The sequence below is a fragment of the Neoarius graeffei genome, chromosome 2 (assembly GCF_027579695.1).
Source record: "Neoarius graeffei isolate fNeoGra1 chromosome 2, fNeoGra1.pri, whole genome shotgun sequence".
NCBI classification, from domain to species: domain Eukaryota; kingdom Metazoa; phylum Chordata; class Actinopteri; order Siluriformes; family Ariidae; genus Neoarius; species Neoarius graeffei.
Genome location: NC_083570.1, coordinates 8,274,843 through 8,399,566, shown reverse-complemented (window position 1 = coordinate 8,399,566; position 124,724 = coordinate 8,274,843). Strand labels below are relative to the sequence as shown.

At 43.8% G+C, this 124,724-nt stretch overlaps 1 protein-coding gene across 14 annotated transcripts; it reads left to right on the top strand.

Moving 5' to 3' along the window:
- Positions 1 to 21,410: 21,410 nt before the first annotated feature.
- Positions 21,411 to 122,652, top strand: epb41l2 (erythrocyte membrane protein band 4.1 like 2). 14 transcript variants are annotated; one of them, XM_060913733.1, is made up of 24 exons: positions 21,411 to 21,566; positions 45,597 to 45,781; positions 46,087 to 46,320; positions 46,432 to 46,578; positions 67,295 to 67,399; positions 67,684 to 67,726; positions 70,572 to 70,647; positions 71,748 to 71,966; positions 72,112 to 72,199; positions 72,966 to 73,118; positions 73,235 to 73,332; positions 73,441 to 73,613; positions 77,390 to 77,463; positions 79,859 to 79,933; positions 81,674 to 81,709; positions 85,793 to 85,852; positions 89,289 to 89,450; positions 98,183 to 98,236; positions 99,403 to 99,969; positions 103,684 to 103,812; positions 112,799 to 112,897; positions 112,975 to 113,055; positions 114,624 to 114,727; positions 121,663 to 122,652. In XM_060913733.1, the coding sequence occupies exons 2-23, from the start codon at positions 45,611 to 45,613 to the stop codon at positions 114,723 to 114,725; spliced, it is 2,946 nt and encodes a 981-aa protein (XP_060769716.1). In that variant the 5' UTR covers positions 21,411 to 21,566; positions 45,597 to 45,610; the 3' UTR covers positions 114,726 to 114,727; positions 121,663 to 122,652. The 14 variants fall into 14 exon arrangements, with proteins under 14 accessions (XP_060769716.1, XP_060769715.1, XP_060769719.1 ...); XM_060913732.1 differs by having other exon boundaries at positions 99,403 to 99,987; XM_060913736.1 differs by lacking the exon at positions 79,859 to 79,933 and having other exon boundaries at positions 99,403 to 99,987.
- Positions 122,653 to 124,724: the final 2,072 nt, after the last annotated feature.

The window sequence follows — 124,724 nt, the reverse complement described above, 5'->3', positions numbered from 1 at the left end:
GAGTGGCTCTTCTGCATGCCATCAGGTGGCCCTGTTGGGTTCATCTACCACATCGCACCGAAAAGCGCCCTGCTGCAGCGTCTTATTGGTGATGTACTATTGAACCCATAGCTGGAACCCAGGCAGGTGCTACCACTCCGGGTCAGAGTGGGTCACTGCAGGTGATTAAGAGCTAACTCCACTTTCCCCAATTCTCAAGTCCTTCCGGACCTAAGACTCACCACCGGTTGCAGTTTAAAGTCACACCCAGGAGTGAAAGGAAGGACATTATCTACCAACTGAAGAACAATTTCAAGCTTGAAATGACTAAAATAAATTCTAAAATGACCTAAGATTAATTTGTATTCATCGTCTCATTATGAGAAATATGAGATGCATTTGTTTACATTATTTTCTTCATTGTGTTCATAGCTACATGCTTTAAATGTGCGCTCTGAGCTCCTCCATACACAGCTAGTGCGGAATATCATCTGTCCAACCAGTTTCTTTTCTGAAGCCAACAAACCCCAGACCTTAAGTTCAGCCATGGATGATGAAATTGCCACACTGGTTGTTGACAATGGATCTGGTATGTGCAAAGCTATAGATTTCCTGGAGATGATGCTCCCCGCGCTGTCTTCCCATCCACTGTGGATCGCCCAAGATACCAGGCTGTGATGGGACAGAAGGACAGCTACAGTATGTTGGAGATGAGGCTCAGAGCAAAAGGGGTATCTTGACCCTGAAGTACCCCATTGAGCATGATATTGTCCTGACTCTCTATTTTTATATGTATTTTGGTTCACTAATCATTTTTTTCTGTAGATAAATATATGAAATAAGAAAAAAGGTTTTGAAATATGCTTGATAATCTACAATGATCAGCCATAACATTGAAACCGCCTGCCTAATATTGTGTAGGTTTCTCTTGTGCTCCCAAAACAGCTCTGACCCCTGAGGCCTGGGCTCCACAAGACCTCTGAAGGTGTGCTGTGGGATCTGACACCATGATGTTAGCAGCAGATCCTTTAAGTCCTGTCAGTTGTGAGGTGGGGAATCCAGTCCATGGATGAACACCTTGAGTTCTTTGTCATGTTCCTGAACAGTTTCTGCAGTGTGTCAGGAGGCATCATCCTGCTGTGATTAGAGAATATGGTTGCCATGAAGGGGTGAACTTGGTCTGCAGCAGGGTTTAGGTAGGTGCTACATGCCAAAGTAACATCCACATGAACACCAGGACCCAAGGATTCCCAGCAGAACATTGTCCAGAGCATCACACTACCACCGCCGGCTCACCTTCTTCCCATAGTGCATCCTGGTCCCATCTCTTCTCCAGGTAAGACACACACACACACCTGGCTGTAAACATGATGTAAAAGAAAATGTGACTCATCAGACCAGGCCACCTTCTTCCATGGCTCCATGGTCCAGTTCTGATGCTCACGTGCACATGGTAGGTGCTTTCAGTGGTGGATGGGGGTCAGTATGAGCTCTCAGACCAATCTGCAGCTACGCAGCCCTCGTTCAGTCAAGAACACGTACATCATCACACCGAAGTCTTTATCTTAGCTTTTGTTTCAAGGTTTTTTAGCTTTTATTTGTTTTCTTTCTTTCTTGTTTTCTTTCTTTCTTGTGTTCTTTTTTGTTTTCTTTCTTTCTTGTTTTCTTTCTTTCATTCTTTTGTTCTTTCTTTCTTGTGTTCTTTCTTTCTTTCTTTCTTTCTTTCTTTCTTGTTTTCTTACTTTCATTCTTTTGTTCTTTCTTTCTTGTGCTCTTTTTGTTTTTTCTTTCTTTCTCATTTTCTTTCTTTCTTTCGTTTTCTTACTTTCCTTCTTTTGTTCTTTCTTTCTTGTGTTCTTTTTCTTTCTTGTCTTCTTTCTTTCTCTTTCTTTCTTGTTTTCTTTCTTTCGTTCTTTCTCTTCTTGTTTTCTTTCTTTCTTGTGTTATTTTTTGTTTTCTTTCTTTCTTTCTTTCTTTCTTTCTTTCTTTCTTTCTTTCTTTCTTTCTTTCTTTCTTTCTTGATTTTAACCAAGAACAAGGAACATCCTGGAAGGAAAAAAAACAAAAAAAAAATTTTGTTTTAACTAACCAAAGATAATTTTTATTTATTTATTTATTTATTTATTTATTTCCCTTCTGTGATGAAGTGCTCAAGTCCCCTCTCAGTTTTTCTGCATTATTCTAATTAATCTCTTTTTTAGTCATTTTTTTTTCTTTTTTCTTTGAATTAAAAATTACATTCTGGAAGAGAATCTCTATCTTTTAGACCTTTTTGTTAGATTTTTTTGTTTGTTTCTAACTTTTTAGTTAATAAAGGGGCATTGAAAACACTCCTGAAAGCAGGGTTGCCAGATACTGCTGACGTTTTCCAACCCAAAATATGTTCAAAACCCGCCAACATGCACTTAAAACCGCCCAAAATGTAAAATGTACTTGATGCCTATCTTGTAAAGTAAAAATATGCAGCTAAAGTCCAGTATACTATTTGTAAATCGAACAAATAGCAACATGAGCCCGTCAGTGCTGGAGGTGAAGAATCTGCTGTCTGGTACTCGGCTCCGTGTGGTTCAATCAGATTATAACTCTGCAATCATCTGCTGTGTTCTGAATCCTACATGCACCAGTAGGTGGCGCACACACAGAATATTATGTAGGCTATGTTAGGCTACGATGCATATCTAACATCTGCATTGCTGAGGTTATTTATTTTTTATTTATTTATCTTTTTATTTATCCTGTTTGTTTTATTAATTTTATAGGCCTAGTTATTCTGCTTAATTTAGTTTTGTCTACATCCATGTATTTTCTTCATGTCTTATCCTGATTTTTGTGGATTTGTTAGATTGTACCTGTTTTATATACTTCAATTAAAAAAAAAAAAGTGAGGCTCCGATGCATGGCTGAATGTAACATGAGAAGAGAAAATGGAGAATGGATTGCGTCATTCTTATTTACTAGTTTATGAGTTCAGTTTCTGCACTACATTACACACATTCTTATTAGTCTTACAGTTACATCGACTTTGTTTTTTTGTTTAAATAATACTGAATGAGATTAATGTTTATTGTTAATGATTAATTTAGGCCAATGCTCGATTTTGGTTGTTTAAAATACCTAAGGGGTGCTGGGTAAACTAGGTCTCTGACTTGCCTCAGTTGACCAAAGAGAGCTGTTTTTCCTGATTTCCTTCGCATATTCAAGAACATCATTCGGCTTAGGTGTTTACATTCTCTCTCATCTCTGCTTTCTAGTGGGAGTGAAACCATATAAACATCTGATAAAAACCCGCCGAACTAACGTCAAACCCGCCCAATTTTTGTCAACCAGCCCAAGCCAGTTTTTGCCCGCAAAGTAGAATTCGAAACCGCCAAATCTGGCAATACTGACCGAAACTAGAAAATCTTCCCGCAAGTTCCTTTCAGTGCCGAGATGTCGCCCGGGATTGGTTGGTGAGTGTGTGACGTTATTGTTTTTTTTTACCCTTAGGCAGCGTCTTACGTTACTGCCTGAGGGACAGGGAGAAAACCACCGGAAAAGGTTTTAAACAAACGCAACAAACATGAAACAAACGCAAGTCGGCAGATGACCATAGAATACTCGATAGTTACGATATAATAATTTTATGTATCTCACACAGAATTTTCGGAGATATATCGAGTATATTCGATATATCGCACAGCCCTAGTCTGAATCTTCACTTCATATATATTTTTTATTTTCAACTAGCCAGCCGGGCCGGCTAGTGACAGGAATTACCCACCAAATGACAAATTGCCTCGGGCGACCGGACCACCGCGAATTTCGAGCCCTGTTCTGGGTTCCACAATCTCTCTGGACTTGAAGTGGGAGACCAACACAGTCACTATCATCAAAAAGGCTCAGCAGAGGTTGTACTTTCTGCGCCAGCTCAGGAAGCTCAACCTGCCTAAGGAGCTGCTGACACAATTCTACTCTGCCATCATTCAGTCTGTTCTTTGCTCTTCCATCACTGTTTGGTTTGGATTGGTCACCAAACAGGAGAAGAACAGACTGCAACGGACAATAAGGTCTGCAGAGAAAATTATTGGTGTCAACCTGCCCTCCATCCAAGACCATCTTTGCTTTCTAGTGGGAGTGAAACTATATCATGCGCTGCATCAAAGTCCTTCTAAGGCTATAGAAGTGTCTCTGGCTGCATTCTCACACAGAACGTTGGTGCGAAATATTTATAAACATCTGATAAAAACCCGCCGAACTAACGTCAAACCCGCCCAATTTTTTGTCAACCAGCCCAAGCCATTTTTGCCCGCAAAGTAGAATTCAAAACTGCCCAACTGGGTGGGAAACCAGCAACACAGGTGTGCATTATTATTATTATTATTATTATTATTATTATTATTATTATTACAACCCCGATTCCAAAAAAGTTGGAACAAAGTACAAATTGTAAATAAAAACAGAATGCAATGATGTGGAAGTTTCCAAATTCCATATTTTATTCAGAATAGAACATAGATGACATATCAAATGTTTAAACTGAGAAAATGTATCATTTAAAGAGAAAAATTAGGTGATTTTAAATTTCATGACAACAACACATCTCAAAAAAGTTGGGACAAGGCCATGTTTACCACTGTGAGACATCCCCTTTTCTCTTTACAACAGTCTGTAAACGTCTGGGGACTGAGGAGACAAGTTGCTCAAGTTTAGGGATAGGAATGTTAACCCATTCTTGTCTAATGTAGGATTCTAGTTGCTCAACTGTCTTAGGTCTTTTTTGTCGTATCTTCCGTTTTATGATGCGCCAAATGTTTTCTATGGGTGAAAGATCTGGACTGCAGGCTGGCCAGTTCAGTACCCGGACCCTTCTTCTACGCAGCCATGATGCTGTAATTGATGCAGTATGTGGTTTGGCATTGTCATGTTGGAAAATGCAAGGTCTTCCCTGAAAGAGACGTCGTCTGGATGGGAGCATATGTTGCTCTAGAACCTGGATATACCTTTCAGCATCGATGGTGTCTTTCCAGATGTGTAAGCTGCCCATGCCACACGGACTAATGCAACCCCATACCATCAGAGATGCAGGCTTCTGAACTGAGCGCTGATAACAACTTGGGTCGTCCTTCTCCTCTTTAGTCCGAATGACACGGCGTCCCTGATTTCCATAAAGAACTTCAAATTTTGATTCGTCTGACCACAGAACAGTTTTCCACTTTGCCACAGTCCATTTTAAATGAGCCTTGGCCCAGAGAAGACGTCTGCACTTCTGGATCATGTTTAGATACGGCTTCTTCTTTGAACTATAGAGTTTTAGCTGGCAACGGCGGATGGCACGGTGAATTGTGTTCACAGATAATGTTCTCTGGAAATATTCCTGAGCCCATTTTGTGATTTCCAATACAGAAGCATGCCTGTATGTGATGCAGTGCCGTCTAAGGGCCCGAAGATCATGGGCACCCAGTATGGTTTTCCGGCCTTGACCCTTACGCACAGAGATTCTTCCAGATTCTCTGAATCTTTTGATGATATTATGCACTGTAGATGATGATGTGTTCAAACTCTTTGCAATTTTACACTGTCGAACTCCTTTCTGATATTGCTCCACTATTTGTTGGCACAGAATTAGGGGGATTGGTGATCCTCTTCCCATCTTTACTTCTGAGAGCCGCTGCCACTCCAAGATGCTCTTTTTATACCCAGTCATGTTAATGACCTATTGCCAATTGACCTAATGAGTTGCAATTTGGTCCTCCAGCTGTTCCTTTTTTGTACCTTTAACTTTTCCAGCCTTTTATTGCCCCTGTCCCAACTTTTTTGAGATGTGTTGCTGTCATGAAATTTCAAATGAGCCAATATTTGGCATGAAATTTCAAAATGTCTCACTTTCGACATTTGATATGTTGTCTATGTTCTATTGTGAATACAATATCAGTTTTTGAGATTTGTAAATTATTGCATTCCGTTTTTATTTACAATTTGTACTTTGTCCCAACTTTTTTAGAATCGGGGTTGTATTATTATTATTATTATTATGTAAACAGACTGTTAATCTAAGGTCAGTTACTGAGTTAATCTGAGAGCTTCCTGTGAGAGACCACACCGATTCTTCATGGTCCGAGTCTCCTGATCGGCTCAAGTGTGTGTGTGTGTGTGTGTGTGTGTGTAAGCTGCTGGGAAGGAAGTGGAGTGTTGATACTCAGGCTGTTTACCAAGCTCTCTGGAGTCTCACTCAGTCTGATGTTTCCTTCATGCCTGTCTCTGTGGGGTGTAACATTACACCTGATGATTGGGTTGCAGAAAGAGGAGGAGGAGAGCCTGGGTGAACAGGTGAACAGGTGAATAAGGAAACATTTCTCCAGAGCACAGGTACGAGGATACACCTGAAGGCCACACCTGAGAAGTCTGGGAGTGCAGGGAGCTTTCCGCAGCTTTACGGTATGTGTGTGTGTGTGTGTGTGTGTGTGAATGAGTTGGGTTTTGTTACACATTACACACCAGCTGAAAGCTCAGGTATAAAGTAGCTTTAGATTAGTGTGAAGTAATTACACATTTCGAGTCACAGGGTAAAAGGTTGTGTGTGTGTGTGTTTGGGTAAATGTTTGAAGAATGACTCGACTGTAAACTCGGGACGTTGATAAGATCAAGGGTTTTGTCTTGAACTTCAGCGTGTGTATCAGCAGTACGACCGATGGAATGTTTGACTTGTTAATCTACTAGAAATGGACATGTGCTTGATTCTATATGTTTTAAATCCATTTTCTCATCAGTCGTGTCTTTATGTTCCAATGCAGCATGTTTTAAAAACGTTTCGCACCCGACAGTCGAGACAAATACCAAACAGAAGGAGAGTGTAAACATCAGGATCCCACATGATACAATTTACATTCAGAAGGCAAACAATCCATATTTAATGAGACTGAATCTGATACGATACGATATTTAAAGGGGAACTGAAGTCATTTTTAAACTTGCGTTATTTTTTAATTAACGTGTTATTCAATTACATGTTCGGTTTTAGTAACCTTATATCATGTCTCGTATTGGCAACTAATCACAATTAAATATGATACTTATCGGCCTGTTCGGTTTTTAGCCGTGTTGAATTGAGTTCGTTTGGTCCACGGCAGGCGTCGCTTATCCGCGCGATCTTCACGAGACTTGTGCGAGACTTTGAAACGTGAAGTGTCAGCCAGGTGTCAGTGCCGCCATTTTGAAAACTGTTTTCCAAACGAAGTATTGCACAAAAACGAGTTTAAATGACGATTACTGCCTACTTTCTTCAAACTTTCCTGATTGCTATCAAAACAAACAAAACTTCTGGCTTGATTACATCAGCATTTGAAAGAGGGCGCACGCACCTTTTGACAACGTTGGCAGATGTTGATCACTTTGATTTCCGCTGTACGTTTTACTTCCATCCTACGATGTCTCGTACAGGTCTCAACGAGTCTCGTTTACGGCCATTGCTTTGACATATGGACTGATGTATTACAGAGCATATTTCAAACACCCAGAACTTGCTATAGCAGCGACAAAATAGCGATCAAAAATGTATTCCTACATTTAATAAAATGAGAGAAAGAATTTTGATCATAAAAATTTGCCTTCAGTTCCCCTTTAAATAATATTGTCTGGCGTTGAGTGGTATATCAGATATATTCCATTCAATGAGCATGATACTGAATGAGTCGAAGACGAGTAGCTGAATGGAATATATCTAATAAACCACAAAAAAGGCCATTATTATTATTATTATTATGGCGGTACGGTGGTGTAGTGGTTAGCGCTGTCGCCTCACAGCAAGAAGGTCCAGGTTCGAGCCCCGTGGCCGGCGAGGGCCTTTCTGTGTGGAGTTTGCATGTTCTCCCCGTGTCCGCGTGGGTTTCCTCTGGGTGCTCCGGTTTCCCCCACAGTCCAAAGACATGCAGGTTAGGTTAACTGGTGACTCTAAATTGACCGTAGGTGTGAATGTGAGTGTGAATGGTTGTCTGTGTCTATGTGTCAGCCCTGTGATGACCTGGCGACTTGTCCAGGGTGTACCCCGCCTCTCGCCCGTAGTCAGCTGGGATAGGCTCCAGCTTGCCTGCGACCCTGTAGAACAGGATAAAGCGGCTAGAGAGAATGAGATGAGACACACTCTCTATATCAGCATTCTCGAAGGCCAACGCTAGCTTACCCACGACTCGGTGCTGTTAGCGTGCCAGTCCAGTTACCTTCCAGCCAGTGTAGCGTTAGAATGCTAGTGCAGTCAAGCCAAATATTATTTATTTATTTATTTTCCCTGTGTAATTTACTTAGTTACTTTTAAAATCAACATCGACAGCTACTGTACACACACCGGAGCGACCTGGCAGCCAAAATTCTCTCAAAATCTTCCATTTTTAACGAAGCAAACCTGGCGGCCATGTTTGTTTACAAACTGTCACAGTCACTCATTAGCATGGAAGTTTTACATCTCCGATGTGTCTCTCTTCCAGTTTTTCGATGTCCGTTGGTATGTTTTTCTCTTGTACTGTAAATACGCGTGAAGAATATCTAATGAAGCTTTGGTAGCCTTTCGGGTGTTCAGCACATCTTCGGTTTCAGATTTTAGTTCATTTATTTAGTGCTTAATTATAGCATCGCTAATCCTAGCAGTAGCACTGGATTTGCCTCGTCTTCTGTCTTTCCCGGCCGACAAAGAAATGATTGTACGCATGCGCAACAGAAAAGGTTTGTCATTGGATCTTCGCATGAGCTCTGACGTGTGACGTCGTGTTGTCTTGGCAACGTGCAATATTATATCAATATTACACGCTTTCTCCATTGAGGAGAGAGGCGTAATACACAGAGGATAAGCGATATGATGATAATATTGCATGCCGTCAATAAACCCACTAGACAGGAATAGAACACGTTATTATTCCATGGAAAAAGTGTCCTGTATGTATAATAATTGAAGAAGCTGAATCTGAGACGATACGATGTTTGATGATAATGGATCTTGGTGTCTTGATTTTTTTCTTTTTCTCGCTCTTGTTTTAATTTTATTGTTTTCATGTTTTTTTGTCTTTTTTAAGGAATACACTCATCCCCATTTTTCATGAGAGCTTTGTTTAAAAATTATATTTATTGATATTTTAATGTTTCAATGAATTCTAATTGTTTTATTCTTTTCTATTTCTTTGTGTTTCTTTCATTTTAATTAATTTCTTTCATCAACAAGTGTTGCCAGGCAAAACAAACCTCGCCCCGGCAGCACTTGTTTTATACCTATATGTTGATAATGGTAATATTTCTCAATCATCAGCTGTCAGGTTATAGTCCTATGAAAATCCATGACCTTGAGTTTGACATTTCATAGTCATTCAAGGTCAAAGGTCATGGCAGCAAATGAAAGCCCATATGAGACTTCTTATATGTTGATAATGGTAAACGTCTGGCCATTTTAAAGTTATAGCCCTTTGAAAACCCATGACCTTCAGTTTGACCTTTCAAGATCATTCAAGGTCAAAGATCATGGTGCCACATGAAAGGTCATATGGGATTTCCAATATGCTCATAATAGTAAAGATCTCTCTATTGGCAACAGTTTTTGAATTATAATGGAAAATGTTATTTTGATCAATGACCTTGACCCCCCTGACCTTTAACCCCCAACTGCTATGGAGACTACCCCATCATGCAGCATATGGTTGGAAGCAGAATTTGAACGATTTTGACCTTTCTGGTGACCTTGACCTGATTACCCCCAAAATTTAATCAGGTAATCTACGGACCATTGCCCACCTACTCTGAAAATTTGAAGTCATTTGGTGCAACCGTCTGGACGCTAGATCATTAACAAACAGACACACAAACAAACAAATAAACAAACCGCACTGATTACAATACCTTGCCCCGCTGACTCCGTCACGGCCGAGGTAAAAAAATTATTTAAAAATGACATCTCGTCTCATCTCGTCTTCTTCCGCTTTATCCGGGACCGGGTCGCGGAGGCAGCAGTCTAAGCATGGAAGCCCAAACTTCCCTTTCCCCAGACACCTCGGCCAGCTCCTCGGGAAGAACACCGAGGTGTTCCCAGGCCAGCCGAGAGACATAGTCCCTCCAGCGTATCCTGGGTCTTCCCCGGGGCCTCCTCCCGGGGGGACATGCCTGGAACACCTCCCCAGGCTCTACTCCGAGCTCCTCCCGAGTGACTGTGCTTCTCACCCTATCTCTAAGGGAGCGCCCAGCCACCCTGCGAAGGAAACTCATTTCGGCCGCTTGTATCCGCGATCTTGTTCTTTCGGTCATTACCCAAAGCTCATGACCATAGGTTTTCCATTGGTTTTCACCAAAACCCTTATGGAGAAACAACCAAGGACTGTGACGTCACCCGGTATGGCGCAGCTGGGGCCCCACCCTGGAGCCAAGCCCGGGGTTGGGGCTCGTATGCGAGCGCTTGGTGGCTGGGCCTTTGCCCATGGGGCCCGGCCAGGCTCAGCCCGAAGAGGTGACGTAGGCCCGACCTCCTGTGGGTTCACCACCCACAGAGGTAGCAGTAGGGGACTGGTGCAGTGTGGATTGGGTGGCAGTCGAAGGCAGGAGCCTCGACGACCTGATCCCCGGACACAGCGGCTAGCTGTTGGGACATAAAAATGACATTCTGTCAGCAAACCTGAAACACTGATCGCAGATGTGTGTTAGATCCGTATTTAACTTCTTCTTCTTCTTCTTCTTCTTCTTCAGCAGATCATCAGATGCACTTAGCATTGTTGTATAAATCTAAATATGAACGAAAAGTAAAAATAAATGTAATCTCAGTCATATTTCATCAATCGTTCAGCATGCTGTGTAGAAACGGAATCTCTGAAGGTCAGCGTGAAGGATCGAACATGTTCTTGATGAACTTATCAACAGGAACTGGAGCAAAAACAAAGTAAAACAGTGAGAAATGATTGTAGCAGATGAGTGGACTCAGTGAGTGCAGTGTGAGATCAGCTGAAGGTTGACCGCTGAGCTCTGGTGTGTGTGTGTGTGTGTGTGTGTGTGTTTAAACAGCTCCAGTTCTGTGCACCTCCTCATGTCCTTTAATCCCGTTTCACCTTTCACCCCGTCCACAACCGGTCAGAACCGCACTGCGCGTCCAGGTGTGTTGGTTCTAACACTCGAGATTTAGCGTCACGCTGTAAACAGTCTGAATGTTGTGTGCCTGAGACGTGAGTCTGAATCAGCTGAAGCGAACACACACTTTTCTGACATCCCAACTTTGCTTGATTTTAAAGGCCAGATGGCAGATTTGAGATAAATCCTTTTCTCCATAATCCTTTTCCTGTCGATCCCGCATGAAGATCCGGAGCGAAGCGCAGAACCACACGGTCGAGAGAGGAATGTGTTTCAGTGCTCACTTCTCGATTTGTCTGAAATCTTCACGTTAGCCGTGTTTCCTGGGGAGGATTTTGCTCAGTGAAGGTAAGAACGCTGCGGTTGGGTCACTCTTGATAAGGATAATATGGAGTGCAGAAGTATGTACACCCTGTGGTATCTGAGTGAAAATGAATTTATTTTCAAAAATATAAATATTAACTCTAATTAATTTACTTGCTTCCTCATTTAGCGTTAAACTCCACCTTCAAATATTTGCATATTGGCATATTCATTAATACTTGATCATCAAAGGAATGCACATTTTTTTGTAAAGAAATCCTGTAAAACATTTTTCATTTTAAATTCATTTCATTGATACAAGTCGCTCTATTTTTTTTGACAGTATTATTACCCACGATGCCATTTGACTCTCTGCTGATAGGATTTATCCCTCACTTCATCTCTACTTAGAGAGGCCATTGCAGCGGCTCTTTACTCCTTCAGTCTGTCCGCCTCAAACAGATCGATGTCCAAAACTGCAACTTTCCTCCTAATTTTGATGCTAATGCTGAATCAGGAAATCGTTCTCACGCTGTAAAGAAGGAATGAGGGAGAACGAGAGCTACAGTCCAAAACAGAGAGACAAAGACATGATATGAAAGAGTGGTAGAAAAAAAGGACAAAAAAGATGAGAAAAAAAACCCTGAAACAAACACTAAGAGACCTGAAAACATCCTTAAACTAATAATAAAAAAAGAACAAGACAAAATATTCAAATAATAATGATAAGAGATTAATATATGCTATTTAACATTTTATGAATAAATGTTGGTTTCTTCATCTTAAAGGAAAAATGGGCAAAAATTTGCAATTTTCTTAATTTAAACGCCAGACCTGATTTTATTCTCTGTGTGTTTTTCCACTCGTGTGGATAAAAAGACCCAAAAATGGAGTCAGAAAAAGATCTCACCTGTTTTTGCATCTCTCTCTCTCTCTCTCTCTCTCTCTCTCTCGATTTGTGGATAAAAAACAGACAAAAACAAAGGGGAAAGCATGTAAAAATGAGTTTAACTTGTTTCACTGTGTTTCTCTCACTTTTTTTGGACTCATTTGGATCATGAAAATGAGAGACAAAAAAAACGATGTCGAAAAGAGCACTCAAGAAGAGTAAAAAAAAGAGAAACAAAAAAGAGTCAGAAAGACATCTCACTTCTTTTTGTTTTCTCCTTTTTTTACTCATGTAGATCAAAAAAGAGTGAGACAAAAAGGAAAACAAACCAGTCAAAAAAGGGGAGATAGACAGACAGACAGACAGACAGACAGACAGACAGACAGACAGACAGATAGATAGATAGATAGATAGATAGATAGATAGATAGATAGATAGATAGATAGTCAAAAAAGTCAAGCCAATACAGAGGAAAATATTCTATCTATCTATCTATCTATCTATCTATCTATCTATCTATCTATCTATCTATCTATCTATCTATCTACAGTGGTGCTTGAAAGTTTGTGAACCCTTTAGAATTTTCTATATTTCTGCATAAATATGACCTAAAACATCATCAGATTTTCACACAAGTCCTCAAAATAGATAAAGGGAACCCAGTTAAACAAATGAGACAAAAAATTTTATATTTGGCAATTTATTTATTGAGGAAAATGATCCAATATTACATATCTGTGAGTGGCAAAAGTATGTGAACCTTTGCTTTCAGTATCTGGTGTGACCCCCTTGTGCAGCAATAACTGCAGCTAAACGTTTCTGGTAACTGTTGATCAGTCCTGCACACCGGCTTGGAGGAATTTTAGCCCGTTCCTCCATACAGAACAGCTTCAACTCTGGGATGTTGGTGGGTTTCCTCACATGAACTGCTCGCTTCAGGTCCCTCCACAACATTTCGATTGGATTAAGGTCAGGACTTAGACTTGGCCATTCCAAAACATTAACTTTATTCTTCTTTAACCATTCTTTGGTAGAACGACTTGTGTGCTTAGGGTCGTTGTCTTGCTGCATGACCCACCTTCTCTTGAGATTCAGTTCATGGACAGATGTCCTGATATTTTCCTTTAGAATTTGCTGGTATAATTCAGAATTCATTGTTCCATCAATGATGGCAAGCCGTCCTGGCCCAGATGCAGCAAAACAGGCCAAAACCATGATACTACCACCACCATGTTTCACAGATGGGATAAGGTTCTTATGCTGGAATGCAGTGTTTTCCTTTCTCCAAACAGAACGCTTCTCCTTTAAACCATAAAGTTGTATTTTTGTCTCATCCGTCCACAAAACATTTTTCCAATAGCCTTCTGGCTTGTCCACGTGATCTTTAGCAAACTGCAGACGAGCAGCAATGTTCTTTTTGGAGAGCAGTGGCTTCCTCCTTGTAACCCTGCCATGCACACCATTGTTGTTCAGTGTTCTGCTGATGGTGGACTCATGAACATTAACATTAGCCAATGTGAGAGAGGCCTTCAGTTGCTTAGAAGTTACCCTGGAGTCCTTTGTGACCTCGTCGACTATTACACGCCTTGCTCTTGGAGTGATCTTTGTTGGTCGACCACTCCTGGGGAGGGTAACAATGGTCTTGAATTTCCTCCATTTGTACACAATCTGTCTGACTGTGGATGGGTGGAGTCCAAACTCTTTAGAGATGGTTTTGTAACCTTTTCCAGCCTGATGAGCATCAACAACGCTTTTCCTGAGGTCCTCAGAAATCTCCTTTGTTTGTGCCATGATACACTTCCACAAACATGTTGTGAAGACCAGATTTTGATAGATCCCTGTTCTTTAAATAAAACAGGGTGCCCACTCACACCTGATTGTCATCCCATTGATTGAAAACACCTGACTCTAATTTCACCTTCAAATTAACTGCTAATCCTAGAGGTTCACGTACTTTTGCCACTCACAGATATGTAATATTGGATCATTTTCCTCAAGTAAATAAATGACCAATTATAATATTTTTGTCTCATTTGTTTAACTGGGTTCTCTTTATCTACTTTTAGGACTTGTGTGGAAATCTGATGATGTTTTAGGTCATATTTATGCAGAAATATAGAAAATTCTAAAGGGTTCACAAACGTTTAAGCACCACTCTATCTATCTATCTATCTATCTATCTATCTATCTATCTATCTATCTATCTATCTATCTATCTATCTATCTATCTTTAAAGTGCATATCCTGGACCAATTTCGTTTTTTTTATATGAAAGTATGTCCCTTTACACACTCATCCAGAAGGGTAATTTTGCACAAGGCCATCTGTCTACAGCAGAAAAAAATAAAATAAAAAAACGCGTCTGGAAAAATCCCAAGGGAGTCTGGAGCCAGATTCGTGACGTCACCTGCGGAAGCGCCAGCAGGCTGTGCGAGCTTTGCACGGTTTCAGTGCACAGCCTGTGTAGACCAAGCGCTCCCATTTCTCTCTCATTGTCCGGTCTTTTGGAAAACGATGAGTACTAATCCCATCAAGACTGGTGTTGCTACACCCTCCTATGATACATCTGTTAACCATTTTAATAATTACGCCATAACGTTGAAGAAATTTGCAGAAAACCACCAGGTCGTTTTCTCATAAACAAACCAGCGCTGACGTAGGATTCAGAAGGAGGCGTCCCGCACGCGACGTCACGAAAATCAATGTTTGCCGGGAAATCCAAACGGCAAGTTTTTTCAGACGCGGACCAATTCGCCTCAAATGGCTCGATTTCAACTGAATTTTTCTGGTATTGCGCAAGGTAAAAAAAATTGCAGAGAATGCAGAATGTGACAGATATTTGACCAAAGTTTAATATAAAATAGGAGAATTACATTGATCTTGCTCCTGAATTTTCCTGTGATATGTACTTTAATACTCAGTCTTGCTTCTTTCTGTTTTTCTCCTTTTTTCTCATGTAGATCAAAAAGAGTGAGACAAAAAGGGAAAAACAGTTTAAAAAGGAGATAAAGACAAAAAAGATAGATAGATAGATAGATAGATAGATAGATAGATAGATAGATAGATAGATAGATAGATAGATAGATTAAAAAGACAGCCAAAAAAGTCAAGCCAATATTTTATCTATCTATCTATCTATCTATCTATCTATCTATCTATCTATCTATCTATCTATCTATCTATCTTTAATACTCAGTCTTGCTTCTTTCTGTTTTTCTCCTTTTTTTCTCATGCAGATCAAAAGAGTGAGACAAAAAGGGAAAAACAGTTTAAAAAGGAGATGAAGACAAAAATTAAAACAGATAGATAGATAGATAGATAGATAGATAGATAGATAGATAGATAGATAGATAGATAGATAGATAGATAGATAGGCAAAAAATCAAGCCAATATACAGGGAAATATTCTATCTATCTATCTATCTATCTATCTATCTATCTATCTATCTATCTATCTATCTATCTTTAATACTCAGTCTTGCTTCATTTTGTTTTTCTCCTTTTTTTTTTTACTCATGTACACTGCCGTTCAAAAGTTTGGGGTCACCCAGACAATTTTGTGTAGTTTTCCATGAAAAGTCACACTTTTATTTCCCACCATAAGTTGTAAAATGAATAGAAAATATAGTCGAGACATTTTTCTGGCCATTTTGAGCATTTAATCGACCCCACAAATGTGATGCTCCAGAAACTCAATCTGCTCAAAGGAAGGTCAGTTTTATAGCTTCTCTAAAGAGCTCAACTGTTTTCAGCTGTGCTAACATGATTGTACAAGGGTTTTCTAATCATCCATTAGCCTTCTGAGGCAATGAGCAAACACATTGTACCATTAGAACACTGGAGTGAGAGTTGCTGGAAATGGGCCTCTATACACCTATGGAGATATTGCACCAAAAACCAGACATTTGCAGCTAGAATAGTCATTTACCACATTAGCAATGTATAGAGTGCATTTCTGATTAGTTTAAAGTGATCTTCATTGAAAAGAACAGTGCTTTTCTTTCAAAAATAAGGACATTTCAAAGTGACCCCAAACTTTTGAACGGTAGTGTAGATCCCAAAAGAGTGAGACAAAAATGAAAAAAGAACAGTTAGAAAAGGAGAAATAGACAAAAATTTAAATAAATAAATAAATAAATAAAGCAAAAAAAAAGTCAAGCCAATACATGGGTAAATATTTTGTTTGTTTGTTTGTTTTTAATACTCCCTCTCGCTTCTTTGTGTTTTTCTCTCCTTTTTTTGACCCATGCGGATGGTCCTGGATGATGTGACCCGTCCGGACTCTCCCGTGTGATTTATCCTCCTCTGGCTGCCTCCACATTTTGTGGTGAGTGAATTGTTTCTCTGTGTTTCACCGGAGCCTTTTGGAGCCTCTGATTTTCTTTTTCGCCGCAGCTCTATCGGCTCATACGGCTTTATATCAGCTCAAGTCATGCTTCTCTTTTCCTTCTTTTCCCTCCATCTCTAGTTTCTTTCACATTTCTAGTCTGAATTCTTTCTTTCATTTCTTGCTCCATCTTTTTTTCCTTTGTTTAAACATCGTTTAAAACAGAGACATATGACATACAAAGTATATCTGCATTCTTTCTTTCTTTCTTTCCACAAGGTGTGCCTGCATCCAGTCATTTAACAAAATATCAGGTGTGTCTGCTCACAGATGAGGGATATGTTCTTTCCTACACTGCAGTATGGCCAGTTTTATCATGTTTAAAGTGCTGATGACACGAACATGACTCTATGCAATTTCTTAAATAAACTATACAACATGGCAAACATGTTAGATTTCTGTTATAATTACGTGAAAAGAAGCTGTTGTTACGCGAATATCCAACTTTTAATTGCACAGCACAAGAAAACTGGGTCCGTGGCTCGCGGCCATGTTGTGACGTCAGCGGAAGAACACGCTGCGGTTCACTGGCTGTTCTACTCTGGTTCTACTCAATGGAAATGGCGCATGAAAACGCCGGTGAACTCTCTAGTGCTAGCTCTTCCTCTTCTGGGAGTCTAGAATTGTGTTGATCTTTTCCGAATCGAATCTATGATAGCCTACCCTCTTTACCCTTTGCCTCTCGTTGCTAGGCGGCAGTTACATGAAAGCCGCAAGCTTTCATAAGCAAATACATGACTGATATCACGCCAACTTTATGATTACATTTATGATTATTGTGTAGAATCTATAGCTCTACGTACCTTTATCTTATGTCGTTTCACAACACATGTTCTGACAGGAGGACTGTCTTTGGATCCGGCATAGCTACTAGTAGACCCCCTCCGGAATACTGGCAGTGTTGCCAGATTGGGAGGTTTCCCTCCCAGTTGGGCGGTTTCAAGTGCATTTTGGTGGGTTTTGAACATATTTTGGGCTGGAAAACTTCAGCAGTATCTGGCAACACATACTGCTGACGTTTTCCAGCCCAAAATATGTTCAAAACCCACCAAAATGCACTTGAAACCACCCAACTGGGCGGGAAACCTCCCAATCTGGCAACACTGTGTAGGCACTGCTGATGGTAGTAACACACGTTTGTGCTGAACTGAACACCCAAGAGATTCTTTTAAGCTGGGAAGGGTGTCAAAACAATCCAAATCGAAGTGTTCAGAGCACAGGACGGATGTTGGTGAGGGCTCCCACTTGTCACGAGTGCGCCTGACTTGCTTCACCCACTTCGCATGCAGCTCGGGATCTCTGGGAAACTTGAATAAACTTACCCCATCCTTGTGGGTTTTGGAGCAAAAGCCGGCAACACAACACGAAGGCATAATATATATATATATAATAATGACAAACTGAACACCTGTCGCATCAACAACAAACTGGTAAGTTAGGAGGAAGGTTCTTTCGCTGACGTCATATAGCTCCTCCTCCTCTTTCGTCTCCTGGGTGCTGCAGCCCTGTCAAATTTGCCCAAATAGCTGTGTTTTTTATCATAACTTGTAAAATAGGCGCCTTCGTGAATTAATATATGGATCATCGGGAATGACTTTTTATGTTATAAAACATCGCCAAAGATGTCAAAAACGTGTCATCAGCACTTTAAGTGATCCAAATACCTAAATGTACCTTCAAGACAAAAATATTGGTTTATGGGGCGACTAGAGCAGCTTTTTTTTCCCTGGTAGATTGTTAACAACCAAGGATGATGATGATCACATGAGGTACAGTCGAGGTCAGAAGTTTCCATACGCTTATCGTGGACATGAACGTCATGGCAATATTGAGCTTTCAGTGATTTCTTTGATCTGTTCTTATTCCATGGCAGAATGATTGTACAACAAACACCTTTAATAGAAAAAAAATTATTTTGGTGCACAAGTTTTAATTTATTTTGGGTTTTCTGAAATCGAACAGGGTCAAAAATACACACACACACACACACACACACACACACACACACACACACACACACACACTTAGGTTATTAATTCAGTGGTGCTGAAGGTTTCAAAATGTCTTTTAACTCTCCAAGGCCGAGGCCTCTGAACTTCCTGTTAGTGATGATGATTGACTCCAGCTGGTCGCTTCTCTGTGCACAATATAAAAAAGGGTTTGTTTCATGCTCATTGGATTGACCAACACACAGTACAATGGGAAAGTCCAAGGAGCTTGGTGCAGATCTGAGACAGAGGACCATAGTTTTATACTCAGGAATGCCTCTTTGAGCCATTTATAAACAACTACAGATTCCAAGGTCATCAGTGTGTAAGGACAAGTTATTGGGAGGTGAAGCCACTTTGCTGGAAGAAGACCCAAACTGTCCCCCTCAGCTGAAAGAAAATTGGTTCAGATGGTCAGGAACAACCCAGGAACCACTAAGGCACAGACCTGCCATGAACTGGAAGCTGCTGGAACACTGAGTTTTACATCACCATGGACTGAGAGGCTGCTGTCCAAGAAAGAAGCTCCTGCTCCAAAATCCACACCTTCAAGCTTGAGTAAAGTTTGCAGCTGATCACAAGGGCAATGAAAAAGCCTTCTGAAGAAAAGTTTTATGGTCAGATGAGAAAAGATTGAGTTCTTTGGCCACAATGACCAAAGGTACAGAGGAACACTGTGAAGCATGGTGGTGGAAGCATCAGGCTTTGGGGCTGTTTTGCTGTCAGTGGAGCTGGTGCAGTACACAAAGTGGATGGAATCATGAAGAACCTCAGAATCTTCAGCATGACCTCAAATCATCAGAAACTTAGACACAGTTGTGTTCTAACAGGACAATGACCCCAAACACACATCAGAGCTAGTTGTGGAGGATAAAGCAGGAGAACATTCAGCTTAAAACAAGTCCTGGGCTCAACCCTATCGAAAATACGTGGACTGTGTTTAAAAGTCCGTTCCGTTCCAGGAAACACACAACTTTAGAATTCTGACAGAAGGTTTTTAATGGTGACCAAAAGCATCTGGTGAAGGTGAAACTTGCGAAAGGATATTGAACACAATATTAGTTGTATGTTTGTGATGCTGTGCTGATTTCAGAAAACCCAAATATGAATTAAAACTGCAGCAGATTCTTGTTTTCTTTCCTGTAATTGTGAATTTGTCCACTTTAGAGTGAAATAGTGATGAAAAAGTTACAGCAACATCCATCCATTACCTGTAGCCGCTTATCCTGTTCTACAGGGTCACAGGCAAACTGGAGCCGATCCCAGCTGACTATGGGTGAGAGGTGGGGTTCACCCTGGACAAGTCGCCAGGTCATCGCAGGGCTGACACATGGAGACACACAATCATGTCTTTGGACTGTGGGGGAAACCGGAGCACCTGGAGGAAACCCGGAGGAAACCCACACGGACACGGGGAGAACATGCAAATTCCACACAGAAAGGCCCTCGCCGGCCACGGGGCTCAAACCTGGACCTTCTTGCTGTGAGGCGACAGTGCTAACCACTACACCACCGTGCCGCCTTGTTACAGCAACATTATCGCTAGCCACTTTATCCTGTTCTACAGGGTCGCAGGCAAGCTGGAGCCTATCCCAGCTGACTACGGGCGAAAGGCGGGGTACACCCTGGACAAGTCGCCAGGTCATCACAGGGCTGACACATAGACACAGACAACCATTCACACTCACATTCACACCTACGGTCAATTTAGAGTCACGAGTTAACCTAACCTGCATGTCTTTGGACTGTGGGGGAAACCGGAGCACCCGGAGGAAACCCACGCGGACACGGGGAGAACATACAAACTCCACACAGAAAGGCCCTCGCCGGCCACGGGGCTCGAACCCGGACCTTCTTGCTGTGAGGCGACAGCACTAACCACGACACCACCGTGCCGCAACATCTCATCTCATCTCGTTATCTGTAGCCGCTTTATCCTTCTACAGGGTCGCAGCCAAGCTGGAGCCTATCCCAGCTGACTACGGGCGAAAGGCGGGGTACACCCTGGACAAGTCGCCAGGTCATCACAGGGCTGACACACAGACAACCATTCACACTCACATTCACACCTACGGTCAATTTAGAGTCACCAGTTAACCTAACCTGCATGTCTTTGGACTGTGGGGGAAACCGGAGCACCCGGAGGAAACCCACGCGGACACGGGGAGAACATGCAAACTCCGCACAGAAAGGCCCTCGCTGGCCACGGGGCTCGAACCCAGAACCTTCTTGCTGTGAGGCGACAGCACTAACCACTACACCACCGCCTTGTTACAGCAACATATAAAGGAATATTATATTTACACAGGTTTGATGATGGATTTATACTCTTTAGTTGCACATTTCTGTTATGTAGACTATTGTTTATTTGTGTGACGTTACCAAATTTGACATTTTTTCAAGAATTCATAGCTTTTATGTTCATTTTATTTCCTGTCAGATTAGCTCATAAGTTTAGCATTAACCTAACACCAGCTGTCACGTTTATCGTGTTTCTTTTATGTATTATATGTTTATATTTCAATACTCAGTTATAAGGTGAACAAAAATATTATCGTTAATAAATATAATTTTTATGTTTTTTTAAATTTATTATTTGTCATTTAATGTTAATCAAATGGCCAACAGGGAGCAGTGTTTTACTTCAGAATCAGGCTTCCGGGTTTTGTGAGGCATTTTTGGAGGCAACCAATAGAAATGCACGGATTACATTGACGGACAGAAAGAGCACCCAGTAATATTTGTGTGTTTGAAACCCTTCGCGAACAGCCCAGCCAATCATGATGAAGGGGTGGGGCGTTTTCAGGAGCTGTGGAGAAGCAGAGCCCAGTTCCAGTTGTTGGGTTTTTCAGATTGGGGATTTTCGGTTTTAAAACATTTCTAGGGAATTTCAGTTGCGGATTTTTTTTTCCTTACGACTGATTTCTGTTGATTAATTTCGTCTCGACAGCAGAAGGTATGTAGTGTCCGGCTGAATTCCCCTCAGTGTGGTCGGATTTCACTCCTGCAGCAGCTTTGACAAGCAGATCGTGCTGTGCTGTGTTGATGCAGCAAACTGGCTGAATTTATTTGCTTGTTTTTGTTTGTAAAATGTGATTTTTTTAAACAAATCTCAAACAGGTGCCGTTTGTGTGATTAAAGGTCGTTACGGATCTATTTCAGATTTTGTTACTGCATTTCAGATGATGCGTTTAACGTTAGCGTCCTTTGGGGAAAAAGTCATGGGCGGAGTCTTAAATGGCTGCCTGATGTGTGTGTAAGTGCACTACTTAGTGAGCGCAGTAATGGCGTTCTGCACCCTATGTAGTGTGATTCCGCGTCGTTTGAGACGCAACTCACAGAAAGACATGATCGTTAATGATGTTTCTTTCTTTCTTTCTACAAAAATATAATATATCGAAATATTAATATCAGAAGGATTAAGTACCTTTTAAAAGTAAAATCTAAATTTTACACCGACCTAAACCTACACTTTGAAGTTTAATGACTTAAATTTTTAAATATTGTATTTGATTTCAATAGAAATTGAAATTAAATAAAATATTTGGATGGATAGAAATTTATAGAATATTATGATTGTGATCTAAAAAAAAAGTATTAAATGAGCTACATAACTTTTTTTTTTTTTTTTTTTAGATCTTCCAATGTGTTTTCAGGAGCAGATTAGATTAGATAAAACTTTATTGATCCCTTTGGGAGGGTTCCCTCAGGGAAATTAAGAACTTTATTTCTAAGTCACTGAGCTAATTTATTTAGAATTAAACCATAATTTAAGTTCGTTATTAAATCTAGGGTTCATGTGCAGCTCTGGAAAAGTTTGGGAATGCCATGAAAAAAATTCCCAAATCATGGACGATTTTGTTCCTGAAGTACTCAGGTTCTTTCGAGGTTCTCTTATTCACATCAATGTATTTATTTGTTTGTTTTATTTATTTAACAACATTTTAACAAGCAGACATATATGTGGTGATACTGTAACTCTGTGATGTTGGGGATTGATTAGATTAACGAGCGCTCGTATAGGTGGTGATACTGTAACTCTGTGATGTTGGGGATTGATTAGATTAACGAGCGCTCGTATAGGTGGTGATACTGTAACTCTGTGATGGGGATTGATTAGATTAACGAGCTCTCGTACAGGTGGTGATACTGTAACTGTGATGTTGGGGATAGATTAGATTAACGAGCTCTCGTACAGGTGGTGAATACTGTAACTGTGATGTTGGGGATAGATTAGATTAACGAGCTCTCGTACAGGTGGTGAATACTGTAACTGTGATGTTGGGGATTGATTAGATTAACGAGCTCTCGTACAGGTGGTGATACTGTAACTCTGTGATGATGGGGATTGATTAGATTAACGAGCTCTCGTACAGGTGGTGATACTGTAACTCTGTGATGTTGGGGATTGATTAGATTAACGAGCTCTCGTATAGGTGGTGATACTGTAACTCTGATGTTGGGGATTGATTAGATTAACGAGCTCTCATAGGTGGTGGTACTGTAACTCTGATGTTGGGGATTGATTATATTAATGAGCTCTCGTATAGGTGGTAATACTGTAACTCTGTGATGTTGAGGGTTGATTACATTGACGTGCGCTCATATAGGTGGTGATACTGTAACTTTGTAATGTTGGGGATTGATTAAATTAATGAGTGCTCATATAGGTGGTGATACTGTAACTGTGATGTTGGGGGTTGATTAGATTAACAAGCGCTCATATAGGTGGTGATACTGTAACTCTGTGATGTTGGGGATTGATTAGATTGACGTGCGGTCATATAGGTGGTGATACTGTAACTCTGTGATGTTGGGGTTTGATTAGATTAATGAGCTGTCGTATAGGTAATGGTACTGTAACTATGTGACATTGGGGATTGATTAGATTAGTGTTCATATAGGTGGTGATACTGTAACTATGGTGGGGGTTGATTAGATTAACGAGCGCTCGTATTGGTGATACTGTAACTCTGTGATGTTGGGGTTTGATTAGATTAATAAGCACTTGTATAGGTGATGGTACTGTGACTGACGTTGGGGATTGATTATATTAACGAGTGCTCATATATGTGGTGACACTGTAACTCTGACATTGGGGATTGATTAGATTAACAGACACTTGTATAGGTGGTGATACTGTAACTCTGATGTTGGGGATTGATTAGATTAATGAGCACTCACACATGCGGTAGTACTGTAACTCTTATGTTGGGGATTGATTACATTAACAATTTCTCATATGGGTGGTGATACTGTAACTGAGGTTGGGGATTGATTAGATTAACGAGTGCTCGTACAGGTGGTCATACTGTAACTGTGGTGTTGGGGATTAGATTGATGATTGCTTGTACAGGTAGTGATACTGTAACTCTGGTGTCAGGGATTGATTAGATTAACGAGCGCGTGTACAGGTGATGGTACTGTAACTCTGTGATGTTGGGGTTTGATTAGATTAACAAGCCCTCGTACATGTGGTGATACTGTAACTCTGTGATGTTGGGGTTTGATTAGATTAACACGCACTCGTACAGGTGGTGATACTGTAACTCTGTGATGTTGGGGATTGATTGGATTAACGAGCGCTCATACGGGTGGTGATACTGTGACTCTGTTGTGTTGGGGATTTATTGGATTAATGAGTGCTCATACAGGTGTTAATACTGTAACTCTGTGGTGTCTTGGGTTGATTGGATTAACGAGTGCTCGTACAGGTGGTGATACTGTAACTCTGGTGTCGGGGGTTGATTAGATTAACGAGTGCTCGTACAGGTGGTGATACTGTAACTGTGTTGTGTTGGGGATTGATTGGATTAACGAGCGCTCATACAGGTGGTGATACTGTAACTCTGTGGTGTCTTGGGTTGATTGGATTAACGAGTGCTCGTGCAGGTGGTGATACTGTAACTCTGTGGTGTCGGGGGTTGATTAGATTAACGAGTGCTTGTGCAGGTGGTGATACTGTAACTCTGTGGTGTCGGGGGTTGATTAGATTAACGAGTGCTCGTACAGGTGGTGATACTGTAACTCTGTGGTGTCTTGGGTTGGTTGGATTAACGAGCGCTTGTACAGGTGGTGATACTGTAACTCTGTGGTGTCGGGGGTTGATTGGCTTAACGAGCGCTCGTACAGGTGGTGATACTGTAACTCTGTGGTGTCGGGGGTTGATTAGATTAATGAGTGCTCGTACAGGCGGTGATGCTGTAACTCTGGTGTCGGGGGTTGATTGGATTAACGAGTGCTCATACAGGCAGTGATACTGTAACTCTGTCGTGTCGGGGGTTGATTGGATTAACGAGCGCTCGTACAGGCGGTGATACTGTAACTCTGTGGTGTCGGGGGTTGATTGGATTAACGAGCACTCATACAGGTGGTGATACTGTAACTGTGGTGTCTTGGGTTGATTGGATTAACGAGTGCTCGTACAGGTGTTGATACTGTAACTCTGTGGTGTCTTGGGTTGATTGGATTAATGAGTGCTCGTACAGGTGGTGATACTGTAACTCTGGTGTCAGGGGTTGATTAGATTAACGAGTGCTCGTACAGGTGGTGATACTGTAACTGTGTTGTGTTGGGGATTGATTGGATTAACGAGCGCTCATACAGGTGGTGATACTGTAACTCTGGTGTCTTGGGTTGATTGGATTAAAGAGTGCTCGTGCAGGTGGTGATACTGTAACTCTGTGGTGTCGGGGGTTGATTAGATTAACGAGTGCTTGTGCAGGTGGTGATACTGTAACTCTGTGGTGTCGGGGGTTGATTGGATTAACGAGTGCTCGTACAGGTGGTGATACTGTAACTCTGTGGTGTCTTGGGTTGATTGGATTAACGAGTGCTCGTACAGGTGGTGATACTGTAACTCTGGTGTCGGGGGTTGATTAGATTAACGAGTGCTCGTACAGGTGGTGATACTGTAACTGTGTTGTGTTGGGGATTGATTGGATTAACGAGCGCTCGTATAGGTGGTGATACTGTAACTGTGGTGTCTTGGGTTGATTGGATTAATGAGTGCTTGTGCAGGTGGTGATACTGTAACTCTGTGGTGTCGGGGGTTGATTAGATTAACGAGCGCTCGTACAGGTGGTGATACTGTAACTCTGTGGTGTAGGGGTTGATTAGATTAACGAGCGCTCGTACAGGTGATACTGTAACTCTGTGGTTTTGGGGGTTGATTAGATTAACGAGCGCTCGTACAGGTGATACTGTAACTCTGGTGTCGGGGATTGATTTGATTAACGAGTGCTCGTACAGGTGATACTGCAACTGTGGTGTTGGGGTTTGATTTGATTAACGAGTGCTCATTCAGGTGATACTGCAACTGTGGTGTTGGGGTTTGATTAGATTAACGAGCACTTGTGCAGGTGATCTCTCTCTCTGTATGTATATATATGTGTGTGTGTGTGTGTTAAGTCAGGACAGGGTTAATTGTGGTGTTGGAGTCGGCTGATGTGCTGCTCTTTTCTGTCCTCTGACCCTTTCCAGCATGGGACTAGAACTCGAGCTTCCTCTTTCTCCTGTGAAATGGGTCACATTGCACATCCAACAGGTTGAACCACCAGGGTACATGTCGTGTCACATTTACCCTTGTGATGAAATACCCAACATGCGTCTTTTACCAAGGTGAAGGTGCTGGGGTGTAATCCCAACAACAGGAAGTACAGGTTTCACACCAAATCATTCATCCGTTTAACACTAAAACAACAGGGTTATAAAACTTGATCAGAAATCTCTCTCTCTCATCCCCCCCACCCCCTTCTTTAGAGACAGCACTAACTGTTTTAGCAGACCAGAGGCCTTGGAGTTACCTTTATGTGCGATTTAGTGCTAATTAATTCAGATCACAGTTTCTTTGAAAGTAAGATTTCTTGCGTAAAAGAAAAGGAAACAGACAGGAATGATGTGGGGATAAAGAATGAAACAAATACCTGAGGTTTTTGGCTTTTTCCCAAGCATCGTTAAAAACAGCTTAACTGCAAGAGTCCAATTTGGCAGCTGAAACTCTGAGCTCGAGCGAAACCCAGTCGTGTGGCTCTGCTGTTGACTTTAGAGAGGAAGGTAATTTATTCAGGTTTGTGTCGTAACCAGATGACGTGGAGCGAGAAACGTCACTTCGTCCGGTTTGTCTCTGGCTGCTTTCCGGCAGCGAGACTGACGTCGGCTTCAGGGATTCGGTTATCCAACAAAACGTGCTGCATTGTTTACACGCTTGAAGAATAATCTGAGCCCGAGCCCAGTCACGAGAGACTCGTTGAATTTAACAAGTTGGTTTGTTGGTTTTTTTTTTGTAATTCACTTTTTATTGCTTTTCAACAACACAACATAAGAATCAACATACACGAACCTGAACGACGACAAGAACAGAATAACATAAGGCTGCTGGGCCATAGAAGGTTCACGCTGCATGCTGCACGCTACACGCTACACGTTCACGTGAAGAACCGGACCCTGGGCCATTAAACTTCATGCTTGGATGTTCACGTGTTGTGTCTGTTCTACTTTGACCGAGTAACCAACAATATGGACTCTTCGGATGACGACGATTGCCTCATTCTGCTTTTACTGAGACAGAGGAAGAGAAAAAGGAACAGAATTTGGAGCCGAGAACACTTCCTTCTGAGAGAAACCCGTGGTGAATTTCACCGAACATTCTATAATCTGCTTGACAATCCCGATGAAGAACTATTTTTCAATTATACCATTCAATTATATTTTTTCTGAAGTTTTCCCCTGAAAGCATAGAGTTATCTCCCTAGACCCGTTCTGATTGGCTGGCGCGGCGGTGACCGCATGCATTGACTGGAATTTCCATCTTCACGCCTAGAAAAAAGTGTGCATGTTCATTTCACGCTTCACGCGTGAAGTGTGCAGCGTGCAACGTGAACGCCATTCTATGGCCCAGAGCAAGTCATGCTACGTTTGTCCACTTTTCTTTACACGCGTGTAGCGTGCAGCGTGCAGCGTGAACCTTCTATGGCCCAGCTGCCTAATTGGAACCCCCCCAAAGGAGGAAAAAAAGAAACAAAAAACAAAGGAAAATACAACCCCTATTCAAAAAAAGTTGGGACAAAGTACAAATTGTAAATAAAAACGGAATGCAATAATTTACAAATCTCAAAAACTGATACTGTATTCACAATAGAACATAGACAACATATCAAATGTCGAAAGTGAGACATTTTGAAATTTCATGCCAAATATTGGCTCATTTGAAATTTCATGACAGCAACACATCTCAAAAAAGTTGGGACAGGGGCAATAAGAGGCTGGAAAAGTTAAAGGTACAAAAAAGGAACAGCTGGAGGACCAAACTGCAACTCATTAGGTCAATTGGCAATAGGTCATTAACATGACTGGGTATAAAAAGAGCATCTTGGAGTGGCAGCGGCTCTCAGAAGTAAAGATGGGAAGAGGATCACCAATCCCTCTAATTCTGCGCCGACAAATAGTGGAGCAATATCAGAAAGGAGTTCGACAGTGTAAAATTGCAAAGAGTTTGAACACATCATCATCTACAGTGCATAATATCATCAAAAGATTCAGAGAATCTGGAAGAATCTCTGTGCGTAAGGGTCAAGGCTGGAAAGCCATACTGGGTGCCCGTGATCTTCGGGCCCTTAGACGGCACTGCATCACATACAGGCATGCTTCTGTATTGGAAATCACAAAATGGGCTCAGGAATATTTCCAGAGAACATTATCTGTGAACACAATTCACCGTGCCATCCGCCGTTGCCAGCTAAAACTCTATAGTTCAAAGAAGAAGCCGTATCTAAACATGATCCAGAAGCGCAGACGTCTTCTCAGGGCCAAGGCTCATTTAAAATGGACTGTGGCAAAGTGGAAAACTGTTCTGTGGTCAGACGAATCAAAATTTGAAGTTCTTTATGGAAATCAGGGACGCAGTGTCATTCGGACTAAAGAGGAGAAGGACGACCCAAGTTATCATCAGCGCTCGGTTCAGAAGCCTGCATCTCTGATGGTATGGGGTTGCATTAGGGCGTGTGGCATGGGCAGCTTACACATCTGGAAAGACACCATCAGTGCTGAAAGGTATATCCAGGTTCTAGAGCAACATATGCTCCCATCCAGACGACGTCTCTTTCAGGGAAGACCTTGCATTTTCCAACATGACAATGCCAAACCACATACTGCATCAATTACAGCATCATGGCTGCGTAGAAGAAGGGTCCGGGTACTGAACTGGCCAGCCTGCAGTCCAGATCTTTCACCCATAGAAAACATTTGGCGCATCGTAAAACGGAAGATACGACAAAAAAGACCTAAGACAGTTGAGCAACTAGAATCCTACATTAGACAAGAATGGGTTAACATTCCTATCCCTAAACTTGAGCAACTTGTCTCCTCAGTCCCCAGACGTTTACAGACTGTTGTAAAGAGAAAAGGGGATGTCTCACAGTGGTAAACATGGCCTTGTCCCAACTTTTTTGAGATGTGTTGTTGTCATGAAATTTAAAATCACCTAATTTTTCTCTTTAAATGATACATTTTCTCAGTTTAAACATTTGATATGTCATCTATGTTCTATTCTGAATAAAATATGGAATTTTGAAGCTTCCACATCATTGCATTCCGTTTTTATTTACAATTTGTACTTTATCCCAACTTTTTTGGAATCGGGGTTGTATTACTCATACAGAGACACTTGCACAAATTCAACTAATATGGACACAGAAATAAATAGAAATAATTACACAAGATTCACAATACATTCACAATCCAGACATGGTTTATTGTTTACATGAAAATCCATCAGTATAGCTACTCCAATCAACTACCTAGTATGAAATTCATGTATGGACCACATATTTTCATAAATACCTCCTCCCTATTGTTCAGCCTAAAAATCAATTGTTCATAGCTGGCTATTTTGGTCATTTCTCCCATCCATTCATTAAATGGGATAACACTTTTTGACTTCCAGCGTCTGAGAACAATCCTACATCCCGTAATCAGGGCCACCCTCCACCACTGAGTTTGCTGGGATAATAACTCTACTCCCTCTGTTATTATGCCTAGAATACATAAAGCGGGGCTCTGAGATAAATCTGTCCTGAGTACTTTGTTAATGAATAATAATATTCTTTCCCATAGGTTTTGTCATTTCACGTTCATACAGCATGTGTAAAAGTGTTCCTCTACTCCTCTCGCATCTCCAGCATATCTCGGATTCAAGTTGGTTTGTTTTTTATTTCTGTTATTGATTATTTTTGTCCCTTTGAGTGTTAAACGTTTTTGGTGTATTTTATTTAATGTGTCCAACACCACTTATCACACGGGTTTGCTATTCAAGCAGGGGGTTATTTAAAAAAGATAAAAGAATAACCTTGTGTCGGAGGAATTCTGGAAACGCTGAGGTCACAGGATTGTGCTTCAGGATGCACTGCTTGAAATAACAGCCTAACTGGAAACGCAACAGACTCCAGTGTTGGTCGTGTTTCAGGAAATGGGCTCTGTGTGAAAAGAGCCCCTCCCCCGACACACCTCCAGCGTGCGATCATGCCCTGCTGTGATCTCCTTCGATGTTTTACAATTGTTCCTGTCTCCCTTTCTCTTTCGATCTCTCCAACATGCTGTAAAGAGGTCGTTGGTGCCGATGCATACTGGCTGCACTTGTTTTCTTGTCTCTGGACGGTGTGACAGATGGAGTTTCCCAGTGACATCTCACCACCCTGACCCTACTGGCTCCAAGCCCAAGACTGCAGAAATACCAGTGGTCAGAGTTTGAAATAATGCACAACTGTTTCCCAAGACAAGTATAAATAACTATTAAAAATATATCTCGAAAGCAAACATGTATAAAAATACCTCGGTGAAACAGTGTCAAGCTGTGGATGCTTCAAATAACTTACCAGAGCTCTCTGTGGGCTGACTGTTATTGTCAGAGCGTTAATATTGGGTTTCATGCTTTCTTTCTCTTGCATCAAACCCGTACATAACGTGGAAACCCCTTGATCACGGAAAACTTGGTCAACCAAAACTTGTCGACTTTTGGCTCATCAGGATACTCCTTACTTGAGGACAGGTTTGCTGTCTTTGGTAACGCACTCTTTGGTCTGCTTGGTAATAGTGATGTGTTGGGAACAAGAAGAAACCTTAACCGCTGTGCACAGTGCAGAAATTTTCCCCAGGAGCTGATTATCATGATCCAGAAGTGATCGTGATATATTGCTCTTTCTGACCCGATTCCTTATTGAATTGATTCCAGTGGGCTTAAATGGGGTCACTCGCTCAACTGTATTTGATGGCTTGAGTTCTTAATAGAATCTTGGCATCGTCATGCTGTTGTTTGCTTGGTGTTTTTGCCATCGGATGGAGGGAGGGAGGGAGGGAAAGAAATAATGCCAGAAAGAAAGTGACAGAGTGGAAAGATGAAAGGAAGTTAGATCGAGGAAGCTACTTGGTCTGGTGGGAATTTTTGGTCAGTCAGTCTGTTAGACTTCCTGCCCACCACCCCCACACTCTTGCTCACCCCCCTGGTGATTTGAAGTCAAAGGTAAAAGTTCATTGGCTATTAAAGCCACATCGCTGTCGAGTCTGTGGGAAAAGAGTTCGATCTTCTCAGTGTGTCCAAGCGTTAAGGAAAGGTGTATTATGGTTTTTATTTTAAGTTTTCATGGCAGCACAGTGGTGTAGTGGTTAGTGCTGTCGCCTCACAGCAAGAAGCTACTGGGTTTGAGCCCGGTGGCTCACGGGGGCCTTTCTGTGTGGAGTTTGCCTGTTCTCCCCGTGTCCGCGTGGGTTTCCTCCGGGTGCTCCGGTTTCCCCCACAGTCCAAAGACATGCAGGTTAGGTTAACTGGTGACTCTAAATTGACCGTAGGTGTGAGTGTGAATGGTTGTCTGTGTCTATGTGTCAGCCCTGTGATGACCTGGCGACTTGTCCAGGGTGTACCCCGCCTTTCGCCCGTAGTCAGCTGGGATAGGCTCCAGCTTGCCAGCGACCCTGCACAGGATAAGTGGTTACGGATGATGGATGGATGTAATTTTAAATGACTTTGAATTTAAAGTGAGAATAAAATTTGCTATTGGTTTCACCACGTAGGATGTGTCCGAAACCTGTGCCTTTCCATTTGTTTTCTTTCAACATGACCTGTTTTACTGGTAGTCACAGCGCAGGAGAGTCTGCGCTTGAATTGCTTTTGCAGTAACGCAGCAGGCTCCAAATAAATAACTACTGACTGTATAAACCAGGTATCTAATGGCCCTTTTCCACTACCCTTTTTCAGCTCACTTCAGCTCACTTCAACCCGACACGGCTCGCGTTTCGACTACCAAAAACCAGCACGACTCAGCTCGTTTCAGCCCTGCTTAGCCCCTAAAACTCGCACCGTTTTGGGGTAGGGCTGAAGCGAGCCAAACCGTGCTGACTGAGGCTGGGGGCGTGAGCAGACACTCCCCTGTGCACTGATTGGTGAGGAGGAGTGTCCTCACATGCCCACACACGCCCCGCGAGCGCGCTGGGATCTGTAAACACCGCAAACCCGGAAGAAGAATAATTACGAATTACGAGAATTTCTGAAGCCTTATGCGCCTCGCCTCATCTATACGCTCTTGCCAGTATCTGTTGGCGTTGTCAAGCCACAGCACCAAGACCAGCAACACTAACGACTCCATGTCCTCCATGTTTATTGTTTACTATTCGGGTCGTGAGACTACCGCTGAAAAGCTCACTGAATCAGTGACATACAGAGCATCGTGGACGAGTTCGCGGAGCGCAAGGCTCGCCGTATGCCCTTCAAATAATGCGCGCAGTAGGCTATTGATGTTTTATTATGAGCCATGTACAGTATGTCGCCTAATGTTTTTTTGTTTCTGAGTTACATGTTCGTTTGAAGGACTTAATGTACAAAATAACATAGTTGCACCCCGTAGTGTTGAAATTGGTAAACACAGTGCATTCAGTGAGGTTTGCACCGCCCTCCTTTTATTTCTGACTCTTCCTGTCACCGTTGCAACCTCTGAGCGCTCATTCGTATGCCCTTCAAATAATGTGCGCAGTATAGGCTATTGATGTTTTATTATGAGCCATGTACAGTATCCTAATGTTTTTTGTTTCTGAGTTACATGTTCGTTTGAAGGACTTGATGTACTAAATAACATAGTTGCACCCGGTAGTGTTGAAATTGGTAAACACCGCAGTTGCGGACATTTTTTAGCCTAAAATGATGTTATGATAAGCTTTAATAAAGGGTCCGGTCATTTGCCCCGCCCCCGGCCCGGCTCTGACTTGTTCCGCCACTGTCACTGATGTCACTGTTTGCGCTGCTTAACGACATCACATGACGTCCACCCACTTTCGCTAACTCCACCCAATGTGTCCACCCACTTCCAGCCAGCACGGTTCAGCGCGGTTGTAGTCGAAATGCAACTCCAACAGCCCCGCTCAGCCCGACTCAGCTCGACTCGGCACGGCACGGCTCAGCCGCGTTTGTAGTGGAAAAGCGGCATATTGTATACAATATACCAGAAAATTCCCAAAACATCCTGGGTCTAATCAGATCATGACTAGGGATGGCGAAAACTAAAAAAAATCTTGACCGACCACCGAGCCTCATTAGCCGGTTAAAGTCGGTTAACCTATGAGTTTAACAGGGATGCAAACGGCACGCCTTTTTCACGGCTCGTGCAGATCTGATTTTTTTTTTGGGGGGGGGGGGCGTTGGAGTGTCTGAATAATTTCATCAGAGTAAATTCTGTATTAAAATTACTACATAAGCAAATGCCGTTACAGTCCATGAAAAAGCCGTGAAAAAGTCGGCGTCTGCGCCTTTAGTTTGTGTGGAGAGAGATGATCTGCAATAACATGCATTGTTGGCTACAGACCGAAACATACTTTCAGAATGCACTGGCCAAGGCAGGACTAAACTCCATGTGCCTTCTAATAATAATTTAAAAAAAAAAACAGAATAGTAATTTGTAAGCTAAAAAGCCTGTGTCTACACTTTTTTCTTTCGCCAAGTGGCAGCTGTGTTCAACTGGGGCGGGACATGACTGAATGGGTGTTTTCTGATTTGTCAGCCGTCTTTAACTGGGGCGGGAGGGCGGGACATGACTGAATGGGTGTTTCTGATTTGTCAGCTGTCTTTAACTGGGGCGAGAGGGCGGGACATGACTGAATGGGTGTTTCTGATTTGTCAGCTGTCTTTAACTGGGGCGAGAGGGCGGGACATGACTGAATGGGTGTTTCTGATTTGTCAGCCGTCTTTAACTGGGGCGGGAGGGCGGGACATGACTGAATGGGTGTTTCTGATTTGTCAGCTGTCTTTAACTGGGGCGGGAGGGCGGGACATGACTGAATGGGTGTTTCTGATTTGTCAGCTGTCTTTAACTGGGGCGGGAGGGCGGGACATGACTGAATGGATGTTTTCTGATTTGTCAGCTGTCTTTAACTGGGGCGGGAGGGCGGGACATAACTGAATGGGTGTTTTCTGATTTGTCAGCTGTCTTTAACTGAGGCGGAAGGGCGGGACATGACTGAATGGATGTTTCTGATTTGTCAGCTGTCTTTAACTGGGGCAGGAGGGCGGGACATGACTGAATGGGTGTTTCTGATTTGTCAGCTGTCGTCCTTACACCGCATGGCATGCCCCAAGCGTTTACAAATGCAGAATTCCAGGTTCTCTGCTCCAAAATCGGCAGCTTCAAAACGATTGATTTTTTTTTTCACCGACAACCAAAAAAAAATTAACCGGTTGACATTGATTCGGTCAACCACCGGTCAAACGGTCATCGGTTAACATCCCTAATCATGACTTGGCGAGAATCAGTTACAGTTACCTGAAGTGGCAGTTTCTTCAACAAATCGTCAGTTCTTCTCACTTTGGGTTGGAGTAGAATGTTTCAAAGCATTGTGTTCTCTGGGTCAGGACGTGAGGAAACCTTTCAGCCTGTATGGCCTTCCTGTGTCCTTTGAATGAAACTGTATCAAAACGGAAAAATATTATCAACATGGAACATTTTTGAAATGGATACATTATTCAGGTTAATCGCGTTCCTTTTGGCCCATCATGTGCCTGGTTATGTCGACATGCATGACAAAATTAAAACTGTCTTCCCGGGACGGTGTACAAATTGAAAGTTGCGTTCACGGTGATGACACTCTTGAGCAACAGACGTTGATGTTTTTTCAGCTCTCTGAAGCTCGCATGCACTAAAGATCCATCGCGATTTCTCCGTATCTCTGGAAAATTCTTTCCTTTTTCCTCTGAAGTCAGAATGGAAAACTGGAGTGAGGCTTGGTGTGTGTAACCCCTGATTGTGCGAGACCCCGGAGACCGGTTGCTATGCTGTGTGCGCACCTGTGTAGCGATAAAGCTCACACACTGACGCCGGTGGGGTAAGAGGATTGAACAGGACACGACGGGGGTGTCTGAGCGTCGAGGTTATTTGCCTTTTGGGACATTTTGTCCACGGAGATGGGACGGAACAAAACAGGATGGGAGCAGGGTGGTCTCACAACACACTCCGTTACTGCGATACACACACTCCAAGTGCATCCGAACGTAACAGTGGTGTCTGAAGGTTCACCAAAGAAAAATACAAGTGGGTGTGTTTGTGTAAAAACGCATGCGTGATTTCAGTGTCGCAGACTCGGAATAAAATCGTGAGTTTTGCTGGAGCTCTTCGTCGTTTGGTAAGAGGACGTCCGGATTTCTGTCTTTAAATCAGTCGCTTTCTCCGTCTGATAAAATCAGCTGTTGTCTTGAAGCTAGTATCTCGCTGGGCTGCGACAGGTTGCGACAAATTGCGAACGTCATTCGCGAGAGTTTCAAAAGTGTCTTGAAACATTCGCGGGGCTTCTCGGTTTCCTCGCATGAGTCGCAAAGTGTCGCTCCTTCGTCGCTGAAATTTTGAACATGTTCAAAAAATTCGTGCGACAAAATTTCTCTCAAAATAGCCGCGAATGCGTCGCTGGTGTCGTAAAGCCGTCGTGAACCCTTCTCAAGTCAGTTTCCGTGAGGCTTCCTCTACTTCCCTGCCTGCCAAGGGAAAGCCGGCCTGCGACTAGTTGGAGACGCAACAATTGCAGTAAAATATGCGAATGTCAATTCAGTGTGATTCCAAGTGAAAATTGTCGCTAATTCGCGTATTTTATCGCAATTGTTGCGTCTCCAACTAGCGGCAGCCCAGTGAGATACTACCCTTAGTCTTCGCTCTTGCAGGAAAGAAACCAGACCCTGTTTTTGCAAAATCGTAACTAATCACTTGATGATAGTCATTCTGTGTACAGCCGGAAAAAGTTTAAAAGTCTTTTCAGGGTCTTTCGAGGTGTCTGGTTAGCACTGTGTGTTATTGTCAGTGTTACCGTGACAACAGTCCAGTCAGCCCATTCGGCTTTGTATGAGAGGGCCCCCCCCCCCCGCTGATTTAACCAATGATTTTATGAAAAGGATGTTTTTGTTTCTCAGAAATCGTCGATACGGAATTTAAAAGCAGACTGTGGGCGTCGCCGATGGCGAACACGCATGATTTGCTGAGCAGCGCAAACGGATGGAATTCCAATATCGTGTGAAGTCACGTGATGGTTCAGCCGGACAGGACACCTGATAAATGATTGTTTAGGCGGCACGGTCCGTTATTAAGGGGTGTGGTGCTTGAGTCGGGGGCGGAGCCTGGGGTTTGTTCACGCAGCCGGACTGTGTTTTTTTTAAAGTGAAACTATGGAACAATTCTGTTATTGCTGTTGATGAAGAGTGTATCGACGGTACAGATCGCTATCGTTTTATCGCCCGGGCGATACGTTTAAAAAAAAAAAAAAATTATTTGTTAAATTGTAGTGTAAATTAAGATAATTTAAATAAATATTTACGTTAAAATAAAAGTAAATAAATTAAATTTTTTTTTTTGGTTGAATTGTAGTGCAAATCAAGTTAAATATTTAAGTTAAAATAAGTTTAAAAATAAATTAAATTAAAAACTTGTTTAAATTGTCGAATTGTCGTGTAAAGTTAATTAAATTAAATTTGTCAAATATATTAAAATAAAGGGAAATAAATTGAATACGTTAAAGTAAACATTTATAAAATTTTAAATCAATTTTAAGGAAAAATAAATAGAAATAGATTAAATAAATTTAATTAGTTTAAATGAATTAAACGTTTGTTAAATTGTAATTTAAATTAGAGAATTAATTAAATAAAACAATGAATTAAAAATTAAATAAATTAAACATTTATTTGTTAAATTGGATTTATTTATTTTAAGTAAGGGTTTACGTTCATGGTTTTGGGAATTTGAGGGGTGTGTGTGTATGGTCCAGATGAGGGTGGAGGTCCGGTTCTGGGTGGGTGTGGTGATGTCATACTTGGACGTCATTCGGCCGTCCAGCCTCCAGATGGAATCCACGTAAACAACATCTGGACACGCACACACCACGCACCAGTGCTGTTGCTCAGAGCGTTCACGTGGTGTGCAGTTCCACTACTCTGAGATGCTGTGATAGAAAATTCATCAGCACCTTCTGACCAGTCAGGGTCCAGAACTCTGCGGGGCAGTTGTTTTAGAGATGAGGGGACTTTTGCACTCGGCTGACCCTGCGCTGATTTTTCCACTGCGGTTCAGTGAGGGGAAAGTCTCTCACACGCGCGTCTATAAAGCGTGTGTTGAATAATGTATGGGCGGAGCGTGCCGCTGTCGTGTCACCGTGTTGTTCAGAGACGTTTAGTTCCACTCTGCTGAACATCAGCTGTGTGTGCGCGTGCACTGTATATGACACGGATACAGCAATATCTGTCGCTTCTGTGACCTTTGACCCTGCTGAGCAACCCACTGTTCACCCCGAAACAGAGCTCCTGGTGTTCCAGGCCCGGAGCAGTTCACGTCCCTTTGTCTGTGATCCGGAGCAGAGCTCTCTCCATCGTCCCTCTGGGGTTTGACAAACAGCTGCTCCAGGAATCTTAATCAGATCTCGCACTAATGCGGTTACAGTCCAATCTAATCTAATCTGCGAGTCATTTCTGTGCGCTGGTCGAGGTTCCTGAGCTCGTAGAAAGTCCCTGTGCGTTCCGAATGATTGCAGCGCGTGTTTTCCTGAAGGTTTATTCCCGCTTCAGTGCACGGGGAAGTGTAAACCCTCCAGCACTGAAGGAACCTGGAGCCCGTCTGAGCACTTTACAGTTTTTTTTTTTTTTAAAAGATATTTTTTGGGCTTTTTTCACATTTTATTGGATAGGACAGTGTGGAGACAGGAAATGAGCAGGAGAGAGAGACAGAATCGAACCCGGGTCCCCGGATTTATGGTGTGGTGCCTTATCCACCTGAGCCACGACGCCCCCACTTTACAGTTATTTTATTTAAAAACTTAAACGGGTTAGTGTAGGGTTGACATCCACACCTAAACCCGTGTGTGTGTGTCTCTCACACACCTGTGTTTTGGTGTTTAATCTGTGACGTGTACAAATGAGCTATTAAACACACACACAGAGTGTGCCAGCAACCTGTAATTGTCTATAGAGAGAACAGAGCATGAAATCATCACATCTGCTTCACCCCACACACCCCTGTGTTTCATGTTCCATATTAAAGCATCTCTCTCCTCCTGGGTGTGTGTGTGTGTGTCCGTGTCTGCTTCAGGGTTGTTAAACTGTGTGTGAGAGTGATACGATGATGTAATAACTATCACGATGAATCACATCTCACTGGTGTGAGGCTCAATGCAGTACACACATGCCGCTTTTCCACTACAAACGCGGCTGAGCCGTGCGGTGCTGAGTCGAGCTGAGCGGGGCTGTTGGAGTTGCATTTCGACTACAACCGCGCTGAACCGTGCTGGCTGGAAGTGGGTGGACACATTGGGTGGAGTTAGCGAAAGTGGGTGGACGTCACGTGATGTCGTTAAGCAGCGCAAACAGTGACATCAGTGACAGTGGCGGAACAAGTCAGAGCCGGGCCGGGGGCGGGGCAAATGACCGGACCCTTTATTAAAGCTTATCATAACATCATTTTAGGCTACAAAATGTCCGCAACTGCGGTGTGTACCAATTTCAACACTACCGGGTGCAACTATGTTATTTAGTACATCAAGTCCTTCAAACGAACATGTAACTCAGAAACAAAAAACATTAGGATACTGTACATGGCTCATAATAAAACATCAATAGCCTATACTGCGCACATTATTTGAAGGGCATACGAATGAGCGCTCAGAGGTTGCAACGGTGACAGGAAGAGTCAGAAATAAAAGGAGGGCGGTGCAAACCTCACTGAATGCACTGTGTTTACCAATTTCAGCACTATGGGGTGCAACTATGTTACTTTGTACATTAAGTCCTTCAAACGAACATGTAACTCAGAAACAAAAAAACATTAGGCGACATACTGTACATGGCTCATAATAAAACATCAATAGCCTACTGCGCGCATTATTTGAAGGGCATACGACGAGCCTTGCGCTCCGCGAACTCGTCCACGATGCTCTGTATGTCACTGATTCAGTGATCTTTTAAGCGGTAGTCTCACGACCCGGATAGTAAACAATAAACATGGAGGACATGGAGTCGTTAGTGTTGCTGGTCTTGGTGCTGTGGCTTGTTGTCACCGACAACGCGGACAGATACTGGCAAGAGCGTATAGATGAGGCGAGGCGCATAAGGCTTCAGAAATTCTCGTAATTCGTAATTATTATTCTTCCGGGTTTGCGGTGTTTACAGATCCCAGCGCGCTCGCGGGGCGTGTGTGGGCATGTGAGGACACTCCTCCTCACCAATCAGTGCACAGGGGAGTGTCTGCTCACGCCCCCAACCTCACTCGGCACGGCTTGGCTCGCTTCAGCCCCACTCCAAAACGGTGCGAGTTTTAGGGGCTAAGCAGGGCTGAAACGAGCTGAGTCGTGCTGGTTTTTGGTAGTCGGAACGCGAGCCGTGTCGGGCTGAAGTGAGCTGAAGCGAGCTGAAGTGAGCTGAAAAAGGGTAGTGGAAAAGGGCCAACACTGTTTGGGATTCCTCTGTGATGCAGCGCGGGCGCGCGCACACACGGAGCTCTTAATTGCCCCTTTTCCACCAAAGCAGTTCCAGGGCTGGTTCGGGGCCAGTGCTTAGTTTGGAACCGGGTTTTCTGTTTCCACTGACAAAGAACTGGCTCTGGGGCCAGAAAAACCGGTTCCAGGCTAGCACCAACTCTCTGCTGGGCCAGAGGAAAGAACCGCTTACGTCAGCGGGGGGGTGGAGTTGTTAAAGGAACAGTCCACCGTACTTCCATAATGAAATATGCTCTTATCTGAATTGAGACGAGCTGCTCCGTACCTCTCCGAGCTTTGCGCGACCTCCCAGTCAGTCAGACGCGCTGTCACTCCTGTTAGCAATGTAGCTAGGCTCAGCATGGCCAACGGTATTTTTTGGGGCTGTAGTTAGATGCGACCAAACTCTTCCACGTTTTTCCTGTTTACATAGGTTTATATGACCAGTGACATGAAACAAGTTCAGTTACACAAATTGAAACGTAGCGATTTTCTATGCTATGGAAAGTCCGCACTATAATGACAGGCGTACTAACACCTTCTGCGCGCTTCGGCAGCGCATTGATACGGAGCTGGCCGTGCCCGAAGAGGAGTGAAGGTATCAATGCGCTGCTGAAGCGCGCAGAAGGTGTTAGTACGCCTGAACGTGGAGCAGCGGCAAGCCTTTAACACAGCGGTAGATGCTGTATTGAAAGCATTCAACGGGAAGTTCTCATTGAAAACGGAGCAAAGAGCAGCCCTGGAGGTATTTATTGAAAGGAAGGCCGTTTTCGCCTTGCTCCCGACCGGCTTCGGTAAGAGTTTAATCTACCAGTTAGCCCCGTCGCATCGCATACGTCAGAGGAAAGAGTGATGTGATTTGGTTTAAGCTTCGTCACAGCCTTTTCTGGCTTCGACCAGTAGCAAACTGAGGCATTTCAGGGAGGCGGGTCAACCACGGGCTCTGGGAAACGGTTTGGCTTAATAGCTTGGCCAGACCAAATGCTCAGAGAGCTTTGAAGTCGCGTTAGCCAGGTTACAGAAGGTGTTAGTACGCCTGTCATTATAGTGCGGACTTTCCATAGCATAGAAAATCGCTACGTTTCAATTTGTGTCACTGAACTTGTTTCATATCACTGGTCATATAAACCTATGTAAACAGGAAAAACGCGGAAGAGTTTGGTCGCATCTAACTACAGCCCCAAAAAATACCATTGGCCATACTGAGCCTAGCTACATTCAGCGCTCGAAACTAACGGTGTCCCGGGGACCATAAAAAATGTCATCGGGACACAAAATTATCATATCTGGGACAATCCCGGGCCAATGGAAAAAAATAGATCTAGAAAAAAAGTTCTACATTAATATTATTTACAAAGCCGTAACACATACGTAGACATTCACCTAATTTGTCAATTTTAATTTTAAAACGTTAACAGCGAAAAATACATAGTAGCTACACTTTCGATGCACCTGCATCCGTAGGCTACAGAGCAGCGCATTCTGTTCTAGAATCTTCGGCCGGAGTCCGCATTATATGGACTTGGAATGGAATTGCTACCGCACACGCTGCGCCGACTCTTGCCAGAACAAAAATGCTGAAGTGGTTGAAGCGGACCGACCGCGGGGAAGAAACTGAAAGCCCAGACATAACGTCTCCGGGACCTTCAGGATCCAAAGTGTCATCGCCTGGTCTGCAGGCAACGCTAGCAACTGAATGAACTTAATGAACACTGTTAGACACGTTATAAAATACAACAGGAATGATGTGGATGATATTGACGGAAGATACCGTTCAACAGAATAAGTGAGTTTTCTTGGTGTCTTTCTAGTTCAGAAAGTTTAGTCAGTCAGCAGCACAACTAGGCTCGGACCTGGCACTATGCTGATGTTGCTAACATTCGCACCCGGCAGCGAAAGTTCATAAAATGGATAACGGAAAGTTCATAAAATGGATAACGGAAAGTTCATAAAAATGGATAACGGAAAGTTCATAAAAATGGATAACGGTCTCATCTCATCTCATTATCTGTAGCCGCTTTATCCTGTTCTACAGGGTCGCAGGCAAGCTGGAGCCTATCCCAGCTGACTACGGGCGAAAGGCGGGGTACACCCTGGACAAGTCACCAGGTCATCACAGGACTCTGGATAACGGTAATGGTGAAAATGATAAGTTGGCCTTATAAGTGCCAACAGATATTCAAGGTATAAGTAGATTAAATGAACATAAAAGGGGTCTTATTTTCAACTAAAGTGTACTGCAGATGTAGGGAGTTGAAACATTTTCTGAATGAGCTAGTTGGCCCCTTTAAATAAACGGGTATCTATTCATACAGTGAGATCGCCAAAGTTTAATAAACTGAAAATGCAATAACTGTAATTTTGAAGTAGATGATGTATAGGACACGTGTCGCTTGTGTCTTGTGACTTATTGTAAAAATGATATAAAGGGTTCAAAATCGCATAGTTACAAATATAATAGTAACTTCATATGATAATATTAACCACTGGTTATTTCAGAGAGGAAAAAAATGGGGACACTATTGCTTCCATTCGGGACAATACAACACAGAATTCGGGACCACTGGGGGACACAAAGAAAAAAGTTAATTTCGAGCCCTGGCTACATTGCTAACAGGAGTGACAGCGCGTCTGGCTGACTGGGAGGTCGCGCAAAGCTCGGAGAGGTACGGAGCAGCTCGTCTCAATTCAGATAAGAGCATATTTCATTATGGAAGTACGGTGGACTGTTCCTTTAAGACCAACAACAATAACAAGACCGCGAAAGATCGCCATTTTTAAGCGACGAGAAGCAGCAGCTGTACAAACGCGAAGTCATCCATTATTACCAGGGTTTTTTCTAGAAAAATTTAGTATGAGGGCGCTCACCATGGCGAGGGAGTGGGGGGGGGGGGGGGGGGGGAGATGGTGCCGGTTGCCCCTCCCGTGCAAAGCCTTTGAAAAATGCTCCAGTGGGACATTCTGAGGCTGTCTGAGAGGGAAATTGTAACAAATTGTCTGTCAACATTGAAAAAGAAAGAAGTAAGGCCAAAAAAAAAAAAAAAAAGTGTTTCCGGTAACATGAAATACTAAAATAAGGTTGGTAGGTAGGAAAGTTTTTCTTTTTTTAAATTTTGTTCGAAAAAATTAACACAAGTAAACATCTTACAAAATAGTATTTTGGCACAGAATCCTTTATACCACACATCATAATAAAATAAGTGTTTTAAATCTTTAAACGAATAAAAAAAAATATCGCGAGAGTTCGAGTTATGATCTACGGAAGCGATATTTCATGATATTTTCATGTAATAACGTGAAAACACCTTATCAAGAAATAACGTGAAAATAACGTCCTAGGCTCGGCTACTTCCATTAAAAGCAGACGGCCTAGCCGAGCCTACTGTAGAACTTGGGTCGAGCAAAAACATGGCTGAATCCTGAATGACTCCTACTTGTATAAATAGGGGACTACATAGGCAGCAAAATGTAGCGTTTTTCCCTGCCGTGGAAGTGCACTTGTATACTGAAAAGGAAGCAATTTGCATTACAGCCTTGAATGAGGATTCAAAATGGCGGCTCGGCTCAGTTTATGCAGGAGGGCTGATAGAAGTGGCGAAACATTTTACTTTTTATCGTTTCTTTCACAACTTGAATGCGTTGAAACAAAAAATTATGACAAACTAATGCCGCTTACACTAAAATATCGAGGGAAATTTGCAATAAAAACTTTACGGTCGGCAATTTCGACGCGGAAATTCTCGATCGGTCGGGTTACCGGAAACACACTTTTTTTTTTTTATTTTTTATTTGGCCTAATCTTCTTCTGTCCCGGACAGTCTTTGGCTTTCTTCCGTTTCGTGCCGCAGGATGACATCTTTAAATGCCCAAGTGTCAACAAAAACAACTCGCGAACTACTTCTGTCCAAAGCTCCCGTGCCGGTGGGTGAAAGGTCATTCAGTCTCGAGAAATCTCGCTCTACAAGTCAGCTGACCTTGTATGTAACCCATGTCAAATCTCGTGAGAGCAGCCGCGACAAGTAAACAACTAAACAACATGGCGCCTCAGTCTGGAAAACGCCAATTCGGATTGTTTTTGCACCGTCTGGCGGTGTATCTACTATGATTGGAATATTTTTGGAGCAATTATAACGTATTTGATGATCAGACACATTGTCACGTAGTGTTGCTGGGATGTTTTCACGGAGTCGGTAAGGGGGCGCACGCCAAGAGTAAGAGGGCGCAGCGCCCCTGTTCCCCCGTTTAGACGAAAGCCTGATTACTGTTATTGCTGCTGCTGCTTCTTCCGCATTGTTTTTGCTTCGATATTCGCGCCAAGGTTTATGCAAACGTAGCGACGTAATGACGTGGCTTCCCTTAGCACCGTGAGCTATGGAAAAGCAAACTGGTTCTCAGCTGGCTCGCAAGTTGAACGAGTTGTGCACCGGCCCCGAACCAGCCCTGGAACTGATTTGGTGGAAAAAGGGTAAATGAGACTCAAACAGCTCAACGTCCTTAATTTACACTTCATTCGCTGACTTACACCCCTCTCTCTCTCTCTCAGGTGTAATGTGTGTGTGTAAGTGATTCACCATTATGAACAGAATTCAAAATTCACTTAAAGCACCATTTAAACTCAACACCTTCTTAAAAAATAACATTTTTAGTGTCATCAGTTTGCAAAATCACTGTTCGTAAATGTCTTCTCTCTCTCTCTCTCGCACGCACGCAGAGCTGTGTTAGTACAGCAACAGCAGAACTTTATTCACATTAATCACGCAAACCAAGAATACAGATGAACAGTGTTTGTGTAGTAGGCGTGTGTGTAGTAGGTGTGTCTCTGCATGCTGAAGCCACATCTGTAACAGAAGGCTGAACTGGCCTTGATGTGGTTTCAGTGTTGAGAGCAGTTTGTTCTGATTGTTCATGTGAATGAGAGTAAATAGTCAACAGTAGGGCTGTAACAATATGCCTATCGAAATCGCGATACGCAGAGCCGCGATCCAAGAAGGCAGAATCGCGGTACACCCTTTCAAACTTCTCCTCAGCCCCAAAACAGAGGCGCTTCCAAACTTCAATTTATGAATACTTTTTATTTAAATTACATTTTAAACTTACTTTTATTTTTTATATCTATTAGTAAGTCGTTTTTTCGCCGACCTGCGACAATCTTCTGCGAGTCACGCAACGTCCACACTCGCCACTGGCAGAGCATTCGTTTCTTTTAAGCGGTCGCCATTCTGGTTGCGACGCGGGGAGCGAATCTGTAAACAAGCAGCTCATTGGCTGGCTAGGTGTGCCACAAGCCAATCACAATCACTTGACCGGAAAGGCATGCAGTGTTGCCAGATTGGGCGGTTTTAGGTGCTTTTGAACATATTTTGGGGTGGAAAACGTTAGCAATATCTGGCAACACTGAAGGCATGTCTGCTTGGGCGGAAGCCTTCTGCGGCAGTTACATTTTGACACGCGAGCAACGTTTCACTATAAAAATTCCGTAATTTCCATCTGTTTTCCGCGATCACAGAAAATCATTGGCCCTATGAGAGTGAGACAGTGAGAGAGCCCCCCCCCCCCAAAAAAAAATCTTAACGGATTTACACGATTTGGAAAAATGACTTTTTCAGAACCGGAAAAACCAGAGCTTCCGGCTCAACAGTATTATTTTGAGAAATAAAACAATCTTTGGATATACATTTGTTCATTTTTGCATACATATTACTCATTCTCTGCAGTGGTCTGAATTATTTGATATTAAATAGTTAATGTAAGTAAGTAAATGTTAATAAGTCAAATTTACTACTTTAAAAAAAAAAAATCGTGGGTGTATCGAATCGTGGGTCAAAAATCGCGATACGAATTGAATCGTGAGTTGGGTGTATCGTTACAGCCCTAGTCAACAGCACGTGTGTGTGTGTGCGCGTGCGCGCGCATCATTACAGTGATGGAGATGACTGGCCACAGTGACCGATCTAAAATTTTATATTTAGCTATTATAGTTAAGCATGCGCTGATCAAAGTCTCTCTCCTTCAGTCTGATTGGCTGCAATGACAACAGAGGCGGGGTCAGAGGCGGAGGTGAAGAAGGAGCCGGAGAAGCAGCAGCAGTCTGAGGAGGAGCAGGTCGAATCCCCCGGAGAGAGCATGCAGAACACAGACACGGATCCTCAGCCTGCCCAGGAGAACCCTGAGAATCCTGAGAACCTCGAGAATCCAGAGGTACAGTGATGCAGAAGATGGCGTTCTAATGTGTGAGAATATCAGTCACGTGGCCACCGACGCCATCGTTCCTGTTTGTTTGTTGTAACATAGCTAACACATCTCTGAGGAGCTTGTCATTTCGGCTGAGCTAATTATAAAGAAGCTAGTTTTGTACGCAGAACAGGCCACTGCAGAGAACTAGCAGCTCACTAAACAGGGCGGAGACTTGCTAGCTAACTTTTAGCTAACGTAAAAAAACATATAACTAGCGTCCATGTCGTCGCACTGAGTAGCACTAACATGATCTTCGTTACATGTTACAGAAAGTGGAGGCGGAGCCTGCCCCGCCCACAAGCCCCTCCCTGTCTACCGGGCAGAAGAAGGACAAGGGCATCTCTCGCTTCCTGCCTCCATGGGGCAAACGCCAAAAATCCCTCAGCCAAGTGGAGTCTAAAGACACGCCCACTCAGACACAGGAAGAGGAGGAGCCAAAGGGAGAGGCCGAGTCGCCGGAGAAGAAGGAGGAGCAGAACTTGGTGTGCAGCTCAGACACACAGGTGAGGGGTCAAGGTCATGACCTTCTGAGGAACTGAGAGAAACGTACTACTTTTCATTCTGAGCCCATCATGTGTGTGTGTGTGTGTGTGTGTGTGTGTGTGTGTGTGTAGCCAGAGAAAGAGGCGGAGTCTGTGAGGAGAGGAGGAGAGAGGGAGGAGAGTGCCATTGTGTCGCCTCTCAAACCTGGAAAGAAGATGAAGATGGTGGTGTGTCATGTGACTCTGCTGGACAGGAGCCAGTTCCAGTGTGAGGTTGAGGTGTGTGTGTGTGTGTGTGTGAGCGAGAGAGATGCTGCATAACCAGATTTAAAAAAAAAAAAAAGTGTGTAGTTGTGGACATGGTGAAGCTTTCTCTCAGGAGAAATGTCTTTATGTAAGGAGTCTCCAGTGTCGGCGCTTTGCAGGAACCTGGTGAGGGAACGACTGCAGAATAAACATCTACCAGGTGGATGGCGGTCCTGAGGTTTTCAAAAGGTTCCCATTTACTTAAAAACAAATTTATGAACTGATTTCTGAAAAAAGTCCCTGGATTCTTCATAACCCATTACTTAAAAAAAAAAAACTCTCCTGGGTTTCTGAAAAGGTTCCTGAGAGCTTGCAAAATATTCTGAACTAAAACAACTCAATCAGTTCCTGAGATCTGGAAAGTGGTTTGAGTTCCTGAAAAGGTTCCTGGGTGCTTGCAAAATTTCATGCACTAAAAAAGAAAAATTCCTCCTAGTTCCTGGGTTTTCTAGATTCCCAGAAAAAAAAAAAGTGGTTCCTAAAAAGGTTCCTGGGCACCTCCTAAACTTCCCTGAAGTTCCAAAAAGGCTCCTGAGTTACTGGGATCCATGGTACTTGAAAAGATTCCTGAAACGGTTCAATGGTTCATCTGGCTGGAAAAAGGCTTCTGAGTCCCTGAGAACGTTTTCCTGGGTTTCCAAAAACAGTTCCTTGATTTGTGAGGGTTCCTGAGCACCGCTACAATCTCCTGAAGACCTCAATAGAGTCCCGAAAAGGTTTCTGGGTTCCTGAAAGATGTTAAAGTTCTTGAAAAGGTTCTTTTCCTGAATTATAAAGATTCCTGAAATGGGTCCTTGGGTTCTTGAAAAGTTTCTGAAAGCAGTTGCTGGGTTCCTGAAAAGGTTCCTAATCACGTAAAAAAAAAAAACTTGCAAAGCTTCCTTCTTTAGGGGTCATCCATAATTTTCATCATTATCACGAGCGTACAAACCGTACGCGGGGGGGAGGGGGTTAATGACCAGGCGTACACTTTTTTTTTTTTTTTTAAAAAATGAAAAAATGATGATCCGTCAATGTGTGAATCGGCGGCCGCCATGTTAAAAATTTCACGCCACATCGGTCTTGCCAGCTAGCTCTACACGCTTTCTTTCTTCAATACAACAACAATGGCTGACCCGGATTTTGACTGCGTTTATAAATTTGTGAATAGCAGAAATACCGCTATTCACAAGACTCCTTCAAACGAGTACGAGCAGTTTTTAAACATTTATTGCTTCCTGCATTCATCTGAGAGGAGGCAGTTAGGGCAGGACAGGCTGCTTGGAAAGAATCAAAAACGAACGTTTCAAAGCCAAAAGGCAACAGCTCCCCTTAAAAAGACAGTTCCGAATTTTCAAAAATCAGACCCTCCAGGACGTTGCGATTCGCAAATTCAACCAATCCCTGCGAATTCAGGGCGGTGTTGCAATTATATCCAATCACCGAAACTTTCCCGCAAATTTGACCAATCGTTGGCGTCGTCTTGAGGTGACGTTGACAAACTACCTTCCACCTGTTGCCAGATTGGGCGGTTTCCCGCCCAGTTGGGGGGTTTCAAGTGCATTTTGGCGGGTTTTGAACATATTTTGGGCTGGAAAACGTCAGCAGTATCTGGCAACGCTGCTTACTTCCGTGTATACGTTCAAGAGAAGCAGCAGCACAAGTCAGTGTTTATATAGGCTTAAATTGTGTTACTGAAAGCGTGTTATGTTTACAGTGAAGGACTGTGCGCACTTTACATTATTTTTTTACTTAATACAAGAAATTAATGGATGCCAACATTTTTGCCAAAATGGTATTTTATTTTCCATTGTTTAGGCAGCTTCAGCATCATACTGTGAGATTCTGTTCAAATTGTTTTTTTCCTTCTATGAAGCCTGAGCCATTTATTTTATTAGTTTATAATTATTGTTTAATTTAGTCTTCAGGAGAGACTGCCTGCACACAGTACTAGTATTAATAGCTTTTTTTTCTTATATGAAAGCTGAGGCATTTATATTATATTTTAAGGTAACTTCATGTTGTGCTGTGAGGTTCTCTGCACTTTAACTTTTGAACCAACAGGAGCATTTGGATAAGTAAAGCCTATTTTTCTGCATTTTTGTAGTCCTGGTAATCTTTTATATTGGTAAAGTTGTTTATTTCTCAGTGTCTGTTTTTTTTAATCAATAGTTTTTCAGTAATAACTTAATATTTAACATATCACTCAATTTTAATCACAAAAAGAGAAAATCGCAACAATTTCTCGCAACTTTCACTTCCTCCCGCAATGCAATCGCAACAAAAACCTAAAAAACACCGCAACTTTCATCACAATTTTTTGGAAAACCCCCGCAACATCAGACATTTTAGCCCGCAACAATCACAAAAAAGGCCCGTGAAATCCTGGGGGGACTGAAAAATGAATCGCCTGCTTTCTATGAAAACTTCTGGACCCGTCTTGTGTCGTCTTTTCTTCTCTTGTGAATCTTTGTATTGTCCTGTCATCCGATTTTAATAAAAAGTAATACAAGACATGGTTTTATTTTGAATTCCTATTCCACGTAGATCCATCTTTTTTTTTTTTTGTCCGCTAATGTACACTTTTGGGGGGAGGGAGGGGGGTTGCTCAAAAGTCTACTCTTTGTAGACTCATGATAATGATGAAAATGATGGATGACCCCTTACCAAACATCACATCTGTGCTATAAAGGAGTGTTTACAGCTCTGTGTGTCTGGTTTTTTTTCCTTGTTCCTTGTTCACCATCTCGACCTTTGTCTGATTCTGTGTGTGTGTGTGTGTGTGTGTGTGTGTGTGTGTGAGAGAGAGAGGGAGTTGTTTAATCCTATTGGTTAAAGATTCCCCTCCCCCCAACTTCTGGATTTACATTTTGCATAAACTCCCTTTATTGTAAGCACTTGTTTGTTAGGGGGTGTGGTTAAGCTTGATCATTAACAGGTCACATGATCATAATAGCATGTACATGCATGTGCTTCAAACTCTGTAACTTAAATAAAACCCCTGGACAAATCACTAATCCCGTCTGAACTGGGCTTTACACCGTCTCCGTGCGCTAGCATTTCTAATAGAAGCGTTGGCTAAGGAACCGTACACGTCTACAAACTCGTAAAGGTTCCTGAAGGACTTCCTGGGGCCTTGAAAACAGTCCGAGTTCCAGAAAAGGTTACCGAGTGTTCAGAAATTTTCCTGAACTCCTTAAAGATTCCTGAAACAGTACTTGGGACAATGTCCTGAATGGCTTCCTGAATAGAAGTTCCAGGGTTCTTGAAAAGGTTCTTGCAAAATGTCCTGAATTAAAAAAAATCCGAAGAGTTCCTGGTAATCTTCCTGAGGAGCCCTGAAGCAAGTTCCTTAAGTAACTAGTAAAATCACCAGGAGGCATCACAAATCCCATCTGAATAGGGCTTAAGACCATCGCCATGTAAAAGCATCTGCAACATGAACAGTTGCTTAGCAACCACAAAATGTGGTTTGGGTGATGTGCCTGTATTTAGAGTTCCGCACTGGTAATTTTGGGGGGGGGGATGCGTCGTACACGAGGAGAACAAGATGTCCGTGCGTTAAGTAACAGAATGACGTCCTGCTCAGTGTAAATATAATAAACCACACACCCTGCTACAACAGACATGCTAACGTTTAAACCCGTTACCATAGAAACAGGTTGGCGTTTGAGTCAATGCCAGGCAGATTAGTGGAAACTTAATGACTGAGTTTACACCAGAGGAAGTTGTAAAAGGCATGATGATGGGGTGTGTGTGTGAGAGAGAGAGATTCTTGGCTAAAGTCCTGTCCAAACATCACTTAATCCAGGATGTAGCTCTTTGCAGCGTTTATGCTAGTCAGTGAGATCACGTGGTGTATCTTGGATATGCTGGAGTAATGATTATCTCTGAGGCTGAGGACAGGGCATCGGTCAGTGTGTGTGTGTGTTCAGCAGTAGTAATGCTATAATGGGATTAGTCAGGATGCTGAGTTTGAGATTCAGTAATCAGCTGACTTGCTGGGGTGTGTGTGCGCGCACGCTAAACCCCTGTCATTAAACAGGACAATCTTCTTTGCTGGTTGAACAGTTTTGTTTTCAAACTAGTGGGCGTGTCTTTGATTGGGACAAGTGGACAAGCTATTGAGTGGGACTGATGGGTAGGTGGGATGGATTGGTATGTCTTTGGGTGTGATTACGAGTGGGAAGAATGGGTGTGGCTTTGTGTGGTATGAATTGCTAAGTGCGCTCAAGTCTGAAGGATGCGTTCAGGTGGAACGGACGTGCGTGACTTCAAGGGGGATGGATGAGCTTGGTATCGGTTCTTCTCTGAAGGATGGACATAACTTCAAGTGGGATGGAAGGGCATGTCTACAAGTAGGACAGATGGGATGGATGGTTGGACAGCTTCAGGCAGGACAGATGAGTTATAAATGGAAGGATGGGTGTGGCTTCAGGTGCAGAGGGTGAGTCTGAGTTCTGGTGGGACTCATGAGCATGGCTTGGCTTTGAGTAGGAAGGATGGGCGTGGCTTTGTGTGGTGGGAACAGGTTAGCAGTCTGTTTTACCTCTGAAATCAAAGCCACGCCCACATTCCCAGCTATGAACTTGGCCATGCCGGTTGTGGTCTGTGATGTGCAGACGGACCCTATTGTTCCTGTCTGCTGGGTCAGGGTGGTGTGTGTGTGTGTGTGTGTCTGAGAGAGAAAGAGATGGTTAGAGCTGAGTGTGCGGTTTGCTACTGTGTCCTCAATGCTGTTTTAACAAAACTGTTTTTGTCCCCTGTTTGCTCAAAAAAGCACTGCTGCTTCACTAAAAGCTTTTGTTCCAGCCAATCCACACAGACACACACACACACACACACACACAAGTCACTGATTAAGCCTCATTTAAATGAATAGCGAAGCTCTGAAACACCTCATGCATAACAGGGGAGCTCAAATAACCCGTGGGTGTATGGTGTACAGTTACCCTGTCATTATTTCACACTCGTGCAAAAGAATACTGAACTACTTCAAGCTATACAGGTGGACCAGGGGTGTGTGTTTTATTTTGTCCTGATTTTGTTGATCATTGTGATGCGATGTGTCCACAGTGCTGCGGCTGTCTCACACACACCCAAACAGGGACACAACTGTTTCCATTAACCATTTGCATTTCCATTCCATTTCCTTTGGTCTCCCTTGAGTGGACGCCTTTTGGTCTCCCTTGAGTGGACGCCTTTTGGTCTCCCTTGAGTGGACGCCTTTTGGTCTCCCTTGAGTGGACGCCTTTTGGTCTCCCTTGAGTGGACGCCTTTTGGTCTCCCTTGAGGTGGACGCCTTTTGGTCTCCCTTGAGGTGGACGCCTTTTGGTCTCCCTTGAGGTGGACGCCTTTTGGTCTCCCTTGAGGTGGACGCCTTTTGGTCTCCCTTGAGGTGGACGCCTTTTGGTCTCCCTTGAGGTGGACGCCTTTTGGTCTCCCTTGAGGTGGACGCCTTTTGGTCTCCCTTGAGGTGGACGCCTTTTGGTCTCCCTTGAGGTGGACGCCTTTTGGTCTCCCTTGAGGTGGACGCCTTTTGGTCTCCCTTGAGGTGGACGCCTTTTGGTCTCCCTTGAGGTGGACGCCTTTTGGTCTCCCTTGAGGTGGACGCCTTTTGGTCTCCCTTGAGGTGGACGCCTTTTGGTCTCCCGTGAGGTGGACGCCTTTTGGTCTCCCGTGAGGTGGACGCCTTTTGGTCTCCCGTGAGGTGGACGCCTTTTGGTCTCCCGTGAGGTGGACGCCTTTTGGTCTCCCGTGAGGTGGACGCCTTTTGGTCTCCCGTGAGTTGGACGCCTTTTGGTCTCCCGTGAGTTGGACGCCTTTTGGTCTCCCGTGAGTTGGACGCCTTTTGACTTTTTTTGATTGGAAGTAATTGGTCTCTTGTTGAGTGATGGCCATTGTATGGGGCTCAGTTTCAGTGGTCTCCTGGATGCGATTGGTCATTTTGGTTCCTCTTTCTGTTCCATTGGTTCCCCTTGAGTAGTTGCGATTGGTCTGCTTCAGTGAATACAACCGACAACCCTTGAGTGGACTTGAATCTCTCTTTCTCCCTGTGTCTGTTTTATAAATCTTACTTGTACCTCTTAAACTCTCGTTCTATTTCTTTTATAATGACATCATTTTAGAAAGGGGGAATGTCTTGGCCAATCACAGTACTGAATGTCCTTCCAGTCCCTTCCCAGCAGGCTGTGTGATGTCACTCTTCTCAGGATTAAGCTGGAAAAACCCCCAACAATCCTGTCTGTGGGCCTTGGTCTCTGTCTGTAAGAGTGAAGTCTGCTCCTGAACACTGTGTTTCTGGCTCAGAATGCCTTTCTGGCGCTTCGTTCTGTCTGTTTTACCCCGTCTCCTGTTCTCTCCATCTCTCTCGGGCTGTATTCATCTCTGAAGACTCATTTAAACACAATGTGCCTGAACAGCATCGGGGCGTCCCTGCAGAATGCCTGTGTGTATTATTCAGACTCATTGCTGAGCTCTGACATCTTCAGGCCCTCCACCCCAAACTGCAGCTGTGTGTGTGTGTGTGTGTGTGAGGCCAATAAAAGGGGCGTCTGAGAGATAACGCAGCTCTCTGTGCCTTCATACACACCAGTGGGGCTTAACCACAGGTCACTGCGCGTGCACACAAACGCAACAACAAACACACACACACACGCACTCGTTAACTCTGCCCTTGATAACTAGTTCAGGGTTGTAATGATTGGTCAGTTTCCATTTAATTCTTAGTCCTTGGGTGTGTGTGTGTGTGTGTGTGTGTTTGGAGCAGACCCAGCAGCTTATCAGTCAGGGCACGTTTAACTGTTTTGAAGTTTTGGTCATGAAATATTGAAATGTCTGTGTGATGCCAAACATTAAAGTGGCAGTTTGTAAAAGTATTTTAACCCTTGAGCAGCCAGCTGAGTTTAGTTTTAGTTTACTAGGCTAGTTTTTGCTCAGAACTGGTTCACTACAGTATATTTTGGGACACGCAGCCCTAACGTCCGTCTTTGTGAGTGATCCTGTGTTTAGCTCCGCCCACTTCACTGACTGATCCCCTGATTCGCCCCGAGTTCACGTCGTACTGCAGATTGCGACCATGTTTACTTCCGTAGAAAGCTATTTTTTGTTTTTAAATAGATTTAAAGGACATGGGACATGGATTTTTTTTCTGGGTATAATTATGTATAAAGGACATAAGAAATGCCATCTAAATCACTGCAGGGCGTCAAAAATGTGAAAATCATCACATTATTCAACTTTTTTATACATCAGCGTAAAACAAGGATTCGTTAATTAGCTAGGTGGTCACGTGACCCGTGACGTCACAAAAACTCTCCAAGGAGCCAGCGCTTGGGTATCTAATGTAAACAGGTTACCGAAATGGACACCATCGACAGTGACATTCCCGATGTTTCACAGAGATGTGAAGTTAGACCCTATCAATTCGAACCGATAGCTGGAAATTCACATGAACATGGATCTTGTCTTTACTCTGACGGGTCAGATGATCCTGAGAGTGAGGGTTCATTCAATCCCCATGAAACTGAAAGCGGTCGGCTCGATAACACTTCCTGGTAAGTTAAAAACGATTCTGCTCAAAGGCTAATGATCTGTTGAAAGAAGTATTATTTTTGTATCATACATTGAAAGTTCATCACAGATCTAGCTAAAGTCCGTTGCAAGCTAGTTTTTTTTTTTTTTCTGATATTTTTCGAGATTGATTGAGATACAATGCTTCCAGAGTCCGAGATGAAAACATTCAAAATGGCGAAACGAGTCAGAATTACGATAATAATTGATACACCCAAAATTATAATACTAATCCTTACCGCATGAGGCCCCTGGTAAAACCACACTTCCAGGAGGGGCTGCCATTTGCCTCCCAAGCCGGCCGAGAGCGCTCCTCGTCGGGCACGGCCAGGCGGGCGAATGCCCTGGTCCGTCCACCCTGTCTAAAAAATAATGGTACAACTCCGAGTGAAGGTATCAATGCGCTGCCGAAGCGCGCAGAAGGTGTTAGTACGCCTGTCATTATAGTGCGGACTTTCCATAGCATAGAAAATCGCCACGTTTCAATTTGTGTAACTGAACTTTAGGGCTGTAATGATATGCGTATCGAAATCGCGATACGCAGAGCCACGATCCGTATCGCGATACAAGAAGGCAGAATCGCGGTACACCCTTTCAAACTTCTCCTCAGCCCAAAAACAGAGGCGCTTCCAAACTTCAATTTATGAATACTTTACTTTTTATTTAAATTACATTTTAAACTTACTTAAATTACTTCTATTTTTTTAATATCTATTAATAAGTCGTTTTTTCGCCGACCTGCGACAATCTTCTGCGAGTCACGCAACGTCCACACTCGCCACTGGCAGAGCATTCATTTCTTTTAAGCGGTCGCCATTCTGGTTGCGACGCGGGGAGCGAATCTGTAAACAAGCAGCTCATTGGCTGGCTAGGTGTGCCACAAGCCAATCACAATCACTTGACCGGAAAGGCATGCAGTGTTGCCAGATTGGGCGGTTTTAGGTGCTTTTTGGCTGGTTTTGAACATATTTTGGGGTGGAAAACGTTAGCAATATCTGGCAACACTGAAGGCATGTCTGCTTGGGCGGAAGCCTTCTGCGGCAGTTACATTTTGACACGCGAGCCATGTTTCACTATAAAAATTCCGTAATTTCCATCTGTTTTCCGAAAATCATTGGCCCTATGAGAGTGAGACAGTGAGAGAGCCCCCCCCCCCCCCCCCCCCCCAAAAAAAATCTTAATGGATTTACACAATTTGGAAAAATGACTTTTTCAGAACCGAAAAAACCAGAGCTTCCGGCTCAACAGTATTATTTTGAGAAATAAAACAATCTTTGGATATACATTTGTTCGTTTTTGCATACATATTACTCATTCTCTGCAGTGGTCTGAATTTATTTATTAAATAGTTAATGTAAGTAAGTAAATGTTAGTAAGTCAAATTTGCTACTTTTAAAAAAAACATTTAAAAAAAATCGTGGGTGTATCGAATCGTGGGTCAAAAATCGCGATACGAATCAAATCGTGAGTTGGGTGTATCGTTACAGCCCTACTGAACTTGTTTCATGTCACTGGTCATATAAACCTATGTAAACAGGAAAAACACGGAAGAGTTTGGTCGCATCTAACTACAGCCCCAAAAAATACCATTGGCCATGCTGAGCCTAGCTACATTGCTAACAGGAGTGACAGCGCGTCTGACTGACTGGGAGGTCGCAATACACCATGATGTTCAATGTACGTTAAACACTCTAAAAACGAAACAATTTTCTTGTCATTCACTTCTCCATATTCATCTACCCGCTTGTGCTGTACCCGAAAGTTTTTGTGACGTATGATCACGTGACGGCGGCTCTTCCGGTTGTAAAATATGCATACCGGAGCTCGAGCAGAAATGCCATATCATCATCACGAATATAACGATTTTGCTGAATTTAATAGATGATTTTGTATCTGTTGATGCAATTATTTCATATTTTTAATGGAAAGAAACTGATATAGCGTGCATTTATGTTTCATGTCCTTTAAATGAGGCCAAGAAAAAATAGTTTGTTTCCTATTACATCTTGAAAAAAAATAGGGTAGGTAGGTAGGTCTTTTTATTTTATTTTATTTTATTTTTTATCACACAAAATACCGAGTAGGTAGTTTTTTTTTTTTTTTTTTTTTTTAAATAAATTTTAGGTGTGGGACAAACAGTGGCACATAGTGGGGAAGTGTCATTCTGAGACTCAACCATCCAGAACCAGGCCTAAGAAAACCAGTGAAGCTTGTGGAATACAGGATTCGGAGCCCATGGATAAAATATGGAGTGCTCGGACGCTTAAACACTACGTTCACACTGCAAGGCTTAATGCTCAATTCCGATTTTTTTGTGAGGTCGTTCAGATTAACAAATATATGCGACTTGTATGTGATCCTCAGTATGAACGAAAAGCGACCTAAAAGTGTTCCGCATGCGCATTGCAGGATACGACGACGTCACACGCAGTGAGCATGGCCAGTGTTTACGGAAGTAAAACCGCCCGGTTGCGGTATGACTCATCCAATCTAGCTTGAATAGCTGCATCCCCCCAAATGGAAATCAGCTCCCTAACCTCTGCGTCCTTCCATTGAGAAGATTCAGAACCTTCACAGCCCGAAGCGTCCCTCGCATTGATGTCATGCGCAGGGGCGCAGATACGTTTTTTGAACTGGGAGGGACAAAAAACTGGGGGGGACAAAGCTGCCAGCAAACCAACCCCGATATGCCTGTCAAACTTGTTGTGAGTAACCATAGCAACCAAGCTCGAGCTCGCAACCTGTGCAGTCTGTGCAGCTCAACCAACCGAATATCAGTCTTTGTTTTATGTGAGTTGTTGCAACTATGTATACACTGCTGTGCACCTCAATAAACCGAATGGTAATTAGTCTTTTGATTTTTCCGTGGGGGGGACCGCGCGAGGTGAATTTAAATCTGGGTGGGACGAGTCCCACCCTCTATCTGCGCCCGTGATTATACGCCATGTTGTTGTAACTTTTTTTGAGAGACCCGCCGCCTACTTCAGCGCAGAATAGTGACGTTTGTGGCTTGTTGATGATGTGTAAGTCGGATGAATGCGACCTGGCGGTTCAGACTGAAGTCGCATATGAAAAGAGCGGATAGGGATCGGAATTAGGACCACATATCCAAACGGCCTGGGTCGGATTTGAAAAAATCGGATCCGTGTCGTTCATATTGTCAATAAAAGATCGGATACAGGTCACATATGGGCGAAAAGATCGGATTTGAGTCACTTCAGCCTGCAGTGTGAACGTAGCCTTGTATGTGATCCTCAGTATGAACGAAAAGCGACCTAAAAGTGTTCCGCATGTGCATTGCAGGATACGACGACGTCACACGCAGTGAGCATGGCCAGTGTTTACGGAAGTAACCTAAAGTTTCCTGTGTACGACAGTAGCCAGCATGGAGTACCTGGCGATGATGCAGTTGTTGTTGCGATGGAGCCAGAACATGCACAATAGCCTGATGTTAAGGAGAAGGTTGAGAAGGAAGAGGGCAAGGGTTTTGGCTCAGGCGTTCTGCGGGGTAGTGACTGCAACCTCCGTTCAAAGGAACATCAAAGCCATGTTGTTGTAACTTTTTTTGAGAGACCCGCCGCCTACTTCAGCGCAGAATAGTGATGTTTGTGGCTTGTTGATGACGTGTAAGTCGGATGAATGCGACCTGGCGGTTCAGACTGAAGTCGCATATGAAAAGATCGGATAGGAATCGGAATTAGGACCACATATCCAAACGGCCTGGGTCGGATTTGAAAAAATCGGATCTGTGTCGTTCATATTGTCAATAAAAGATCGGATACAGGTCACATATGGGCGAAAAGATCGGATTTGAGTCACTTCAGCCTGCAGTGTGAACGTAGTGCAATTTTCCAGAACCCCCACCACAAATGCATGTATGTATATGTACAGCACACAACAAGCAAACTTACCCCGTCTTCTTCACGGAAACAAAAGCTCTGCCGCCCGCCATGAGCACTTGGAATGCATTATTTGTCACCTTTGTTGCCTCTACTTTTGCGTCCTCGTGTACTTTTAGTATTTTTGTTTTGATAGCTAACTTTTTTTGAAACTCCGGCTTCCGTTTACATTCAAATGTCAGTGCCCGCAAGCCAAAATTGCTGAGCAGGCTTTCCAACGTGACTTCCATTGTGATATCGATACCGCCGTTAGCCTGGGCGCTGTGTGTATACCATACTGTTTGCATGACTCGTCCAGCGGAGGATGATAATGTTCGTAGAGTTCTTTTACAGTTGAAAACTTATAAAATGAACTTATTGTCTTACAACCCCGATTCCAAAAAAGTTGGGACAAAGTACAAATTGTAAATAAAAATGGAATGCAATCATTTACAAATCTCAAAAACTGATATTGTATTCACAATAGAACATAGACAACATATCAAATGTCGAAAGTGAGACATTTTGAAATTTCATGCCAAATATTGGCTCATTTGAAATTTCATGACAGCAACACATCTCAAAAAAGTTGGGACAGGGGCAATAAGAGGCTGGAAAAGTTAAAGGTACAAAAAAGGAACAGCTGGAGGACCAAACTGCAACTCATTAGGTCAATTGGCAATAGGTCATTAACATGACTGGGTATAAAAAGAGCATCTTGGAGTGGCAGTGGCTCTCAGAAGTAAAGATGGGAAGAGGATCACCAATCCCCCTAATTCTGCGCCGACAAATAGTGGAGCAATATCAGAAAGGAGTTCGACAGTGTAAAATTGCAAAGAGTTTGAACATATCATCTACAGTGCATAATATCATCAAAAGATTCAGAGAATCTGGAAGAATCTCTGTGCGTAAGGGTCAAGGCCGGAAAACCATACTGGGTGCCCGTGATCTTCGGGCCCTTAGACGGCACTGCATCACATACAGGCATGCTTCTGTATTGGAAATCACAAAATGGGCTCAGGAATATTTCCAGAGAACATTATCTGTGAACACAATTCACCGTGCCATCCGCCGTTGCCAGCTAAAACTCTATAGTTCAAAGAAGAAGCCGTATCTAAACATGATCCAGAAGCGCAGACGTCTTCTCTGGGCCAAGGCTCATTTAAAATGGACTGTGGCAAAGTGGAAAACTGTTCTGTGGTCAGACGAATCAAAATTTGAAGTTCTTTATGGAAATCAGGGACGCCGTGTCATTCGGACTAAAGAGGAGAAGGACGACCCAAGTTGTTATCAGCGCTCAGTTCAGAAGCCTGCATCTCTGATGGTATGGGGTTGCATTAGTGCGTGTGGCATGGGCAGCTTACACATCTGGAAAGACACCATCAATGCTGAAAGGTATATCCAGGTTCTAGAGCAACATATGCTCCCATCCAGACGACGTCTCTTTCAGGGAAGACCTTGCATTTTCCAACATGACAATGCCAAACCACATACTGCATCAATTACAGCATCATGGCTGCGTAGAAGAAGGGTCCGGGTACTGAACTGGCCAGCCTGCAGTCCAGATCTTTCACCCATAGAAAACATTTGGCGCATCGTAAAACGGAAGATACGACAAAAAAGACCTAAGACAGTTGAGCAACTGGAATCCTACATTAGACAAGAATGGGTTAACATTCCTATCCCTAAACTTGAGCAACTTGTCTCCTCAGTCCCCAGACGTTTACAGACTGTTGTAAAGAGAAAAGGGGATGTCTCACAGTGGGAAACATGGCCTTGTCCCAACTTTTTTGAGATGTGTTGTTGTCATGAAATTTAAAATCACCTAATTTTTCTCTTTAAATGATACATTTTCTCAGTTTAAACATTTGATATGTCATCTATGTTCTATTCTGAATAAAATATGGAATTTTGAAACTTCCACATCATTGCATTCCGTTTTTATTTACAATTTATACTTTGTCCCAACTTTTTTGGAATCGGGGTTGTACAATCTTCCGTGTGGTCGCAACCGATCATGGTAATCGAGAACACTTCGTTGGCCGCCGTGATGCCTAGCGTTGTGTACAACACAGGCCGGAGTTTCCCGGAAAGAGGTCATGACGTCAGATCGAGGCCGTGAGAAATCAATGAGTGTTTCTTGTCCGATATATGCGTTTTAGAATTACCGTATTTTCTGGACTATAGAGCGCACCTGTATATAAGCCGCATCCGCTCTATTTTTTAAAAAAAAATTTAAAAAAAGATATACAAGCCGCACCGGGCTATAAGCCGCAGATATCTATGTTGAAAAATGAGATATTTACTGCATGTACAGAACGATTTTGTACTGTAAATGTACATGCATGTACCTGAACAGATTCTTTCCGAACAGTGCCTTTTAACACGGCAGCAACTTTGCTGATTAAAACGGAACAGAACCAAGAGAAAATAACCGGTATTTATTTACCTTCATTTCTCCTGTGTTTGAAACCACAAGTCACTTTAATCATCTTGGCTGGATTTGAAAATAATTCCCAGTTAGTAATTTGTCGTGCGTGTTCTATCTGCTAAAGATCTGCTAATTCTTCTTTGCATTGATTTTTCGTCTATCTTATTTTTGATTCTACTTCCGGTTAGAGCGCCCCTAGCGGTGGAAGAAAAATCCACAGAATAGCCGCACCTTTGTATAAGCCGCATGGTTCAAAACCTAGGAAAAAAGTAGCGGCTTATAGTCCAGAAAATACGGTAGTCACTTGTCAGATCGACAATATTATGCAAATCGTAATGCAGATATATATATATATATATATATATATTTTTTTTTTTCAAAATTTATTGTTGGTCGGCGAAAATACATTTTTTTTTTAAACATCTAACAAAAAAGTCTAGGGTCAGGGCATTTTTTAAACGGTCGGTCGGGTAACCGGAAACAAACAATTATTTTTTTCTTGGCCTGAGTGCGCTGTGTGTGTGTCCTAATTCACTTAATTCTGCCAGGCCCATTTCTGCCTGCTCAGTACTACACTGCTGTTCCTAGAATCCATTAGCGTGTGTGTTTACCCATCCTTAATGGCTGTTGCCTGGTCTCGACTCTCCTCTCTGGTACAGCACGTTGGCAATTCGCCCCAGTTTATGAAGAGAACGAGCCGTCGTACATTTTATCTGTTTACACTGAGTGCAGAATTATTAGGCAAGTGAGTATTTTGACCACAACATCATTTTAATGCATGTTGTCCCACTCCAAGCTGTTTAGGCTTGAAAGCCTACTACCAATTAAGTATATCAGGTGCTGTGCATCTGTGTAATGAGAGGGGGTGTGGTCTAATGACATCAACACCCTATATCAGGTGTGCATAATTATTAGGCAACCTCTTTTCCTCTGGCAAAATGGGTCAGAAGAGAGATCTGACAGACTTTGAAAAGTCTAAAATTGTGAGATGTCTTGCAGACAGATGCAGCACTCTTGAAATTGCGAAGATGTTGAAACGTGATCACCGAACAATCAAGCGTTTCATTGCAAATAGTCAACAGGGTCGAAAGAAGCGTGTGGGGGAAAAAAAGCGCAAAATAACTGCACATGATCTGCAGAAAATCAAGCGTGAAGCTAACAAGCAGCCATTAGCATCCAGTTCTGCCATATTCCAGAGTTGCAACATTCCTGGAGTGTCAAAGAGTACAAGGTGTGCAATACTGAGGGACATGGCCAAGGTAAGGAAGGCTGAAAAACAACCACCACTGAGTAAGGCACACAAGATAAAACGTCAAGACTGGGCCAAGAAATATCTTAAGACTGATTTTTCTAAGGTGCTGTGGTCTGATGAGATGAGAGTGACTCTTGATGGGCCAGATGGATGGGCCTGTGGCTGGATCAGTAATGGGCACAGAGCTCCACTCCGACTCAGACGCCAGCAAGGTGGAGGTGGAGTACTGCTATGGGCTGGTATCATCAAAGACGAGCTTGTTGGACCTTTTCGAGTTGAGGATGGACTCAAACTCAACTCCCAGACCTACTGCCAGTTCCTGGAAGAAACCTTCTTCAAGCAGTGGTATAGGAAAAAGTCAGCATCTTTCAAGAAGAACATGATTTTCATGCAGGATAACGCTCCATCTCATGCGTCCAAATACTCCACTGTGTGGCTAGCTAGTAAAGGTCTGAAAGGTGAAAAAAATAATGACACGGCCCCCTTGTTCACCTGACCTAAACCCCATAGAGAACCTGTGGTCCATTATAAAACGTGAGGTCTACAAAGAGGGAAAACAGTACACCTCTCTGAACAGCGTCTGGGAGGCCGTGGTTGTTGCTGCACACAATGTTGGTCGTGAACAGATAAAGAAATTGACAGACTCTATGGATGGAAGGCTTTTGAGTGTCCTCATGAAGAAGGGTGGCTATATTGGTCACTGATTTGTTTTTGTTTTGTGTTTGAATGTCAGATATGTTTATTTGCAAATCTGGAGTTGTCATATCAGTGTACCTGGTGAAAATAAATAAGTGAAATGGCTACATATTTGGTTTTTATTAAGTTGCCTAATAATTCCGCACAGTGAAAGTTACCTGAACACGTACATATTCTCCTAAAATGGCCAAAACTAAAAACGCCCCACTCTAACTTCCATACATATTCAGCTTTGATATTTATGAGTCTTTTTGTTTGATTGAGAACATAGTTGTTGTTCAATAATAAAACTAATCCTCAAAAATACAACTTGCCTAATAATTCTGCACTCCGTGTATAGTTACCTTTTACGTTTACCTCGGGAGGGACTGTTAGGAGCACCGACACTGGAGACTCCTTCCATAAATACTCAAACTGCGTCACGTCGACGATTGCACAAGCCGCAACTACAGAAACGGTACCGCGTTGGAGAACGAGCACATCAGTATAAACGTGTTCTCAGAATGACCAGAGTGACCCGTCTCGTCCGGGGTAAAGGAGGAGTTGTGGTGCTGGAAGGGCGCTGACCCTGCGAACACTGCCTCATTGTATGGAAACAGTGTTCCGACAGACGGCAGGATCTGCCACTCGTCTGCTGTCTGTCCCCGCGTCTCGTCTCGTCGCCGAAATGTTGCGGCCGCGTACCGTGGGCCGGTCCGGACTCGTTCCTTCTCCTCCGGCTTCACATTCCTTTACGCACACTGATCAAGGGCGAAGAGGCGAGATAATCGCATCTGTGTGTCTGATGTTTTAGGCGACATTTGGCCTCATCATTCCTCAGAAGTCACACTCACAGAGCTGGCTGTCATTCCAGCTGTAGTTTTCACTCTAAGCCTTCATGCTCTCCAAACACCAGCTCGCTACCAGGAATCTCACAATTTCTTCTCATCTTAGCTCTCACGTTGCTGGCTATTAAATAAAAAAATAATTTCAGAATGCATCAAAACCGCAGCGTGTTCCGTTACTAAGAAATCGCCAAATCTACCACGTGTGACTCAAACCTGAACGTGACGCACTGGAGACTCCTTATGAATCTTATGAATTAGCGATTTTTTTTTTTTTTTTTCCTCTGTCCACACTAGGGATTTTGTACCGATACGATACTGCTTTCATACCGCAACACCTGTCCACACTAGCAACTATACCGGTACTGTAGCGGTATAACTGTATCGGTACTGTAGCGCTTCGCTGTAGTGTGGACAGATGAAGCAGTTCTGTATCGATACAAATATAATGCGCATGCGCAAAGTCACGCGCCTCGATCGATGTCTTCGCTGAATAAAATAGTGAAGAACGGAGATTCGTTTTCTTTGTTTCTTTCTCAACTGCCTCGCGCGTTTTATACGATTCGACTGAATAAATGACCACCAGAAATACAGACTGCAGGGTTTTTTCTAGAAAAATTTAGTATGAGGGCGCTCAGCATGGCGAGGGAGCGAAGCGACGGGGGGCGGGAGGATGGTGCCGGTTGTCCGTCCCCCCGCCGTGCGAAGCCTTTGAAAAATTGAGGCTCCAACGGGACATTCTGAGGCTATCTGAGAGGGAAATTGTAACAAATTGTTTGTCAACATTGAAAAAGAAAGACAGTCTTTGGCTTTCTTCCGCTTCGTGCCGCGGGACGACCTCTTTAAATGCCCGAGTGTCAACAAAAACAACTCGCGAACTACTTGTCAAACTCCCGCGCCGGTGGGTGAAAGGTCATTCAGTCTCGAGAAATCTCGCTCTACGAGTCAGCTGACCTTGTATGTAACCCATGTCAAATCTCGCGAGAGCAGCCGCAACAAGTAAACAACATGGCGCCTCAGTCTGGAAAACGCCAATTCGGATTGTTTTTGCACCGTCTGGCGGTGTATCTACTATGATTGGAATATTTTTGGAGCAATTATAACGTATTTGATGATCAGACACATTGTCACGTAGTGTTGCTGGGATGTTTTCACGGAGAAAAGATGGTTTTGAGAAAGATTGCATGTAGGGTTGGGCGGTATTACGGTAAGAAGGTATCCCGAGGTATCCAAAAGTACCAACGGTATCGGTCTCATTACCGTCATTTTAAAAAAATATATAATATCTAAATAAATATGGAGTACATGAGGTCATAATATAAAATAATAAATTGAAGATCATCCCGAATAACTGTGTGATCGTATTTTCACTAATTCTATCAATTTCCTAAAGAAGTTCTCATCGCGTGCAGGGTTGTTTATGTCGTTACCATGGCAACCCTGCGTGACATTTGGAGTCTGACAGAAAGCTTCGCAAGAGACTGAGACCGGGGGTGTCATGGCTCAGATGGCTAAGGCACCGTACCATAAATCCGGGGGCCCGGGTTCGATTCCGACCCGAGGTTATTTCCCGATCCCGTCTCTCTCTCCCCCGCTCATTTCCTGTCTCTTATCTAAAAAAAAAAAAAAAAAACGAGACTGAGACCGCGGTTGAAAGATGGCAAGTCAAGATAACGAGTTAGTGGCAAAAAAAAATACAACATCGGCAGTGTGGCAGTATTTTGGTTTCAAACCAAACGAAAAATCTAATATGTCCCCTAAGGCACACCATAGCCTGGGGTACTCCACTTCCACGAGATCTCTCCAATGAGTTGTGTTTTGAGTAGGTTACATGAGTAACAACAAGGTAAAATAATATAACGTGTGACATTTGGGATGTGGGTAATAAACGTTTGAAATGTCATCTACTGAAGAAACGGAAGAAAACATCGTAGCGTAAACTGTTGGGTTTCTGGTGGGAATTAGCAATGCGCTTGCTATCTTTGTTGGGTGTGTTAAACCGTATGGATTTAAGTGGAATAATTGTAAGGAGTTATGTGATCAAGACAACGTTTTAAGCAAGGTAAGGCCATTTGATTATTAATTTCCCCGCCATGGCATGACGTGGGCCCATATGATTTTGCCTTGTGCAGCTATCACGCATTTGAATTAGGTTCGCCTCATTTGCGCTGAAGAATATGGTTTATCGCGCAGTCTAAACGGACTTGGGTGTTGGTTGATTCTTTTTCTTTTTTTTATTTCCCATGCTTGAAAGGGTATGATCCTGCTCATCGTGTACTTTTTTTTTGATGGAGTAGGTGAAATAGTGCTGCAAACGGCGTTTCAACGCAGACGTGTGTAAACGACAGTTGAATGCTATTTTCAAGATGAAGGAAGAGTTGCGTGATGCTTTGAAATATCTCTTAATGCACAAAATTCGCTTTGCTGCTTAATCCATACCACAATGCACACAATTCGCTATGCTGCTTTTAAATAGTACATTTGAGGCATAGGCGCACGTTACACAGTAGGCCGAAACAAAATATTATTTTTTTCTCGGTAATACCGTATACCCCGGGAAAACACAGACAGTTTAAAGGTATCAAAATTTGGATACCGCCCAACCCTAATTGCATGTTGTGCAGTAGCATATAAGTGCATGGCCTAAGTGTGACTTGGGGTTCAATCGGCATTTCGGTAAGAGGGCGCAGCGCCCCTGTTCCCCAGTTTAGACGAAAGCCTGGACTGTACATCGAGAACAAAAAGCGCACACGTTGTTTCATCTGCCATATTCTCGGAAGGAAGTTACTCGGTAGCCACGGAAACATTTCGCGCACGCGCATTTCAACTACCGTGAAAGAAAACCGCAAACATTTCTTGCTAGTGTGGACAGATGCGCTAAACTGTATCGGTATATTTTGGATCGATACAGTTATACCACTTTCGTACCGGTGTGTGTATATATGTGAACACAGCTTTTGTTTGTTTAAGGCCCCGGTCACACCGCCCGAACTTTGCTGGAGCGTTCCTTGAACGGTAGGGAGGGGGGGCCGAATTTCGACAACGCTCGTCACCGCGCACAAAATGGGAAAAAAAAATCGAAAACACGGGCATTGGCTTAGCGGTGCACCGCTGAAACGGCGTTGCTTTAGCGTTGGTTGAGCGGTAGCGAGCGTTGGTTTAGCAGTGACGCGAGCGTTGGTATAGCGGCGTTCTGAACTCAACGGCAGCTCGATTCCAAATGAGCTCCTGGTCCATTTCTCCCCGTATTTATAGCCAAATTCTGGTCCCACTCCGACACCTCGATACCAACGCCAAACCAAAGTTCATCGCCGCCATGGATAGCTGCTTCAACGCCCGACACCGTTCCAGCAACCCCGTGTCCGCTCGTAAAACGCTTACAACCGCTCCACCGAAGTTTGTGCAACGTTTAATTGCCGCCCAGGCAACGCTGGCGAAGCAGCGGTGGTCCAGCGTTCAAGATTTCTGCGTTGGCCTAGCGGACCCAAGCGTCCACGAACTTGCGTCTAGCGGTGCCAAACTTTGACTGGGCGTCGGTGGAGCGGGGGTGAACTTTGCCGGGGCGGAAAATTGCCCCCTCCTCACCGCTCGCAATATTTTGTGCAGCTCAAAACTTTCGGAGCGGTAGGAGGGCCCCTCGAGAAACATCAGCGGTGGCCGAACGTATACGGCGTTGCTTTAACGGGGGCCGACTTTTGTTAAACGGTGGTGAACGGTTACGAGCGGTGATGAATTTTTTTCACCGCTCCAGCAAAGTTCGGGCGGTGTGACCGGGGCCTAATATGTTAACGTGGGTGTTTGCTGGACAGGTTCGTACGAATGAGCGGTTACTATGGAAACTAGCGCGTTAACATAAACCTGGAGCGACGCGTAGTAGTCATGTCCTTAGCTAGCGTAATCTCGGATATAATACCGAGCAACGAATCCAGCAACGTAGCTATGACTTAATTATGCGTAAGCATCAATAGCAATATGACGTCTGATTGGCTGATAGGATGCAGGGCTCATTTGCATAAACTTGAACAGATTTTGCTGATGTGTGTGTGTGTGATTGCAGAAACGAGCCAAGGGTCAGGTCCTGTTCCAGAAAGTGTGTGAGCACCTGAACCTCCTGGAGAAGGATTACTTCAGCCTGAGCTTCAAGGACGGCGCGGAGCAGAGGGTGAGTCCGACCGCTGCGCCTCTCCTTTACCGTAAACTCAGACCCTTTATTACAGTCAGTGTGTTTCTGGGAGAAGATGGAGCTCGCTGGAGCAGAGAAGACGTTTCTGCGTCACGTTATCGAGCCGTCTCATTCCGTGCATCTCCATCGTCGAAAATGGCGACCGCATGTCCGAGTTATTAGCGATCAGCAGCCATTACTGACCTTTTTTTTCCTTTTCTTTCTTGGTTAATATCCTAACATGTTAACTGTGTGTGTGTGTGTGTGTGTGTGTGTGTGTTTAGTGCTGGCTCGATCCTACTAAGGAGATCAAACGTCAGATCCGCAGTAAGTAGCTTAATTTAATTTCTTTCTCTCTCTCACACACTTCAGAGTGACTACGCGCACACACTTTTTTCAGCCGTGCTGGATCTCATTATCTTAACCGCATTTATTTTTAATTTCTTTATCGCGACTGGCGTCATATTGAGGTCACGACTCGAAGCGGTCGTCTTTGACCCGTTTTTTGGGAGGAAAGAGCCCAGCCTCGTGCGAGTGAGTTCTGTGTTAAACACGTTCTCTTGCTGACGCACGTTTTCCGTTTTCTCAGCTGCTTCACAGCATTCCGTATAAAGCACCTCACCTCCTCAGCACGGTGTTTATTGAAACGTGTGACGCGTTTGTTTTTGAGACGTGGCTGGTTCAAAACATCTTCACTTTCTTCATAAAAGTATCAAGAAAATGATGAAACCCATCCAGAAGGACATTCGCGAGACAAATAACTTGTCGGTCATGTGACGGCGGGTAAACGTGATCTCCAGAGCCGGGAGTTTTACATCTAAAAAAAAGAACTGGGGAAAAAGGGAAGAATGAATGAGGAAGTAAAAAAAAAAAAAAAAGATATAATAAACAAACAAAAACAAACGAAAATGTAACAAAATATTAACATGTAAACCAAATAAAGACGTTAATGATGATAACTCTTGAAGCAGGAGTAATATTCTAATTTCCTGGACAGAATCGTTTTTGCTGAATTGTGGAACAGAATAAATTGAATTACAAAAGGATTGAATTCGTCTGATCAACACACACTTTTTTTTGTTAAAGCAATAGTTATTGGTGATGAGTCAGAGTGACCGAGATCATGCCAACTGAGTTCTCTCTCTCTCTCTCTCTCTCTCTCTCTGTGTGTGTGTGTGTGTGTGTGTGTGTCTCTCTGTGTGCATGTCTGTCTGTGTGTGCATGTCTGTCTGTGTGTGCATGTCTGTCTGTCTCTCTCTGTATGCATGTCTGTGTTGTGTGTGTCTCTCTCTCTCTCTCTCTCTCTCTCTCTCTCTGTATGCATGTCTCTGTGTGTGTCTCTCTCTCTCTGTGCATGTCTGTCTGTCTCTCTCTCTCTCTCTGTATGCATGTCTGTGTGTGTCTCTCTCTCTCTCTCTCTGTGCATGTCTGTCTGTCTGTCTCTCTCTCTCTCTGTATGCATGTCTGTGTGTCTGTCTCTCTCTCTCTGTGCATGTCTGTCTGTGTCTCTCTCTGTGTGTCTCTCTCTCTCTCTCTGTGGTGTCTGTGTGTCTCACTCTCTGTGTGCATGTCTGTCTGTGTGTCTCTCTGTGTCTCTCTGTGTGTCTCTCTCTCTCTCTCTCTCTCTCTGTGTCTCTCTGTGTGCATGTCTGTCTGTGTGTGTCTGTGTGTGCATGTCTGTCTGTCTCTGTGTGTGTCTCTCTCTCTCTCTGTATGCATGTCTGTCTGTGTCTCTCTCTCTCTCTGTGCATGTCTGTCTGTCTGTGTGTGTGTCTCTCTCTCTGATGTCTGTCTCTGTGTGTGTGTGTGTGTGTGTGTGTGTGTCTCTCTCTCTCTCTCTCTCTCTCTCTCTCTGTGTGCATGTCTGTCTGTGTGTCTGTCTCTCTCTGTGACGTCTGTCTGTCTGTCTCTCTCTCTGTGTGCATGTCTGTCTCTGTGCATGTCTGTCTGTGTGCTTGTCTGTCTCTCCTCTGTCTCTCTCTCTCTGTCTGTCTCTTTGTGCATGTCTGTCTGTGTGTGTGTCTGTCACTGTACGTCTGTGTGTGTCTCTCTCTCTCTCTCTCTGTATCTGTCATTGTGCATGTCTGTCTCTCGCTGTCCCCCTCCCTCCTTCCCTCCCTCTGCATGTCTCTCTGTGCATGTCTGTCTCTCTCTCTGTCTGTCTGTGTCTGTCTCCCTCCCTCCCTCCCTCTGCATGTCTCTCTGTGCATGTCTGTGTGTCTCTCTCTCTCTCTCTCTCTCTCTCTCTCTCTCTCTCTGTGTCACTGTACATGTCTCTGTCTGTCTGTCTGTCTCTCTCTCTCTCTCTCTCTCTCTCTCTCCCTGTACATCTCGCTCTCCCTCTGAATGTCTGTCTCTGTCATTGTACGTCTCTCTCTCTCTCTCTCTCTCTCTCTCTCTCTCTCTGTGTGCATCTCGCTCTCCCTGTCATTGTCTGTCTGTTTGTGTGTGTCTCTCTGCATGTCTCTCTCTCTGAGTTTTATGAGAGGTGGCTGTAATTAGTGACACTAACACGCCGTGCTGAGTGAAAGAACGCGTTCAGTCCAGGTTTGTGGTTCTGCTCGTCTTTTCCTCCCCCGGACTGTGAGAACCGAGCGCTGCAGGCAGACAGGGAGTGAGTTCCTGCACTGTCCATGACCCGCAGCTTCAGGACAATAAACCGGATTGCGCTATGTCAGAGGCCACGCCCCTTTAGTGCTCCTCAGAAAGAAAGCATCGTCCTGCATGATGTTTAATTCATCCTCACTTCTTCAGCGCTCCTGAGGACGGGACGACGGAGGATTAGTAACCGTGCCGTGTAAATGAACCGTGTGCGCATGAGGTCACATCACCACAGCTGCTTATCAGTTGAGTGTTTTGGTTTATATTCCAAGAGTCATTAGCACGTTCTCCTTCTGTTAGCGCAGCGTTGCCATAGCAACCAGAGTCTGTCGGTCTTAAATACGGAGCCATTTAAAGCGTGTCGGAGAGCGCCGACGCTGGAGACTCCTTCCATCATCAACACTCGCACAGGGCGCTTCTGCTGTGTGTGAACGAGCTGTTACTATAGAAACCGCAACGTGTTAGAACGAGCACGTCGATACAAAGCCACGACATCGACCAATCAGAATCCAGGATTCCACAGCGCTGTGGCGTGTAACGTGTTGGTCTGTTTGTTCTCGTTTCTCTCCAGACTCGCAGTGGCAGTTTGCGTTCAACGTCAAGTTTTACCCACCGGATCCCTCGCAGCTCACTGAGGACATCACCAGGTACGCGCGCGCACACGCACGCGCCATTTTTCTTTCTTTCTTTCTGTGTGGTCCCCCCTCCCTCCCTCCCCATGTTAGTGTGAAAGTTCAGAGGTGGAGTGGGGGAGTAGTACTTTACATTACAAACAAACAAAAAAACGTACAACAGTAAATGAAAGTCTTTTTTTTTTTATTGATGTTCAATAAAAGTATCGAACCCGTGTCTCCATGACGCGATATTTCTGTCGTATCGCTCGGCCCTGGAGTGACTCAGCCTTACAGCAGGTGCAGTCACTTTTTCATTAACCGCACGCCACAATACAGGTTTTTATTCACACAAACACACACTAACGGCGCTCCACCCGTCTGTCTGATAAAAAGAGTAAATAAAACTGAATCAGTCACGGCTTTGTGTTTCACTGGCGCTCATTTAACGTCGGCGTAGAATTAAATATAAAGAGACGTATAATAATAAGTTAAATTTGTATAGCGCCTTTCAAGAAACCCAAGGACGCTTTACAATTATAAACAAGGAAAGAAAAAATAAATTTAAAAAAATATAATAAAAAATAAAAAGTCCACCAAGTAGGGGTCAGGATGTAATTCCCGTGGTGTAGCAGCCACAGTCTCACCAAAAGGCGCACGAAAACAAGTCCCACATCTCCAACATCGCTCGAACACCACGCTGTGGATCCACAAACCGAGCAGAGAAGCTCTGCCACGCAGAGCGCTGGTGTGTCCCAAACCGCCCGCACAGCCGCCGCGACACCACCGAGCAACATCGCTCAGACCATCACGCCAAGCGTTAAAGCGCAGAGCGCTGGACAACCACGATGTAAAATGAGCAACGAGCTCACTGCAGTCCACAGCTGGGAGCACAGGCATCACCCACAGCGAACCAAGGCCTGGGGGGAACCGACGCCCAAAACTAGGTTCGGAGCTACACCACAACTGGGGAACAAAACACTCAAACATCAAACCACACAAATACACAGGAAAAAGAAATAAAATAAAAAAAGCTCTGGTGAGAAGCGGCAGCCAGAACGCGCACGACGGACTCTCAAACGGAAACGAAAAAAAAATGCACAAAGGTCAACTTGAGCTGTGTGTGTGTTATACAGGTATCTGCTGTGTCTGCAGTTGAGGCAGGATATCGTGTCGGGTCGGTTGCCATGCTCGTTCGTCACTCTGGCTCTGCTCGGCTCCTACACGCTGCAGGCGGAGCTCGGAGATCACGACTCGGCCGAGCAGCAGCTCCACTCCATCACCGACTTCCAGCTCGCTAAAGATCACACCAAAGAGCTCGAGGAGAAAGTGCTGGAGCTGCACAGATCCCACAGGTCTCTCACACACACACCATGCATGCTGTACTGAAAAATACCCAAAGCTCACAAAATGCTGAACAGTGATGTTTGTGTATAAAAACGTCATCTGTCTCGCACTCTGTAGCTCTGTCTTTCTCAAAGTGTGTGTGTGTGTGTGTAGGGGAATGTCTCCAGCCCGGGCTGATATTAATTTCTTGGAAAATGCCAAAAAGCTCTCAATGTATGGCATCGACCTTCATCAGGCAAAGGTAAGCTCCGCCCACACACATGTAAACCCTGCCCACTGTAACACAAGGGTGTGTGTGTCAGTCACATGTCCTCTGCTGTGGGCTAAAATTAGCACTGCATCAGGGTCAGGGGGAGGGAGAGGGGGATGGGGGGGAGAGAAGAGAGGTATCAAGAGAATGAGTGAGCGAGTTTAAAGAGGAAGAGATGAAAGGAATGACAAACGGGATGGAGAGAATGAGACGGATGGAGAAAAGACATTGATGGGAGGGAGGGAGGGAGGGACAGAAAGAATGAGAGATTTGGACGAGGGGAAATAGAAAGGAAGGAGAGGAATGACTGGGAGAAAATGAGAGGGAGAATGATTGATGGATGGATGGATGGAGAGGGAGGGAAAGAAAAGAGGAAGAGGTGTGTGTGTGTGTGTGTGTGTGTGTGTTAAAAGCTTCTCTCCGCGCCTCTTCGTCTGGTGTAAATCTGTTCCATCAGAGATATTGATTTCCTGTATTTCCTCTCTCTCACACACACACACACACACACACACACAGTGTGTGTTTGGAATAATACGTTTACGAGGTTGACATTTGTGTTAATTTGGAAACAGGAAATGAACTGAAGATGGAACAATGAACCAGGGCTGCATCCCAAACCACACACTAATGCCCTAACCAGTGTGCTCCAGGGTGTGGTTTGGAACACAGCCCCTTGGTTTTATCCACAAGCCCCTGCTGCATTACCACAGTTAGGACTTTCACTTCTGAGTGAGATTCGTGTGTGTGTGTGTGTCAGGACTCTGATGGCGTGGACATCATGTTGGGAGTGTGTGCCAACGGCCTGCTGATCTATAAAGACCGTCTGAGGATCAACCGCTTCGCCTGGCCCAAGATCCTCAAGATTTCTTATAAACGCAGCAACTTTTACATCAAGATCAGACCCGGAGAGGTGCGGACACACACACACAGACTACATATACGTATAAACTCGCTTTATTTTCAGCTTTTATATATAGAACATAAACACATACACTAATAAAGTGTGTGTGTGTGTGTGTGTGTTAGGCGGAGCAGTTTGAGAGCACAGTGGGATTTAAGCTGCCCAACTATCGTGCTGCGAAGAGGATTTGGAAAGTTTGTGTTGAGCATCACACCTTTTTCAGGTAAAATGCGCACGCGGAGGCCACGCCTCCTGGACTGAGATGGACGCGCGCACGGAGGCCACGCCTCCTGGACTGAGACTAACTCTTTTGGTATTGTGTTTCTTTTAGGTTGATGAATCCGGAGCAGCCGACTAAGTCAAAGTTCCTGACTCTGGGTTCTAAGTTCCGATATAGTGGGAGAACCCAGGCTCAGACCCGACAGGCCAGCAGTCTGATCGACCGACCTGCTCCACACTTCCTCCGCACAGGCAGCAAACGCAGCTCACGCAGCCTCGACATCGGTGCGTATCAGAGAGAGAGAGAGAGATCTGAACACTGTTCTCCAGATTGAGAGACAAACAGAGAGAGAGATCTGAACACTGTTCTCCAGATTGAGAGACAGACAGAGAGAGAGAGAGATCTGAACACTGTTCTCCAGAGAGAGAGAGAGAGATCTGAACACTGTTCTCCAGAGAGAGACAGAGAGAGAGAGATCTGAACACTGTTCTCCAGAGAGAGACAGAGAGAGAGATCTGAACACTGTTCTCCAGATTGAGAGACAGACAGAGAGAGAGAGAGATCTGAACACTGTTCTCCAGATTGAGAGAGAGAGAGAGAGAGATCTGAACACTGTTCTCCAGATTGAGAGAGAGAGATCTGAACACTGTTCTCCAGATTGAGAGAGAGAGATCTGAACACTGTTCTCCAGATTGAGAGAGAGATCTGAACACTGTTCTCCAGAGAGAGATCTGAACACTGTTCTCCAGATTGAGAGACAGACAGACAGAGAGAGAGAGAGAGACAGATCTGAACACTGTTCTCCAGAGAGAGAGAGAGAGATCTGAAAACTGTTCTCCAGGTTGAAAGAGAGAAATCTAAACACTGTTCTCCAGATTGAGAGAGAGAGATCTGAAAACTGTTCTCCAAATTGAGAGACAGCCACAGAGAGAGATCTGAAAACTGTTCTCCAAATTGAGAGAGAGAGATCTGAACACTGTTCTCCAGAGAGAGAGAGATCTGAAAACTGTTCTCCAGATTGAGAGAGATCTGAACACTGTTCTCCAAATTGAGAGAGATCTGAACACTGTTCTCCAGAGAGAGAGAGAGAGAGAGAGAGATCTGAAAACTGTTCTCCAGATTGAGAGAGATCTGAACACTGTTCTCCAAGTTGAGAGATCTGAACACTGTTCTCCAGAGAGAGAGAGAGATCTGAAAACTGTTCTCCAAATTGAGAGACAGACAGCGAGAGAGAGAGAGATCTGAACACTGTTCTCCAGATTGAGAGACAAACAGAGAGAGAGATCTGAACACTGTTCTCCAGAGAGAGAGACAGAGAGAGAGAGATCTGAACACTGTTCTCCAGAGAGAGAGACAGAGAGAGATATCTGAACACTGTTCTCCAGATTGAGAGACAGAGAGAGAGATCTGAACACTGTTCTCCAGAGAGAGAGAGATCTGAAAACTGTTCTCCAAATTGAGAGAGATCTGAACACTGTTCTCCAGATTGAGAGACAGAGAGAGAGAGAGAGAGATCTGAACACTGTTCTCCAGAGAGAGAGAGATCTGAAAACTGTTCTCCAAATTGAGAGAGAGAGATCTGAACACTGTTCTCCAGATTGAGAGACAGACAGAGAGAGAGAGAGAGAGAGACAGATCTGAACACTGTTCTCCAGAGAGAGAGAGATCTGAAAACTGTTCTCCAGGTTGAAAGAGAGAAATCTGAACACTGTTCTCCAGAGAGAGAGAGAGAGATCTGAAAACTGTTCTCCAAATTGAGAGACAGACAGCGAGAGAGAGAGAGAGAGATCTGAACACTGTTCTCCAGATTGAGAGACAGAGAGAGAGATCTGAACCCTGTTCTCCAGAGAGAGAGAGACAGAGAGAGAGAGAGATCTGAACACTGTTCTCCAGATTGAGAGACAGCCACAGAGAGAGATCTGAACACTGTTCTCCAGATTGAGAGACAGAGAGAGATCTGAACACTGTTCTCCAGAGAGAGACAGAGAGAAAGAGATCTGAACACTGTTCTCCAGAGAGACAGAGAGAGATCTGAACACTGTTCTCCAGAGAGAGAGAGAGAGAGAGATCTGAACACTGTTCTCCAGATTGAGAGACAGAGAGAGAGAGAGATCTGAACACTGTTCTCCAGAGAGAGATCTGAAAACTGTTCTCCAAATTGAGAGAGATCTGAACACTGTTCTCCAGATTGAGAGACACACAGAGAGAGAGAGAGAGAGAGAGAGAGATCTGAACACTGTTCTCCAGATTGAGAGAGAGATCTGAAAACTGTTCTCCAAATTGAGAGAGAGAGATCTGAACACTGTTCTCCAGATTGAGAGAGAGAGAGAGAGAGAGACAGAGAGAGAGAGACAGATCTGAACACTGTTCTCCAGAGAGAGAGAGATCTGAAAACTGTTCTCCAGAGAGGGAGAGAGAGAGAGATCTGAAAACTGTTCTCCAGAGAGGGAGAGAGAGAGAGATCTGAAAACTGTTCTCCAAATTGAGAGACAGACAGCGAGAGAGAGAGAGATCTGAACACTGTTCTCCAGATTGAGAGAGAAACAGAGAGATCTGAACACTGTTCTCCAGATTGAGAGACAAACAGAGAGATCTGAACACTGTTCTCCAGATTGAGAGACAGACACAGAGAGAGATCTGAACACTGTTCTCCAAATTGAGAGAGAGATCTGAACACTGTTCTCCAGAGAGAGTGAGAGATCTGAACACTGTTCTCCAGAGAGAGAGAGAGAGATCTGAAAATTGTTCTCCAAATTGAGAGAGATCTGAACACTGTTCTCCAGAGAGAGAGAGAGATCTGAAAACTGTTCTCCAAATTGAGGGAGATCTGAACACTGTTCTCCAGAGAGAGAGTGAGAGATCTGAACACTGTTCTCCAGAGAGAGAGAGAGATCTGAAAACTGTTCTCCAAATTGAGAGAGATCTGAACACTGTTCTCCAGAGAGAGAGTGAGAGATCTGAACACTGTTCTCCAAATTGAGAGAGATCTGAACACTGTTCTCCAAATTGAGAGAGATCTGAACACTGTTCTCCAAATTGAGAGAGATCTGAACACTGTTCTCCAAATTGAGAGAGATCTGAACACTGTTCTCCAAATTGAGAGAGATCTGAACACTGTTCTCCAAATTGAGAGAGATCTGAACACTGTTCTCCAAATTGAGAGAGATCTGAACACTTCTCTAAATTGAGAGAGATCTGAACACTCTTCTCCAGAGAGTGAGAGATAGAGATCTGAACACTGTTCTCCAGATTGAGAGGCAGAGAGAGAGAGAGAGATCTGAACACTGTTCTCCAGATTGAGAGAGAGAGACGAAAGAAGCAGAGAAAGATGAGAAGGGAGGGGAAGAACAAAGTAAAGGAGGAGAGACATGAGAGAAAGAAGGAAGAATAATGGAAGAGAAGAGAGTAGTGAAAAAAGGTTCACATTTACATGGGGGTGTGTGTGTGTGAGAGAGAGAGAGAGAGAGACACAGGAAATAAGGAGGACATGTGTTTCCTGTCTTGAGGAGGATGGACAGAAAGAGTGAGAGTTCTGTTTCTTCATAACGGCCCACGATTCCAAGTTTTCCTGTAATCCGGTTAAAATGTGGAGTGGAATTGTGTGGAAACGATCCTCCTTCTCCCAGCAGGTCGGCCTTTACACCGTGCGTTCCTCTGCTCAGTGTGACAAAGTGCCTGGGGAACAACACACACACACACACACACACACGGTCTCAGCTGGGTGTGACAGCGAGGGGACACGCGCTTGTGCGCTCTCTCGGATCGCTGAATTTGGCCGAGGCTGTGCGTCACATGATCACTCATCTGTATCACAGCTCCTGAACGCTGACCTCGTTATTTCCTCAGCATCTGTACAGCAGCAGTGTCACACGAAGGAGCAGCGCCACCTGGTGGCCTCTCGCAAACATGCCACACATCTGCATACACACCAAGCACATCTGGATGCACATCACATACAGCACGCATGAGAGATGAACGCGACGTTACGGCGAGTCTGTTTGATCGAAGCATGAACGTCGATGTTTGTTTTTGTGACCTTTGGCCTTCCTCTTCTCCACAGCTCCAGTGAGCGCTCATGGCCACGCCCCCAGTGAGAACGGCCGTGACCCCGCCCTGGATCTCTCCGATTCCAAGGTGAGGAAGTTTAATCCGTGCTCTTCGACCGCGGCTTTCCCTTCGCAGGTTGTTAACGAAGGAGTCATGGCGGATCGAGTTTTTATTGTTATGATCATGATGATGTGTTTTTTGATAAACTGTGAAATGCAGTCGTGAGGAAAATCCGCCCCTGTAACTGGGTGGGAGTTTCCCATCATGCTGTCTGTTGGCCGTCTCAGACGTCACGTTTCGGTCCTCACATCTCCAAACTGAAGAACTGCGCATCGCCTTTTCACCTTGTGTCTGATTTACACTCTCGCGCTCGGGGCGGAGCAAACAGCCGACCGGTGAAGCTCGGCTGATCCGAGCGCGTCGGGGCGTCACCGGCTCACGCCCCACTTCCTGCTGTGTTCACTCCTCCCGCCTCTTTATTTTACCGTTCGTCCTCTTTCAGTCCTTTAATTTCTTCTCCCACTCGTTTCCCATGAGGCTGTTCATAAAGAAGGGAAGAGAAAAGAATAAAAAGAAAGTAAAGAAGAAGGGGGGAAGCGAGAGAGAGAGGGAGAGAAAATAAAGAATGAAGGGGAGAGACAGCAAGCAAGAAAGGAATAGAAACAAAATGTAAGAAAAGATGAAAAATAAAAAGGAAGAAGGGAATCAAGTTTGAAGGAAGATACAAAGAAGAAATGAGGAAAGGAACACACTTGTTGCACCTGTTCTTCCACCGTATTGTTCCCATTCCCTCCTCGCCAGTCCCTCTTCCGCAGTGTGACCTTTGACCTCCGACAGTCTGACTAATGCTGTGTTTCTCTCCTCTCCTTCCTGTAACGTCGTTTCCACTTTTTTTCTTTTCATCATACTCACTTTTCTTTTGATTCTTCTTCGTTCTGTCCCCTCACCCCTCGTTCACCTAGTCGCTCGTCATGTTCCCGTCCTTTCCTTCCTCCTCGTCCCTGTCGTCCCTCCCTCCCACCCTGGACACCATCTCTGAGCTCGATGTCCTGTCGGACGTTTCGGAGGACGAACCCGAGCTCGATCGTGACCCGGACCTCGGACCCGACCTCCCCGTTGAACCCAAATCCAGCCCCGATGACGCTGACACTGATCCCACCCAGTGTGCTGAACAGGGCGTGTCTGCTTTTGCTCCACCCCCTTCCGGTATTCCCGCCGAGCACCACGCACGTCCAGGCTCCTCCCTCGTGGCCTTGTTTAAGGGTGCGCTCTTGCTGGACGAGGACGACTCCATCGCCCTGCCGTGTCCTTCATTCTTCCTCATTTTCGCAGTTTTTCTCTCAGCCTGCCACTCGGTGGCGCTCTCTCTGGCCCTCGCGCTGCCTCTCGCAGTGTCGCTGTGCTACCTCGAGCCCAAAGCTCACGTCCGCTTCTGGGCCGCCGAGGTCGGCGCGGACGCAACGTCTCAAGAGGAGGCGTGTGATCCGGTCGCTTAAACCGACCCTCGACCCCTTTCCCTCCATTAATCAACAACCTCATTGCTTCCTCATGCTATACACTGTAGTAGATTCGTAAAAATAGCACTCATCTCTTCCCCCCACCCCGCTTGTAAATCGATTTTTCCCAGCATTCCTTAGTGTCTATTTTTAGCTCCTGCCCTGCCAGCCTCGGTGACCCCATTAGCGAGTATCTAACTCGAGTTGTTCTCTCTGTGGATGCTGCAAGTCTTTTCATAGACTCGTCCTCTGAAGCTTTCAGTTCACACAGAGATTAGAACCTGCGGCCACAAGTGAAACGTCCACGAGGTCCCTTTACGCCGAGCGACCTTCGTGAGCGTCATCAGGACGCCTTTCTCACCTGCTTTCAAGAGCAATCTCCGCCAAAATCGCGAGCGGCGAAGTTCCTCAGCTTTGATCCACGTGATTCGAATGAAATCTCATTTGCAAAGATGAAAGGTAGCATCATTTCACCCTTCAGACTTGAAGAGGTGGAGCCTAGGGGGCGGAGTTATACCAAACTGCATCCCATCCCAGGGTTTTGTGACCGAGTCCCACGGTGTCGTATATTATATTATTATATTTACCACGAAAATATTTTCAGAGCACGTTTATATAATGTGCCATGTTTGTTAATGACGACAAAGATCAAAGACCTCGCGCTGCGTCCGCTTCATTTCCCTCCCAGCGTTTCTCATCCCGATCCGGAACTGCTTTGACGTGCAATCGTTAACTTTCGCGAGACGTTGTTCGTACGTTGTCTACACGCGTAGTATTTTTGTCCCGTTAGTCCTATTAAACAGCCCCCACTGTTGCGTTAAACTCCCTTGCCCCGCCCCTTAGCACTGATTAGCCAATCCTGTCGCTCGTGTCTTTCTCCTCATGACCTCACACACCTCATTTTTATGGAACTGTCCGGCCTTCCCATCATCCATTTCACTTTTCTTTTCCTTCCGATTGAATCGTCCATCATTTCCACCAATCAGATTCCGCAGGTGGAGGAAGGGGCGGAGCCTGGAGAGGCCACAGCCGCGGAAGTCACTGATGAACCTGTCGCTGAGGTCTGCTGTTCACCTTCCTAGTGTGTGTGTGTGTGTGTGTGTGTGTGTGTGTGTGTGTTTATACAACCCCGATTCCAAAAAAGTTGGGACAAAGTACAAATTGTAAATAAAAACGGAATGCAATGATGTGGAAGTTTCAAAATTCCATATTTTATTCAGAATAGAACATAGATGACATATCAAATGTTTAAACTGAGAAAATGTATCATTTAAAGAGGAAAAATTAGGTGATTTTAAATTTCATGACAACACATCTCAAAAAAGTTGGGACAAGGCCATGTTTCCCACTGTGAGACATCCCCTTTTCTCTTTACAACAGTCTGTAAACGTCTGGGGACTGAGGAGACAAGTTGCTCAAGTTTAGGGATAGGAATGTTAACCCATTCTTGTCTAATGTAGGATTCCAGTTGCTCAACTGTCTTAGGTCTTTTTTGTCGTATCTTCCGTTTTATGATGCGCCAAATGTTTTCTATGGGTGAAAGATCTGGACTGCAGGCTGGCCAGTTCAGTACCCGGACCCTTCTTCTACGCAGCCATGATGCTGTAATTGATGCAGTATGTGGTTTGGCATTGTCATGTTGGAAAATGCAAGGTCTTCCCTGAAAGAGACGTCGTCTGGATGGGAGCATATGTTGCTCTAGAACCTGGATATACCTTTCAGCATTGATGGTGTCTTTCCAGATGTGTAAGCTGCCCATGCCACACGCACTAATGCAACCCCATACCATCAGAGATGCAGGCTTCTGAACTGAGCGCTGATAACAACTCGGGTCGTCCTTCTCCTCTTCAGGCCGAATGACACGGCATCCCTGATTTCCATAAAGAACTTCAAATTTTGATTCGTCTGACCACAGAACAGTTTTCCACTTTGTCACAGTCCATTTTAAATGAGCCTTGGCCCAGAGAAGACGTCTGCGCTTCTGGATCATGTTTAGATACGGCTTCTTCTTTGAACTATAGAGTTTTAGCTGGCAACGGCGGATGGCACGGTGAATTGTGTTCACAGATAATGTTCTCTGGAAATGTTCCTGAGCCCATTTTGTGATTTCCAATACAGAAGCATGCCTGTATGTGATGCAGTGCCGTCTAAGGGCCCGAAGATCACGGGCACCCAGTATGGTTTTCTGGCCTTGACCCTTACGCACAGAGATTCTTCCAGATTCTCTGAATCTTTTGATGATATTATGCACTGTAGATGATGATGTGTTCAAACTCTTTGCAATATTACACTGTCGAACTCCTTTCTGATATTGCTCCACTATTTGTCGGCGCAGAATTAGGGGGATTGGTGATCCTCTTCCCATCTTTACTTCTGAGAGCCGCTGCCACTCCAAGATGCTCTTTTTATACCCAGTCATGTTAATGACCTATTGCCAATTGACCTAATGAGTTGCAATTTGGTCCTCCAGCTGTTCCTTTTTTGTACCTTTAACTTTTCCAGCCTCTTATTGCCCCTGTCCCAACTTTTTTGAGATGTGTTGCTGTCATGAAATTTCAAATGAGCCAATATTTGGCATGAAATTTCAAAATGTCTCACTTTCGACATTTGATATGTTGTCTATGTTCTATTGTGAATACAATATCAGTTTTTGAGATTTGTAAATTATTGCATTCCGTTTTTATTTACAATTTGTACTTTGTCCCAACTTTTTTGGAATCGGGGTTGTAATTTATTCATGAATCCAGGGTGAATTGAGTGACTAACTCTCCCTTTTTTTTTCCCTCCAATCGCGCTCCCAGACTGAGACCGATGGAGCCGATTCCTCTGAAACCAAGGTTCATTGAATCACGCTGCTGATTTTAGCCGCTCATTTAATTCCATTCGCTTTCTCTTCATCCACGTTGGGGTTCTTAGGTTTCAAATCCTGATGTGATTGATTTTTAAAAAATTTTTTTTCCTCTCCCCCTCTCCATTTTTTTTTTTTTTTGTTATTTTGCTTTGTGGATGATGTTGATGTTGTGCTGGTGTCGAGTCGCTGCTTTATTGTCAAATGAATCAGAAACCCGTCCAAACCGTCACTGAACGAGCAAACAAACGTCCGTTAAAGCCCCCGACAGCACGGTGACCCCGTCAATTCCACTCGTCACTATAGCAACGCTAACGAGAAATCCAAAGTGTAGGTTTAAATAAAAAAAAAGTTTAATGGTTGTTAAATCTCCCAGTTGAAAACTTTTATCATAATCGGGTTAATAACGAAAATAAAGCAAAGAATTAACGTAAGTGGAAAGCGCAAAATTCTTCATAGTTTTTTTTTTTTAAGCATGATTGAAGTATAAATGTATCTCGCTGATGTAAGCGCACTGTTCTCTCCGCTTCTTCCATCAGATTAGCGGAGGTCAGGTGCTTCCTGTGTGGCTCCGCCCGCTTTGACCAGGTTTTAATGTGGAGAGACGTTCCAATTAAGTTTTATATTATTAACTGTAGATGATATCATTAAAAGAATATAATTATTTGAAAAAATAAATCAGCAAAAGCAGGGAAAATGGATTTTTTTTTTTTTTGTTATATTTTGAAGGAAAAAAACAAGTTTTTCATCACTCAAAGCTTTAAAAGTCTGATTGTGGCGAGTCAAAATGAATGTTTTTATTTGAATTTTCATTTTATTTTTTGAGTTTTATATATACGGGTCCGTCTCAGAAACTGCGCTCTCATTTGGGACATTATGGTCAAAAAATAAATTTTACTAACACACTTTTGTCATGTTTAATAAGAATAAAGATAGCATCTTGCTTTATCCGGCCTCCACTGTGGAAAATTCTTTTTTTTTTTTTTTTAAAGATATTTTTTGGGCTTTTTTTCACCTTTATTGGATAGGACAATGTAGAGACAGGACAGGAAATGAGTGGGAGAGAGAGACGGGGAGGGATCGGGAAATGACCTCGGGTCAGAATCGAACCCGGGTCCCCGGATTTATGGTATGGCGCCTTAGCCACCTGAGCCACCACGCCCCCGGAAAATTCTTTTGATTACAATTCAAATTCTTTTGTAAAATTGATTTCCATATAAAATAACTCCATCATGAAGAATTAAAGCCCCTCCTTCGCAGATGAGTGAAAATCTTGAATAAATTTCCTCTTTTTGATTGATTGGGTTAAAAATGCCAAGTTATGATGACTGAATTGATTATTCACTTAAATATGAATAATATGATACATTTTGGGTATTTGATATGGCGAAATAGGACACAATGGAAAAATCAAGAACACACCGGAAAGATGAGAATAACGGCGGCGGTAAAAGAACAGCGACTGTACCGGCTGAAGGTCGCGCGGGTCTCTGCTGCGGCGCGCGAGCAACAGGACATCACTACTGCGCGAGGCGGGGCAATACGACTGGCCGTAGATTCTATCAAAAGTTCGATCTAAATTGACCACGGTTGCAAAATATTGGCCAAAAATACGCAAACACTACGAAATATGAAAGTAAGATGAAAAAGAAACATTCTATTGCCTTATACTGCAAGACTAAAACCGTCAAAACTCGCGTAACAGAAAGACCGCAAATGGAAGCACGATCAACTTCTAACTGCTGGAGTGGAAAATTCCATTCTACACATGCAAATTGTTAACGTGTGTCCTTCCCCGCACACAAATAACACGCTGCGGTAAAAAATAGACTGCGACTCATTTTATAGCTCAGAAATTCATACAAGACCAGCTACCATCGTAACACATTCTGTAAGAAACATATTCTATACCTAACTTTCAGCTTTCGTTTTAAAAAACAAAATCGCAGATTTATAACTAAATGTTTATATGGCGTAGTGATTTTAAGTTCCTACTTTTGGTGAGGTCGTGACCTCGACCCTGAGGCTTTCCGTTTAGATCAAAACACACGATCGCATTGGTTTTGCGGAAAATGGAGTTACGACGGTGATCAAATATTTCGCATGATGTTTTATTACGGTTGTGATTATTCTGTGAGCGCGCCGATCCTTAGGTGGATAAAGTTACGGCTTAAAAAAATACAATTAGTGATAACTGTAGACTTTTCAATGGACTACAGCCTTTTTAAGGGAATGCGATGTAGTCGACCGTTTATCATGTCCCAGATCAAGCCGCTATTTTTCCACAAATTTGCAGAATTTTTGCCAAATTCTGAATATTCACATCAAAGATTTAGTTTTATCTGTATTATTTTTTTCATCATTTTATTTCAAATTAAAACCAACATCACCATTCAAAACCGTATAGTTTATTGACGGAGTATATTTAGTCGGGGACCCACAGTACCCAGTTTCTGAGACAGAATCTCTATACATTCATCAGGGCTTTGAACCAGAATTTTTTTCCTATTGGTTCGTTCCGAACAGAAACGGAATTTTAACGTTTCCGGTTTTGGGTTCCACCATTAAATAGACGTTCCCGAACCGGTTAGAACAAAAAAATTTCGTTCCCGGAACGGTTAATTACGTTCCCTGTCAGCTGTTTAACAAATGGCTATAAAATGATGTCTCTGTCTCATCCAGCTTAAGCCAAATGTAGGCTAATTCTATTACAACCTTCATTAAATAAGACAAGAAATAATTCAAAACAATTATTATTTCAAATGTTGGCGATTTGGATTCTCAGTATGTCTTCCCATCTACACAAACAGAAAAAGTGCCAAAAATGAAAGAGAATTCGTTTAGTGTGTTACCAAAGGCTAGTCAGGCCCTATAGAGGGCTACCGCATGACGTCACCGCGCCGCGAGATTTTGTTAGGCGCCATATTGGAAGACCAAGTACACATCTATGCAAGTACATACAGTATATACATAAAACAAACTACAGCTGAAATGTAGCCAGGGCCGGTTCTGCCCTAATCTGGACCCGGGTGCAACATCGCGCGGCGGGCTGCCTCAGAAAACTAACCATTTGTCCTACCTTAAAACTCATTTTGCATTTTCTGCCTCCTTTTTTGTATTTTCGACCCTCCGTTTATTTTCTTTCCTTTTCTGAAAACCCGATTTGTGTCCAGACATTTTGTTCTGCTACCAACGAACTAACTCATCAGGTCTCGTCTCTCGAGCCCGCGATGATTCCCGTGGGAAGGGCAACAACTGATACATTTTTACAAACAGCCAATAGGGAGGTTGCAACGTTCAGGCTCTTCTTTGCTCAGACACTCAGTAATGCACTTACTCACTTATTATCACGTGGAGACGTGATAGTAGTCCACCCTCCCGCGCTCTCCATTCAGTCAGCGAACGTCACACAGGAAGTGAACCCCAGCGGATCATAGAAACTTGCGCAGGAGAAGAATGACTTTTTTATTTGTAGGCTACGGAAACTTTGAGGAACGAAATAAAAACCGGTATTAACCGGTTACCATTATTTTTAATAAGCGTTTCTGTTCCGGAACATGTGAAATAGAAAAAGTTCCCGGCTTTCGTTTTCATTCCTTGAACCGGTTCAAAGCCCTGACATTCATAGACTGCATATGCATGATTGATTGATTCATTCATTCATTCTTTAATTTATTTTTTGAAAACAAAACCCTCATGTTAGTTAGCAAAGCTGATCGGCTACTGAAACGTTTTAGTATTTCTACGGATTACTGAAATATTTCCGTGTATTTCTACTCAGCAGCCTGAGAGTCTGATCATTTTTACAGGAATTATTATTATTATTATTATTATTTATTTTTTGCATTAAAAAAATTTGTCATGGGCTTTAAACCTGAAACACTAATCACTCAGTAAAAATGAAAGCCTGTGTTATACCATGCGCACGCGTGCACAGAGCGGTCTGGACGGGTTTTTAAACTGCCTTTGGGTTTGGATTGTTCACTCACCGTTTTCTTTTTCTCCCCCCCCCCTCCCCCATTTATGCCAACGTTCTGTTTTTTTTGTCTGGTTTCTGTTTTTGACTCTACAGAGCAAGCTGAGAGTGCAGGGAGAGAATATTTATGTCAGACATAGCAATCTAATGCTGGAGGTTCGTATCCCTGCGATCAGACGGGAGCAGCGTTTTCCCCGAAATTCACTTCTAAATCTGAACAAAGATCAGAATCTGGAGTTTGTGCCGTGCTCTCGCTCTCCTCAGCTGCCCTTCACTCTCATTCTGTGTGTGTGTGTGTGTGTGTGTGTGTGTGGACACTTGTGTGCATGGTGTAATGGATGCATGTGAGTGTGTGATGCGTAATATTTTACTATTTTTGTCTCTTATTTCTTAACCATACTAATCTTTTTACTTTCTGCATTGGTGTGTGTGTGAGAGAGAGTACTAAACATTACTGACGGAGTTCATCCTGAGCGAAACACACACAGTAATCCTCTGCACTCCTCTCGGAAATGTAAACTACATAACTTTAGTTTCTCCGTGGCTCCTGTTTGCTGAACTCCAGGAAAAATTTACTCGACTAGATGATTATGGGTTGTTTTACAATCAGGGTACGCGAGTTAAAAATCACATTTAACACTTATCTTCAATACCAAAAGGCTTGACTAAATAAACTTGGTTGTTTATTGTAGCCCTGTGATAGCTCTATTTACCATGCAAAAAAAAAAATTGTGATAACGTTATTTTTGGTGAATGTATGGCAATATTTAGCAGAATTACTCGTGTCATTTATGGGCCTTTTCCACTACCCTTTTTCAGCTCACTTCAGCACGACTCAGCTCGCTTCAGCCCCTAAAACTCGCTCGGTTTTGGAGTGGGGCTGAAGCGAGCCAAACCGAGCCGAGTGAGGTTGGGGGCGTGAGCAGACACTCCCCTGTGCACTGATTGGTGAGGAGGAGTGTCCTCACACGCCCACACATGCCCCGCGAGCGCGCTGGGATCTGTAAACACCGTAAACCCGGAAGAAGAAGAATTACGAATTACGAGAATTTCTGAAGCCTTATGCGCCTCGCCTCATCTATACGCTCTTGCCAGTATCTGTTGGCGTTGTCGGTGACAACAAGCCACAGCACCAAGACCAGCAACACTAACGACTCCATGTCCTCCATGTTTATTGTTTACTATCCGGGTCGTGAGACTACCGCTTAAAAGCTCACTGATGTCACTGTTTGCGCCGCCTAACGACATCACGTGACGTCCACCCACTTTCGCTAACTCCACCCAATGTGTCCACCCACTTCCAGCCAGCACGGTTCAGCGCGGTTGTAGTCGAAATGCAACTCCAACAGCCCCGCTCAGCCCGACTCAGCACCGCACGGCTCAGCCCAACTCAGCCGCGTTGGTAGTGGAAAAGCGGCATATGATACTGAATTAATTCAACAAAGTGTAAATTCAGTATCATAGTCGCCACTGGAGTCCACTCCATCCTTGTTTACCGTCAATGGATCGGTCACTCGGCAAACAGTCCGCCAGAATCCGAGTAGGGAATGGCTGAGCGTAGCTGTCAGTCAAACCCAAGTTAGCCAATGGGAATGCATTCCTGGACAGCCCGCCCACACGGGAAGTTTGTGCCAAAACTGCAAGCAGAAAGTCAGGGAGCACAAACGAGAAAGCTGGAATCGCAACCAAAATAAATTACGCCAAACACAACCGAGAAAGACGCGGAACAAAAATAAAAGGTTTCTGAAGAGTAATAGACTGATATTTTGCACGATTACACGAATAATTTGTTTGCCAGTCTAAAAAAAATTTACTTTGTATTTTGATTTGTCGTTTTTGTTTGATATTTCAAAAGTATTGTATGAACATTTTGGCACAAAATTGATTCCATACATATGTGTATTAATTTCCAAAAGTGCAGATTTCATAGGTTTTTTTTTTTTTTTTAAACCAGTTTGAATCAATTTGAATTTTGGACCCCTGTGACACAAACTTTGTACCCTGATTGTAAAACAGCCCTTATTTTAAAGATCGTTAAAATCTAAATTAAATAGTCGAGGCCATTTCCAGAACAGTGCTGAGAGAAACGAGGGTAAAAAAAATGAAAGCGAGCAGGAAAGTAGTGAGAAACATTTGAATAACAGATTGGCACAAGAAGAACAAAACCGAAAACGAGAGAAATAAAGGTTAAAAGTGAGAGAAAGGAGAGAGAGGAAGAAGGCGAAAAACAGGAAAAAAAAGATTGAATTAGAATTTTTTTTTTTTTAAAGAGTAAGAGCAGAAAAGAAATGGAGTGAATCGAAGGGAGGGACAAGCAAGTGTGTGGAAATGAGTAAAAATTAAGACATTTACGAAATGCGCAGAGAAAATATCGGGAAAAGAGTGAGATTTTTGATGGTGAGAGGAAAATAATGGGGAGAAAAATCAGAGGAAAAAAGTGTTAAATAGAAAAAAACAAGTAAAAGAACAAGATTAAATTAATAATGTAAAGAATGAATAAAGTTGGTGTCTTTGTTCTTTTTTTTTCCTTTCAGTTAATTTTTTCTCACGTTTATACATTTAATTAATTAAAGGCAAAAACGGAACTAAACGCCAGGAGACGGGGAACAATCCGCGAGTGCACTATTCTCACTAGGTGATGTGCACTTCTGAGGGTAAGTCGAGTGAAGAAGGGGATTGGAACACAGCCTTTAGCTGTGCCGCTACTGTGTGTGTTTCACTCTCGAGTGTTTCAGCAACTACACTGGGGGGAGAACACGTAACGCCTCGGCTCACTGCTGCCCCACGCGCGCGCACGCTGACGCACATCGACAGGGTCAGAAGGGGTGGAGCTGAAGTTAAATTAGACTGTTTCATAAAACTTAATTAGCATAAAGTATATTTTATTAACCGCGATCAAACATTTTATCACAAACACAAAATCGCAGCCTGAATTTCGTACGTTAGCTAGCGCTAAATAAACTGTTAGCGTGACTGAAACCAGTAACCGAGTTAAACTGTCTAATGAAAACTAGCAACGTAGTTAATGCTTATATTAAAAAAAAAGGAGAAAAGAATCCAGATGTGAGAACGAACCAATGAATGAAACTCAAGGAAGAACGGAATGGAAGAGTAAGAAAGAAAAACCTAATCAAGATTGAAATACGAACGGACAAATCTGTGACGAAATAAAAAAAAAATTTTCAAGAATCAAAGACAAGGGAAAGAAACGCAGGGAATGTGTGAAGAAAGGAAAGGTAAAAGGGTAGAAGAAAGCAGATAAAGAAAAGAGAGAAAAGCCGATAGGAAGGAAAGAAATAAGGGGGGGGGGGGGGATGCATCTAATTCTCCATCCGATTGGTGAAAAGGTTCAGAAGCCCGTCAGCTAACGATGCTAGTCAGTCCAGATGATAAAATGAATGTATTGGTTCTGATTGGCTGATTAGATTAAAGCTCCGCCCCTTGTCAACCCTGGTCGCGTGCCGTTTGACGGAATCGGTCCGTTCCAGCAGTGAGGCTTGGCGCGCACAGTCTGCTCCATGACGATGTATTCTCACACTAATGACGTGGATGTTGGTTCCCCTTCCCTGTCCACCGGTCGCCGTGGCGATAGGATCTGGATAAGACTCAGGAGGATGTTTTGAGGCATCAGGCTAGCATTAGCGAGCTAAAGCGCAGTTTTATGGAGGCAGCTCCAGAGCCCCGGCCCAGTCAGTGGGAAAAGCGTCTGACGGGCAGCCCCGCCGCCACCAGCCTGCGCCCGGCCGTCCCAGGGGTACGTGTGCTTCTGCGCCGGGATTCACGCCACAGACCTGCGAGCCGACACACCTGCATGCAGCACTCGCTCTGCTCTCTCTCTCTCTCTCTCTCTCTCTCTTCCACTTGGCAGTCGGACTTGTTTATCTCTTCTCTCTGGTGCCTGAGGTTTTGTTTCGTCAGATTCAAAATCAAAACTTGGTCAACCCCGAGCGCCGGTTCGTGTCCGTAACCCAGAGTCACCCGAGAGGTTTCTTAACCAATCCTGACTGCCACATGACCACTTCCTGTATGCTCAAAGCCAGTCTTCTGCTTTTAATCAGCGATGGATGGCTTTGTGATTCTGACATCAGAGGCACTAAGCTTGGACGACTGCAGGGACTTGGTTCCTCCTGACATTCGACCCTGCTGGTGTACGCCAGTGTAAATGGTTTGGCAGCGTTTATGACGATGTCCTGTTGGTGAATTCGGAGCGTGAATTGTGTAACGCTCCGTCCTGCTACTGACCACAGGAACATTAACAGTGGATTTATTTCTAAATAGGGGTGTTCACACGGCACATATCTGCATCGATGCTGCACCGATGTATTTTGTTGGGATATATCTTACACCGGTGTAAATTTTGTGGAGCGTTCACACGTCACAAATAGGGATGTTAACCGATGACCGTTTGACCGGTGGTTGACCGAATCAACGTTAACCGGTTAATTTTTTTTTGGTTGTCGGTGAAAAAAAAAAAATCAATCGTTTTGAAGCTGCCGATTTTGGAGCGGAGAACCTGGAATTTTGTGTTTGTAAACGCTTGGGGCATGCCATGCGGTGTAGGGACGACAACTGACAAATCAGAAACACCCATTCAGTCATGTCCCGCCCCAGTTAAAGACAGCTGACAAATCAGAAACACCCATTCAGTCATGTCCCGCCCCAGTTAAAGACAGCTGACAAATCAGAAACACCCATTCAGTCATGTCCCGCCCCAGTTAAAGACAGCTGACAAATCAGAAACACCCATTCAGTCATGTCCTGCCCCAGTTAAAGACAGCTGACAAATCAGAAACACCCATTCAGTCATGTCCTGCCCCAGTTAAAGACAGCTGACAAATCAGAAACACCCATTCAGTCATGTCCCGCACCAGTTAAAGACAGCTGACAAATCAGAAACACCCATTCAGTCATGTCCCGCACCAGTTAAAGACAGCTGACAAATCAGAAACACCCATTCAGTCATGTCCCGCACCAGTTAAAGACAGCTGACAAATCAGAAACACCCATTCAGTCATGTCCCGCCCCAGTTAAAGACAGCTGACAAATCAGAAACACCCATTCAGTCATGTCCCGCCCCAGTTAAAGACAGCTGACAAATCAGAAGCACCCATTCAGTCATGTCCCGCCCCAGTTAAAGACAGCTGACAAATCAGAAGCACCCATTCAGTCATGTCCCGCCCCAGTTAAAGACAGCTGACAAATCAGAAGCACCCATTCAGTCATGTCCCGCCCCAGTTAAAGACAGCTGACAAATCAGAAACACCCATTCAGTCATGTCCCGCCCCAGTTAAAGACAGCTGAAAAATCAGAAGCACCCATTCAGTCATGTCCCGCCCCAGTTAAAGACAGCTGACAAATCAGAAGCACCCATTCAGTCATGTCCCGCCCCAGTTAAAGACAGCTGACAAATCAGAAGCACCCATTCAGTCATGTCCCGCCCCAGTTAAAGACAGCTGACAAATCAGAAGCACCCATTCAGTCATGTCCCGCCCCAGTTAAAGACAGCTGACAAATCAGAAACACCCATTCAGTCATGTCCTGCCCCAGTTAAAGACAGCTGACAAATCAGAAGCACCCATTCAGTCATGTCCCGCCCCAGTTGAATACAGCTGCCACCAGTGTTGCCAGATTGGGCGGTTTCCCGCCCATTTGGGCAGTTTTAAGTGGATTTTGGAGGGTTTTCAACATATTTTGGGCTGGAAAACGTCAGCAATATCTGGCAACATTGGCTGCCACTCGGCGAGAGAAAAGTGTAGACACAGGGTTTTTAGCTTACAAATTACTATTCTGTTTTTTTTTTTTTTTTTTTTTTTAATTATTATTAGAAGGCACATGGAGTTTAGTCCTGCCTTGGCCAGTGCATTCTGAAAGTATGTTTCGGTCTGTAGCCAACAATGCATGTTATTGCAGATCATCTCTCTCCACACAAACTAAAGGCGCAGATGCCGACTTTTTCACGGCTTTTTCATGGACTGTAACGGCATTTGCTTATGTAGTAATTTTAATACAGAATTTACTCTGATGAAATTATTCAGACACTCCAACGCCCCCCCTAAAAAAAAATCGGATCTGCACGAGCCGTGAAAAAGGCGCGCCGTTTGCATCCCTGTTTAAACTCATAGGTTAACCGACTTTAACCGGCTAATGAGGCTCGGTGGTCGGTCAAGATTTTTTTTTTTTTTAGTTTTCGCCATCCCTAGTCACAAACCTGCTTACTAGAGAGAAGCGTGTTAGCACCGGTGCAGCCCCACTTGCGTTCACACGGCAGTTTTTGCGACCGTACTATACAATATTAATAATGCGCATGAAATATGCGCATTCGTGAAAATGTACTTCCTTTTCCTGGTTGTCATGGCATCACCAAATGCCGGGAAAACAACGTGGATGAAGACACCAGTGTTGCCAGATACTGCTGACGTTTTCCAGCCCAAAATGTGTTCAAATCTGCCAAAATGCACTTAAAACCGCCCAATCTGGCAACACTGGAAGACACGCAGTTCTGTTGTTGTTGATATTCGCCATTTTGGAAGCGCAAAATACCAGGATACCCGTATGTAATCAACTCTCCTCACGCGTAGCGAGTCTACCCCTGTAGCGTTCAGATGTCCCATTTTATATCGGTGCTGCCCCGCAAACTAGCATTTACTCCGGAGTAAATTTCTTAAACCACCTCCCGAGCAGGGTGAGATTTGCACCGGTTTAAGCAGCTTTCAGGGGCTACACCGGTATAACTTTGTACCGTGTGAACGCTCTACCGGGGCAGCCCCGATGCTACACCGCAGTAAAAGTTGCCGTGTGAACACCCCTCAAGTCAAATCCATTGCATCCTTGCCAACAGTCATCATTTCAACATTGCTGTACCGCAACAGCTGTGCCCTTCAACTGTCCCCCCCAACAGCTGTCCTTCAGTCGCCTTCCCTCCTGACAGGCGATGTCCTATCCAAAAGAAACTGCCCCCCAAGTTATCAATTATTTCTCATCCCCCAGGAGCTGTCCAACAGTCATTCCACATTCCTCATCCCCCAGGAGTTATAAGCCATTAAAAGGTATCATCCCTCCCCAAACCCAAAAAGGTAGTATAGTTGTCCCCCGACAAACCCCAAGGAAGGCCGTGTCGCCGCCGTCCCCGTCCCCCCCCCACAGACCCCAAAGAATGGCGTCATTTGACCAAAAGTAGTCATCCCACCAGCTGTTGTCCCTTTACCAGCTGTTGTCCCACAGTGGTCCATGCTTAAAGTCTCTAGTTGTCCCTCTAGTGGATGTTTTTTCATGCTCGCTCTGATCTGGGCTCAGCAGAAAGTGCAGTGTTCTCCAGCACTCGGTTCTGCTCCTGATAATCTGCATCGTATTCATCCCTGCTGGGAGACTCGTGCGATGTGGTGCCTGGCTTTGGAATTGAATTTGTTTTGTGTGCGATGTCTTTTTCTTTTATTCTGCTTTATTTGCTCTTTCTCTCCACTGTAACGTTTATTTATTTATTTTTCCCCACATTGTACTATTATCGACTGCCGTCGTGCTGCTTCCTGGGTGATTTTCAGTGCCTGTGTTTGCAAGACTCTCTTTTTCTGGGACAGAATGGCATCACTTGGTTCTCCATGTGCACCTCTTTTCACCTGGTGGTTCTTCTACTTCCTTCCTCCTTCTCTTGAGGGTCACCTGACTCTCCGTTGGTTCTCTGGGTTTACGATCGGGGTCTCTTGCTGTTGTCCTGGGTTCTGTTCCCGGCGATTTATTCTTAGTCATGAATACTTTTCCTAAATTCCGAATAACTAGCGACATTTCTCTGCTTTCTGTGCAAAGTGGGTGGGGCTAATCTTGCGTGAGCTTCAGCAAACAGAGTTATCATCGTGTAACTTGCGTGGTTGCTGCGTGGAGGTTGAGCGGTCCTGACTCGAGTTTGGTTGCTGAGAGTCACAGAGGGCTGTCGGTCAAGCTACTCATTAGAATATTAGGCCACGCCCATCTCTGCAGCAGCTATTTAACCAGGATCTTATCACATCCCATTTCTTCCATCATTTAAGGCAGTTCTCAGGGGTTTTTTTTTTTTGTCACACAGATATGAAGACCGGGATTTTAGTTTTTGTCCTGGGTCGCAGTGGTTTAAATTAATAGAACTATCTAAACTTAAGAGATCTTGTGCAGGTGAAAATATAAATAGCTGTGTGGAGCACTAAACCCGTCATTGCGTGACCCTTTAGTCCACACGCACAACGATGTAAAGCTTGTGAAAGGTCGTCATTAAACCCTGTTGCTGTGATTTAGTGCATAAAGTTGCCACCGCAGCTCGGTAACTCGCTCGCTTCGCATCCTTTCATGTGACCAAGTGCACCGTTGTGCGTTTAGTTTAGTTACAGTCGTGTTCAAAATAATAGCAGTGTGTTTTTAAAAACGTGAGTAAAGCTCAAAATCCTTATAATAGTTTTTATTCCCATGCATTGGGAACAATGCACATTATATTCTACATCAAAACATGAAGAAAAATGAACATTGGGCTGTTCAAAAAAAATAGCAGTGTCTGCATTTTTCATTACAAACTCCAAATATTTACTGTATAAACTGAAAAAATCTTAAGGATTTAGTATTCCTGTGAATCACTAAACTAATATTTAGTTGTATAACCAGGGTTTCTGACAACTTCTGGCACCTGTGAACAGGTATTCCAGCCCAGGATGATTTGACAACATTCCACAATTCCTCTGCATTTCTTGGTTTTGCCTCAGAAACAGCGTTTTTGACGTCACCCCATAAGTTTTCTATCGGATTAAGGTCCGGGGATTGGGCTGGCCACTCCATAACTTTCATTTTGTTGGTCTTGAACCCTGATGCTGCTCGCTTACTGGTGTGTTTGGGGTCGTTGTCTTGTTGAAACACCCATTTCAAGGGCATTTCCTCTTCAGCATAAGGCAACATGACCTCTTCAAGTATTTTGATATATGCAAACTGATCCATGATCCCTGGTACGCGATAAATGGGCCCGACACCACAGTAAGGCTACGTTCACACTGCAGGCTGAAGTGACTCAAATCCGATCTTTTCGCCCATATGTGACCTGTATCCGATCTTTTATTGACAATATGAACGACACAGATCCGATTTTTTCAAATCCGACCCAGGCCGTTTGGATATGTGGTCCTAATTCCGATTCCTATCCGCTCTTTTCATATGCGACTTCAGTCTGAACCGCCAGGTCGCATTCATCCGACTTACACGTCATCAACAAGCCACAAACGTCACTATTCTGCGCTGAAGTAGGCGGTGGGTCTCTCAAAAAAAGTTACAACAACATGGCGCATAATCACGGGCGCAGATAGAGGGTGGGACTCGTCCCACCCAGATTTAAATTCACCTCGTTCGGTCCCCCCCACTTATAGGGAGGAAAAAACGTCTATGCTGTCTTTCTTTGCATAAGGCAAACCTCACGGAAAAATCAAAAGACTAATTACCATTCGGTTTATTGAGGTGCACAGCAGTGTATACTTTTGGCGCTTTTCCACTACCCTTTTTCAGCTCACTTCAGCCCGACACGGCTCGCGTTTCGACTACCAAAAACCAGCACGACTCGGCTCGCTTCAGCCCTGCTTAGCCCCTAAAACTCGCACGGTTTTGGAGTGGGGCTGAAGCGAGACAAAGCGAGCCGAGTGAGGCTGGGGGTGTGAGCAGACACTCCCCTGTGCACTGATTGGTGAGGAGGCGTGTCCTCACATGCCCACACACGCCCCGCGAGCACGCTGGGATCTGTAAACACCGCAAACCCGGAAGAAGGAGAATTACGAATTACGAGAATTTCTGAAGCCTTATGCGCCTCGCCTCATCTATACGCTCTTGCCAGTATCTGTTGGCGTTGTCGGTGACAACAAGCCACAGCACCAAGACCAGCAACACTAACGACTCCATGTCCTCCATGTTTATTGTTTACTATCCGGGTCGTGAGACTACCGCTTAAAAGCTCACTGATGTCACTGTTTGCGCTGCTTAACATCACGTGACGTCCACCCACTTTCGCTAACTCCACCCAATGTGTCCACCCACTTCCAGCCAGCACGGTTCAGCGCGGTTGTAGTCGAAATGCAACTCCAACAGCCCCGCTCAGCTCGACTCAGCACGGCACGGCTCAGCCCGACTCAGCCGCGTTTGTAGTGGAAAAGCGGCAATAGTTGCAACAACTCACATAAAACAAAACAAAGACTGATATTCGGTTGGTTGAGCTGCGCAGACTGCACAGGTTGCGAGCTCGAGCTTGGTTGCTATGGTAACCCACAACAAGTTTGACAGGCATATCGGGGTTGGGGTTGGTTTGCTGGCAGCTTTGTCCCCCCCAGTTCAAAAAACGTATCTGCGCCCCTGCGCATGACATCAATGCGAGGGACGCTTCGGGCTGTGAAGGTTCTGAATCTTCTCAATGGAAGGACGCAGAGGTTAGGGAGCTGATTTCCATTTGGGGGGATGCAGCTATTCAAGCTAGATTGGATGGGTCATACCGCAACCGGGCGGTTTAACTTCCGTAAACACTGGCCACGCTCACTGCGTGTGACGTCGTTGTATCCTGCAATGCGCATGCGGAACACTTTTAGGTCGCTTTTCGTTCATACTGAGGATCACATACAAGTCGCATATATTTGTTAATGTGAACGATTTCACAAAAAAATCGGAATTGAGCATTAAGCCTTGCAGTGTGAACGTAGCGTAAGAGAAACATCCCCATATCATGATGCTTGCACCACCATGCTTCACTGTCTTCAGAGTGTACTGTGGCTTGAATTCAGTGTCTGGGGGTTGTCTGAAAAACCGTCTGCGGCTCTTGGACCCATCAGTCCACAAAATGTTTTTCCATTTCTCTTTAGGCCAGTCGATGTGTTCTTTGGCAAATTGTATCCTCTTCAGCACGTCATTTTATTTTTTTAACAGTGGAACTTTGCGGGAGCTTCTTGCCGATAGATTAGCTTCACACAGGCGTCTTCTGTGAGTTACCTGTGAGTACTGTCACAGTACTCACAGGTAACTTCAGACCGTCTTTGATCACCCTGGAGCTGATCATTGGCTGAGTCTTTGGCATTCTGGCTATTCTTCGATCCATTCGAATGGTAGTCTTCTGTTTTCTTCCACGTCTCTCTGGCTTTGCTGTCCATTTTAAAGCACCGGAGATCATTTTAGCCGAGCAGCCCGTCATTTTCTGCACTTCTTTACAGTATACGTTTTACCTCTCCAATCAACGTTTTAATCAGAGCACGCTGTTCTTCTGAACAATGTCTGGAACAACCCATGTTTCTCAGGTTTTCAGAGAGAAATGGATGTGCAACATGTGCCGGCTTCATCCTTAAATTAGTGCCACCTGACTGACATCTGTTTTTTTTCACAGAATGAAAAAAATGACCTCACTAATTAAACTCCACACTGCTATTATTTTGAACACGTCCCTTTCACTTAATTATTTGATTACACAGACTCAGGAGCATGCATATCATGAATGTTGGGTCTGTTGGTTTAATATGACTCTCCTACACCTACTGGTAAATTATTTGCCATGTAGTAATGTAATATAATTTCCACCAAAAGCAGTGATTGATCTGGTTAGTCGTGTTGGACTGCTATTATTTTGAACACAAGTGTACGGATTTGTGAAATGAAACAACAAACCCTTTTGTCGTGTATAGTAGAGCATCGCTTTAGACCTGACTTAGGTGCTGTATCAGGACCGGATCAGCTCCTGTCCGTCTTCAGGATTGATCCGGGCCAACAGGTTTAATCCCCGGAGGTCAAGGATACACCTCGTGTTTTGTTTATAACCAAGCGTGTTCAGTTCCAGTCACTTTGACTCACTACTTCAGGATAATTTACTGACCTGAATAATTGGGTCCCTCTCTCTCTCTCCCTCTCTTGTCCTCTTTTCCTGTCCTCTGTCCTGTGTCTGTGTGTAGAGTTTAGAAGAGGAGCTCACCTCTCTGTTTTTGCGTAACGTGTGTTTCTCTGGCTCCCCCGAGTCCCGCAGTGGCACTGTCTCTCCAGCAGAGGGTGCTGCCGCTGCACGGTCCAAGGTGCTCTCTGTCTTCAGATGCTAAACTTCCTCCTCACTCATCCCTGTTTTCTCTCTCTCTCTCTCTCTCTCTCTCTCTCTTGCTCATTACGCGAGATGGCTAACTCTGCGTGTCTGTCATTGTTTAGACGTTGTGTCCACATTTGGTCTCGTTTTGAAAAGACCTTGATTCTCGGACATTGCTTTTGTACTGGAGCTGATTAAAGTGAGGCTAATTACTTTAATTATATCTGCACTGTGCTTTTTGCACCCTTTTAAATATTTAATACGGATAACCGAGAGACCAGACTGGACCAAGCGTTTAAAGAATGTGCCTTGAAAATCATCCACTTTTTATTTGCGTGTGCGCGTGTGTGTGTGTGTGTGTACATGGTGTGTCTCCTCACCCTAAAAACATGCTGGATGTAACATGCTTTGAGTGACAGTTGCCTATGGTTACCATTTATGTTCCACAGATAAACCCCACCCACCTGGAGAGCGCCCTGTCTGACAGCGGTGACATCGGCAAGGTGGTGTCTAAACGCAAGCTAACACCAAGCTAACTCGCACCTCACCTCAGACTTAACACACATTGCGTTATCTATCTATCTATCTAGTCATATATACGTTGATCCATCTCTATGTTCCTCATACATGTCAACCTATACGGAATGTCCGTATTTTATACGGATTTGATTCAATAAACGTAGTATACGGGCGTATAAATAAAGTTATACGGATTCTTTAAAAAAAAAAAACTTGAATATTTTATTTATTTTATAATCAATTCCCACGATGATAAAAGAGCGCGGAACATTTACAAACGTACTGTACGCCACAGACAGCCAGTAAAGAGTGTTATGAAATTGCGCGTTATCTTGTGGTAGCGAGACTTCGTTCCACTTTTGATCATGCGCACACCGCATTGCGAGAATCCTGCCAACCGGGAAGTCATAGACATATAAACATAGACGCCGCCTTCTGCGTCGAATCATACGTCATCCTCGCCGCCATATTGGATGTGGCAAAGTGGAGATTCTTTAGCCGTCTCTGGTATAGCGTCTAGACAGTAGCGGAGAATAAAGATGCCTCATTCATGTGCTGCGTTTAACTGTACCAACAGGTTTACCGTCCAAACGAGATCACATGGGATTACCTTTCACAGGTGAGACTGGAAAAATACTTTTCATTGTATTTGGTCATTATAACGTAATTTTACGAACAGATTTTCCGGCTAATATGAAGTCTCGCGCATAATAGCCGCTCGGCGAAACCTGTCTCCAAACAACGAAGTATTTCCTTCGTAACTACGCTGATAACACTTTGTGTTTTTGTCGAACATTGGAGCTTTGTATTCATTCTGAAGGTTTATTGTTATTAATATTGAATAAAAAGTAACTGGGATATATCATTGTTAATTATCATTCAAATTTTAGGTAAATTATTTTAATTTGCATCTCATACGGATTTTATAAGGGAAATACGGATTTTGGAGGTTGGTTATACAGGTTTGATTGACCAAAGGTTGACATGTATGGTTCCTGCTTATTAATTATTTATTCAGTCTGATTTAGTTCATTGCTTTTGTCCATTCCTTTATTTTTCTCGTTTATCTGTGGTCATTGTTTTTTTGTTTTTTTCCTCTCCATCCCTTGTTTTCGTGTTGTGTTTGTTTGTTCGTCGTCGTATGTTGTAGAGCGAACAGAATTCCGAGCTTAACGGTCAGCCCGAGGTTCTAGAAGTCGTGGAGGAGATAATCGTTATCGAGGAGCTCAAAGCGAACAAGCCCAAAAGCCCCACCCCTGAGGCGTCTCCTGCGGTAACCGTGGTTACCGAGAAAGCTCCGGAAGCAAAGGAAGAAGAGGTGGAGCCGGAAAAGAGCGGCACGTCAGAGAGCGAGAGCGAGGAGGAGGCGGAGTATCACGCTCAGCTTCCTGCTTCTACAGACTCCACCCATTTTATCAAAGAAGAGCCTGAAGAGGAGCAGGAGGAGGAGGCGGTACTTAACCAGGAAGCCACTCCTCCGGCAGAGGCAGAGGCACAGCCAGTCAGCGTGTCGGTGAAAGAGGAGGAGCCACCAGCACTGGCAGAAGACGAAGTGTCTGGAGATGAAGTCTTGGTGACGCCCGATGAAGCACCCAATGGTCACGCCGATGATCCTGAAGCCCCGCCCAGTCCCTGCGCTGCGGCTGAGGAGCAAGAGGAGGAGCCTTGCGTCGTCAACGGTGACGCGTCTCACGTGGAAATGGAGCACGTCCCGCAGGTGATCTGTTGCTCGGAGGTAATTGGCCGAAAACCCACGAAATCGCAAAGATGGCTGACTACGCCATCCTCCTCCTTCTCCTCTCCTTCATCATCCCTTCATTCCTGTCCTCCTGCCTTTCCTGTCCATCGGAGAACAGTTACCTCTTTCCCTGTTTTTTACTCTCACAAAATGGCTGCCTCATTTGTTTCCAGCTATTAATCCGCATGAAAGAAGCAAGAGAACGGTGACACGTCTGTCCAAAGTTCACTCTTTATTCATTTCTCATTGTTTTGGTTTAAAGTTGTCCATCTTCATTTCACACACACACACACACAAACACAGCAAGCTGTTTTACGTACTCTGTGTGGTGAAAGGCGCTAGCAGTTCACAAGGACGTTAAGGTATCCGTTAAAAATACAAAAGATGCGTTTCCATCGAGGTTCCGGAACTTTCTAAGGAGCAGAAAAGCTGCGGAGCTTTCCTGGTCGTCTTCCTGCGTAACTGTGACGTCTTTTGTTATTACCGATTCTCCGCTAAACACAGGAGTTTATAACGGCAGGGCCGAGGTTGGTCGCGATATGAGTAAGCTCCGTCCCAGTTGTACAACCCCGATTCCAAAAAAGTTGGGATAAAGTACAAATTGTAAATAAAAACGGAATGCAGTGATGTGGAAGTTTAAAAATTCCATATTTTATTCAGAATAGAACATAGATGACATATCAGATGTTTAAACTGAGAAAATGTATCATTTCAAGAGAAAAATTAGGTGATTTTAAATTTCATGACAACAACACATCTCAAAAAAGTTGGGACAAGGCCATGTTTACCACTGTGAGACATCCCCTTTTCTCTTTACAACAGTCTGTAAACGTCTGGGGACTGAGGAGACAAGTTGCTCAAGTTTAGGGATAGGAATGTTAACCCATTCTTGTCTAATGTAGGATTCTAGTTGCTCAACTGGCTTAGGTCTTTTTTGTCGTATCTTCCGTTTTATGATGCGCCAAATGTTTTCTATGGGTGAAAGATCTGGACTGCAGGCTGGCCAGTTCAGTTCCCGGACCCTTCTTCTACGCAGCCATGATGCTGTAATTGATGCAGTATGTGGTTTGGCATTGTCATGTTGGAAAATGCAAGGTTTTCCCTGAAAGAGACGTCGTCTGGATGGGAGCATATGTTGCTCTAGAACCTGGATATACCTTTCAGCATTGATGGTGTCTTTCCAGATGTGTAAGCTGCCCATGCCACACGCACTAATGCAACCCCATACCATCAGAGATGCAGGCTTCTGAACTGAGCGCTGATAACAACTCGGGTCGTCCTTCTCCTCTTTAGTCCGAATGACACGGCGTCCCTGATTTCCATAAAGAACTTCAAATTTTGATTCGTCTGACCACAGAACAGTTTTCCACTTTGCCACAGTCCATTTTAAATGAGCCTTGGCCCAGAGAAGACGTCTGCGCTTCTGGATCATGTTTAGATACGGCTTCTTCTTTGAACTATAGAGTTTTAGCTGGCAACGGCGGATGGCACGGTGAATTGTGTTCACAGATAATGTTCTCTGGAAATATTCCTGAGCCCATTTTGTGATTTCCAATACAGAAGCATGCCTGTATGTGATGCAGTGCCGTCTAAGGGCCCGAAGATCACGGGCACCCAGTATGGTTTTCCGGCCTTGACCCTTACGCACAGAGATTCTTCCAGATTCTCTGAATCTTTTGATGATATTATGCACTGTAGATGATGATATGTTCAAACTCTTTGCAATTTTACACTGTCGAACTCCTTTCTGATATTGCTCCACTATTTGTCGGTGCAGAATTAGGGGGATTGGTGATCCTCTTCCCATCTTTACTTCTGAGAGCCGCTGCCACTCCAAGATGCGCTTTTTATACCCAGTCATGTTAATGACCTATTGCCAATTGTCTTAATGAGTTGCAATTTGGTCCTCCAGCTGTTCCTTTTTTGTACCTTTAACTTTTCCAGCCTCTTATTGCCCCTGTCCCAACTTTTTTGAGATGTGTTGCTGTCATGAAATTTCAAAATGTCTCACTTTCGACATTTGATATGTTGTCTATGTTCTATTGTGAATACAATATCAGTTTTTGAGATTTGTAAATTATTGCATTCCGTTTTTATTTACAATTTGTACTTTGTCCCAACTTTTTTGGAATCGGGGTTGTACCTGGTTTACGAAGATATACCGACTCTGTGGCAATAATTATTAAAAGGAGCTAAAATCCATAGTTTCGATGGTGGAAGCCCAGTTTAAGGTCCTAAAGCCCTAAAAAGATTCCTACCGTGTGGAGATGGACAGCGTGAACATTTTCCATAAAGTATGTTCCTGTTGCATGCGTTTTTAGATAACCAAGAAACTTTTTGACGTTTGGGGCGGAGCTTCCTGTACCGAATATTGCCAATTGGTTAAACGGAAAGAACAATTTCACTTCAGAAGTGTAAAAACACTTGCTAAAGATTCATTAATATTGATGCAGAGATGCCAACCTTTCAATAAACAGATCTGTAGTCCGGGACCGAAGAATCTGTAGTTTTCGTATTGTCCGCTGTGCCGGACAGAAATATCGCAGTTGCAAACCGTGCATTGTGCGAAATACATCCCCTTTCGCAAAGGAACAATACACGGCCATGTTGCTGTATATTTATCATTAAATTTCTGGTTATTCTTGCTCGGCTTCTCCATTGTCGGACGGCACTATCACGAACTTTGATTGGTCGAGTTCAAACCCGGAAGCGACGACGTATCACGAAAGCTTTGAATGATTCCCGCGGATTTCGTCCTTCCGAAAATGCGGAACGGACTGAATTTTCTTCGATCATGGCGGAGTTCAACGTACCAAACAAAAATGCGGAACGAACTGATTTTTTTTTTTTACGATCACTGCGAAATTCGTAGTTTCGAATTAACGTGGTGCAAAAGTGGCAGAAAATCGTATAAAATACGAAAATTTCGTAGTGGTTGGCATCTCTGTTGATGTCATGGGGGGGGGAAGCCACACCTTCACCATCAGTCTCTTATGATGCGAGTTCTCTCAGGAAAGCAAAGTGGAGCTTTCATCTAGGAAAGTTCTAGAACCTAGCGTTGTCCTTGAGCCAGTCAGAGATGACCTGAGGCGGAGCATCTTTTCTTGAATGAATAAACCGTTAATCTCCGCCCACACGCGGTGACGGAGACCAGAATGTCCTTGTACACACGACCTTAGTTTGGGCTGCTTGTGTGATTGCGCTTCGTGGTGTTTCCCGTGTGTGTGAGAGCTCCTGGGGGATGAGTGTGTGCGCGCTACCCGTTACCAGAGAACATGGGTCTGGATGACTCATGCATCGTCCCACTCATCCTCCAAACACGCACTGCTTTACCTGCAGGGAAGTGTGTGTGTGTGTGTGTGAGATTTATCCGCAGAAACCAACCAGACCTGCAGTAAAGCATCATCACTGTACCAAAGATCAGCATGTGATCTGCGATTGCTTCCCTTTATTTGATGATTATTTTAGCTCCAGCTTGCATGCACTGATTTGAGTTTGACTTGATTTGAGTTGCATGATCACACCAGACGTCTAATTTGCGGCTTTAGGCCTGCTTTTCTTTCTTTCTTTCTTTCTTTCTTTCTTTCAGTTTGTTAGAGCATGAGAATCCTTCTGCTGATCTGTAGTGTGTGTGGGCTGTGAGTTGTGGTGGTGTATTTCCAAAACACTAACTTTTCTCCCCTGAACTCGTAGCCCCCGGTGGTGAAAACAGAAATGGTGACCATCTCGGACACGTTCGCGGCTCAGAAGTCAGAAATCGCCACCAAAGAGGTTCCCATCGTCCACACGGAAACCAAAACCATCACGTACGAAGCCGCACAGGTAACAGCACACGACCTCTCTGTCTGTCTGTCTGTCTGTCTGTCCATCGCCCGCTCGTGCCGCGCTCGCTTTCATAATACGGAATCGGTGTTGGGCCGGACCATTACAAACGAAACTGATATTGTGATAAACTCCACCCACTTTCTCTCCAGGGTGGCTGCGGGTCCTTAAGTCTTAAATTTAATTTTCCTAAAATAAGGCCATTAAAAAGTCTTAAATTTCAAACCCCGTGGTCTTAAATTTTCAATCTTAAATTTATGGAGATTTTACTCAGTCATATCGCAGACCTGTTTACTCCTACGATTTGTCCGTAGTTCCTACGATTTTTCAAAACAAAATACGGACTACGAATTCTTGTCCAAAAACTACGATTTATGGCCGAAATGTTGCCAAATGTTTCAACAGGTTTCGTCTAAACGGGGGAACTGCGCCCTCTTACTCTCGGCGTGTGGCACCCCCTTACCGACTCTGTGAAAACATCCCAGCGACACCACGTGACAATGTGTCTGATCATCAAATACGTTATAATTGCTCCAAAAATATTCCAATCATAGTAGATACACCGCCAGACGGTGCAAAAACAATCCGAATTGGCGTTTTCCAGACCGAGGCGCCATGTTGTTTACTTGTTGCGGCTGCTCTTGCGAGATTTGACATGGGTTGCAAACAAGGTCAGCTGAGTTGTAGAGCGAGATTTCTCGAGACTGAATGACCTTTCACCCACCGGCGCGGGAGCTTTTGACAGAAGTAGTTCGCGAGTTGTTTTTGTTGACACTTGGGCATTTAAAGATGTCGTCCCGCGGCACGAAACGGAAAAAAGCCGACTTTACTTCTTTCTTTTTCAATGTTGACAGACGATTTGTTACAATTTCCCTCTCAGATAGCCTCAGAATGTCCCATTGGAGCCTCAATTTTTCAAAGGCTTCGCACGGCGGGGGGGGACAACCGGCACCATCCCTCGCCATGGTGAGCGCCCTCATACTAAATTTTTCTAGAAAAAAACCTGTTCATGACTTACTTTATAATCATATTTATTGTGGGAATCGAACATCGATCGTATTGAGGTTTTTCACTCACGTGACCAAGTCATGTGACGCTGCCATTTTGGACGTCACGGCTCGAATCAGTTTGAATGCGAGGAAGGCGACAAACGAAAAACATAAAAGAAAAAGGAGCGAGATGCAGAAAACACCTTCACTATCCAGCGACGTAGGGCATTTACAGGGCGAGCAGAGGGAGAGGTATTTGCAAAAATTGAGGTTAGCAGGCTTAGAGAACGACGTTTACCTGCTTCCACCAGGATTGTTCACTGACGTACGGAAGTACACGAAGCCCTCGTCTTTACCTGACTTCGGCCCACATGATCTGTATACCTATGTCGTTAAAAACCCATCGCCATACACAGGTATTGATCTGAAAGCGTATAAGAGTTTGGATGCCTACAAATATTTTGTGTCAGGCTGGGTAACATGCCTACATCAGCGGGTCGTCCCTGGAGCCGGTGGTCGCCATCTTATTACAGCTAAGGTTTGTTCACATTTTCATTTACTTTCTGTCCTCAGGATAAACAAAATGTTATTAAATGGCATTGAAATAACTTCTTAGTCTGTTGAGACATGGCCCGTTATAAATTTGCTGTTACCAGGCAATGACCAAGAACTGTATTATTAGGGTCGGTGTCTGTGTTGTAGCAGTGTACTAGCAACTAGCTGTTAGCACTAGCTAATGTCAACAACAGTAGCTGGTATGTTACTGTAGCAATATTTACATTCAGTCATTTGGATGACTGTTAAAACCTTTCAGTCTCAAGTTTTTCCTTTACTGGATTTACTAGTTTACTGAGCTAGCGCGCTCAGCCAAGCCGGGAGCCATCGCGCGCTCTCCAGCCGAGCCGGGAGCCATCGCGCGCTCTCCGGCCGAGCCGGGAGCCATCGCGCGCTAGCTCAGTAAACTAGTAAATCCAGTAAAGGAAAAACTTGAGACTGAAAGGTTTTAACAGTCATCCAAATGACTGAACGTAAATATTGCTACAGTAACATACCAGCTACTGTTGTTGACATTAGCTAGCTTGCCGTCCAAAATGGTGGACACCGGGGCGTCACGTGACCCTGTGACGTCAGGTGAAATACCTCAATAGTCATGGGCGCGGCCATGTTTAATCACGTTTAAGCCACGTTTACCGTACGTTGCATTGTAGGAAGGTTCCATTGTTTCAACTTTGGTTTCTGAGCACACAATCATGGCGGCCGCGACGCGAAAGGCCGATGGCATTAAATGACTCGTGATTTGTTAGTAAAGAGTGTGAGATCAGTATAGCTGCCAATCAAGTATTAAGTAGCCTATTAGAGCATAGTATGGTCTCTGAAATCTTTTTTCTTATTGTAGCATCCTAAATAAGTATTACTGCTAGTCTTCTGGTTATTTCAGAGATAATGAAATGTATGAGGAGTCAACAAGTAGACCTTAGAGCAGACCTGGGCATTTTACGGCCCGCGGGCCGCATCCGGCCCGTTGGTTCATTCTGACCGGCCCGCGTAAGGTTAATGAGAAATTATAAAATAAACATATTCTCTAATTTTACCTCATGCATGGACTGAATGTGCATTGCTTTTATTTTGAAGTTGTGTTCAACAAAAACGCAACGCGTGCGACATGAACATGACATGAAATCCCACGAAACCTAATCGCGCGATAAATACTTCTGTAATTTGTCCAGACCAACCACAAACTTGTACGTCATCCTTCAAATGGTCCAGCCAATCACATAGTGTGACGTCACCAGCAGGCGCCGGAGCCGATCTCCGGCGAAAAACACCAAATGAGGTGATTAGACTACAAATGTGGGCATCATTATTATAATATGATGTATCTTGCTTGATATTTGGAGTAGAAAGACGATATTCTGATGTCTTTATTGTGTTTTGGGCTGAATGTGACTGAAAAAAAAATGGTACAAACGTTGACATTTTGTTAACCATTGTTTTGGGAAATTTGATTGAATAAATGACGTTTTTTGTAAGGCAACCTCGTTTTTTCCACACTCTTACCAGTCTTAGCAGCTTGTAAAAACAATGTTATTTACTGCTTTATATAAAGAAATACAATTAATATTATGCAGAATTTAGTTCAGCCTTTTGGTCCGGCCCTCCACTAAATTTCCTGTTTCTCATGTGGCCCCGTGGAAAAAATAATTGCCCACCGCTGCCTTAGAGTCTAGGCTTGGTGATATGAGGATTATGGAGCAGATCTAGAATCTTCCATGGGTTTGCTTTTTGGTTCTCACAGGTGCTTAACTTGACAGAAAAAATAAGACCAGTGCTAGATTTTAATTTTTAAAATTTTGTTCATGTAATCTATCGCTTAGTTTCAACTTGAATGAGTACTATTATCTAATAGGCTGCTTTCTACTTTTTGTCTTCGATACAATACATAGATTGGACCCCGGTAAAATTCCTACTGACAGCTTACCAAAACTACTGACAAGATACTGCAAGACTGCTGACGGCAAATTTGGGGTAAACAGGTCTGATGTCGTTAAAATGTGGTACACTTTGGATGGGGAAAAAGTTCAATCGGTTTTGATGCTCACAATTATACCGTGCAGGCAGGGCTCGAAATTAACTTTTTTTTCTTTGTGTCCCCCAGTGGTCCCGAATTCTGTGTTGTATTGTCCCGAATGGAAGCAATAGTGTCCCCATTTTTTTCCTCTCTGAAATAACCAGTGGTTAATATTATCATATGAAGTTACTATTATATTTGTAACTATGCGATTTTGAACCCTTTATATCATTTTTACAATAAGTTACAAGACACAAGTGACACATGTCCTATACATCATCTACTTCAAAATTACAGTTATTGCATTTTCAGTTTATTAAACTTTGGCGATCTCACTGTATGAATAGATACCCGTTTATTTAAAGGGGCCAACTAGCTCATTCAGAAAATGTTTCAGCTCCCTACATCTGCAGTACACTTTAGTTGAAAATAAGACCCCTTTTATGTTCATTTCATCTACTTATAGCTACCTTGAATATCTGTTGGCACTTATAAGGCCAACTTATCATTTTCACCATTACCGTTATCCATTTTTATGAACTTTCCGTTATCCATTACCGTTATCCATTTTATGAACTTTCGCTGCCGGGTGCAAACGTTAGCAACATCAGCATAGTGGCAGCAGGTCCGAGCCTAGCTGTGCTGCTGACTGACTAAACTTTCTGAACTAGAAAGACACCAAGAAAACTCACTTATTCTGTTGAACGGTATCTTCCGTCAATATCCTCCACATCATTCCTGTTGTATTTTATAACGTGTCTAACAGTGTTCAGGGCAATTCCATGTAAATGTCAACCTCACCATGCAAAATTAAAGCCACATGTAATACATCAAAACCACTCCCAGAGATCTCACCTAGGCCTGTATTTTACAGATGTGAATAAGTTGAACCAATTTGTAACCAACCTAATATGTCACTGTCAGTCTTTCTTTCTTATAATGTAAACCCCAAGCTAAAATCAACTTTGGTCATGTACAATTCTATATTATTGCCACAAGCCACAGAAATGTATGCTAAAATCCACAAAACAGCAAAACAATAGCCATCCTAAATATTATTTAAGAACTTTGATAGTTTTAGCTGATATTTAGAGAGTTTTTCAAAGGGTTATGGTGGTTAAATTGCTGATTTTCTAAACATATGCCATGTCTATTTCAGACGCGTCACACCCGTAACGGAATTTCGTCACGTCCATAACGCTGACTTTTCCTTCCGAAACTCTGCATGAAATACAAAATATTTTAAACAAAGATTTTTTAATATTCACCTTGGACCCCTCTATCAAATGGATATCTCCATTTCGACATTAGGTTTACGATTTCACAGAGTTTGATAAAAATGTACAGTCACCCAAGAAAAGTGATACTTTTTCTGTCACGTCCATAACGCATCTTTTATTGGCGTTTTCTGGCATGCCCTAGATGTACTATGGGAATTGTTCTTGTTCTATCACTTCTCCAGTATGGTACAGCCTTAAAATATGCAACACCTGTTTAAATAAATACTGGGAGACAATAAAACATGCACTGGGTCATTTGTTGCCATTTTGAGTTCAAGTGTCACGTCCATAACGCTGGAATTGCTCTTCATTCAGTTCATTCAGTTGCTAGCGTTGCCTGCAGACCAGGCGATGACACTTTGGATCCTGAAGGTCCCGGAGACGTTACGTCTGGGCTTTCAGTTTCTTCCCCGCGGTCGGTCCGCTTCAACCACTTCAGCATTTTTGTTCTGGCGAGAGTCGGCGCAGCGTGTGCGCTAGCAATTCCATTCCAAGTCCATATAATGCGGACACCGGCTGAAGATTCTAGAACAGAATGCGCTGCTCTGTAGCCTACGGATGCAGGTGCATCGAAAGTGTAGCTACTGTTAACGTTTTAAAATTAAAATTGACAAATTAGGTGAATGTCTACGTATGTGTTACAGCTTTGTAAATAATATTAATGTAGAACTTTTTTTCTAGATCTATTTTTTCCCATTGTCCCGGGATTGTCCCAGATATGATTATTTTGTGTCCCGATGACATTTTTTATGGTCCCCGGGACGTCGGGACACCGTTAGTTTCGAGCGCTGCACGCAGGCTCTGAATCCACCGGTTGCTAGACACACGTGCTTGACAACCACTCGGTGCCTGATCTGTTGATGGAGGGTAGTCCGAGCCACAATGGGTAAATGTAAATTTAATGATAACTGGCTGCAAGATGCAAAATACTCGTGGTGGCTGAAAGCTGTACCCAAAGATGCCAGCGAGGCATACTGTGTAGCATGCTGGAAGACTTTTAAGTTGGGCACAGTGGGGATAAGAGCGGTGGACTCTCATATGAAGAGCGCCAAGCGCGTTGCTTTTGCTGAAGGCCGCGAGCATCAGCCTCAAATATCCGACTTCAGCGCTGCCACCACTAACGGTCGTGGAGAAGAGGATCTGTGAGATGGAAGAGAATAGTGTGTGTGTGAGAGAGAGAGAGAATATATTCTATTGCGTGCATGTGAGAGAATAGTATTGTTTGTGTGTGGGTATCGTTCCGAGTGTTTTAAAGGTCCCATGGCATGGTGGTTTGTTGATGCTTTAAACGGGCTCGTGGAGGTTTCCGGATGTTATATTCGCAGCCTTTCTCGAAATGAGCCCTCGGCATGTAGATATAGCCTCCTGGGAGAAAGCCCCATTTCAGCACTTTTCCCAGTGCGTCGTTTTGCTAATGAGAAGCAGGAGGCGGGGAAGGGTAGAGGGTGGGGGCGGGCCATGGGGGGAGGGGGAGGGGCTTCACCAAGCTGCGCGCACACATACTCGCTGCTATCAGCGCCTGTAGCCACGCTGCTAAGACAAAACCCCATTCTCCCTCGGACTCCTTTCGTAAACTCAACGTGGCACAGAGAGTGAGAGTGTTCGGAGTGGTAGTTTACGAACGTATAATACTCTAGGCTTGAACACGCACTCCATAACCAAAGAGGATAGAAGCAGCAACTACAGCAACATAGCGCTTATCCAACAGAAGACATGCATTGTGGAGCAATAGTCAAACATAAGCTCATAAGTTACAGTCAATTTCCAGACTAAACTCAGTTTAACAGAGCATGCTGCATGCTTTTTGGTTTTGTAGCGCAGAGTACCTGGCTAACTGCAGGAAGCGGTTAGCTGCACAGCTAATGTAGCCATTGCAAGGCTAACGCACCGATTTTAAAACACGGCAAAACGACTTAACAGTTATACACTCACTTGTTCGGTGTTTGTGGCTGATGCGGCAGGGATGCTTGGTACGGACCCAGGCTTCAGTGACAGTTGATGTGCAAAACCTGCCCTGTACTGTCCCAAGTTGTGGAAACATTCATCAGGAAAATGCTTCCGACAAACATACACCGTCTTAGGTAGACTCGACGGCGTATTATTGGAGTAAATAAAATTAAGCCACTGCGTCTTCAGGGGCTCTCCCGTCGGCAGTAAAAACAGACTCTTTTCTGTGTTGTCACATCCATGTACAGCGCAATTTCCATGTTTCGCTCGCTTAGGTGATGCCATGTTGTTGTGTCCTCTATGGTCTCCTCACTACAACTGGGCGGGCAATCCATACAGTGGGTGGGAATCCAGAGCGGGGGCGTGGGGATCATCTCCCTTGCTGACGTAGTAAAGGGAAGAGCTTATCAACGCGCCGTTTTGACGCGCCATTCTCAAATGTTGGGCATAGTTTGGTTTACACATTATGAAATTTCTAGCCACTGGGGTGACTTAAGAAGGTCAGAGGAACTCATTTTAACGTTAAAAAACCTCAAAGTGAAATTTTCATGCCATGGGACCTTTAAGAAGTGCAAGTGAGTGAGCTGAAGTTTCAGGTGTGTGTGCATTCACATTGTTTAACTGTTGTTTTCTGCATTGTTGTTTGACCAAAGATGGAATTGAACAATTCTGCTTACCATGTGACTCCCCAAGCAGAGAAAATAATAATTTAAAAAAACCGTTACACTGGATTCAAACGCTGTGACTGCATTCTGATTGTCACATATTGCAAGTTTATCCGATCCTTATATTGCGTTCTGAGTTTTTGCAGGGGCGGCACGGTGGTGTAGTGGTTAGCGCTGTCGCCTCACAGCAAGAAGGTCCGGGTTCGAGCCCCGTGGCCGGCGAGGGCCTTTCTGTGTGGAGTTTGCATGTTCTCCCCGTGTCCGCGTGGGTTTCCTCCGGGTGCTCCGGTTTCCCCCACAGTCCAAAGACATGCAGGTTAGGTTAACTGGTGACTCTAAATTGACCGTAGGTGTGAATGTGAGTGTGAATGGTTGTCTGTGTCTATGTGTCAGCCCTGTGATGACCTGGCGACTTGTCCAGGGTGTACCCCGCCTTTCGCCCGTAGTCAGCTGGGATAGGCTCCAGCTTGCCTGCGACCCTGTAGAACAGGATAAAGCGGCTAGAGATAATGAGATGAGATGAGTACGTTTTTGCGTGACTTAAGATTTGGTCTTAATTTTTTTTGAACATGGTATGAAAGTCTTAAATTTAACTTGGACAAACCTGTAGACACCCTGATTTCTGCTTCTGGCCTCCTTCTGATTGGCTGCCCGCAGACAGGGAGATAAACGATGCTTAAAAAAAAAAAAAAAAACGTGGTTTTTGAGTGGCCTTGTAGATCGAGAGTCCAGTTCTCATATATTAGTGCTGTCAAGCGATTAAAATATTTAATCGCGATTAATGTCGCGACTATCATAGTTAACTCGCGATTAATCGCACATTTTTGTCACATGAAAAACCATTGTAATTCTCTTATCAGCATAAAGAAGTGAATGGGCTTGCTCACCGTTCGAACTACGGGGGTACTCGGGGGATCCGAGATCCCCTGAAACAGACATGAGATCCCTTGAAAACATGATTTGGGAAATGTTGGGGGGTCTCTAAAATACTGGCAAAATGATGTTTATTGACCTAGCAATCGTGTGTAACGGGAAGCATTTGCATATCCGAAGTGAGCCCGCGATCGGAGATCCGCGCTCTGAGACAAGCGCAAGCACCCCCCCCCAAGGGGAAAAAAGGGACCCCCCGAAAATATCGGCATAGTTCGAACACTGGTTGTACCAATGTTTTTTTTTTTTTTTTTTTATTGCAGAGCATAACACGTCTTGTCACAGCCACTGCAAAGTGGGGCTGGAGCCGCCGATGGGAAAACGAAACCTAAGCCGAGCACCGTGGCTCTTCGGGGGAGGGCAGAGGACTCTGGCTGTGCGGGGCGTGGCATTACAGTCTAGCTGCTATCGTTTTTCTAAGCAAAGTCTCTGTTCCAAGTTCCTGGCAGTTTCAAAAGCTTATGAAAAACCTACATCATGTCACAGAGCGTTAATCTCGCGATAAAAAAATGATCGCCGTTAAAATTGAGTCAAGTTAACGTGTTAATGCGACATTTTTGACAGCACTAATATATGTGTGTGTGTGTGTGTGTGTGTGATGGGCAGGTGGGCGGTGCTGCAGACAGCGAACCCGGCGTGCTCATGACGGCTCAGACCATCACCTCGGAGGCTCTGTGTACAACTACGACTACACACATCACCAAGGTAACACACACACGGTAATAAAGACAATGGCTCCTTCTGTTGAACTTATTTAATAACTTTTGATTTTAAATTGACAGACACTAAAAGGCGGTTTGTCAGAAACACGGATTGAGAAGCGCATCGTCATTACAGGCGACTCGGACATCGATCACGACCAGGTGAGCGCGCGCGCACACTCACTGAACTGAGTTGAACACAGCCCTATAACCCCACCCACCCACTACATAAATCGTGACCTGTGCTTTTGGTTATAAAAGTTGGCGTCGCTCATACGTATCGTTTCCATGGCTACAGTGACGTCTTTTGACGAGCAAGGTTTTCATCGATTTAAAATCAAAGTTAAATCGTTCACATCCAGCATCGGTGTTGATCCAGGCTCATCACGAACGAAACTGATCTTGTGATAAACTCCGCCCACTTCCTCTCTCTTTCTCCATTTTGGTTGTTTCTGCTTCCAGCCTTGTTCTGATCGGCTTTATTTTGCCGAGTGACTGCTGTCGCGGTATTCAGAATTATTGGCACCCTCGGGAGAGATTGATGTTACGTTAATTAAACGCTGCTCCAAAACACGGTGGTGTAGGGATGATGAATACATCGGAGTGTAGCGCTGTATTCATCTCATCTCATTATCTGTAGCCGCTTTATCCTTCTACAGGGTCGCAGGCAAGCTGGAGCCTATCCCAGCTGACTACGGGCGAAAGGCGGGGTACACCCTGGACAAGTCGCCAGGTCATCACAGGGCTGACACATAGACACAGACAACCATTCACACTCACATTCACACCTACGCTCAATTTAGAGTCACCAGTTAACCTAACCTGCATGTCTTTGGACTGTGGGGGAAACCGGAGCACCCGGAGGAAACCCACGCGGACACGGGGAGAACATGCAAACTCCACACAGAAAGGCCCTCGCCGGCCACGGGGCTCGAACCCGGACCTTCTTGCTGTGAGGCGACAGCGCTAACCACTACACCACCGTGCCGCCCCTTTATTTAAACTTGAGGGATGTTATTACTTCAGGTCTGTTTTTGAGATTTTTTTTTTTTTGAGTTCAGTGTTGCAGGAGATGGCGTCAGCATGAGAGTGCAACACACACACACACACACACACACACACACACTCTCTCTCAGTGGTGTGTGTGTGTGTGCGCGCGCTTCTTATAAAGCAGATTGTCGAGACTGGTCTGATGAGCCCGAGCAGTCGCGTGTCGGATGTAGAGTGAGAGCGTGGGAGCCAAGAGTAACAAACACCACTGTTTCCGTAGAAACCGACTTTCAGAAACTGATTTTTTTTTTTTAACCTGTTTCCATCCTGCAGGTTCTACATGACTTTTAATTTCAATAATAAAAACCTCGCTAAACAATCCCCGCCACCATAAACAGCGTTTGGTTAACGGGCTCCAGTCAGAGAGACGACGAGAAAGCACGAGAGCGAGTTGAACTTCCTGCGTTCCTCAGCACCGAGACCAGACTTGTGTTAATGCACGCGTTCTAACGCGTCGTGTTTCCGTAGCAGCGGCCTGTTCACAGGGAGGAGCGTGACGAGCTGGTGATGAACTGCTTCCGTGTGAAATGGAATTATAAACGGATAAAAAGCATGATGGCGTTCTTTAAGAAATGAACGACTGGCAGGTTGTTGGGGTGTAACTGTAATAAAACATCACATCTTCTCTTGCTGTTTGTTTGACATTTTCTGGTGTGTGTGTGTGTGTGTGTGTGTGTCAGGCCTTAGCCCAGGCCATAAAGGAAGCCAAAGAGCAGCACCCGGACATGTCTGTGACCCGCGTGGTGGTGCACAAGGAGACGGAGCTGGCTGAGGAAGAGTAAAGGTACGTGCATGTGTGTTGGAAGAGCTTCTTTAGTTCAGATCTCTTCGTGCTCACTCATCACCGAGAGTTAAACTGAGACACGACCCTGAGCTCATCGTCGCGGCCGCCACGCCATTCCGTGTGTGAACAGATAAATGTTTCCCTTCGCTGATGTAAAAAGGGGCGGGGTCAGGATGATGTCATGGCGCTCTGATCAGTTTGTAGCTCTTGGTTTAAAGGATGAGGTTCACTCGCGGAGCTGCAGCGTGATGGCGGTTTGGCGTAGGGATGGCGAAAACTAAAAAACAAAAAAAAATCTTGACCGACCACCGAGCCTCATTAGTCGGTTAACGTATGCGTTTAAAATTCTAGAATTGGAGTTATTAGAATCTATTCTAAATCTAACCGCGAGCATCCGCACATTCAGTCCCAGTCGCTGCCCTCCACTCACATTACCTTTTCTACAGCGCGAAACATTTAGTCAAACGCGGCACTGATGTCAAGGGGTTTGTATTGGAGCGGAGGACAAATGGCTCCAGCTTATGGCCCTTTTCCACTACCCTTTTTCAGCTCACTTCAGCCCGACACGGCTCGCGTTTCGACTATCTAAGAACAGCACGACTCAGCTCGCTTCAGCCCTGCTCAGCCCCCAAAACTCGCACGGTTTTGGAGTGGGGCTGAAGCGAGCCAAACCGAGCCGAGTGGGGCTGGGGGCGTGAGCAGACACTCCCCTGTGCACTGATTGGTGAGGAGGAGTGTCCTCACATGCCCACACACGCCCTGCGAGCACGCTGGGATCTGTAAACACCGTAAACCCGGAAGAAGGAGAATTACGAATTATGAGAATTATGAAGCCTTATGCGCCGCCTCGCCTCATCTATACGCTCTTGCCAGTATCTGTTGGTGTTGTTGGTGACAACAAGCCACAGCACCAAGACCAGCAACACTAACGACTCCATGTCCTCCATGTTTATTGTTTACTCTCCGGGTCGTGAGACTACCGCTTAAAAGCTCACTGATGTCACTGTTTGCGCCGCCTAACGACACCACCTGACGTCCACCCACTTTCGCTAACTCCACCCAATGTGTCCACCCACTTCCAGCCAGCACGGTTCAGCGCGGTTGTAGTCGAAATGCAACTCCAACAGCCCCGCTCAGCTCGACTCAGCTCGACTCGGCACGGCTCAGCCCAACTCAGCTCCGTTAGTAGTGGAAAAGCGGCATTAGAGACAGTTTCAGTTGGCCATGATGGCATTGAAAATAAAGTCAAGTGCTAGAAGAAGTACATAACATTCAGTGATGGGAATAACGGCGTTAAAATAAAGGCTGTTATAACGCCGGGTGATCTAATTAATTAGCTACAATCGTTATAACGCCGTTACCAATATCAACACGCCATTACTGCATGGTATTGAAGTTGCTCTGAAGCCGTCACCGACTCGGCTCACAGACACAAAAGCTGCGTTTGTCTCTCCCCCTCCGACACCGCTGTCATTTCATTCTCTCTCCTTCCCTCCAAAAGTCGGCATCTGCGCCTTTAGTTTGTGTGGAGAGATATGATCTGCAATAACATGCATTGTTGGCTACAGACCGAAACATACTTTCAGAATGCACTGGCCAAGGCAGGACTAAACTCGATGTGCCTTCTAATAATAATTTAAAAAAAAAAAACAGAATAGTCATTTGTAAGCTAAAAAGTCTAGCCTGATACTTTTTTATTTTTCACAAATACAGTCAACTTCTGTCAAGGGTCACACAAAAAACAGTCGTTCTTGGAAATACATAGGCTAACAAGTTAACGGGTTTAAACAAGTTGAAATAGAAAACACTGTTGCATACATGTCAACCTTTGGTCAATCAAACCTGTATAACCAACCTCCAAAATCCGTATGAGATGCAAATTAAAATAATTTACCTAAAATTTGAATGATAATTAACAATGATATATCCCAGTTACTTTTTATTCAATATTAATAACAATAAACCTTCAGAATGAATACAAAGCTCCAATGTTTGACAAAAACACAAAGTGTTATCAGCGTAGTTACGAAGGAAATACTTCGTTGTTTGGAGACAGGTTTCACCGAGCGGCTATTATGCGCGAGACTTCATATTAGCCGGAAAATCTGTTCATAAAATTACGTTATAATGACCAAATACAATGAAAAGTATTTTTCCAGTCTCGCCTGTGAAAGGTAATCCCATGTGATCTCGTTTGGACGGTAAACCTGTTGGTACAGTTAAACGCAGCACATGAATGAGGCATCTTTATTCTCGGCTACTGTCTAGACGCTATACCAGAGACGGCTGAAGAATCTCCACTTTGCCACATCCAATATGGCGGCGAGGATGACGTATGATTCTACGCAGAAGGCGGCGTCTATGTTTATATGTCTATGACTTCACGGTTGGCGGGATTCTCGCAATGCGGTGTGCGCATGATCAAAAGTGGAACGAAGTCTCGCTACCACAAGATAACGCGCGATTTCATAAGACTCTTTACTGGCTGTCTGTGGCGTACAGTACGTTTGTAAATGTTATGCGCTCTTTTATCATCGTGGGAATTGATTATAGCTCTAAATAAATATTGAAGTTTTTTTTTTTTAAAGAATGTGTATAACTTTATTTGTACGCCCATATACAACCCCGATTCCAAAAAAGTTGGGACAAAGTACAAATTGTAAATAAGAACGGAATGCAATGATGTGGAAGTTTCAAAATTCCATGTTTTATTCAGAATAGAACATAGATGACATATCAAATGTTTAAACTGAGAAAATGTATCATTTAAAGAGAAAAATTAGGTGATTTTAAATTTCATGACAACAACACATCTCAAAAAAGTTGGGACAAGGCCATGTTTCCCACTGTGAGACATCCCCTTTTCTCTTTACAACAGTCTGTAAACGTCTGGGGACTGAGGAGACAAGTTGCTCAAGTTTAGGGATAGGAATGTTAACCCATTCTTGTCTAATGTAGGATTCTAGTTGCTCAACTGTCTTAGGTCTTTTTTGTCGTATCTTCCGTTTTACGATGCGCCAAATGTTTTGTATGGGTGAAAGATCTGGACTGCAGGCTGGCCAGTTCAGTACCCGGACCCTTCTTCTACGCAGCCATGATGCTGTAATTGATGCAGTATGTGGTTTGGCATTGTCATGTTGGAAAATGCAAGGTCTTCCCTGAAAGAGACGTCGTCTGGATGGGAGCATATGTTGCTCTTGAACCTGGATATACCTTTCAGCATCGATGGTGTCTTTCCAGATGTGTAAGCTGCCCATGCCACACACACTAATGCAACCCCATACCATCAGAGATGCAGGCTTCTGAACTGAGCGCTGATAACAACTTGGGTCGTCCTTCTCCTCTTTAGTCCGAATGACACGGCGTCCCTGATTTCCATAAAGAACTTCACATTTTGATTCGTCTGACCACAGAACTGTTTTCCACTTTGCCACAGTCCATTTTAAATGAGCCTTGGCCCAGAGAAGACGTCTGCGCTTCTGGATCATGTTTAAATACGGCTTCTTCTTTGAACTCTAGAGTTTTAGCTGGCAACGGCGGATGGCACGGTGAATTGTGTTCACAGATAATGTTCTCTGGAAATATTCCTGAGCCCATTTTGTGATTTCCAATACAGAAGCATGCCTGTATGTGATGCAGTGCCGTCTAAGGGCCCGAAGATCACGGGCACCCAGTATGGTTTTCCGGCCTTGACCCTTACGCACAGAGATTCTTCCAGATTCTCTGAATCTTTTGATGATATTATGCACTGTAGATGATGATATGTTTAAACTCTTTGCAATTTTACACTGTTGAACTCCTTTCTGATATTGCTCCACTATTTGTCGGTGCAGAATTAGGGGGATTGGTGATCCTCTTCCCATCTTTACTTCTGAGAGCCGCTGCCACTCCAAGATGCTCTTTTTATACCCAGTCATGTTAATGACCTATTGCCAATTTTCCTAATGAGTTGCAATTTGGTCCTCCAGCTGTTCCTTTTTTGTACCTTTAACTTTTCCAGCCTCTTATTGCCCCTGTCCCAACTTTTTTGAGATGCGTTGCTGTCATGAAATTTCAAATGAGCCAATATTTGGCATGAAATTTCAAAATGTCTCACTTTCGACATTTGATATGTTGTCTATGTTCGGTTGTGAATACAATATCAGTTTTTGAGATTTGTAAATTATTGCATTCCATTTTTATTTACAATTTGTACTTTGTCCCAACTTTTTTGGAATCGGGGTTGTACTACGTTTATTGAATCAAATCCTTATAAAATACAGACATTCCGTATAGGTTGACATGTATGCTGTGGTCTACAAAATACCCCACTCCGAAAATCACTATTTTTATTCATAAGCAAAACTGGGGCGGGAGGGCGGGACATGACTGAATGGGTGTTTCTGATTTGTCAGCTGTCGTCCTTACACCGCATGGCATGCCCCAAGCGTTTACAAACACAGAATTCTAGGTTCTCCGCTCCAAAATCGGCAGCTTCAAAATGATTGATTTTTTTTTTAACCGACAACCAAAAAAAAAAATTAACCGGTTGACGTTGATTTGGTCAACCATTGGTCAAACGGTCATCGGTTAACATCCCTAGTTTGGAGTTTTGCTGGTGTTGCTGAAGATGGAGTCGGGTCAGACACCTGTCTGTCTGATGTCGGTCGGAGCCAGTGATGGGAATAACGGTGTTAGAAATAAACGGCGTTACTAACGGCGTTACTTTTTTTAGTAACGAGTAATCTAACTAATTACTTTTTACATCGTTATAACGCCATTCACGTTACTTACAATAAAATACTATGCGTTACTTTATTAAAGCTGTTCTCATCTGGCACGCTGCTCGCTCAGCCTTTCTTTCCTCTGCTTTAGTGTGGGGCGGGGAGACGCGAGACAACGGCACAGTAAGCCAATCAGAGTAGATTTGGACATCATACGTAGGTAGGCCACGCCTACTGCACTACTGCGCACGCTTTCAATCGGAAGAGCCAGCGATGGCGAGCGGTCAGCCCAGCACTGCGCTTTCACACTGGAAATACAGCCATTACTTTTCATTACTTGAAATAAAAGGCAAGAGTGTTTACGTGCAATGCACATTATGTCGAGGAACAAAGCGTTTGTCCTCGTCAGTGGCCAGTAATTAGTAACAATTTTAATAACTACAGAAATATATTACATTTGATAGATGTCTTATCTCACATTGTCCCACAAAAATATTAATATAGTGTAGATAACATTACTAATTGGTTCTGTTAAGTGTCCATTTCAGTCATTAAACACATTTAACATTCACTTTTATTATGATTACACTAATTGAATTTGATTTTTTTTTTGGGGGGGGGGGAAACACAAAATGTAACGGAATCATTACTTTCCCTGGTAATTAGTTACTTTTATGACAAAGTAACTCCATTACTAAGACCACGTTCAGACTGCACCCTGAAACGACCCATATCCGATTTTTTTGCCCATATGCGACCTGTATCCGATTTGTTATTGACAATCTGAACGACGCAGATCCGATTTTTTTTCACATGCGACCCAGGCCGCTTGGATATGTGGTCCTAATTCCGATGCATATCCGATATTTTCACATGCGACTGCAGTCTGACCGGACAGGTCGCATTCATGCGACCTACACGTCATCAACAAGAGACGAACGTCACTATTCTGCGTTGGCTAATCCCGCCTCTTTGGTGGAAAACAACATTTGTCCAGTTTTCAGAATTTAAATCGACTTTTTTATAGAATTGATCAAGCTAATGGTGGATTTGGTAGGGACCTGGATGTTGATCTGTTAGCCTGATTAAATAAAACAGTTTCTATAACTGATTTATAACTTAAACCATCCTGTACCACATCGCCAGGTCTCGCCTCATCTCCATAGCAAACTGCACTGGTGTTTCTGCACCTTGAGCCAGCGCTGAGAGAAGCTGCAGAATTCAGCTGGCTATAAACAATCTAAATAAATATTTATAAAAATGTAGAAAGTTTATTAATACGACGAAATAAATATGTGCAAATTATTAAGCCTGAATTAAGAGTTTGGTAATACAGCGGCCGTATCCCAAATGACTGCCTACTGAAGCTCGAGTGCACTATATAGAGTTTAAAAATCCATTACTTCCTAGTAACATGTAGTGCACTTATATAGAAATTAGAGAGACATTTAGGAGTCAACCCTCGTTACCAGGCTACACGTTTTCATTTCAGTTCAGAAACAAAAACACACGCGAGACCTCACACTAACACTAACCAGATAATAAAAAAAAGAAATCATTAAACATGAAGAGTGCGCTTTTTTTTTGTTTACGTATTAGGTAGATGTGCTTATTACGTGTCAATTTGCGCATGCGGGACACTTTTGGGTCGTTTTCCGTTCATATTGGAGATCGCATACAAGTCTCATATAATTGGTAATGTGAACGGCCTAACAAAAAAAATCGGATTTCACAACAAATCGGATATGGGTCGTTTCAGGTTGCAGTCTGAACGCAGTGTAACTCAGTTACTTTTTGGGAAAAGTAACTATAACTAATTACTTTTTGAAAGTAACGTGCCCAACACTGGTCGGAGCACAAGATGAGGGTGAGAGAGAAGCAGACCTAAAGAGAGACAGAAATCAGAAATGGAGGCAGATGGAGAGAGAGATAAGGAGTGGCAGGAACATGGGCAGAGGTAGAGGAATAAATGGAGAGAGATAAGGAGTGACAGAAATGCAGGCAAACTGAGAGAGGAGGAGTGATAGACAGAAACTGACAGACCACGGGAACAGACAGACAGTAGTGAGGTGTAAGTGATGACGGAGGGGAATCTGTTCCTGCCCTGATGAGAAAATCCTGAAGCGGAATAAATCGGGACGAATTTATAAACAGCGTCATTAGTTCATCACTTTATACCGTTTCACTTCGAGAGTGTAATGAGTATTTTCTCTCTCTCTCTCTTTCTCACAGAGCTGAAGCCTGCGTTTCATCCGCCATCCCGTTGTGGAAAATCTTTCCCTGCGTTTTTCCGAGCAAGTGATCGTGTCTCTCAGAGAGGACGAGAGCGAGGATGACGCCGATACGCCATCATTTAAAAAAAAAAAAACAACCCAGAACCACTTCATCTAACATTTTTTTGTAGTGTTTGTTACTATTTTTATTATTTCTTCCCCATAAGGTATTGTACAATGTTTTTATTAAATCCAGATCGGATTTTATTTTTCCCCTCCGAGCTCAGCATTCCAATTAATTTTTACAGTGAATTTTTTGACCGTTTACTTGGGGGGCACACACACTCTCTCTCTCTCTCTCTAATCTCTTCTGTCTCTCTTGATAATTACACACACACTGATTCTGGACCATTTTTAAGTGGGAGGGGTTTAATGTTGTTTAGGAGAAGTGGGCAGGGCTTCAGATGAATCTCAATCTCATTGAAGGGACCAGCGTGAATCCGTTTTCTTGCACATCGGTGCCAATCCTTCCTCTACACGTGCGCACGCGCACACATTCCACCGCAGGGAGGCGCGTTTCGTCTACCTCTATTCGGGAGAAAAAAATTAAACCCCATGCAAAACGACCAAAAACGGATTTCCTGAAAACTCTTGGCAGCTCAACGTGTTTCACTTTTCCTGCACAGATTTTATTCCTCCAAGAAAAAAAAAAAAATCCCACGTTTGTACGAATAAAATGGATCTTGTTCCATTTAAAAAAAAAAAAAGTTATGAAACACTTTCTTTGCTTTAATTAAATTTTCACTACAGAGTTTTACACCAGAATAAAAAAACAAAAACAAAAACCAGCTAGGACTCTACATGTGCTCTCTCTCTCTCTCGTCTTTCCTTCTCATCATTTTATCACCTTGTTTTTATCCGTTTTATGTTCACAGCTCCATTTGTTCACCACTTCCTGTGTCCTCTCTTTGTGTAACACTGTTGAAATAAAAGTTTGTTTATTCTCTAATCATCATCTCTGGACTCGTTTCATCTTGTTCTGGTTTGCAAAAGTCTGAATTCAACATCGTCTCTCTCTCTCTGAAGCTCCATGTCTCCATTACGTTGAACAGGTCAAGATCTCACCTGAATGGCATTGCTAAATAAAATAAAAAAAAAAAAAAAATTCATATTCAGGTTCATCCATGTCACTTCTGGCTTCAAGGGTGGGGCCAAGGAGGCGGAGTTTTACCAGATGGTTAAGTCTTTAACACATGGATAATTCCGAAAACTCACTTCACGCTAGCGAGCATTTCCTAACAATTTCCCATCTGCGATGTCTGTCACGCGCCAATCCATCACTTTTTGTTTGATATCTTCAAACTTTAAGTTAAAGTTTACGATGTTGGGTATTTAACATCTCTTGCTAACGAACGTCACGTCATACTTGCGTATTTATGGTTCCGTATCTCACTGGGCTGCGACAGCTTGCGATAAATTGCGAACGTCATTCGTGAGAGTTTCCAAAGTGTCTTGAAACATTCGCGGGGCTTCTCAATTTCCTCGCATGAGTCGTAAAGTGTCGCTTCTTCGTCGCTGAAATTTTGAACATGTTCGAAAAATTCGTGCAACAAAGTTTCTCTCAAAATAGCCGCGAACGCGTCGTGAACCCTTCTTGAGTCAGTTTCCGTGAGGCTTCCTCTACTTCCCTGCCTGCCGAGGGAAAGCCGGGCTGCGACTAGTTGGAGACACAACAATTGCGATAAAGTATGCGAATTAGCGACAATTTTCACTTGGAATCACACTGAATCGATATTCGCATATTTTACCGCAATTGTTGCATCTCCAACTAGTCACGGGCTGTCGCAGCGATAAACAGTCGTCCCTTCACCACCATGTCATGTTCCTGAGAATCCGCAAAGAAGCGTAGAGTCCTCTGTCCTGAAGACGTCGGAAAACTTGGTTACAGCTTTACCCCTGACACTGGAGACTCCTTCTAGACCCGTTACATAAACGTTAATTCTCCTCACGAGATAACGACGATTTCGCCATCCGTTTATTATTAGCGGTATGGCCCTGTGAATGAGCTGTAACTATGGAAACGATAACGTGGTTTGTAGTTGTAGCTGTAGTACTTTTTATGGAAAATGAAGACACACCTTCTGACCAATCGGAATCCAGCATTCAACAGAGTCACGGTGTAAATGAGTTTATTACTGAACAGAGTCGTGTGCGTCAAGTCAGTCGTCATGGTGACGTCTGCATCGGCAGCGCCGGTTGGAGAGTCGATGTGCCGTCTCTCGTGGGTCCCGGGCCTTGGACAACTCCGCCTCCACTGAGACACAAAGACAGACAAGTGGAGAACATTACTGAGACAAATGGACTTGGTTCTCTCTCTCACGTCATTTTGTATTTTCCGTGTACATGAAGCTGAATACGTGAATATGCAAATCAGGACACGCCCCCATATCCCGTCCCAAATATCGTGAACTAACGTTGATTTGTGAGGTTAACGGTTTACTAGCTCGTGAGTTAGTGTGCTTTCGGGATCAGAGTCACAATTTCTGTTAGCCAAATTAACTGACTAGCCCTGTGGATGATAAAAGTTTCCAGGTACCACCACCATCTTCACATTTGATTGGTCCAAAGGGATTTTATGACATCACAATTGTGTAGCCTCGCCCCCTGGGTCCATCAGTCTGTCACAGGACATCATATCGTACACCTGGGGGGGTAATTTTACATCACCAGGTATTTTATTATTATTTTGGGAGGCATGATGGAACCTTCAGCAACGTGATGAGGGGAAAAAAAACCTCATGGAAATGGTCACCTGGAGAGTTCGTCGCTTTCTCAAGTGGTTCTTTGTTCAGTTTGAATGCTTTGGTTCCCTTTCTGTAAGGTTCCTGAGAGGGACAGCCAGAGCATGCTTAACGTTACACACACAAACTTTTAAATCATAATAGTATAGCCTTCAGTCAATACTGGTTTTATTTCTGTTACCTAGCAACCGAGATGGAGGGCTTTCTTTCTTCCTTTCTAATTTTTTTTTTTCTCAAACCTTTTTGGGGGTAAAGAACTCTCTGTTCTCAGTACAGTAGG

What these genes read in the sequence shown, in the direction of transcription:
- epb41l2 (XM_060913732.1), top strand. Translation starts at nt 45,611, where the DNA reads ATGACAACAGAGGCGGGGTCAGAGGCGGAGGTGAAGAAGGAGCCGGAG. An exon ending in AGGACGGCGCGGAGCAGAGG is followed by an intron (nt 67,400 to 67,683) that starts GTGAGTCCGACC and finishes GTGTGTGTTTAG; the next exon opens with TGCTGGCTCGATCCTACTAA. An exon ending in CCGATTCCTCTGAAACCAAG is followed by an intron (nt 81,710 to 85,792) that starts GTTCATTGAATC and finishes TTGACTCTACAG; the next exon opens with AGCAAGCTGAGAGTGCAGGG.